The following is a 144179-nucleotide window of genomic DNA, read 5'->3' as shown; positions in this document are numbered from 1 at the left end:
CTCCCCTCCCCTCTCCTCTCTTACCCTCCCCTCCCCTCTCCTCCCCTCTCCCCTCCCCTCCTCTCCTCCTCTCCTCCCCTCCTCTCCTCCTCTCCTCTCCTCTCCTCCTCTCCTCCTCTCATCTCCTCCTCTCCTCCTCTCCTCTCCTCCTCTCCTCTCCTCCTCTCCTCTCCTCCTCCCTTCCCCTCCCCTCTCCTCCTCCTCTCCTCCCCTCCTCTCCTCCCCTCCTCTCCTTTCCTCCTCTCCTCCCCTCCCCTCTCCTCTCCTCCCCTCTCCCCTCCCCTCCTCTCCTCCTCCCCTCTCCTCCTCTCCTCCCCTCCCCTCTCCTCCTCCTCCTCTCCTCCCCTCCTCTCCTCCTCTCCTCCTCTCCTCTCCTCCCCTCTCCTCCCCTCCCCTCTCCCCTCCTCTCCTCCTCTCCTCTCCTCCTCTCCTCTCCTCCTCTCCTCCCCTCCCCTCTCCTCCTCCTTTCCTCTCCTCCCCTCCTCTCCTCTCCTCTCTCCTCTCCTCCTCTCCTCTCCTCCCCTCCCCCCCTCCCCTCCTCCTTTCCTTTCCTTTCCTATTCTTTCCATAAAGAGATCTTGTACTGTCTTTTGAGGTGCAATTACCAACTGAGGTAGGTAAATAAATAAATAAATGGATGAAAATAATATCCATTTGAATCTGGAAAATTCCAACCACACACATTTTCAAGTAGCCAGTTCCGGCAAAGGATAATGGCCCCAAAGGTACATGAATTAAATAAACAGTTCTAATGGCTACAAAGAAAGCTAGTTCCTGGTCATAGATTTTCCTTTTGTCTATTTTACTTTAGTTATACATGTGCTACTTCTTGAAAAAGTAGGGGGTAGGACCCAATTATGTAAGAATTCCAGGAAATCAATCAGACAGAAACAAAGAGTGCAATTCAGAAGCAGAATTTTTTTCCCCCTTTCCATCATCCTTATAAAAACAACTCCGGTAACCGGCCTCTTCTTAAAGTATCATCTTGAGCAGAGATTTCTCTCTGTCCCCAACAACTCCATTGTCACCGTCAATGGGAAGTGGACTCACTCTGGCATTCTGTGAATGAATTGGAAAGCCGAGCAATTAGGAAATAATGAAACCATTCATCCTAAAATACCTCCTCTGTCTGCTGTAAACAAACAGGTTTCATTCCTGACTTTTGCAAGCATTTGTCTATTTTGAGAAGCACTGCAGAGGCAATGATTCATGTCTGCATAATGCTGGCTATATAATTAAAGACAAAGGCAGCCCTCTTGGGAAGCAGCCACCAAGGAGCTGAGATTTGGTGTCTGTATAATAGCAAATGCCATATGTTTCATAGCACTCATATAGCTGGAGGCTGACCTATCAGACGCCTGGCCCATGAAAACTCACAGGCCTCTCCAACATCCCCATGTTCGGTAAACCCAACCTGCAATTATGGTGGCAAACATGCCCAAGTTGCAAAGTAGTAAGTCAGCCAAGGCAACAGACACATTAGCAGTTCTTTCAGTAGTCTTCACTTAAAAGCTTACGTTCAAAACTATTTGGTCCTTTCTGATAAATAAGCTCTTTTATAGGACGGCAATTTATATACAGAAACTTCTTTGTCTTTTTGTAAACACAATTTACTCCAGGTCTGCCTTGGATCTGCCCTATTACTTGACTGACTTGGTGGCTTGTTACCAAGAAAGAGGGCTGGTGACCTTGCTTATTTAGAAGTTACATTGGGTACCATATTGGCTGAAGAACTCTAGAAACTGAAGCTGAAACTGTCTGGAGGCTAACAGATAAGGAAAGTCCTAAACAATACATGTAAAATGTTTTCAACACATGAAAGCATTACAGCAAAGTTAACTTACAGCATTTAGGAACATTGGTGACTTCCCTTTTTCTGACAGTCATTTGGTGACATTTGTCATTACTGTAGCCAAGAAGTAAAAAAAACCAACGTTCTATGTGTTACAGTTTTAGCCTTATTCTTCATCCCATTCTGCTCAGAATCAGTATTTCTTTTTAAAAAACAGGATCATATTTAACATAAGAATTACTTGATATAGTAACACATTAACAGTATAGACCCGTGATGGTGAACCTATGGCACATGTGCCAGAGATGGCACACAATGCCCCCCTCTCTGATGGCTTGTGAGCCATTGCCCCAGTTCAGTTCTGCTATATATGCACATGTGCCTCCCACTAGCCAGCTGGTTTTTGAGTCTCTGCCGTGCATGTCTGGGTGGGCAGGGTTATGCAGGGTGAGCGCACACATGCAAAGGGAGGTGGGACACGTGTGGAGGGCACACATGCGGGGGTGGTACACATGCTGGGGCCCACATACAAATGTGTAGGAGTGTGGTGTGTGCATGGGAGGGGCACACGTTGCATTTTGGGGGGTTATTTTTTTATTCATTCATTCATTCATTCATTCATTCATTCATTCATTTATTTATCTATTTATCTATTTATTTGTTTGTTTGTTTGTTTGTTTGTTTGTTTGTTTGTTTGTTTGAGTTGAAATGGACCTTGCAGGTTATCAAGTCCAGCCCCCTGCTCAAGCAGGAAACCCTACACCACCCCAGCCAGATGGCAGTCCAATTTTCTTTTGGATGTGTCAAGTGATGGGATGTTCACAGCCTCTGCTGGCAGGCTGTTCCACTGGTTGATTGCTCTCACCATCAGAAAGTTCTTCCTTATTTCCAGGTTGAATCTCTCCTTGGTCAGTTTCCATCCATTGCTCCTGGTCTGGTTCTCTGGTGCCCTGGAAAATAGTGTGACCCCCCTCCTCTCTTTGGCAACCCCTCAAATATCTGTATACTGCTACCATGCCCCCTCTGGCCCTTCTTTTTGTTAAATTATCCATGCCCAGTTCCAGCTACGTCTCTTCATATGTCTTGGGAGCTTTGGGCATGCAGTCCAGAAAAGGTTATCTCTAACTGGTATAAACAGTATGCTTTAAGAAGGTAGGAAGAGACCTATGTTTCTCTCACAAATTCTGTGTTCCCTTTAGCCAAGCAGGTTTTGTAACTGCATTATATGCTCTGCTTCTATAAATCCTATTTTCTAGTTCACTGTTAAATGAAACTGTAGTCTACATCTTCTTCATTACACCTCCACTATATTAGAGATTTTTCTCCCAATCCCTTAACTTGATCCTGGTCGCAGAATTTTGCACAAGATGAAACATGTTCATTGTTCAACCAAGGAGGTTTGGCCAAACAACAGCAGCAACATTCTATTTTTCTAAAAATTATCTATGCATCCTATTTTTAAAACACTGTGCAGCTTCTTAGATCATGGAAAATTGCTGGCGAGTATCACAACTGCTCTTGAAGTTGTGAAATGGTTATGTAGATCAGTGTTTCCCAACCTTGGCAACTTGAAGATATCTGGACTTTAAGTCCCAAAATTCCCCAGCCAGCATTCCCTGGCTGGGGAATTCTGGGAGTTGAAGTCTAAATATTGCCAAGTTGCCAAAGGTTGGGAAACACTGGTGTAGATGATCTGCTCAATTCAGATTCTTGAAAGATCATAAGGATGCTTAAACAGTACATTAAAGTTTCAAAATATCATCAAACTAGGAACACTGTGAAGGATTGGGAACTGTTATCTTCCAGAATTCTGTAGTTGAAAACATTAACTTCATCATTGGTTATAGTTAGCTTTCTTGGTAAAACCTGGAGGAAAATTCACACAAAACGGGAATTAAAATCCTAGAATTACTCTAGAATCTAGAGTCCATAATCAAATGGTAGAAAGACTAGGATAGACAAGAGCAACTCTTTTCCATTCTTCCATTGATTTATAGAACTCAATGGCTAGAAGAAAATGACATAGCTACTTTGCAAGCAGAAGACTATTATATAGCTACCCTACTATTAATGACTACTACAGTGATCAGGTAGCAGCAGCGGCAGGAGGCTCTGCCCACCCACCCAGTAGCAATGGGATTTAGAACCAACTACTGGCCCTACATCCATACATTTGTTAGATAAGGAACTGCTGTCATTCCCAAAGTACTCTGAGTCCCATCTGCCATACTTAGAAACATAGAAACATAGAAGACTGACGGCAGAAAAAGACCAGATGGTCCATCTAGTCTGCCCTTATACTATTTCCTGTATTTTATCTTACAATGGATATATGTTTATCCCAGGCATGTTTAAATTCAGTTACTGTGGATTTATCAACCACGTCTGCTGGAAATTTGTCCCAAGGATCTACTACTCTTTCAGTGAAATAATATTTTCTCACGTTGCTTTTGATCTTTCCCCCAACTAACTTCAGATTGTGTCCCCTTGTTCTTGTGTTCACTTTCCTATTAAAAACACTTCCCTCCTGAACCTTATTTAACCCTTTAACATATTTAAATGTTTCGATCATGTCCCCCCTTTTCCTTCTGTCCTCCAGACTATACAGAGTTCTATAAAAGAGACAGTACCAATGCTGTGCTCAATGCCTATTTGCCTTTTATCTCAAAATTGTTCTGAGAATGCATATTCAGCTCCTATATATGATAAACGTAATAGAAAGAAAAATGAAACCTCCTTAGTAAATGCGGCCCAGAGAAGCAGCATTTGGTGCCACCATGTAGTTAGCTCAGGAGGCAGCAACTGACTTTGCACTGGGTAGCAATCTTTCCAGAGTTGAAGACAGAAGAATCCCATCAGGCACCAGACTTAGAAAAGCTGGTTTAGGAGGATGGAAGCTCTCCTTATTTCTTAACTCTGTACTTTGCATAAGTTCCAGTAAACAATGGCCATATCCGATATCATGGCACAGTTGAATGATGGGAAAGAAGCCCCAAATAGCCCCTAATCTGTCAGGTACCTCAGACAACCTTTTTACCTCAGAATGCATGAGGTTGCTAGGGTATTAGGAAATCAACTGCTGTTGCTATGGTAATAATAGTTCATCACCCTTCGATGCACAGAACAGATGAGTACACAAGGAAATTGTAGGAAAGACTTGGAAGCAAGCCGGCTTCCTTTGCATCATAGGAGATTGTTCAGGTAAGGTAAGTAAAAGGACTTTTCAATTTTATTAGCATTCCTACAATTACCAGTGACAAAAAGAAAAAGAGACATTTTGTTATCTATAGATTTAAATAATTAATTTGTAAAATAACTGTCTTTAGCTGTTTGCTAGGCTTCAACAATGTATCATAGGAATGGTTTTATGGAGTGGTAAAATGAAGACCCCTTTGAAACTGACTTCACTCTTGGTGCCTTTGTGGAACTACCCAAATAACTTTTAAGACAAAAATTTCCCAGAAATTTCCTGGTGGCTTTGCAAAATTCTGAACTCAGCTAGGGTTAGATCAGAGGTCCTCAAACGTTTTAAACAGGGGGCCAATTTACAGTCCCTCAGACTGTTGGGGTGGGTGGATGTGGCTAGGAAGTCATGTTACTAGATGGGCATGGTTAGGAAGTCATGTGACTAGGTGGGTGTGGCCAATTTAGCAGGCAATTAAACAATGTACACAAATTAAACTTTAATTTGTTTTGCTCTTGGAGGTGTTTTATTTGCTTTTGTTTGCATGTTGCTTTTTTTGGTTGACTTTTCTTTTTACTAGATCATTTTTTCCAGTTGTTTAGAAGTCTAGTGGACCACTTCAGGAAACTCAGTTTTGCAGCAATTCTTCTCAACCCTAAGGAGCTTATAATCAACAAGTCTTTCTCTGTTGTGTGTCTCCCTGTGTCTCTTCCCTCTCTCACCCTCTCTCTCTCTCTCTCTCTTTCTCCCCCTCTCTCTATCCCCCCTCTCTCTTTCTTTCTGTCTCTCTGTCTCTCTCTGTCTCTGTTTCTCTTTATCTCTCTTATGGAGGTAAAAAATGGGGGACATGGATGCCCCAGGAGACCTCCTGGTTAACTCCAAATGCTATGTTTCAGTCCAAAGGCCTTCTGAAGCAACAAAAAATGATCATGCTCTATGCAGGCCAAGGGAGGTCTATATTCTTCAGTGAAAGCTTACCTATGAGTCAAAGGATGATCTTCAGGTGCCTAGACTATCTTCAATATAATTGAATAAGGCTGCTCAAGACACTCTTTTAGTTGTTTAATTTCAGATCTAAATGGAAATATGTCAGGAAGACAAAAAAAAGGAGGGAAAGAACAGTGCTTCCCACAAAATTTAAATAACTAAACTGATAGTTCTAGTTTACAATTAAGGAATGTCTTCATGAGGATTATCGAGGCATGGTTCATTTATAGAGGGCAGTGAAGTAAGATACTTTCTACTTTTTTTTGCAAGCTACTTTTGCACATTTTAGCATAACTTACGCAGAAACGGCTTCAATATTTAAAACTTTGTGCAAATTTCACCTAAAGTACCAAAGAAAGTAGAGCAGCACAAATGTTCTCTTTCTTTATGTCTTAAGAATGAGTTTGTAAACATTCTTTGCACAAATGCATTTTATACAGATCCTTCTGATCTTCAGGGTTCAGAAAAGGGTCTGTCTTGCAAATTTCATGCAATCATAACCATTTCTCTTTACTAGAATTGTAGTAGGAAAAAAAGACACTCTGCTTAGAGCAGAACCAAAGCATTTGAGATGTCAGCCGGAAGTGCTAAACTGATCTACCAGCCTTAATTCCAAAATTCTGATCTGTCCTGTTCAGGAAGGGTTGCAGCTAGTTTTCTACTTTACACTATCCAGTTTTCAATATAAATTAGCTCTGATAAGGCATCAAATTCAAGTTTAGTAGATGTCTTCACCTACTACCACATTTGTAATACTGTGTTCAGTTCTGGAGACCTCACCTACAAAAAGATGTTGATAAAATTGAACGGGTCCAAAGACAGGCTACAAAAATGGTGGAAGGTCTTAAGCATAAAACTTATCAGGAAAGACTTAATGAACTCAATCTATATAGTCTGGAGGACAGAAGGGAAAGGGGGGACATGATTGAAACATTTAAATATGTTAAAGGGTTAAATAAAGTCCAGGACGGAAGTGTTTTTAATTGCAAACTGAGCACAAGAACAAGGCAGCACAATCTGAGGTTAGTTGGGGGAAAGATCAGAAGCAATGTGAGAAAATATTAATTTACTGAAAGAGTAGAAGATGCTTGGAACAAATTTACAGCAGACATGTTGGTAAATCCACAGTAACTGAATTTAAACATGCCTGGGATAAACATATACCCATCCTAAGATAAAATAGAGGAAATAGTATAAGGGCAGACTAGATGGACCATGAGGTCTTTTTCTGCCGTCAATCTTCTATGTTTCTATGTTTCTTCCAAAGTATGCCCTCATGATATCATTTTATTTTTACTTTTTTATAAAGCAGGCTCATGTATGATTTTCTGCCATAAAGCAAAATACAAGCATACAGCATGAGTCTGAAATTGATTATTGCCAGAAGCAAGTTAGCAGATGGGAAGAGATCACGCATGGTTCTTCACCCTGCTTGCTCTCTACAGAGAGAAACAGGATTGGTTGAGATTTCTTTCCCCCCCCTAAATGGATAGAATTACCTAAACATTGCAATATTCCACTAATACACCCACCTACCCACCCATCACAGTATGCATAATTTGATATGCTTTTTCAGATGCTTTTATGTAACTTTATTTGGGGGCCCGTTGTTCTCTTTCCATGTTTTTCTGCAGTTTAGAAAGCCTTGTATGATAAACATTTATATACAACAAGCCAGTAGTCCTCTCCCTTGAAATGTTTCTTGGTTCAAATTCTTACCGATTTGAATTTTAATCTTAGGCTAATTGATATAGCTTAGATGACATGCAAACTGAGGAAGATACATTTGAAAGGGTAATAAGTTTATTCAGCTCCAGGTAAATGCTAACAGTGAAAGCGCTAGCCTATCTGCTTTCTACTATCTACTGCTTTCTATCTACTGTGGTGGTGGGTAGGTGGGTGTATTAGTCGAATATTGCAAAGTTTAGGTAATTCTATCCATTTAGGGGGGGAAATCCCAGCGGCCGATAAGGTCCCACAGAGTTGGCCTTCTCCGGGTCCCGTCTACCAAACAATGTCGTTTGGCGGGCCCCAGGGGAAGAGCCTTCTCTGTGGCGGCCCCGGCCCTCTGGAATCAACTCCCCCAGAGATTAGAACGGCCCCCACCCTCCTTGTCTTTCGCAAGTTACTCAAGACCCACCTATATCGCCAGGCATGGGGGAACTAAGACATCTCCTCAAGGCTTTCTTATATTTTATGTTTGGTATGTATGTGTTGTATGGTTTTTAAATTGTTGGGGTTTTTTAATGTAATTTTATTATTAGATTTGTTCCATTGCTATATTGTTTTTATTATTGTTGTGAGCCACCCCGAGTCTTCGGAGAGGGGCGGCATACAGATCTAATAAATTATTATTATTATTATTATTATTATTATTATTATTATTATTATTATTATTATTATCATGGCACTCTCAAGATAACAAAGAGCGGCGAAGTCAGTACTCTTGACCACTTCTTATATAGTTGAGCCAGAATGGCTGTGACCAATCAGCTTGCAACAGCAGCCTGGCTTCAATTGAGGACCTGAGGGAAGCCTGGACGCAGCACTAATCATAATAGTCATCATCTCTACCCAGTCCAAGTGAATAATCAAATTTGCCTGAACAAATTGATGAGAAAGTGGTGTCATGTTTTTCAAACCATGTTTACAGCATCGGTTATCCTGAGGTCACACTCTTTTAGAATTTGCATCAAATTCACATTAACACCATGCTTTGGATAGGCAGATAAACTTTGGGAGGAAAAAAATGGAATTGAAAGGAAGGGCTTCTACTTGATTGGGATCTCATGACCTTTTGTTTTTTTCAATCTGGGGAAAGTGTCCGTATAAATAAATAAAGAGAGGCTGCTAGAAGTGATTTCAGATTGTAGTGAAGAAGGAAGATGCAGGTTAAATCAATTGATTTGGTTCATGCATTGTTGTTAAGTTAAAATTTGACCTGTTTAGATTGCGCTTAGTGTGATGTATGAAGCTAACATTATGATTTATAAACAACCATTTGTAGCTTAACACATTTCTTGACTTACAGTAATATAAATTGACAACCATAATTTTGCATGATAAATTATCTAACCTTGTTCCTTTGCCTATGAAAATTATTTGGAGAGCCAAATTCAAGCAATCTGAATATATCTGTAGGGTGCCAGTTTAGGTACCCATGTCGTCTCACATTTCCATGCTGAGTAAGAAATGCCAAGGCAAATTTATTTATTTATTAAATTTATATGCACACACCCCTTCTCACAGTTGGAGGTGACTCTGAGAGTGTACAGAGTAATAAAATATACTGATATAAAACAATTATAAACATAAAAACCGATTAAAATTACATAAAATAAACTAAAAACCATGGTTGGAGTGGAAAGTTGGTGGTGACTTCTTTCTTGCAGTGTGGTGACCAAACCTGGATGCATTACTCTATGTGTGGTGTAACTAAGGCTTTATAGAATGGTATTAGTACCTCCCTAGACCTAGATTGTATCCCTCTATTAATGCAGTTTATGATTAAAATATGTTAAAGGGTTAAATATGTTAAAGGGTTAAATAAGGTCCAGGAGGGAAGTGTTTTTAATAGGAAAGTGAACACAAGAACAAGGGGACACAATCTGAAGTTAGTTTGGGGAAAGATCAAAAGCAACATGAGAAAATATTATTTTACTGAAAGAGTAGTAGATCCTTGGAACAAACTTCCAGCAAACGTGGTTGATAAATCCACAGTCACTGAATTTAAACATGCCTGGGATAAACATATATCCATTGTAAGATAAAATACAGAAAAATAGTATAAGGGCAGACTAGATGGATCATGAGGTCTTTTTCTGCCGTCAGTCTTCTATGTTTCTATGTTTCTATTGTATTGGCTTATCTGTAGTGATCCTATCCAGTGCTGTGGATGCTTTCTGACATTGTGGCTCTGTAGCTTCTGCAGGGTAGTGCAACAGTGTCCCTGGGATCTTCCCTCACTTCCTTTAGAACCCAAATGGATCCATTAATCACTAAGAAGGTGGACCGTTTAAATAGATCACCTGTGGAGAGGAGCAGCTTAAGAGAATCTCAACACCACCAAAGTAAAATTTGACCATGATAAAGAGCATATTGACAGGTCCCCCACCAGATCACATTGGAGCCAATGCTCCAACAAGATCAAATCCAGACTGTGGCCGTTATCTTAAGTTACCCATGGATGACCTGGGATAGGCCCATGGAGAAAGATTTTTCAGAAGAAAAATCTGAAAAAGGAAAACAGACCAACTGAACATCAGTTTTTGGGCTTCCAGGATACATATTTGTGATACTAGATCACTCTTCCTCAATCTATTTTCTTCCAAATATATTTCGGGGGGGGGGGGGGGCGGCACATCCATTTGATATGTGTGTATCTGTGCAAGTGCATGTATGTGTGTGTGTTTGATAAAAGAGCAAGGTTTTGATCATACTGATATACCCACCATCTTGCTTTTTTGCCTCCTCCTTCTGAATGTCCCTTTTTGTTGTTACTGTTTCCAGAACAATTAAATCCAAAAGAGTGTCTGGCGTTTCTGCAATGATGTGTATGTTATTCAAGTCAACTTCTACTGAAGCATTGTGCCATTATTAATTGTTCTACCCTAGGGATGTTAAACACAAGGTCCGCAGGGTGCTTAGATCTGGCATTTCTTTGCTGGAAACCGCAAAGTATGAGCCTGTGGTGCCTCTGCCAGCAAAAATGGAGCTCAGGGGGGCTGCCAGGCTTTGCTTTTGGCCAGGACAGCCTTTAATAATAATAATTAATTAGGTCTGTATGCCGCCCCGCTCCGCAGACTCGGGGCGGCTCACAATGATGAAATTGCTGGGAAACCGTAGGCTGAGATATGGTGTGGTTATGCGTTTATGCACGTAAACCATCTCACATATATGTTTTTTCCCCTGATTTATGTGCTTAAATGTGTTATGTCTTTAGCAAACAGAAAACAGGCCAAGAGCAGCAACAGGCAGGGCAGCCAACAGGCAGGCAGTGTAGAATTTCACCTGCTAGTTGAATTACCCACCGCAGTCCTCAATGAATTAAATGTACAGGTTTAGATGGATTGGGCCCACTCTTAATATGATTATTTTTAAGTGGAACTAATTAGCAGCCTGGGAGTTACCAGCCGAAACTAAGCATTTAGGAGAAACCACCTTTAAAGCATCCTTCAAATAGGGAAGGTTGTATGGGTTACTCTCTATCAACAGTTACACTTTCCCAATGATATCATCATAAATAGGAAAGGTTTTATGTATGGGGTACAGATACACAGAGAGACCCTGTTCCTCTTTTAATTCAAGCTCATTTTGCCCAGCAAGGGAGCTAATGAATGGAAGCTGTTAACAGGTGAGATCAAAGGGACTGAATAACTTCTACCAGCAGAATGACCAAATGCTTTGCAGCCTTCTGCCAGGAATAGTTCTGTGTGATCGTTAAAACTTTTAAAAAACCTTTTAAAAGCATTTTTACTATGGTTTGGAGAACCAGAAGTATTCGTTACCAATGGTTTGGGCGAACCAGCCCAAACCAGTAAAATTTCACCCCTGCACAGAACATACCTACGAATACTTCCTTCTCCATTCTTAACTCCACTTTTCCTCCCCTTCCAGATTATGTGGCCCAAAGAGCAGCTACTATTACAGGGTTAGAAAGAACATCAGAAGATCCAAAGAAGAATGACATTTGCTCTCCTTGTTTGGTTAATGAATGTATTGCAAACATTAACATAGTGTAGGCCAACAGAAATCAATGGAACTAATTTAAAATTTCCTGATTTTAATATATTCCATATATTGTTTCAATCTGAATTCCATATTAATCTTTCTGGAATTAACTGTATTTTACCAATAATCCAGAGCAGCTCAGTTTTAATAGTGCTGCATGTCAATTCCTCCTCTTTGCCTTTGATTCAAAGGAATAAATGCACAAAAAAGAATAAAAACAACCTGAAGCTCAGAATGATGCTGTAGAATGATTTCTCACAGCACTTTTGCCAAGGAGAAATTGTTGTTGTTGTCTTCATCACTTCATCTCCATTTGTAGTTCCAGTTTACACAATTATTATTCTGAAATCTAAGGAAGAAAGGAAATTTTCAAACCCGTGACAGTAGGCACATGTTCAGAGTAGGCCTGCTGGCAAACCCAGGTTTTTGTGGTCTTATGAAAAGCCAATAGGGTGGGAGCAGTACAGACATTGGTGTGTGTGTAGGGACATGGAAGATTGTCAGAATATTGTATTACCATTATTACTATTACTATTACTATTATCAGAAGCAGCAATAGCAGAAAACTATGCTAGCAGGCCAATTACTGCCCCATTTTTGTTCCGCATCCTGCCTCTTCTTGGCCTCTTTGAGATACCACCAAAAGATGTTGTTCTGATAGAAACATAGAAACATAGAAGACTGATGGCAGAAAAGGACCTCATGATCCATCTAGTCTGCCCTTATACTATTTTCTGTATTTTATCTTAGGATGGATATATATTTATCCCAGGCATGTTTAAATTCAGTTACTGTGGATTTATCAACCACGTCTGCTGGAAGTTTGTTCCAAGGATCTACTACTCTTTCAGTAAAATAATATTTTCTCATGTTGCTTTTGATCTTTCCCCCAACTAACTTCAGATTGTGTCCCCTTGTTCTTGTGTTCACTTTCCTATTAAAAACATTTCCCTCCTGAACCTTATTTAACCCTTTGACATATTTAAATGTTTCGATCATGTCCCCCCTTTTCCTTCTGTCCTCCAGACTATACAGATTGAGTTCATTAAGTCTTTCCTGATACGTTTTATGCTTAAGACCTTCCACCATTCTTGTAGCCCGTCTTTGGCCCCTTCAATTTTGTCAATATCTATTTGTAGGTGAGGTCTCCAGAACTGATCATGTGTGTGTGTGTGTGTGTGTTTGTAGAGTACAATTAGCCCAATTTGCACCTTTCTTTTCTTAACCAGGTATGAAGCAAATGTTGACTTTCAGATCCACCAGTGTTGAGTTTAGGAGGCAATCAACATGAGGGTGGGGGAGTTGGTCCCCTCATGCTTTTTTAGGCACTGAAAATTGTACCTGGTAAAGAACTAGCAGCTGATTTCTTTGTACCAGTTAACAAAGTAGTTGCTTGATAAATTTTGCACTACTTAGGGACTATGTTGGGAATCAAAACCTCCCTATTGTGCTGCTGATACAGTTTCAGTGAAAATACTATGGGAGGGAAAAGTACACATTAGTTTAATTAGAGAGTTGCATTTGTAGAAAATGGAAGAGATTTGGTTTTACAAAGAGTTACTGTTCTTGGCTGGCCTTGGATATTTTCCCTAGCTAACCTACTATATAGCCTGCAGTACTGATAATAACAATTATTATAATTGTCCTCTTTAATGAGGAAAAAAATGGGAATGTGTTAAATGTGTGACTAGGGAATAATATGATCTATGTTTAATGTAATTCAATCTAAAGAAAATCAAATCAAATTTTTTGTGCTGGTCTGGCCAATTTTTTAGAATTGTGCCCCAAGCACACCAATCAAAGGGCAACTACGGCCCTCAGCATGAATTAAGTTCACAAAATTGTAGAACTGTGGAAATGGAAGTGACCACAAAGATCATAAGATTAACATCTGCAAAAAAAGTTTAACCGACGTTAAGTTAAATGTTTCTTTAAAGGTGGTTGTCAAGAGACAGAAAATCTATAATTTCTGTGGGCAGACTTTCAGTTTCTGCCAGGAAGTTTATCCTTATAATTAAATGAAATCTAAGTGGTTGTAATTTGTACTTAGTTTCCGTGGAACTAATGGAAAATATAGCTCTTCACCATCTTCTCTATGCTACTCTTTCTTTTATTTGAGCACTAATCTCATGTTTCTCCTTAGTTTCCTCAGACTGAATATCCCAGGTATCTTCAGCTTTTAGTGTGTGTGTATGTGTATGTGTATATATATATACATATACATACATACATACATACCGTGTTTCCCCGAAAGTAAGACAGTGTTTTACTTTCTTTTTACCCCCAAAAGCCCCACTACGTCTTACTTTCGGGGTATGTCTTACATTGGAAAAAAATTGAAAAGGTCGCGTTCCCGAAGGCATCTCCCCAGAGTCCAGAAGGGCAGCCGCGGGACAGGAGCCTCGTGAGCCCTTTTCCAAGTTCAACCTCAGGGCTCCAAGCGGCGTGCACGCGTGGAGCCGCAGACGCGTGTCGGGGAAGCGTGTGTCTGGAGGGGAGGAGCCGCTCTGCGCAGTTGGGCAGCCCTGCCTGCCGGAAAGGAGGCGGGCGAAGGAGGGCGCAGCTCCGGCCGCTCGCCTCGGAGCTGGTCGGCCTTGCTGGCCGCTTGCAGCCGAGCCTCGGCAGGACTCGGTTGCTGGGACGAGCGCCTTCGCTGCAAGCTGCCGCCCGCTCGGCTCGCTTCGGACCAGCGCCGTCCTTCGCTTTGCCAAGCTGGGGAAGAGGCGGTGGAGCTGCGGCGAGGCGAAGGCGAGGGGCGCGCGGGGAGCTTGGAAACGACATCATCGGGCTACCCCCCCGGCAATACCCCCGTGTTTCCCCGAAAGTAAGACATATGTCTTACTTTCGGGGTACGGCTTATATTAGCTGACCCCCCTGAAACCTCCGATACGTCTTACAATCGGGGGTGTCTTACTATCGGGGAAACAGGGTACATACATACATACATACATACATACATGCTGGGGTGGGCTACTGCCTGGATGGAGGGCAACACCCAATTTGCACTGAAAGATGTTGAAAGAAAATGCAGGGAGCCCTGCATAAGCCATGGCCACAGTGTGGTAGTAACATTTTTGCCTTCCATAAAAGTTAAAAGACCTATCTGTGTCGCCAGGCTTGGGGCCATTAGACCCTACTCCCCCTGGCCGACAAGTGTAGTATGTCTTGCTGTGTGAATGGGAATGAATGATTTTAAATGTTATTAGAGTTTTTAAAGTTTTTTAGCTATATTAATTGGATTGTTTAGATATGTACATTGTATATGCTCTGAGCCGTCCCGAGTCCTCAGAGAGGGGTGGCATACAAATTAAATAGATAGATAGATAGATAGATAGATAGATAGATAGATAGATAGATGGATGGATGGATGGATGGATGGATGGATGGATGGATAGATAAATAGTAGAAAAGAAAAAAATAGGATTGAAATGCATAATAAAATGATACAATTTGTTAGATGATGTACTGTATTATCATAATGGTGGAATATCATTTATCTATGTTTACAATACTCTCACTATACTTGCCTTCATGACCTGTTTTCTTTGTTACCTTCTGGGAGGAGGTTTCATGGTATCAGAACATCTAGATTCAGACACAATTTTTTTCCATATAAGCATCAACCTTCTGAACTTTCAAGTTTCCTCTTTCTGCTATGTGTGTATGTGTGTGTGTGTGTGTGTGTGTATGTGTGTTTCAGAGGTGGGTTCCTACTGGTTCTAATTGGTTCTTTAGAACTGTTAGTAACTCAGTGATGATGTCATGGAGCTGATTCTGTTGGTCGCTTCGTGGGCACCGCCATCTTGGATTTTGCTTCTGCACATGCTCAGAAGCTAATTTTTCCTTCTGTGAATGCACAGAAGCTATTGCTGCAGGCACGTGCTCATGGCACGACCCTAGGCAAACTGGCCTCAAAAGGATCCAAAACCCACCCCTGGTGTGTATGCGTATAGCATGTGTATATATGTGCTACGTATGGGTATGGGTAGATATAGACTTTCTTTTGAGAGCAGGCAACAGAATTTTTGATGTGTGCCAGTGTGCTTGCAGAAAAAAAATGGCAATAAAATTTATTCTTACTTTATCTTATTTTGCCTTATTTTTGGATGCCTCACTGCTTTTTTTATTAAGAAAATTATCTTTTGTGTTTTGCTCAAGAGAAAATAACATGTCCCTAGTATTGAATTAATAGAAGCTTCCTAATTCAATTTTAGATTTGCTTTTCCAATTCAAAGTACAGAAAGCACCAGGCAGATGTTCTTCTTTCAATTTTCTTCTATTAGCTCAAAGCACAATACGACTATATCTTTTATTTATCTTGTTTTTGGTTCCATAAACACCATTATTACAAGAACTTCACTGGTTGCCAGTTAGCTACTTTCTGGGTTAAATTCAAGGTGACAGTTTTCATCTTTAAACCCTTTAATAGCTCAGAACCTGGGTATCTCTGGGACCACTTATCTCATATAGATAATAAGCTCTCCAAACAATAAAATCTGACAGAAAAGTTTTCCTTCATATTGCATCTCTCGGGGAATACCATCTCGTGAGATCATAAATTTGAGCCTTCTCGATTGTTGCATTTCATCCGTGGTCTCTTCTAAACAGGGGTGGGCTGCTGCCCGTATGGGCGGAACGCAGTGGGGAAGCAAAAATGGAGCTCTACCCCACAGCACCCAATTTGCACTGAAAGATGTTGAAAGAAAATGCAGGGCGTCAGCCACACCAACAGTGTGGTAGGAAAAGTTTTGGGAGCCCTTCACTGTTCCTAGGTATCCAGATGGCTTGTTCCCTCCTGGTTTTTAGAAAACCTATTAACATGTCATTATTCCAGCAGACTTTGTGGGTGGCTGATTGTGATTCTGTTCCATTTGATAACAGAACACTTTTGATCAGTGATCGCTGGTTCCTGATGTTATTTTTCTAGTTATACTTTGGATTACCCACCCCATAGTTTATGTTTTAACCCAATTTGCAAATACCAGGGTGTATGCCATTCCTTTGTGGCTTGTGTGCTCAGTAAAACAAATAAATAATAAAAGAAATGAGATTGATCACCTGTAGATAAAATAACAAGCGTAGCAGTGTGTGCTTCAGGAAGAGATTAAAATGTACATCAAGTCCTTTCAGACTGCCATGTGGTGGCATCCTTGGGCTTGCAGAGAGAGTTTGTTGCCAATACTGAACTTAGGAATGAGTGTTTATGTCTTCATATTGTCCTGGTCTTCCTAAGAAGAAGATATTGCTCGAATAAGACTGACATTTAAAAAATAATAAGATTGTATTAGAAACATAGAAACATAGAAGATTGATGGCAGAAAAAGACCTCATGGTCCATCTAGTCTGCTCTTATACTATTTCCTGTATTTTATCTTAGGATGGATATATGTTTATCCCAGGCATGTTTAAATACAGTTACTGTGGATTTACCAAACACGTCTGCTGGAAGTTTGTTCCAAGCATCTACTACTCTTTCAGTAAATTAATATTTTCTCACATTGCTTCTGATCTTTCCCCCAACTAACTTCAGATTGTGTCCCCTTGTTCTTGTGTTCACTTTCCTATTAAAAACACTTCCGTCCTGAACCTTATTTAACCCTTTAACATATTTAAATGTTTCGATCATGTCCCCCCTTTTCCTTCTGTCCTCCAGACTCTACAAGTTGAGTTCATTAAGTCTTTCCTGATACATTTTATGCTTAAGACCTTCCACCATTCTTGTAGCCCATCTTTGGACCCGTTCAATTTTGTCAATCTCTTTTTGTAGGTGAGGTCTCCAAAACTGAACATAGTATTCCAAATGTGGTCTCACCAGCGCTCTATATAGAGGGATCACAGTCTCCCTCTTCCTGCTTGTTATACCTCTAGCTATGCAGCCAAGCATCTTACTTTCCTTTCCTACCGCCCGACCACACTGCTCACCCATTTTCAGAAATCACTACCCCTAAATCCTTCTCTTCTGAAGTTTTTGCTAACACAGAACTGCCAATACAATACTCAGATTGAGGATTCCTTTTCCCCAAGTGCATTATTTTACATATAGAAACATTAAACTGCAGTTTCCATTGCTTTGACCATTTATTTAGTAAAGCTAAATCATTTACCATATTACTAAATCATTTACCATATTTACATATTACCATATTACTGAGATTATGTTGAATATAGGTGGCCTAATCATTTATTCAAACTCAATCATTTTTGACCAATAATATCCACAAAGCCAGAGTTGCAAATGCTGTGACAATGGTGCCCACATATGTCTGCCCAACATGTGGCAGAACATTTTGTGCCTACATAGGCCTTATCAGCCACCTGCAGACACATTGTGTACAGCCCACAATCCTTTAGATGTCAAGGTCCTCTTTGAACCCAATGGATGAACATCAACATCAATATCCACAGGACAATTTAATGAAGGAGGTCTTAGAAGAAGAAAACAAATGTACTATTTTTCTACAGCCTTTACCTCCTGTGACATATCTGATTGCACCAAATGATGCATAATGCTATTTTCATCTCTTCCAATTAGATTTAGTACATTTCCATCTTTGATCTGTCCATTTCAATATTCATTTTTCAAACTATACTTAAATGGAGACAACAAAATTATCTATATGGAAATCATTCACATGTTGTCTAGCATAGCTCAAATTTTTATCCCTCTTCCTCAAGATCTAACTGACCAGACAAAGCTTGTTTTGCGCACCCTCTTTGCCAAAATGAGAGGATCCAAAGGGACTTTGCTTAGGATCACTTTCTTATCAAAGCAGACAATAGTATATAATAAGTATCTGTTAAAATATGATGAATTACATACATGCTGAGCAACAGAGATAGCATATAGTCCAGAACAGCCTCCAATTAAATTGTTCAATGGTCATGAGTGACGGAAGGTGTGCAAAACATTTAGAAGTTACCTGATTACATATTCCTGAAGTATTTCTGATGGGCAAAATTATATAGGATCTATTTCCTTGTCTGATCGGCTCAAAAAATGTTCTCACCTTAGAACAAGATAATACAAAGAAATATTTGTCTATAGAGATTCTCAGCCATCCAGGTCATGGCTGTCTCAAGGGTGCTTTTTCAAAAGGCAACTGGAGTTTGTTTTGCCAAAGTCCAGTTGCCTTTTTAAAAAACCATTTTTGGGGCAACAAAAACAAAGTGCAGTTGCTTTTTGAGAAAACCTCTTTGGGACAATACAAAGATGAACACTTAAATCAAATATATAAAAAATAAATCCCCAATTCCATTTTACAATGGTTCAAACACCATCAGCTCTAAAAAAGAGAGAAAATAACCAGATCTTAAATGCCCTCCTAAATGTTATCAGGGTGGGAGCTATTGGGATATATGTGGGATGATGTCAAGAGGAGTCACACTTCTTGGTTTTCACAATGACACTGCTTAATTGACAGGACTGTATGTGTCCAGTCATTCTGTGAGCCAAAAAACTGGAGACTATTGGTCTTTCAAACAACAAAGTCCTATACAATGAAGGGCTTTATCAGCATCTTGAATTATTCTCAGAAATCAATCAGTAAGCAATGTAGCTCCCGGAACAGTAGGATCACATAAAATCACCTCTTAAAGGGCAGTTCCAGGTAGAACATATCACAGTAATCTATTTTCTGTTCCTCCTTTGTAACTGTAAACATCTTAAAATACCTTTTTCCTACAGTCATTTTTTTTCTATAGAGCATCTGATATAACTTCACCCTATAAATTGAATTATATCTGATACAACTTAACTCTAGATGAACAAGTGAAAGGCTTACAAAGAAATATGTGTGTATACATAGTAATGGTACTTCCATTACAGGTCTCCAGCATTTGTTCAAGGATGTCATATCCTGATTATATTTTTAGATCTAGCTGAACTTACTGCTCTTCCCTCCTCCCACTCCAGTCAAGGAATACATTAAATCTCATCAAAACACACTGATTCTGGAGAAATAGGATGGTTGCTCATTGTACAGATTTCCTGAAGAGCAAACAAGGGATATTTTAGCAGATGGCGTCATTATGATTTATTTGAAGCTGTGCATTAAAGCTAATTACATTTGCAATTTGGGGAAAAAATGGAGAGGGATGGATGGGTACTATCCAACAATCCTTATTTATCACTATCATTTTGCTTCTCAATTCCCTGTTTTTTACCCTGCATGAAAATCAGGGTAAAAACCTATCATAGCAATCACTTTGGCTCACATCAGTGTACTATACATTTCTAGCCAAGCATACCACCAATTTTGCACTTCTTTTTTTTGAAATGGTGCCACTAATATGACTTGGTAGTGTCTAATACTATGTCTCTAATCTATCTCTATCTCTATCTAATCTCTATCTCTATCTCTATCCCGATCCCTATCCCTATCCATATCCATATCTATATCTATATCTATATCTACATCTATCTATATCTAATCTATCTCTATCTCTATCTAATCTCTATCTCTATTTCTATCTCTATCTCTCTATCGCTATCTCTATCTCTATCTCTATCTCTATCCATATCCATATCTATATCTATATCTATATCTATATCTATCTATATCTATTTATTTATTAGACTTGTATGCCGCCTCTCTCCGGGGACCTGGGGCGTCTATGCATAAATATGCATATTTATATGCATATCTATATCTAAATATAGATATAGTACTTCAGTACTTCTTCCCCTCTCTCCAGCATAAATGCTTAGATCTTGTCACCCAGGCAATCCACAATCTCTCAATTTCAATTGTTCCAATCATGGCCCTCCCAACTAATGGCAACAGAGTCATCATTCACAGCTGCTGGCCGATAGGTTGGTGCTGACTCCCAGGGGGGGGGGGGTTGCAAGATACAGACCCCCAGACTACCACTGGTGCTTCTCTTCTTTACCACCTCTCCAGGGTGGATCCGACCTGGTTTCAATCTGGTTGCAGATCTCCAAACAGTTGGAATTTGGGGTTTCCCACAGAGCGTGGGAGATATCCATAAGGCTGTGACTTTGGCCACACCCTTTCTGTATGAACCTATCTTTATTGTTTACTCAGTAAGCATGATTTAACAAGCAGTTCTGTCATTATGAATTGTTACGCTGAGGCCCTCTTTTATATACCACCATCTACATTATTAGTTGCATAAAATGATCTGAGAACATGGGCTTGTTGTGCATTTTCTCTTTCCTCCTACATTTGATTCTTATTTTTTTGAAGACTTCCAGCAACTAAGGCTGCAATCTTATCATCTGGCCTTTTAGCCAAAAAGCAACTAGGTCCTTTGCAATGAAATGTGTGTCATTTCTCGGTAACAAGGAAAACTGGCCTGAAAGAGCCATCTGCAATTTTCTAGCCAAGAAAAAAAAAATGGTAGGAGGACTTTGGCAGTTTTTCCAGGGAAAGGATAAATTCAGTGGTGAGACTTTAATTGCTTCTAAATGGCCTGGGGGTGGGGGGAACATTGTTCTTTTAATTGCTGGTGCCATAAAACTGTTATTGCTCTGTATTTTATCTACTATGGCCTAAATACAGATCTTCTTAATGCTACTGTTTGTCTTAACTTGATGTTTTGCATATATGCCCTCACCCCCCCACCTTTGGCTCTTTGATGATAATTGTTTATGATGGTATTTAAAAATGTATATTTATATTAATGCAATTGTATCAGAGGTTCCTTGCTTGTGGCCTTTTCTCATTTGCATCTAACCACAGTATGAACATCCTCTGATAACATCATTGATCTGCCAAATCCCAATGACATCATTGTTATCATGTCTTATCCTTAGATCGCTTTCTACCAACAGAACATTTCCCCCATAAAACAGCATAAGCCAGGATCAAGTTCAGGGTGCATTCAATCTCACACACATCACTGCTCATGCTATCAGCTGCCCAGCAACATAAAGGTAGGAGGTCATGTTCTTTCCTCTCCCCAAATAATCAAAACCATATTCAAAATACTTTGCAACTGTCCTACCACCAAAACAGCAGCTAATACTTTACCCATCCATCTGACCCACAGAAGAGTACAACAATCGATCACTTCTACAGTGGCTGAACTTAATTTGATATTTTGAGCTTCTAATCAATAAAATCCATGGTTGTGATGGAGGACCTGCATAACTGCATCTATTCCTTTAAAAAAGGGAGGTAAGAATACTGAGCTGTCCTGGAACCTCATTAGCAATAGCAATGAGCACTTAGACTTATATATGGCTTCACAGTGCCTTACAGCCCTCTCTAAGCAGTTTTACAGAGTCAGCATATTGCCCCCATCAATTTGAGTCCTCATTTTACCTACCTTGGAAGGATTGTTTGTTTGTTTGTTTGTTTGTTTGTTTGTTTGTTTGTTTCTTTATTGATTTGATTTGATTTGATTTGATTTGATTTGATTTGATTTGATTTGATTTGATTTGATTTGATTTGATTTGATTTGATTTGATTTGATTTGATTTGATTTGATTTGATTTGATTTGATTTGATTTGATTTGTATGCCGCCCCTCTCCGTAGACTCGGGGCGGTTCACAGCATACAATAAAACAATTCATAACAAATCTAATAAATTTTAAAAAACATTAAAAAACCCCATTATTAAAGCAGACATACACACAAACATACCATACATAAATTGTATAGGCCCGGGGGTGGGAGTGGGGGGTAAGCCTCAATTCCCCCATGCCTGATGGCAGAGGTGAGTTTTAAGGAGTTTACGGAAGGCAAGGAGGGTGGGGGCAGTTCTAATCTCCAGGGGGAGCTGGTTCCAGAGAGTCGGGGCCGCCACAGAGAAGGTTCTTCCCCTGGGACCCGCCAGACGACATTGTTTAGTCGACGGGACCCAGAGAAGGCCAACTCTGTGGGACCTAATCAATCGCTGGGATTCGTGCGGCAGAAGGCGGTCCCGGAGATATTCTGGTCCAATGCCATGAAGGGCATGAATTATTAGATTTGAGTTTGTGGAGAGGGGCGGCATACAAATCTAATAAATAAATAATAAATAAAATAAATGGAAAGTTGAGTTAGCCTTGAGCCTGATGAGATTTGAACTGCCAAATTGCAGTCAGCTGGCAATCAGCAGAAATAGCCTACAGTACTGCACTCTAACCACTGCAGTACCATGAAGAGGAAGCAGATCTCAACAGTGATGGGTCTCACCCGGTACAGATGGGATCAAAGATCCATTAGCGGTTTTTGATGGGTTCTCAAGGCCGACCCGGCCGTGTGCGCACCCAACATGTGTGCACATGCCTTTGTGTGAGATTTTGCTTCTGTGCCTGCACCCAAAGCGAAATCTTGCACAAGGACGCAAAAAGCACAGAAGCAAAAAAGGACAAAAATTGCTAAAATCTCACTCGAGTGAGCATCCTCGCACAAGGTATCATTTCAGGTGCATGCACAGAAGCGAAATCTCACACGGGGGGCACTCGCCTCTCTCAGGATCCTGTACCAATTTGAAAAAGTAAGTGGAGCCCTTTGCTGGATCCCAGGATTAGAGGGAGGGAGAGAATTATTATTATTATTATTTATTAGATTTGTATGCCACCCCTCTCCGTAGACTCGGGGCGGCTCACAACAACAATAAAACAATTCAAGACAAATCTAATAATTTAAAAACATTTTAAAAAAACCCCCATTATTAAAGCAGACATACACACAAACATACCATACATGAATTGTATAGGCCCGGGGGAGATGTCTCAATTCCCCCATGCCTGATGGCAGAGGTGGGTTTTAAGGAGTTTACGAAAGGCAAGGAGGGTGAGGGCAGTTCTAATCTCAGGGGGGAGCTGGTTCCAGAGGGTCGGGGCTGCCACAGAGAAGGCTCTTCCCCTGGGACCCGCCAAACGACATTGTTTAGTCGATGGAACCCGGAGAAGGCCAACTCTGTGGGACCTAATCGGTTGCTGTGATTGGTGCAGCAGACAAATGCATGAATTCCATCCAACTGAGACTCTAGGACCCGCTTTCAAAATTGCACTGTTGTAATTTATTTTCCACTGCAGGTGAACTGGAAGATAATTGGATTGTCAGATGGAGGGACCACAGGATAGGGTCATGACACTGATCTGGAAGAGGCACAAACTGGCTGGATGGAAAGGACCAGCAAAGAAGGAAAATAAAATACGGATTTGGGGTTTTCTTCATAATGACACTATGAGATTCCCTTCCAACTGTCCTATTCTCAAATTTAAGGACTGAGACCCAGCTGGATGCTGACCTCCTGGCTGCTTGATTGGTCATTTGGAAGAGGGAATCTTGTAGAGGGTCTCAACATTTTTAAGGAGGCTGGGAGGGAAGGGCACCATATCCTCCAAGAGAATTAGGTGAGTCCCTTGAAGGTACCAATGTTGGCCAAAGATGACACACTTTCTTTCTCAGTCCATACAAGCCACAAAAGACAAGCAACTGAGTTCTGAGCATGTGAATGACAGATCAGTCAGAGTTGTCACTCCATTTTAAAATGAGACTGACGTTTGCACAGATTTAGTGCTAATGCTAAGCCCCACATTTCCAAACAAACAATGTTCCTAGTGAACCTGAATGAAATCATTCTCTGTTTTGGAAGCCCAGGTACATCTCTCACCAGAACTTGCTCTAAACAGCAGCCACCAAAGATGATGTTTGCTTTGGCATATAAGCATCAAATTGAAGCAGCATGTGGGGCTACAGAGTTAAAAATAGGAGTTATGGAAATAGAGTCCAGAAATAGAAAATTGGACTGCTTGCATGCGACTGTTTCCCCACCCTCTCCATCAGACAAACCCAACCAGCCGCTATTGGGATTTGGGGGAAAGATACGTCTCTGCTTCTTTGTATTGGAAGGGAACAAAAAGGTTGGTGTTGTTTACTGAAGACTGACACCCCATAATGGATGAGGTCTTCTTCTCCCCTAGGCCCCCTCCCCATTGCTGCTGGAATAAAGAGAAGGCCAGCTGTGCCTGCACTGGGAGCCACTTTCCGTGACTTGGCGCCTGTCAGGCACGCTTGATGGTTGTGTTGCTTAATTAGGAGATGTGAAACTGCAGGAGCTGCACGCAAGCGATAAAGGTGGATCTTTTGTATAGGAGCGTATAAAAATAATTTTTTTAAAAAGCAATTTCATCAGGCATGGCTGAGAAGAAACAGCCTTTGCCATTTCATGCTGGGAAAGAATGGAAGCAGGGGAAGGGGTGGGGGGAGGGCTGAAGACACAGTGACCCCCCCACCCCCCCCCCCCCCCCCCCCCCCCACCCGGCAAAGGACTTAGCCATGGAGAGAAATGGAGCAGAGCCGAGACAGCAAAATATGTACCCAGAGAACTTTGCCAAGAGAAGAAACATTTCTCGCCCAAATAAATTACACTTACAGAAATAGGAAATTTAGAATCCTCCCCACCCTCTTTACAGGCTATTTTTTTGGCTGATGGAGGAATACTGTTTTCTGCTTACTTCTCCCACTAATGACTGCATGACTTTGTTGCTTGTATCCTTACAATTTATATGGACTGGTTCCTAATATGATTAGATTGTTTATTTGTACCAGGACTATCATTAAGTTTTGTGCCTTATAATTCTTGATGGACCTATTTTTTCTTCGCCATGCTCTGATCTATGGGGGAATCCAGGATGGGTCACGTGAGCATATGCACCAAAGACAAATCCCTTGTGTGTCCAATCACACTCGGCCAATAAAAAAATCTAGTCTAGTCTAGCCTAATCTAGTCGAGTCTATTCAAATGTAGCCTAGTTCTACAGGAATCAACCACATGCTCTTCCCAGCTTCTGTTTGGTTGCAGGTCCTACTAAAAAGAGCTTTGGGTTCACTATCTAACCTGGAGGTCTTCTGTTAGTACAGTGGTACCTCGAGATACGAGATTAATTCGTTCCGGACCTGGGCTCTTAAGTCGAGCAGCTCTTATCTCGAACGACTTTTCCCCATAGGAATTAATGTAAATAATTTTAATTGGTTCCAGCCCTCAAAAAACTCACAAAGTTAGTCTAAATTATGCAGAAAGACATGTTTTTAATGAAGAAATGTACATGTACATATAAATGAATAATGAAGTTTCTTTCACTTAACTTGTAAACTTTCTTAAACTTTTAAATTTACATATGTTCAACTTCTCTGCCACCCAATCCTGTAGGACAGAGGTCCCCAACCCTTTTTGCACCAGGGACCGGCTTTAAGCGATCAAGAGAGGAATGGGTGAATGAATGGACGGAGGGTGGGAAGGAAGGCAGGAAAGAGGAAGGGACAGGAACAGAGGAAGGAAGCAAGGAAACTTATGAAAGGGGAGAGTAAGAGAGGAATGAGTGAAGGGAGGGAGGGAGGGAAGAAGGTGGGAAGGAGAAAGAAAAGAAGAAATAGAGGAAGGGAAGGTAAAAGAGAGAAAGAAAAAGAGCAAGAAAGAAAGAAAGAAAGAAAGAAAGGGGGAAGGGACAGGAACAGAGGAAGGAAGCAAGGAAACTTATGAAAGGGGAGAGGTAAGGGGAGAGTAAGAGAGGAATGAGGGAGGGAAGAAGGTGGGAGGGAGGGAAGAAGGTGGGAAGGAGAAAGAAAAGAAGAAATAGAGGAAGGGAAGGTAAAAGAAAGAAAAAGAGCAAGAAAGAAAGCTGCAAGCACCCCCCCCCCGAGCCCCCCAGGCCGGCTGCAACCTTTTAAAACACGCGCGCCGCTTCGCAGCTGTCTCCTGAAGCCGAACGCGGAAGTTAGCGTTTGGCTTCAGGAGACAGCTCCTTGGCGCTTGTATCTCGAATTTGGGCTTGTAAGTAGAACAAAAATATCTCTCCCCACCCAGCTCTTATCTCGAGTTGCTCTTAAGTAGAGCAGCTCTTATGTCGGGGTTCCACTGTATAGGGTACATGGTTGTTAGGGATTGCCATTGTAAATTGCATATTGTACACTTGTACCAAACTTGTACTTAAAGAGTTAATGTGCACTCAGAGGGTTAACTTGTACTTGAAGAGTTAATATTCAAGGCTGTTTCGTCACTTCCTCATTGAAGCTATAAAAGCTCATTATTCTGCTCCGTCATTTCCTTTACTTTTGCCTGAGAAGGGGGAGTTTTGTTTAAGTTTCGTGCTTGTATAAGCTTCGTGCTTATTATCTATATGGTATTTTGCTTTGTGCTAATCTTGTAATTGCTCAGTGCTTATTATTCTGTATTTGCTTCGTGCTTATTCTGGATTGTTTATATTTTGTTTATATGTAAATAATACTTATTTAACTAAGTCTGTGTCTTGGCTTTATCACACATCCACGCTCTGTTAAAATTCTCTGCTCGGTGTTGTCGAAGGTTTTATAGCCTAACCGAGACAAGCCAACATCTTCCAATACAATGTGTCTGATTAGAGAGTTCAGGAAGTCGAATTCCCAAGAATCTGGAGAAAGTTGGGCTGTTAAGCATCCACCCCCCACCCCCCGCAGTCTTCCAATTTCTCAAACTAGAGAAACAAATTGCAAGGATATATATTTTTTCACACATCACATGATTGCCATGAGGCTTTCAAATGGCTAACTGTTCCATATTTTTTTCAGATTTTGTTTTTTTAAAGAAAAAGCAGCTGGAAAACAAGATAATGCTGCAAACTGAAGGTGACATCATCTAGACATACTGTGTAATTCTGGGGTGAGGGAGTGACTGTATGAAAAAAACCCTTCCTAACATTAATGCTCCAGGTTATGTTCTCTTTTAAAACAATTCCTGTACATGGCCGTCAGATCTATATGTGGCATTTTCACACAGCTAATTACCACACAGGAGTATAAATAAGTGCAGCCCAAGCTAAAAAGAGCTGAATTTAAGCCACTTGGGTGTATTTGTCCATATTATTATGTCCAGTGTTGTGCGGAGTGTAAATTAGTATGACGGGTGGAAATATCTTCATTTAAAAGTCCCCAAAGAAAATCTGAAATGAACCATACCATATTCATGGCTGTATCTCAAAATAATTATTACAATTTCTGTTTTCTTGCCAATTGGGTCATATATGCAGAATGTTTGTTTTGAAATTTTGGGATTGCAAGATATTGCTGATTATCTTTTCCATTATCATTTTGATTTTTTCCCTCCTTTTCTGTTATCATCTTGATTGTTGGTGATTCATCCTCTCCCCACCCCACCCCACACTGCAAAAGAAACAAAATAGTCAGGCCTTCTTTTTCTTGCATTCTTTACTCAGCTTAGATGTTTTAAGTGACCCAAAAGAACTATTCCAAGCAACAATGGGATGGGATGAGATGACTCAGTAGCAGGTTGCTCTGGAAAATAAAAATAAAAAATAAAATAAAAAATAAAATAAAATAAAATAAAATAAAATAATAAAGTAAAGTAAAGTAAAGTAAAGTAAAGTAAAGTAAAGTAAAGTAAAGTAAAGTAAAGTAAAGTAAAGTAAAAAGTAAAAAGTAAAATAAATAAAATAAAATAAATAAAATAAAATAAAATTTAATAATTTATTAGATTTGTATGCCGCCTCTCTCCGAAAACTCGGGGTGGCTCACAACAATAATAAACAATGTACAAATCCAATATTTAAAAACACAATGTAAAAACCCTTATAATAAAATAATCACACAGCCCAATCAAACCATACAAAAATCAAGTAGTTGGGGAAAGTGTCAATTTCCCCATGCCTGGTGGTAAAGGTGAGTTTTCAACAACTTACGAAAAGTGAGGAGGATGGAGGCAGTTCCGATCTCCGGGGGGGAGTTGGTTCCAGAGCGCTGGGGCCGCCTCTGAGAAGGCTCTTCCCCTGGGCCCTGCCAGACAACATTGCTTAGTCGACGGGACCCGGAGAAGGCCAACTCTGTGAGACCAAATCAGCTGCTGGGATTCATGCGGTAAAAGATGGTCCCAGAGGTATTCTGGTCCAATGCCATCTAGGGCTTTATAGGTCATAACCAACACTTTGAATTGTGACCAGAAACTGATCGGCAGCCAGTGCAGGCCGCGGAGTGTTGATGAAACAATGTCAATAAGACAATGAAATGAAATGAAATGAGAGAGAGAAAGAAGAATGGATGGCAGTTTTTTCAATTCCTCTCTAAATATTTATATGTGGTTTAATTTTATAAAACTGGATTTTATAAAAAAAAATCCGGTTCCGTATTCTTAACAGCCAGTTTGGTTAAGACAACAGGATGGGAGACTGGGAGTTCTAGTCCTTCCTGAGGCACAAAGCCAATTGGGTGACTGTGAGCCAGCTATTTTTTTCTCAGCCCTAAGAAGGAGAAAAACAACTTCTGAAAAAAAACCTTGCCAAGAAAATTTGTCCAGGCAATCTCTGAGATTCACACACAATTGAATGGAAGAAAATAACTCCAAACAAAATAAAGCGGCTATTTCAAATAGGCTTATCTGATGTATTTATTTATCTAACATGTTTTATTGAATAAAGGTATATAATTATCTAACTAATGTGAGGTTGGCTATTGCTGAGTCAAATATTTTTCTTAGCATCCTATACAAGAAATAATTTTTTTTCTAAAACTTTTTTCCCCAGAAAAGGAAAAGTGGATGACATTCTCGCAGGTGGTCAATTCCTGCAATTATCATAGTGAACGAGATGACCCTTGTCAGTGCTATCCTGCCTTTAGTTGAACAAAGATTTGTGTGGTGGTTTCCAACTTCACCTATGGCTTGGTGAAGGAAACGTTAAAAGGGAACCAGTTTGTGAGTTGTTTTTTCCAAAGCAGGAAAGGAGGACACACATGCCAATAACATGTCAGGTATATGTGTGTGTGTGTGTGTGTAGGAACACAAAACATAGCACCATTTTCTTTCACTTTACAGCAATAAAAGCATTCAAAAAGACAATGAAAACAGTTAATCAGCTGGAGAATGATTTGAAGAAATGACAAGGAAAAGACAAAACCTTTTAGGAAATTGGAGGTGCAAATTGCAGGTCACTACCACTGCAATTTGATCACTTTTCAAGGGAATTAGACAGGATCACACAAAGAGGCCTAATAAAGGTAATTCACCTTCACATCTACCTACCAGTGAAAGGCAGGATAACCTAGAAAATTCACATTATGGCCTCCCTGTGGTTTCCCAAAAACCCTGATGGCAGATACTGGGGACTGTGTGATACAATGAGACTTGAAGACTTGGATGATTAGGACAGTGATTTTCAACCTTTTTTGAGCCGCGGCACATTTTTTACATTTACAAAATCCTGGGGCACACCACCAACCAAAATGACACAAAATGACACTCTAAGACACTCTCCTCTCTTTTTCCATCCCTGTCTCCTCCCCACCTTTGTGTGTGTGTGTGTGTGTTCACACTCTTGAACTATTTCCTAAAACAGGTGAGGGCTGGGTTTTTTCCCCCTCTTATTCTTTGGGTGCTTTTTATCATATGCTTTCAATCAAGAGTCACTTCTCTCTCTCTTCTGTTTCTCTCTCTTTCCTCTCATTCTCTGCCTCAATCATTTTCTCATTTCTCTTTTTTCCTCCCCTTTTTGTTCATTTCTCTCTCTCTGTCCCTTCTCCTTTTCTCTCTCTCTCTCTTTCTTTCTCTCTCTTTCTTTCTTTCTCTCTCTCTCACTCTTGCTTTCTCTTTCTCTTTTCTTTCTCTCTCTCTCTTATTCTTTAGGTGCTTTTTATCATATGCTTTCAATCAAGAGTCACCTCTCTCTCTTCTGTTTCTCTCTCTTTCCTCTCATTCTCTGCCTCAATCATTTTCTCATTTCTCTTTTTTCCTCCCCTTTTTGCTAATTTCTCTCTCTCTCCCTTCCTTTCCTTTTCTCTCTCTCTCTTGCTTTCTTTCTCTCTCTTTCTCTCTCTCTCTTGCTTTTTCTCTCTCTCTCTCTTGCTTTCTCTCTCTCTCTCACTCTCTCTTTCTCTCTCAGCAAAAAGTTGCAAGACCGGAACCTGAGCTTCCTTCTTCGCGGCACACCTGACCATGTCTCGCGGCACACTAGTGTGCCACGGCACACTGGTTGAAAAACACTGGATTAGGAGAGGCATCAAGGTTTGAGTGCCAGTATGGGGAGTGATGAAGTGGCTCAGTGGCTAAGACGTTGAGGTTGTCGATCAGCAAGGTCAGCAGTTTGGCAGTTCAGATCCCTAACACCGCCGCGTAACGGAGTGAACTCCCATTACTTGTCCCAGCTTCTGCCAACCTAGCAATTCAAAAACATGTAAAAATGCAAGTAGAAAAATAGGGACTATTTTGGAAAGTTGATAGCTTTCCGTGCTCCTTCGGTGTTTAGTAATGACATATGACATCTTCAGACATCGCTGTCTCTTCGGCTTTGAAACAGAGATAAGCACCACCCCCTTGTGTCAGGAACGACTAGCACATATGTGCAAGGGGAGTATTTACCTTTATCTTCACCGGGAGTGAAATGCTTTAGAGCTGCCGTAGTTCTGGGGTTTAGGAATGGGCAGTATGATTAGCTTGAGGATTTTTTTCTAGTGTCCCTCATGAATGATGAACAGAATACACAGTTCCTGCTATTGTCTGGTGTGGAACAGAGGAAAACTATAATGTAAGCCCTAAAGTAGGCATACTATATTTAAAATACAAAGTTATACCGTTCAGTCTCCCAGCTTGTGGGATGCCGATCAGTTTCTGATCACAATTCAAAGTGTTGGTAATGATCTATAAAACCCTACATGGCATCGGACCAGAATACCTTTGGAACAGCCTCCTGCCGCATGAATCCCAGCGACCGATTAGGTCTCACAGAGTTGACCTTCTCCGGGTCCCGTCGACTAAGCAATGTCATCTGGCGGGCCCCAGGGGAAGACCCTTCTCTGTGGTGGCCCTGTGCCTCTGGAATTAACTCCCTCCCCGGAGATCAGAATGGCCCCCACTCTCCTTGCCTTTCACAAGTAACTTAAGACCCACCGTTGTCGCCAAGCATGGGGTAACTGAGATACCCCTGATCACATATAGTTTTATGAATGGTATGATTGTATTGAATGGTTCTTAATGATGGTTTTTTTTTAAATGCTTTGTTTCTTTTTAAATATTAGATTTGTATATTGTTGTGATTGTTGTGAGCTGCTCCGAGTCTCCGGAGAGGGGCAACATACAAATCTAATAAATTATTATTATTATTATTATTATTATTATTATTATTATTGTGTCATGTGACCTCATCCAATTTTCAGCTCTGCATTTTCTGTCCCCAAATGTGGCCTCATCTAATTTCCAGCCCCCCCTTTTCAGTCTCCAAATAATAAGCTTGCTACTCCTGCCTGGGTGAACAATCTCCCTTTCTCTGCTTCTGTGCTCGAAGCAGGAGTTAGCCTGGCTTATTTACTAGTGTGATTTTGTATTGGCTTGAAGTTTGTTTGATTGACCTTGTCAGATAACTAACTGCACTTGGGTATACACTAGCCGATCCCTTGGGACTGAAAGGATGTTGAATTTAGTGAAGTGGCACTTGAGCTGAAATGGCAGGAGCCACAACTGAGAAGTGATACACAGCAGCCCATTCAAGAAATGTCTTACTTTAAGCCCTTTGGAAATGTCATAAGAGAAACACTTTAGACTTTTCATTCTTTCCATGAGCTCACCCAACAGGCTGCTAACTTTAGGAAGGTTAGCCAAAGATTTCCAGTCCCACTTCACACACAGATGGACCTTTTTTTAAAAAAAGAAAAAACTCAAAGTTATCTTAGTCACTCACTTGAAGGGCATTTGAGTCACGAGTAGGCATCTAAAAAGGATAAATAGAGATTAAAGTGAAGGAAGCTATTTTTCTCCCTAGAATTTGATAACTCATCTAATAAAATGAGGTTATGATCTTTGTGTTTTTAGTAGAGGTCATTCATCACTATTTGCTTTTAAAGAGATAATCAAGATATTGTTTGCTAACACTACAATTGAATTCTCCGAGGCTATTTATAAAAGGGTATTTGAAAAATAGCAGCAACTATGAGGACTTGTGACATGATGTTTTTGTTACAATGGCTTTATTTATTTAAAATCTATTGGCTGCCCATCATACCACAGGGTAACCCTGGATGGCTTACAATCTTTTTATAAAACCAAACAAACCTCTATGGTGACATTCTCAGCAGGTAATAATAAGACAATGCTTATATGAAGAAAAAAGCATGTAGATTATTGCCAAAGAAATGTAGATGGCACCTTCACCCTAAATATACAGTGGTGCCTTTAAGAATTTTTCCAGATAAGAACTGGGTGTTCAAGATTTTTTTGCCTCTTCTTAAGAACCATTTTCTACTTAAGACCCGAGCCCGGAAAAGTTTCCCAGGAAATTTGAGATCGGCATGAAGGCCCGGCCAGTTTCCTGCCATTCCGACTTTAATCCCGGCCATCTCGGATTTTTCTGCGCTGCCAGAGGAGGTACCACTGTATAGTATCAAAGGAGTTGGTTCTGTTGAATATGTAAATATGTTAATCTTGTAAAGCAAAAAAAAAAAAAATGCTGAAAATCAGTGAAATCTCTCGTGCATGAGCATCCTCGCACGAGATTGGGCTTCCTGGGCATGTGCAGAAGCCAAATCTTGCATGGACACATGCGGGCACACACGGGCAGGTGTCGGGGACATGAAGCTGAGTCCCCACCATCCACTCAGGAACTCAATGCTGAATAGAGGTAAGTATAAACCCAGGAGTTGGTGGGATTTGTATTTGTATTTGTATTTATTAGATTTGTATGCCGCCGCTCTCCGAAGACTCAGGGCGGCTAACAACAATATAAAAAGACAATGTAAACAAATCTAATATTAAAAATAATCTAAAAAACCCCAATTTAAATAACCACTCATATATACAAGCATACCATGTATAAATTCTATAAGCCTAGGGGGAAGGGAAATTTCAATTCCCCCATGCCTGACGACAATGGGATGGCCATTGAAAGATGCTTGAAAAATGGGATGGCCATTTTTCAAGCAGCAGCAGAGGAAAAAAACTTCCAAAGAGTAAAAACTCCAGGGGGAAAATCCCCCCCACAAAATATGGCAGCTCCCACAGACCAGTACTGACCGGACCAGATCCATGACACCATTGTGACATCACCAGCAGGTCACTAACGGTCCAGGCAATCCAGTCTGAACCGGAAGGAACCCACCCCATAGTATCTAAACCTAAACTGCATAGTTGGGGATTTTTTTGTTCCCTAATCAAGGAGGACATGTTTCTTTCATTCATCAGACAAAGTGCTCCCAAATGCTTTGCAGGTCTGCAATGTGAAAGACAGAACCCAGAAGAAATAGGGATGAGAAGGGAAGAGGGTGACTGAAAACAATAGAACTTAAAATATAATCAAGATCTGTTGACCCAGGGAGAATAGATGCCCACTGGTGATGGCTTTCCTTCTTTCCTTATGCCGGCTATGCTGGCTGGAGCATTCTGGGAGTTGAAGTCCACAAGTCTTAAAGTTGCCAGGTTTTAAGACCTCTATGTTACAGTCTGTTGGAATCACTATGCCCTGAAAACAGTTAAGGAGAGAGGAAATGAGTAAAACATGATTCATCTTTATTTTCTTAAGAGATAACAGTTTGTTTGTTTTTTTCCATTTTACTGAATCATGGTGGTCTACTTGATTTCCTGGAGAATATTTTGGTTTCCTGAAGTTCATTTCCTTAAGGTGGGGTGGTGATAAGGGCTGGAACAGAAGAAACTGAAAACCTTGTAACAACATGCAGTGGCTTTATTTTGATTATTAATTTGATTATTTTCCAGCAGGTTGGCTATTTAGATATCCATGAAGACTTTCATAATTGACATTACTGCTAGCAAGCATGGACTGCTTAGTGAGGGCGGATGGAACAAAAGCATAGCCTGGGTGTGTCTATATTGGTGTGGTACTGAAATGATCAGGTAAGCTTTAGGATACAGGAAGAGAGATACAGTGGTACCTCTACCTAAGAACGCTTCTACTTATGAACTTTTCTAGATAAGAACCGGGTGTTCAGGACTTTTTTTGTCTCTTCTCAAGAACCATTTTCCACTTACAAACCCGAGCCTCCGAAACTGTAACCGGAAAAGGCGTGGAGAAGCCTCTGTGGGGTCTCTCTAGGAATCTCCTGGGAGGAAACAGGGCCAGAAAAGGTGGGGAGAAGACTCCATGGGGCCTCTCTAGGAATCTCCTGGGAGGAAACAGGGCCGGAAAAGGTGGGGAGAAGCCTCCATGGGGCCTCTCTAGGAATCTCCTGGGAGGAAACAGAGCCAGAAAAGGTGGGGAGAAGCCTCCATGGGGCTCTCTAGGAATCTCCTGGGAGGAAACGGGGCCGGAAAAGGTGGGGAGAAGCCTCCATGGGGCCTCTCTAGGAATCTCCTGGGAGGAAACAGGGCCAGAAAAGGTGGGGAGAAGCCTCCATGGGGCTCTCTAGGAATCTCCTGGGAGGAAACGGAGCCGGAAAAGGTGGGGAGAAGCCTCCATGGGGCCTCTCTAGGAATCTCCTGGGGGGAAACAGGGCCAGAAAAGGTGTGGAGAAGCCTCCATGGGGCTCTCTAGGAATCTCCTGGGAGAAAACGGGTCCAGAAAAGGTGTGGAGAAGCCTCTATGGGGCCTCTCTAGGAATCTCCTGGGAGGAAACAGGGCCAGAAAAGGTGGGGAGAAGCCTCCATGGGGTTCTCTAGGAATCTCCTGGGAGTAAACAGAGCCGAAAAAGGTGGGGAGAAGCCTCCATGTGGCCTCTCTAGAAATCTCCTGGGAGGAAACAGGGCCACCACCCTCCCTGTGGTTTTCCCAATCACACACATTATTTGCTTTTACATTGATTCCTATGGGAAAAATTGCTTTCTCTTACCAACTTTTCTGCTGAAGAACCTGGTTAGGGAATGAATTAAGTTCGTAAATAGAGGTACCACTGTACTACTGCTTGCTGAAATGCTCGAGGTACATTTGCACCATAGGTATACAGGTCCTGAATCTTAGTTCCTGGCAGGGCAGCTTACGTTTGTCATCTCAAAGTTTTTCCAGTAATGCTCTGAGGTGCTGCCATAGCCACTTTCACTAGCTGTGATTCTTTTGTTAACTGCCTTAATAATAATAATAATAATAATAATAATAATAATAATAATAATAATAATTTATTAGATTTGTATGCCACCCCTCTCCGAAGACTCGGGGCGGCTCACAACAATGATAAAAACAATATTATAGTAGCACAAATCTAATATTAAGAGAAATAACTAAAACCCTATCATATTAAAATCAAACAACACATACATACCAAACATAAATTATAAGGAGCCTTGCCAAATTTAACAGACCTTTATGAATGGGCGAGGGGGAACATCATCATCCTATGTTTGTAACTATCCAATGTTTTCTCACCATTCTCACCCATTTTCCCTCTGTGAAACATCTAATAAAGAGAACCAAGTAGAATAATTGCACAGTGATTGGATTGGAATCCTTCAGGAGCACTTTAAGGCTCCCCAGTGAGATGTGAGCCAGTGCTAAGCTCACAGCTCACTCCTTTAATTATTACACATGGTCATATATCTGCAAAAGTGAGGGCAGGTAGATCTGATTCAATGACATCTTGAACTTAATCTGCTGATTTAGATATGTTCAGGAGTTGCCTAATTTGGATTCATTCAAAGGGAAACTACATTGAATTTGAAACTTTCTGAGGTTTCCTTCGTAATCTAAAAAAGGAGGGAGGGAGGGAAGGAGGGAAGGAAGGAAGGAAGGAAGGAAGGAAGGAAGGAAGGAAGGAAGGACCGACCGATGTGGCACAGTGGGTAGAGTGCGGTACTGCAGGCCACTAAAGCTGACTGCTAGATCTGCAGGTCGGGCGGTTCAAATCTCATCATTGGCTTAAGGTTGACTCAGCCTTCCATTCTTCAAGGTGGGTAAAATGAGGACCAGGATTGTGGGGGCAATAGGCTGGCTCTGTTAAAAAGTACTATTGCTAACATGTTGTAAGCTGCCCTGAGTCTAAGGAGAAAGGCGGCATAAAAATCGAATAAATAGATATCATAATTTCATGGTTGAGACTGGATTTGAATTAGAAACTTTGTTCCTAAACAATCCTCTATGCTGCGTCCAGGCTTCCCTGAGGTCCTGACCAGGACCTTTGCTGATCTTTAAAGCAGTGGTGGGTTGTAGCTGGAGATGTGCAGCTGGGTATCATCAGCATACTGATGATACCTCACCCCATGCCCCTGGATGATCTCACCATACTTCAGTGATTATATGTACTACTGCCTGTATAATAGGCCTTAATTGTTCTTCAAACAGATCTTAGAAATTTCGTATTGGTCAATATATTGTATCCATGCCTAATTTTATATGTAACTTTATTGTTTATTTTTAAATATTATTTGTAATCATTAGCGTGATTCAATCTGTATAGTCTGGAGGACAGAAGGAAAAGGGGGGACATGATCGAAACATTTAAATATGTTAAAGGGTTAAATAAGGTCCAGGAGGGAAGTGTTTTTAATAGGAAAGTGAACACAAGAACAAGGGGACACAATCTGAAGTTAGTTGGGAGAAAGATGAAAAGCAACATGAGAATATAATAATTATAATTAATAATAATTTATTAGATTTGTATGCCCCCCCTCTCCGAAGACTCGGGGCGGCTCACAATAATAAAACAGTGTGACAATGTAAACAAATCTAATATTAAAAAAGCATCTAAAAACCCATCATTTAAAAACCATTCTCAATTCCCCCATGCCTGGCGATATAGGTCAGCCTTAAGTAGTTTGCAAAAGACAAGGAGGGTGGGGGCAGTTCTGATCTCTGGGGGGCAGTTGATTCCAGAGGGCCGGGGCCGCCACAGAGAAGGCTCTTCCCCTGGGGCCCACCAAACGACATTGTTTAGTTGACGGGACCCGGAGAAGGCCAACTCTGTGGGACTTAATCGGCCGCTATAATATTTCAGTAAAATATTATTTTACTGAAAGAGTAGTAGAATCTTGGAACAAACTTCCAGCAGACGTGGTTGGTAAATCCACAGTAACTGAATTTAAACATGCCTGGGATAAACATATATCCATCCTAAGATTAAATACAGGAAATAGTATAAGGGCAGACTAGATGGACCATGAGGTCTTTTTCTGCCGTCAATCTTCTATGTTTCTATGTTAGTAATGTAGAAAACCAACTGTTATATTTGATTCTTTTAGTTGTTTAGACTTTTAAGTTATAATAATTCCTTTGCACACTATTATATTTTATACTGTATCATTTAGTCTCTATGGTTACAATGTCAATATTAGATATAGCATTAGGCGCAAAAAATCAGAAACTAAGGTCATTCAAATTAGTTCAAGTTTAATCAATGCTAGCTCAATACAAAAGTCCGAATTACTAACAGTCAAGGCAAATTGACAATAAATAAGAGTCAATGGAATTCAAGGAGAGCTTGAGGAAATAGCAGGGACATGTTACATCTATCTAAGTAAGGGCCAGATTGTCCTATTGAAATTTTACTGTGACAGTCAGTCAAATATATCTTTTTTTTAAATTTAAGCAATCACTTTGGTCATGCCAAGCCATGAGAAGCATTGTTCTTAACTGTCTCTATAACTGCATGAAATGCTACCTTGATAGAGATTTGCTTTTAATTTTTTTTCTTATCTAAACTATTAAGGATTCTCCTATTCATCCTGGGCCGAAGAATATTTGTTTTCTTGATAAAATGATTTCACTATCATAGGCTTTGCGCTGTTTCCTGGTACATTTACCTAATTATTTCATAGTTTTACTCTTCTTAGAAATACTCCAGGTTTCAAATAAATTTATTTGCTCTATGCATCACTGAGAAAGCTTAATTATTAAATCTGACTACTACTTCTCTAATCCAGCTGACAGAGGTTTGATGTATTATGTGCTCTTTATACTGCTGAAATTAAAATAGTACGTTCTGTTCAATTTGTGTTATTTCAAATGAATTTGTGTAGCTTTCTTCAACACCCAGTATAGCAGTTTTGTTTAGAAATAACAAACTACGTCTATGAGTTTTATTTTGTAATCAGTTGATTAGTTTGTGGGGGAAAGGCAGAATGGGCCTATCAGATTTTCACTAAAAATGGCGTCATCTTTTCAACATTTTTGGATTCTACAAATCCTGTTGACGGATTCTGACTGAAGCTGACATTCCTATCCCTTTAAGTATCAAGCTTCCTTTGGCATCAAGAAGTCTGCATTTGTGTGTTGTATCTATGTGTCATATGAATAGGTGAACTCCATAAATTTAATCCAAGTGTAGAATTAGCTTGAATTGGGGAGATGATTGAGAAACAGACAGATGAGTTTTACATCTACATAATCCCATGTCATTTTGAGCTAAAATAACATCTGTCAAGTGGTGCTAGTTAGTGGTAGTAAAATACATGCCTCAGCTAGAAAAAAAAATCTAGTAGGCAACAATAATGCTTTACCGCATTGCACTGTTGATTGACATACTAACGAGATGGTGCACATTACTTATATACCCAGGGTAATTCAAGTTTGCTTTTTTATTTTGTCCCCTCCCATAACTTGACTCTTGGTCTTAAAACAAAGTAATTGTTCTGTATCTACACAATTTCATATCTGAGGTGAGAATGCCTGGGTTCCAGCCTGTCTCACAATCACCTCAGTTAAACTGTGTGGCCTGCATACTGAAGGGAGTAATCATCATCTGCTCTTCCTGCTGCAGATAGAGTTTTCAGAAGAGTCCTCCAAAGGAGTCTGCTCTAGGAACTCAACTCTTTCTCCATTCTGCTTTTCAGCACTGTGGTCATATTGGACGGGAGAAGGTTGAAATAGGAAGAAAAAGCAGTAAGTGAGTAAGCCATTTCCCATTCCCTTCCATGTTGTTAGCCATGATTGTATCATGTTATATGTATTTTTATTTTTTGAAAAAATACATTTGAAAAAGCAGAAGAAAAGACAATCAATTTCACATGCTGTTGTGCATATTCAACTTTGTTGAATATTCAATGGGAATATTTCATTCATTCTGTTACTTGAGTATTCTCTTTATTTTTTTGAGCAGTATATATTCCGGTCAAAGAAAAACCAGAAAGTTGCCTCTGGAAAAAGAACCTTTGGGACAACCATAAACTGGATGACTGAGAATTTCTATTGACTTCTTGCCAAGGTTGAGAAACACTGTTGTAGAGTATCCTAAAAAAATGTAGGAGTAATTGAAAATGAAGTCAATGAAAATATTAGTTATACTGTAATGTGGCAGTATGCAAATTTTGGATAAGCAAGTATCTTAAATTTTTGAAGAAAAGTTCCTTTAGATAAACTCAGTGTTCTTCCTGTGGAGCATAGACCCAACATTTTATCCATGCTCTGGAACTGAATGGGGTTGTAGCTGGAGTTGTTGGAGTCAGAAGGAGTCGGAAATTGACCATAAGCAGAGCTCTGGAGCTGTTTAATTGCTGCTGCTCTCCCTGCATTTTTAAATATTAATGCAAAACCCAGCATGTAGTTCATTTCATATCAGTAAATCCTTTTGGGGTCTTTATGATCCACTAACACCAGTTAGATAAGATTCATCTTAATACAATACCATGACCAGATTACATTTTTGCCTCCTACTTGAAAGATGAAGCGTAGTAAAGCAGCTGAATAAACAGCAGACATTTCAACTTACTTTGGAATAGTTCTGGAGCCAGAGCAGGAATTCCTGGAGCGTCTGGAGATGGAGCTGAGCATTTATGCAGGGGTGGGCTACTGCCTGGATGGCAGGAACACAGTGGGTTAGCAAAAATGGAGCTCCACCCTAGAACACCCAATTTGCACTGAAAGGTATTGAAAGAAAATTCAGGGTGTCCTGCATAAGCCACGCCCACAGTGTGGTAGTAAAAATGTTGGTAGCCCTTCACTGGGTGTGTGTTCCAGATTGTAGTCAGAGCTGGACTGCTGGAGTCATTCCTGAGCCAGAGTTGTTATCCATTATTGAAAACTGAGCTAAATTACCCAATTTTTCACGTGACCTCCAAGGCACACCCACAAAATAAGCCACACCCACAGAACCAGTAGGGAAAAATTTCACTTTCATCCCTAGTTCACACTTTTAAAAAAAGTACTTTAAAACACCAGGATCAATTCCACACAGTGAAAATTGATGAAACAAACAGGAAACACTGAAATAAATGGCATTATGCGATCAATAAAAAACCTCCAAAGCTAAGTTAGAAAAGTTTCAGTTCATGTCACTTTGCTAGGTGATTCTGAACAAAATCTGTGCATTTAAATGAATTTAAAAATTCATTCCCTCAACATTTCCAAACTTTCATCTTATTATATGCAGATAAAGGTATCAAATATGACAACTATTATGTGAGCTAAATTACAGCCTGGGGTGCAATAACAAACCGTGTTAAACTTTCTAATAAATCCAGCTCAACTGTTCTTGATAGAAGTGGTTGTTCTATTTTCAGAATCGCCTCTTACTCAGTAACAGGAAATTCCAGGAAATTGAAGTCACCCCCACTGTGTTTCGATTATAATTTGCTGACATGTCTAAGACCAGTTACTTTTCGAATGATTTAATAAATAATAACTTCTTTAAATAAGTTTGGGTGAGATAATCTCAGCTCACATATCTTGCAGTCATATAACATCACAATATACTTACTCTTTTAAAGCTGAGAAGCTTAAAAGCAAGTCCAATTGTTAGTAAAAGATTGTAGGGTAGTAGTTATACTTATTTTATGAGCACTGATTGCCGTTAATCTTATGTCAATCTTAGTGTGGCATCTAGTGCAGTGTTTCCCAACCTTGGCAACTTGAAGATATCTGGACTTCAACTCCCAGAATTCCCCAGCCAGCATTTGCTGGCTGGGGAATTCTGGGAATTGAAGTCCAAATATCTTCAAGTTGCCAAGGTTGGGAAACAGTGATCTAGTGCAATGATGGCACATGGAGCCATATCTGAGGGCATGAGACACATTGCCCTATGTCACCTCCAGCGCATTCTGGCCAGCTTATTTTCGGCCTTCTCTTCGGCCGTTTTTGCTCTCCCCAGGCTTCAGGAAAGCCTCCTGAACTCTGGAGACAGTGAAAAATGGCCTAACGGGCCTACTGGAAATCCGGAAGCTTCAGTGAGGCCTTTGCACATGCACGGGGGCCAGCACAGGGATTGTGTGCATGTATGGGGGAGAGCATTGCCTTATTGGTGTGGGCACACATATGTACACTATGGCATGTGTGCGCACCCTTTTGGCACCCAAGCTGAAAAAGGTTGGCCATCACTGATCTAGTGTACGATGGGCCCTTTTGATTGGGGAGGTGGAGAAGAAGAGACTATGATTCCTTCTCAGACTGGAGAGGTAGGATGTTAGTGGACCCCGGTATATGTGTCCTATTCAAGACAAGAGTTTTGTGAGGAATCTTGGTTGGAGTTCTCTTTTAAGGTCTGCATTGCCTTATAACTTTTATAGTGCGTTATGTTGTAATGTGTTTTGCTAGCTACCCAGGTTAAGTTGTAAAGTCATATCACTTAAATAGTACCCATTTGCGTTTAAAATTCTTTATTGTTGCTCTAGAGTAAATATTTTTTATGGCTAACACAGTGACATTTCGATAACATTGGTAATCTAAGACCAGTTTACAGACCTTTCATATGCCAGTAGCTCTTAATACAATTTATTTATAAAATGGTTGTGTGAAAACTTACTATAGGGGCGACAGGGGTTGAAATAGATGTGGAAGTAAGCCGTGGCATTTAACATGTTGAACATATAGCTTCTATCTCTGGCATTACTAACATTCAGAGAAACGTCTTGGCCTGTTGTATTAAGTGTAAAAGATGGGTGAATTTCAGCCAGTTCAAGATTTTACCCTAATTCCATCAAAAAATAGGAGAGAAGATGTTCAGCCATAAAAAGGGTCCAATTAGGAAATCTGGAAAAAAGAAAATTGATTACATGGAGTAGAAGCCTCATAAACATCCCTCAGTTTCCATGCTAAAAGTATTCTCCTAATTCAGATTTTGGAAAAGGAGACAAAACATTAATTGAAAAACCTTAATGTTTCTTATAGTAATAATCCAATGGGGCAATTTTTAACATTATTTTTATTTTCATATCATGGGGAAATTAACTTCAATACTTCCCCCAGTTTTAGGTTGTTTTGCCTGAGCATTTAGCAGTTAGGTTTGCAAACCTGAAGTGGAGATGGACTATGATTTCACCATATGACAAACAATTCACAGGAATGGAATCCTAAAGATGATTCACGACTTGCAAAAAGGACAGTGGGGTCCAGCTCAGTTACCTTTACTAGCACCTTTACTTAGAGGTAAGCCTTATTGACTTTTGCATTCCCTCCCCCTCATTCATCCAACTTTAGGCCCTGGGTTTTGTTTTCTCTTTTAGCAGATCAAAACATTTGTTGATTCTGATGACAATAATTGCACCAGATATTTAACTCTCTGTAAGGTATAAAGGTAGAGCAATGAAGACAGTCAACTATTAATAGAGTAATAAACTGGGACTTTAAATTTCACACATTATTTATAGCAAGGCACTGTAAGAATCACAGTCCATGACTTTTAGCTCCCTAATTTGCCCAGCAATTTAGAGCTATGCAGTTAAACAATTCAATGGATATAAACTTTGATCAGTCAGCAAATGCTTTTCCAGCGATGCTGCAGAGTCTAGCTGCAAGAGGAACATTGATACATTCAAAAATTAAAAATTCAATATGAACTTTTGTCCTTTACAAGAAGTGTGTACAGAGCATTAACCAAAACAGCATTAATAAAAATTAATTCCCATGCAAAATTTCCTTCCACTATGAAAAATTTATGGCACATCTGAAAAGTGCTCACAAACATCACCCGTCCAAACAGTACATACGCCAATTAAATTTAATATCTATTTACGTTGGATAACCTGCGTCTATTAAAAAATTGATGACATGCAAGTTCTATCAATTCAAGTCCACCAAACAGCTTTTCTTGCACAGAGAAAATGACAACTACAATCACAAAATACCATCGTACAAAGTTGTACATGTATAACAGTGCAAATGCAGAGAGTGTGAAAAATGTCCAGTACAGGAGGGAAATGCACTTAACAACCAAGACCCTGAGCTCAGATTTACAGGGTGGGATTTTGCTTCTCCCTGACACATCAAAGTATTTTTTGCCTTCATAGAACTGGCGCAGCCGTTCTTCTTTTTCTTCCCAGCGCTTCTGACACCAAAGTTGCAAGTCTTCCGAAGAGGTTGGCAGGGAATCTACAGAGTATCTGCAGACGTGAAAATGAATTTCCTTGGGAAAATTTCCACGTAGAAGGTGTTTCTCAGTTTGTGGAATGTTTTGAGGATATGCCACTGTTATGTCATGAACAGCATCAAGGTTATTACCTAGGAAGAAATATAATTATAGTTGTTATTATAATCATAATACCATCCTCTCCACCCCTTTCTCTCTCTCTGGCAAGCATACCTAACGTTCCTGCCTCCTATTTTCCCCACAGCAACCACACAAAGAGATGGATTGAGATGAGAGAGAGTGATGAGCCCAAAGTCACCCAGCCAGCTTTCATATACAGTAGCTGTAAAGTCCAGACAGGCAGAAAAAAAATTGCCAAAGGCTGCCTAGTTTGTAGCAGCAATCTGATCTAGTGGCTTAAAGATGTGCTAAATCAGAAAGGTTAATTAGGTTCTTCAATGTAGGACTGGCAGATTCAAATATTTCCAGAAAACTCCCAATTAAGGTATGACAGATAATGCTAGAAGCACAAAGAACAACCACCTAAATTGCACAACTTCATTCCACTAGCAGGTCTAGGATAACTTGCTACAGCCCTAGAAAAGTGACTGTCATCCTTATGGGTATATTTTGAAGATGGCTCAGAAATTATAGCTGGTGCAAACTAAGTGGACAGATTGTAGAACAAAGCCTATTTAAAAAAAAAATTTTTTTTAACTGATTTTCTATTAAAGACATTTCCTAGTGCTTAATAAATATTGTATTGTCTGGGTATATAATTTGCTTAACAATACAAATTACATTCTTAATCTCCGTCCCCTTTTTTTCAACCATTGGTAAAATAAATACCATGTTTGATAATATTCTACATTCCCTTTCTGTTTAATTTTCAATGTCAATCTATCAATTTATGCACAATCTAGTATTTTCTTGACTATTTCTTCATCTTGTGGCATATCTTCATTTTTTCCAATATTGTGCAAAAATAAAGCTTGCTGCTCTTAAGACATGTAATATTAAATACATACTTAGGTTTTTCTGATATTATACCTAATAAAAACAGTTCAGGTTTACAATTTACATGTTTTCATATCATCTTTTCTGATCACCTATGTATCTTTGCCCATTGTTTTTTTGCTTTGACAAGCAAAAAGAACAAAGAACAAAGCCTATTCTGAGGTTTCTACACCAGGGCTCTCTAAACTGGCTGGCTGACGAATTCTGGGAGTTGAAGTTCACAAATCTTAAAAGTTGCTAAGTTTGGAGAGCTCTGTTCTACACCGTCTACCTGTTGGCAAATTCTGGACAGCTCCCAATCAAAAATTAAAGCAAACATAAAAACTACATTAAAACTGTAGTTTTAATCTGTTCTACGTTAAGCATCCAATATGCTATCATCTTGTCTTATTGCAAGTCTTCAGTGCTTTATGACCAATGAACATCGGGGGGAATATTGTTCCATAGGGCAGGGGCTGCCATAGATTCTCTCCTTATTGGAATTTGGAACTTTTAAAGAGCGTTATGGCTCCGCAGCTGCATCACTCCCGCCAAGAGTGTGAAGCTTAGCTCAGCCCAGCCCAGTGCAGTCTAGTTAGCATGGCACAAAGGGATTTATTTTTATTTTCTTTGGGACACACCGAGGTTTTCAGATTGCTTTCAACCCTGCACCACAAAATCCAGCCAGGCTGCCTGGTCAGCAGTTGGAGGAAGAGGTTGGTGAAGGTCAACTGGCAGAACATATGACATAACATAACATTAGCTCCATCATGCAGCCATTGTTGGTACTTCACGAATCCTTTGATTCAGGTGTAGGGCATAAGGCACAGGGCCTGATATCCTTTATAACATGAAGTAGCTGATCAGAGTGCAGTCTATATAAATTCTGAAAATGACAGGTATTTAAATTCACAAGACGATAGGGAAGAAGAAAAGAGCTTATAGCGTCTAACTGGATGGCACTAAAACAGTTTCTGCCATACCAAAATGCACAAGTGGACAAATCTTATTATGTTCAATTAACCCAGTACTCTGGGAGCCTCCTTAATCTGAAAAGGATTTAATGAAAAGTCTTGGCTTCAATAAACACTCTTTAATCATGAGTAATATTTATTCACAAAGAATTTGTTTCAGGATTAACCTGAGACCTGCGGGAAACCAAATATATCAATATAATAATGGAATGCCTAATTAGAAAATAATTGATTCCTAAATGTAATATACTGCTTTGTAGCACACGTAATTATTTAGTACAATTGCTTTTAAGTTGTTGCATCTGGCAATAAAAAATGCAACTCTGTAAAAGAGAGAAAGGATTGGAATTAGCATTATGTCTTACTGAAAATCGTTGGTTAAATAATAATAATAATAATAATAATAATAATAATAATAATAAATCTTATTATTATTATTATTATTATTATTATTATTATTATTATTAATTATTTATTAGATTTGTATGCTGCCCCTCTCCGCAGACGCGGGGCGGCTCACAACAGTGATAAAAACAATATACAATGACAAATCTAACATCAAAGTCTAAAATAACAGTTTTACATTAAAAAATTAGATATTGCTCCTTGTTTAAAAGGTACAGTCTTCGGTTAACGGCAGTAATTGGGATGGAATTTCTAAGCAATGCGGTCGAAAGTGCAATGTTATATGACCACATAATTCAGTGACAGAAATCAGGTAGTCCTTGTTGTCATTAACGAAACCTCACTGGTTATTCGGTGAGGACACAAGCCAAGCCAAGCTTGCAGTCCCAACCCTTGATAAAGTAAGGGACGGCATCGTCTGCCCCTTGAACTTCCCCACCCATTTATTTCTATTTCAGCACTTTTGTCCCCTCCCATCTCCTGCCACTATGCCCTGCCTGCCGCTGCCATGCCCACCACACTGCGTGCCACCAATGTACCAGCTGGAGCTTTCTTTCATTCTGGTGAAGTCAGAGCTTCTCTTACACCCTGCCCAGGGCCTCCATTCGTATGCCAATCAGGCCTTCTGCTCATGTCTCACCCAGGCCTTCTTTCACTTCTTTTAGGGATAACTGACAGCTTATATGCTGAATTTGGCCTGAAAAGGAATTTGACCAGTCCAAAATGTTTGACTAGACATGCTTGCTCACCGCTGCATTCTTAAACACCATCTTAGTATCTTACAGAATTCAAAATGTGTATGTACTCGGGTGTCGGAGGTGAATTGTGCATTACTGTGGTTTGCTCTAATTCTAATTAGAATTGGATCTCTCAAGCTATGTTTCTATGCATTTTCCTAAAAGTAAATCTTAGCAAACACTGAGATTGTCCATCATAAGACAACTATGTAGTTATGAACTCAATGTTGCAATAGCTAATTGCTCTCTTAAGGTTGCATAGTTCCATCACTCTGGTATCAACATGTTAGCAAAGCAGGTAAATCTAAAGTAGGAATTAAATATCAGGTAGCTAAATTTAATTTCAAATTCAAAGATACTTTTACAAAAAAAACTTTATCGACAGATTCTGTTAGAAAGGCTTTTAAGATTTATTCCTTTATAACATTCGTGCAAAGCTTTTATAGTCATACTTTTACATAATTTCATTCATTTATTTTACAAATTTTAAAAAAATTATGTAATTTCATAAAGTACTTAAACATAGTTATGCAATTGAAGTTCTTATCATAAATATGTTTTACTGTGTGTGGATGTAAAAAAGAGAAGTTTATATAAGTGTGCCTAAAGAATCAGAAGAGAGCTGGAAGGGACCATAGAGGTTTTCTAGTCCAGCCCCTGCACAAGCAGGAAATCCTATACCAGTGGTGGTGAACCTTTTTCCCCTCACACTCATAATTCAAGGCCTGGAGAGGGTGAAAACAGCTTCCCCTGCCCCCCCACCCCCTGGATGTCCTCTGAAGTCCAGAAAGGCTTGTTTCCCAACTTCTGTTGAGCCCAGTAGGCTCATGTTTTCCCCTCTCCAGGCTCCAATGGTTTCCGTGGAGCCAGGGTAAAAACGCCTTCCACCATCGTCCCCCCCAAGAGGGTCAAAAACACCATCCTAGAGCCTCTTGAGAGCCAAAAATCAGCTGGCCAGCACACGTTCATGCTGGAGCTGAGCTACGGCAACGGCTCATGTGTCAGCAAATATAGCTCTGCGTGCCACCTGTGGCACCCATGCCATATGTTCAACATCACTGTTCTATACCATTTTACATAAGTGGCTGTCCAGTCTCTTTTTAAAAATATCCAGTGATGAAACACCCACAATGTCTAAAGGCAAGCTGGTCAATTGTCCTCACTGTTAATAAGTTTCTTCTCAATTCCAGATTGCTTTTCTCCTTGATTAATTTCCATTCATTGTTTCTTGTCTGTCAATTCTGTCAATTGTTTCTTGTCTTATCTATCTGTCAATTCTTGTTGGTTATGACCTATAAAGCCCTTCATGGCACCGGACCAGATTATCTCAGGGACCGCCTTCTGCTGCACGAATCCCAGCAACCAGTTAGGTCCCACAGAGTGGATCTTCTCCGGGTCCCGTCAACTAAAGAATGTCGCTTGGCGGGACCCAGGGGAAGAGCCTTCTCTGTGGTGGCCCTGGCCCTCTGGAACCAACTCCCCCCAAAGATTAGAATTGCCCCCACCCTCCTTGCCTTTCGTAAGCTGCTTAAAACCCACCTCTGCCGTCAGGCATGGGGGAATTGATATCCTCTTCCCCCTAGGCCTTTACAATTCTATGCATGGTATGTATGTATGTATGTTTGGTTTTTTATATTAATGGGTTTTTAATTGTTTCTAACATCAGACTACTATTGTACACTGCTTTATTGTTGCTGTTAGCCGCCCCGAGTCTCCGGAGAGGGGTGGCATACAAATCCAATAAATAAATAAATAAATAAATAAATTCTATTTATTTATCCATAACTATGCACTAAAAGACACATTCATGACTTACGTTGTGTAAAGGACAAGTGCATACATTGTTAGGGTATTTTTACAGATGGCAAAGAACAGCATTTAGAATCACCTATTTATAGTAGATGACCTTTTAGACAATATTCAATGTGAAACAAAATTGATCAGATTCTAGGTCAGACTCAAAAATAACCCAATTTTTAAATGTATTGTTAAAATGTCAAATACATCTATTGTTTAAAGTACTTAAGAGTGTCCCAGATTAAGTAAAAATCTTCTATTTAAAACATTTTAAATGGAAGATTACTACTTGAGGAAGTGGATGGGGAGGACGAAAAGGAGTCAATAATTTTTTAATATTTAAAATCCAGAAAAAGTTTATTTTAAAAATTTACCCTAGAATTATTATGTTTCTCATGCTTAAATAAGAGTGCATCAAACACTGATTTTCACAGAAAAGTATCTTGTACTATATATAATCTAAAATTGCCTTTCATAATTTAGGTCAAGAGGGCATCACTGCATCAGTATAATAGTTCTCTAATGCTAATATCTCAGGGACCACTTTCTGCTGCATGAATGCCAGCGATCAGTTAGGTCCCACAGAGTGGGTCTTCTCCGGGTCACGTCAACTAAACAATGTTGCTTGGCGAAGAGCCTTCTCTGTGGCGGCCCCGGCCCTCTGGAACCAACTCCCCCCAGAGATTAGAATTGCCCCCACCCTCCTTGCCTTTCGTAAGCTTCTTAAAACCTACCTCTGCCGCCAGGCATGGGGGAACTGAGATACTCTTTCCCCCTAGGCCTTTACAATTTTATGCATGGTATGTCTGTATGTATGTTTGGTTTTATAATAAGGGTTTTTAACTGTTTTAATACTGGATTGTTATATGCTGTTTTTATTACTGTTGTTAGCCGCCCCGAGTCTACGGAGAGGGGTGGCATACAAATCCAATAAATAAATAAATAAATAAAATAAATAAGTAATCAGGGGTCTCCACCTCTGTTTGACAAAAGGGAGGACAATATTCAAGAACATTTTTACATTTAAAAAGGTAACTGGAGGGAGCCAAATATTGGATAGCATGGAAATAAGTGACAAGGGGAAGCATTTCTTATTTTTTCAACACCCTAGGACCAGCAGCAATCCAAATGAAATGGACTAAAATAAATATGCCTGAATTGTTCTTTGCTTGCAGCCTCAATAGGAAAAAAACAGAAAAGAAACAAGGAAATAAGTCACCTAGGAGTCATCTACAACACAGGTCACTAACTGGTGATACACGGACCACTGGTGGTCCATGAGAATATTTTTGGGGTCCATGATGCACCTGGGTGGAGGAACTGCCCCAAAATGACTAATGGCCAGTCCTGTAAGGGAAGCTCTGGAATATGAGACCGTCAAGGCAACTCAGGGTTGGGTTGGAAATCTCCACTGTAAACTATGTGAAACTTGCAACTTTGCAGCAAATATCTCGCTGGCCGGAATGAGGCAATAGTGCAAGGGGAGGACACAGACAGGTAGAAGCAACAGATGTCACTGCTTATTCTCCCCCCTGCTGTGGCTTCCTGTTGGCTCAACACACCAGTGGCTGACCCTCCACTAGCCCTTCCTTCTGAGTCACTCCTCACCTGGCCTGAGAAGGGAAGGGCAGGGATGGAGATTTGCTCCAAATTCCAGAGTGAGAGCAAAGCTCATCTCTTGCTGGGTATTGTGGGCATTTCTTGGTGCTCTGGCGTCTCTGAGGGAGACGCTGGAGGATCAGAATGAGAGAGACACACATAGAGAGATAGAGAGAAAAAGATGACACAGAGAGAAAGATAGGGGAAGAGAAAGAACGAGAGGGGGAAGAGAAAGAGAGAAAGAGAGAGAGAGAAAGAAAGACAGATAAAGAGAGAGGGGAACAGGGTGTGGGGAGAGAATGATGGGAAAGAAGGGGGAGAGAAAGAGGTGAGAGAGACAGACAATGAGAGGGGGAGAGAGAGATGAGCAAGAGGGGGAGAGAGAGAGAGGGGGGAGGGAAAGAGAGATGGGGAGAGAATGCCTGAAGGACCCCATCGCTGGGAGTCCAGGTGCTTCAGCAAGCACTGGATTCATATTAGTGGTCTACGGGATTTAAAATTGCGAATGTATTGGTCGCTGAGGTCCAAAAGGTTGGGGACCCCTGATCTACAACATAGAATGTAGCAACTGTACGTAGGACAAAAAAATGGAAGACTAGCAGAGTGTATCCATGAACTCTAAATAGCAATCACATATGACAAAACAACTCCTTAATTTCACAACACACGGACAAACACAAACAGTTTTAATGGGAAATTAAGCATCCTAGATCAAGCCAAGTCCAAAAACGCCAGATAATTCCTGGAAGTCCGGCACTCGGCCATCAACAGGTACATAGAGATAAACAATATCTACATACCATTCAAAAGAGGCAATTAAAACTTCACAAAGAAAACAAAGCAACTAAAAACACATCCCTGCCAGTAATCAACACCCATATGAGCAGTATACTAGACCAACAATCATGAAGTAAACAGTACTCTAATTAAGGAACTACCAATGCAGACAACAAGTTAACAGTTAAGAACAGCCTAATCAAGGGACTACCAAGAGCACGCTAACCAATGCTGATAGGGCAAGCCATTAGTATTCAATAGCAGTAACAATATCACTTAAGACTTATATACCACTTTGTAAGGCTTCTACAGTTATCGCTAAACATTTTTTAGAGTCAGCATATTGCTGCTAACAATCTGGGTCCTCAGTTTACCAACCGCTGAAGGATGGAAGGCTGAGTCAACCTTGAGCTAGTCCGGATCTCACAGAGAAGGGTTTTTAGTCTTGCAAGCTTAATGTTAGTTTAGTCTTGGAGGCGGCATTCATCCAGATATTAATTGCAGAGGAACAATGACAAAACAATGTTTTGTTTCCATGCCTTGCTTGTGATCACTACAGACCACTATGAAATATAAAATATTGAATTAATACGGTTGATGAAGGCCAGGTTCATCAGGGTTATTCCCATATTTCTCAAATTCTTGTTTTTCCTCCAGAAAGCTAGAGGAATGAAAAGAACATTAGAAATTGTGAAGGGAAGGTTGTGCATAACTGTATACACTTATTTTGCTATCCCCACAATTACACGTTGGCAATGAAATAGATAGGGAGAAGGCTGGAGGTTTGTATAGCCTACTGATTTGGGAACAATTTTTATTTAATAGTTTTATAAGTGAAATCAGACATATTAATTAGCTATCAGAATTATTTTTATTTATTTTATACAATTTATATATTGTCTGGCTTCCAAGACTGATATTTAAATTAGAATTACAGTAATGAACTTTCTCCAACAAATCATTAACAACATATACTGTCTAGACTCTTCCAATCAGACTTTAGGAATAAAAATAGTTAATATGGGTTCTTAAAATTATTATTTTAGTTCAGTGATCCATCTTTGTTATCACATCAAAATAATAAAAGAAAACAGATATTTTGTTAATTATTAATACAGGAGCCTCATTAGGTCCTTTTAAAGGGCTTCCTGTTTCAAGGATTATATATTTGTCTAATGTCTTCAATGTCCTTTCAGAGTGCTAAAAAAAGAAACAGCAAAACAAAGCAAAAACCCTGATGGAAATTAAAAAGAAATATGGAGTAGTGATTTATTTAGAACAGGAGAGGGGTGAGCGACAGTAGCAGAAAGTGTCCTGCAGCAGCACGTTTTACAAAAGGAATTAAAGCCATGAAATTAACATTTTAATGAAGCAGAGAGACTACTGACGTCAAGACTAACTCACTGATTGCTGCTTCCAGGTGGCCTAATGAGATGAAAATGAAGTTTATACCCTCAGCTAGTTTTAGCCAGGCTTGTTTAGTGACTATGATTGAATTTAAATGAGAAGACACTTCTGTGTACAAACATGTCTAGGCTGGTTAGTGCTTGCTTAAACTTAAAGATAACAAAAGCTTAAATTAACAATACTTCAGTTAACAAACATTGACATTAAAGCTGTAAGCATTATTCTTAAAAAAACAAATAAATAGATGATAGATAGATAGATAGATAGATAGACAGACAGACAGACAGACAGACAGACAGACAGACAGTAAGTCTACATGTGTGTAACTATTTATGGTGGCTAACCTTGCAGAAGGTATCATTTAAGGTACATAACACAAAGGTATCAACTAAATGCTCCCAAAACACAAGGAGAATAGGAATTAAAAGGGCAAGTGTGATTCAGTGTATGGTAAATAAAGATCATCACCACAGTAATAACATTTCTACAAGATTAGTAGTTGGGCCATCATATTGTGAAAAGATCTTGTAGTACGGGAAAAACTGTAAAGAGGAAATTGTTGTAGCTTCTATTTTTGCTAAAAGATAGATACAGAAAAACAAAAGCAAAAACAAAAGAAAATAAATTTGCCCTTCTCTCTAATAGGTCTCAAATATAGGTAGTGTAATGTTAAATCAGATCAAATTAAGTGTTTCTTCTCAAATCATTTAGGGAAGCAGTTAGTTCCCGTCAAATGTACTGAGGGTCACCAAGATGAACATAAACAATTTTTTAAAAAATTGTGAAAATATTTACTGAATACAAGTATTGTGATATTCATGAATATCCATGAATATTGTTGTGAAAATGTTTACGGATCCCTCGCATCCTGGACATAAATTGTTTCAACCCCTACCCTCAAAATGTCGCTACAGAGCACTGCACACAAAGACAACTAGACACAAGAAGAGTTTTTTTCCTGAACGTCATCACTCTGCTAAACAAATAATTCCCTCAACACTGTCAAACTATCCACCAAGGCTACATTACTATTAGTCTTCTCCTATCACCCACTTCCTCCCACTTATGACTATAAGACTGTAACTTGTTACTTGTATCGTTATGATGTATATTAACATTGTTTCCTGATTGCTTATTTGTACCCTATGAGAATCCTCAAGTGTTGTACCTCATGATTCTTGAGAAATGTATATTTTCTTTTATGTACACTAACAGCATATGCACCAAAAGACAAATTCCTTGTGTGTCCAATCATACTTGACCAATAAATAATTCTATTCTACTCTACTCTACTCTAAAAGGGGGCTGGATAAATTCTTGGAGGACAAAATTGCTATTTGTCAAATGCCATTTTAGAAGTCAGTTATTAAGATTACTTAATAGTTCCGGTGCATGTGGTTTAAAATGACTACCAAAGAATCAGTAGAAAAACATTTTAGTGGTAGTTTCCTTGATTCCAGCTATTTTATTTTTCATAACAGGTATTTGGTATTTTAAAACCTCATTTAATGGACAAATCTCTAACCTTTATAACTTAAGCCCTTGGGTAATCAGAAATTCCTTCCTATATTTTAAAATCAGTAGATTTTATACTTAAAAATACATTTTATTGTAATAAGCTTTTTCTATTTGTCTATTATAATTATAGTTTCTATCTTTCCATATAGAGTTCTCTGGATTCTGCAAGAATTACATTTATCTTCTATAAATTGGATACTAATAATACTTCAACATTACTTCATCTCTGAATGTCATTTTTTCCAACCACATGAATACTTAACACCAATCAACTCTCTTATGTTTTAGAGATAAATCTTGAGTGAACACTAAAGATGCTTAACTACCTACTGAAAAAAATCCATGTTTAGGATTCATATAGTACACTGAATCATAAACAAATACATTGACAATCACCTATTAAAAAAACAAATTTAAAACTCATCAAGCTATGTGAATGGAAAATAATGTGTGATACTGTTCTGTAATTGCTGAAAAATTCTCTCAGACATAGATACAAAATTATAGTAGGAAAGATTGCTTACAGTAGGAAAGGAAGCTATATTGAACAATCCAAGTTTAATAATAAATAAAGTTTGAAGTCTATTATTTAAATCCAGTATTAAAAATGTATTTCCTTCATCATACAAATAGCTGGATCCTTGGCAAGCACTGCCTGCATTCTAAAGTCATACGGTAAATGCTAACAATGTGGAAAATTGCAGTTAAAACTAGTTAAAAGTAGTTCCAGAAATACCTTCAGAAATACCCCATTGTTTTTAGGAAGCAATTAACTTACCTTTCTATTTATAACATTCCCTTCTACATTACACTGATTCACTGTCAAAGTTCAGTTTTGGTCAAAAGTAGACAATCTAATACATGTATCAGGCTGTTACCAAACCAAAGATCTGATAGAAACTGTATATCCACTTTAAAAAAAAATGCTTGAACAGGAAAAAACAAGACAGAAAAAATTAACACTGATTACTAAAAGCAAAGTTTGCATTTGATGCTGTTGCTCAAATTCTTTCTAAGCTGACTATGATCTTTCTTAGCTGACAATGCAGACGGCAATATATTTGTTGTGGTTAATTGCAAAGTCATGTCCAACCGTGGACAGCATTCCTCCAGGCCTTCCTCTTCTCTACCATCTCTCAGAGTCCATTTAAGCTCACGCCGACTGCTTCAATGACTCCATCCAGCCACCTCATTCTCTGTTGTCCCCTTCTTTTGTCCTCAATCTTTCCCAGTATTAGGTTCTTCTCCAATGAGTCCTTCCTTCTCATTAGGTCATCAAAATATTTGAGTTTCATCTTCAGAATCTGGCCTTCTAAAGAGCAGTCAGGGTTGATCTTCTCTAGGACTGACCAGTTTGATCGCTTTGCAGTCCAAGGGACTCGCAGGAGTCTTCTCCAGCATCAGAGGTGGGTTCCTTCCAGTTCTGACTGGTTCGTGTGAACCAGTAGCGATCCACTAATGATGTCATGGAACAGGTTCGGTTGGTGCCGATCCATAGGCACTGCCAAGTGAGTGAGTTAGAACCCACTCTTGTCCAGCACCATAGTTCAAAGTTCTCAATTCTTTGCCGCACAGCGTTACTTATGGTCCAACTTTCATAGAAAACCATAGCTGTGACTATATGCAATTTTGTTGGCAGGGTGATGTCTCTGCATTTTGGAATGCTGTCTAGATTTGCCATAGCTTTCCTCCTCAGGAGCAAGTGTCTTTTAATTTTTTGGCTGCAGTCCCCATCTGCGGTTTCATGTTTACCTCCCACGAAGGGTTTGCAATGCTATTCCTTGAAAGTGATTTTTCAAAATAGTTTTCAAAGAAATTCTGGTCCCTCTTGCTCTTTCTATGCACAAGCACACTAATAAAATTTTCCATTGGGAGCAGTGCTTCTCAATGGTTCTGCATATGAAAACAGATTTTTACAGAGTTCAGACTGAAAATTTCCCACCTCGACTTTGGAATTTCTATACACAAAGCACATATTCTGTCTCTGAGTGATCATCATGTCCTTCATGAGTTATGCTCTCATTAAAGTCCTCCACAGATGTATAAATTACTGGATTATTTTTAGGTTTTCAGGTTCCAAAATTAGCCATCACTTTGCTATCATACACCTGGAAAAATGGTCTATTTATATGTCAAGGCTCAACAATTAGATAATCTAATTAGTAATGTGTTTTTAAAATGTATTAGTATTTTCCCATAGTCAGAAATATTCCCAAATCCACATAATTAAATTGAAATGATGTTAAACATAAACATATTGATTGAACTATTTTTCCTTGGAACTAGCACAAGCTTTAAAAAGAGTCGTGTATATTTCATTGCTATGCTACGCATGCTACCGTTTAAAATGGAAAGTACTGTTGTGCTGAATGATATTAAGTGGATTGTATTTGCACTCAGCTTTCCAGTGGTTTTGCTGTATTAATAATGGAACAGAGTGCATGATATCACTAGTTAAGAAAGAGGTTTTCATTATCATTAGATTTAGATTTATTAGTAGATTTATTACAAGTAAGACTAGCTCACATATCTGGCCGGTAAAAAAGGATTGGTTATTTTTCAGCTTTTAATCAGCACTAAAAAGGTTATTCTATATTCCTTCCCTGGTTTTTTTTTTCAATGATGCATAAATAATATACTTTCTCACAGAGTTGCCGTTCAGAGCAGATTATTCTTAGCACTCTCAGGCCAAATATATCCTGAATCAGAAAATTGCACTAAACAGGCTGATTTTCCCCCAAATATAACTTGTTGGTTGGGGAAATGTAGTTTGAGAGCATAAGCGAAAACGAAATTCAAATTACAAGATACTTAAGCTGCTGACGAAGATGTGAAAGACCTGGCTCTATTTTCTATAATCATGTGTTTTAAAAAGAATTAAAAAGAGGGATTTTAAGTTGTTAACACAAGTTCGACTCCTTACAATTATTTGGATAAATTTTTACTTCCAGCAAATACATTCTGCTCTGTCAGCTATGCTGAAAGTAAATCAAAGCAATGTGGTTTGTAGAAGCCAAAGATTTTTGGCAGGATGGCGAAGAGCAGAATTTGAGATTCTGCAAATGCAACATATGTATGATAATGAACAGACCAAATTAAAGACTAAAATGAGAAAATGGAATCACTGGCTCCGTCAGCCAATATTCAAAGGCATAGCCTTATTTACGGAGTTGTGCCATCAGGCATCTTTTCATATGTTATATTTTACAAGAAATATAACAGGCTTAGAAAATGGTCTTTGATAAGTACTTTTCTATACCTTTCTATAGCTTTTTTATATGTGGAATGGATAGTCTGACTGACTGAATAAATATTTTTAAAGCAGTTCTATTAAAACTGTAAGAGGAAGAGATGCACAAAATGTTTAGAACTGGAAATATCTTAAATGTTTATGTTTTAGACAAAATATGCATCTGACAAAAATCCTGAGCATATGCTTCATTTTGCCAGATATAGTGATGAAACTCTAACAATATCAGCCAACAAATAAAATGAAAATGAAATGTGAGGATGTAGGTTAAACTTGATTAGATATGATCTGAAATGAATTAGGCATAATTTGAACAGTTTGGAAAACAAGTGCAAAGAAGGGGGAATGGTTTTCATAGAAGACCTTTTTTTCTTTACAATAGGCATATTATATAGTCGCCTTTTCTAGGGATTTGCAGCCCTTTCTTTGTTATTTTGTCTGCTAATGCATAAGCAGATGCATAAGGAAGTAAGGTATTTTAAGGTCAAGTTCAATAATAAAATCCTCTAACTCCTGCTCCAATTACTAAAATTTAACAAGACTTCAGCAGTACCTTACAATGGTTGCAGTATCCAAGCTTAAAAAGTTATCACAATTGTCTTGAAAAATCCTGCATGCTGGATTGATTTCTTTTTCATATGCAGGATTTATCCAGCACAGTAATTGGTACCTTCTGGACTTTTCTCCTTTATTGGATGTAACTTAATATCTCTGTCTCTATCCCCAAACGCAATTCGTCAAATAAATTTGATAAACAAAATTGTTTAATAATATATCTGTTTTGTAAGAGTAAAACTAAAATGAAGTTTGTTTTCCAAACTCTTTATTTTGTGATCTATATTTAGAGAGAGAGAATGATTCCTGGCTCCAGGGTAACATTTTCCCAAGCATCTCTGCCCTTTTTGTTTTAACTTTTCAACTTCTGTAACTATGGCAACATGTAACCAGAATAAATACGCTTATATTTTAAGAACTTTTCAGGAAAGTCTATCAGACTGAAAAATGTAAGTCAGCTCAAAATAGACCAAAATATGTGCAAATAGGGAAGAAATGGGAAGAGAAAAAAAGTCGAGGCACATTCTGCTTTTCAAGGTAGCTAAAATCAGCAAATTAAATTCAGTGTCAATATATAAGGCAAGAAACACATTTAGATATAAATGAAAAGCAAACACAATCCTAATGCAGGAAAATAATGTTTTAAATTTCATGTATTTGAACTGCCTAATCAGGAAGGATAGAGCCTCATTGTTAATTGGCAAAAATGTATTAAGTGAACATGGTTGTCCTCTAGGGGCCAGTACCGTTGTGCTGAAGGAAAAGACAAACATCATTCTAAACAAAACAGCACTAGAAAATAAAGTTTTCCTTCCAATGAAGGTGCATATCTATAGATTGTTTAAGTCTAGCAATATGCAGTAAGAGAGGACTCGTGGTTATAATTTGCAAGTATTATAGATGTTAACGTCTTCTCTCAACAGCTATTTTTTGGGGAGTCTGCACTACATATAAATTATTATCTAAGTAACCTGTGCACAGAATATTTTTAAGGCCAAGGACACTGTTTACAAAAAAGGCAGGAAAGCAATTCAGACATTCATATATTTCATATCCCAGTCAGCCAAGTTCAAAAAATCTCTTAACTATAACGTAGCAAGTAATATGTTTTTGACTCATTTATGTTTCTCAAAGAAGCCAGTTACAGAGGTGCTATGTTACTCTTCTGCACACTAAAATCTCTGCCATCTGCCTTATCACAAATGCAAAGGAAAAAGTTTTTCAGATTTGTAGAAGCATTATTTAAATTTTTGTCTTTCTCAGATAGACCATCTCACATAGGAACTTTCCTACACAATTATCATTGTCGCTTCTTAACAGAACTCTCACTGATAGTTTTCTTCTTAAGGTTATAGGTGACATTCTGACATTTCCCTAAAGCATGAGAAAGAAGTGAATAACAGAGTTGGAAGGTGTTCCAGTCTAACCCCCTGCTCAAGAAGACCCTATGACATTCCAGAAAAATGGCTAATCTAGAGCAGGTCCTTTTCATCCCCTGGTTTGAATCATCTAATATGCCTCTTCTCGTAGGGTGGAGGTAGCATCCAGGAATGGGATGACATTGTTTCAGCCAATCAGGACTGCGTCTGTCAAATTGTAGATCTCCGCCTCTGGCTCTAATTCCCCCTCTTTGGCAAAGATCGATAGACAGACTCAGTGTGTGTTCTCCCAAGATTCACTCAGAAGGTAGAAAGACCATAGTTTGATGTCCTAGAACGCAGACTGGACTTTGGCTGGGACTGGATGCTAGCTCCACCTATGAGAAGAAGCCTACTGGGTAAGACCAATACCCCTTCTCTATAGTGGGTGGAGCTACCATCAAGGAACAGGACATACCAAAGCAGTCTGGTTGGCAGTCACAATCTTTGAATGTACTCTTTGAAGAACTCGACAACCAAAGGCTGCATCTGCCGATGCAAAAACGTCAATTTTGTAGTGGTGGATAAAAGGCGTTGGGGACGCCCAAGTGTCCACTCTGCAAACCTTCTCGATGGACGTTTGAGTGGACCACACCACTACTGTTGCTGCACTGCACATGGAGTGTGCCATCACATGAGCAGGTCTTGGTGATGACTACAGGTCATAAGCAACCATCTTCCAACAGTGGAAAGTGACACCTTCTGCCCCAAGGAATTGGGTTGAAAGGAGACAAAAAAGAACCTCTGTCCTGCACAAACATGAACATGCATTTAATGTATAACTTGAGGGCCTGCCTAACATCAAAGGTGTGCCACTGTCCCTCTAAGGCGTGGGAGCGACAGAAATTAGGGAGGACAAGCTCCTGAGTCCTGTGAAACCAGGAATTTATCTTGAGCATAAATGTAGGGTCCAGTTGTAGGATCCCTCTGTCGGCATGAAAAATGCAGAAGTCCTGCCTATTTGACAGGGCTGAAAGCTCAGAAATTCTTCTGGCGGAGATGATTGCCACCAATACCTCACCAACCAAACTGATCCACGAGTTAAGTAAACTATTGGAAAAGACAATGAAGGATACACCAAAAGAATCTTCAGTTTATGTCTCAAGTACTCAATACAAGATGCAACCTTATTTATATAAATATTTGTGTATTGTTTACACCAACTGTAGCTTCCAAATGATAGTCAAGGGGTAGCCATACTGGCAATCAGAGGTGGGTTCCTATAGGTTCTAACCGGTTCTTTAGAATCGTTAGTAAACTGCTGGTGACGTCATGGAACCAGTTCTGTCGGTGCCAGTCAGTGGCTGCCGTCATCTTGTTTTTGACTTCTGAGCATGCACAGAAGCTAATTTTTGCTTCTGCGCATAAGCAAAAGCTGAGTTTTTGTACATGCAAGGTGAGCATATGACCACACGGTGCAGCCACATGGCACACAATGTGTGCACAGCCACATGGTGCAGGAGGAAGTGAACTGGCGGTCATGTAAATTAGAACCCACCCCTGCTGGCAATAATCCAAGCAGGAGACACTCAGGGTATAAGTGACTGAGTGCAGGGCTTACTACAATAAAAAAGAGTTTACCATTTTAGAAGCCTAATTTAAAATGATTAATAAATTACTTTTAAGGGATTTTGCATATATATACTATATACAAATAGACATATATCAGCAGCACATAAAAACAAATTTCCAGAATCTGGTAAGTAAGTAATGACTAGTATAAATACAAACAGCAAGTATGTCAGGTTAAAATCAAAATTTAAACTAAAATAAATGTCACAAACAAAATAGATTTCTAGAAGCATAAAAGTGAAAAACAATTGTGGCTTTAAGTACTATCACCCTCAGGAATCCATTGAAAAAATTATGCAGAGTGGACTAAAACCTACATGGAAGCAAGAACACAGAAGTATTGTGTTTTCAACCTAAGTTGAATTTAGGTTGCTAAAAATCAAGCATTTATAAATTCTGAAATTTTGGATGTGAGGAGAATCTGTCAGGCCTAAAGCCAGAGACAGCATAGAGATATCCAACTCAATTCAATCCTTTATTTGCTTATACAGAATGAACACAATTTTGACAAACTGAAATCAGTTTTCCAACTCACTAGATATACTTTTAGAGATTGTAGCACGCGGCTACTCTTAACCTCTTCTCTTCTACCCTACCAAGCCTAGGACTGCAATCACTTAATCCAGGCCTCCCTCTGAAAAGCTCCATATTGCCCAAACTCTCCCTGACTGCTACTCAAGATGTATCACAGAATCTGAGTACAGGTAATCCTCAACTTGTGACTGTTTGCTTAACAATAGTTTGAATTCATAATGATCTCAGAAAGAGCGCTTTAAAGCCTATAAAGCACATCTGGCTGTTGCAAAACAGCACTACCATCCTGAGGTCACATCCTCACGATCTGGGTCATTGGCAAACTATTCAGACTAACAACCAGTTGCCAAGTACCTAATGATGATCATTTGCAATTTTCTCTGCTGGGTCCCCAAAGTCAATGAGGAAGCTGCAGGGAAGGCTACAAGGTTCTGCTGCTTGATAGCAGCATTCCCTCTCCATCTCTGAAGACTGGTTGTCAAAGGATTTCAGCTCTACATCTGCTCAGATTTTGGAAATCCAAGTAGGCACAAGCTGAAATCTTTGGCAGGCAACTCTTTCTGGCAGGTCCCAGAGTAAAAGAGCTATCTGCTGAACATTTTAGCTTTGTGCTGTTTTGATGGCAAAAAAAAATGGCTGAATCCTATTTTCAATTGTCAAAACTGGTTTGATTGCAAAAATCAAAGCAGGAATGGAGTTGAAATCCTTCAGCAGGCAGCTCTTTCAGCCAATCTCAGAGTGCAGAGAAGAGCAACAGAGATGATTAGGGGACTGGAGGCTAAAACATATGAAGAATGGTTGCAGGAACTGGTTATGTCTAGTGAAAGGAAGGACTAGGGGAGACATGATAGCAGTATTCCAATGTCTCAGGGGCTGCCACAAAAAAGACGGAGTAAAGCTATTCTCCAAAGCACCTGAGGGTAGGACAAGAAGCAATGGATGGAAACTAATCAAGCAGAGAAGCAACTTAGAATTAAGGAGAAATTTCTTGACAGTTAGAATAATTAATCAGTGGAACAACTTGCTTCCAGAAGTTGTCAATGCTCAAACACTGGAAGTTTTTAAAAAGATGTTGGACAATCATTTGTCTGCAGTGGTGTAGGGGTTCCCTGCCTAAACAGGGGGTTGGACCAGAAGACCTCCAAGGTCCCTTCCTTCCAAGTTTGTTATTCTATTCCCTTTGGGACTAAAAATCCCATTTGTCTTATGGCAGGGAGCATTTTCAACTCCTGAGTGGAGAAACATTCACATATGGTCACACATATTGGGCCTCCCAAGTCTTCCCCACTTTCTTCAGGCATGATGCACCGAACTCTGTCACTTAGTAACCTGCAAGATCACTTAATATCAACAATCTGGAATGTTACAACTGTGGCTGTTAAGGTAAGCAGTTGCATAACATTTCACTTAATGACACTGCTCACGGACCAAGATTCCAGTCCCAACTGTAGCTATAATTGGAGGACTACCTGTAGATTGAGTGTTGGGAAGTAAAATATCATATTTTAACTTAGGGAACATTAGGCTTTTGCTACCTATGGCACAAAAAAATAAAGCTCTTTCACAAGCTGATTCTTATATTCAAATACTTCCTCAGCATTTTAATGGTTCATGTAATAAAGACATTTCTTGCACAATGGTTATTTCATCCAAACAACAGACTATAATACAAATTAATTTTGTAACTGACGAATAAAATGAATTTTTGCAAAGTTTTAAGGAATTACACTTTTGATGACATTATGGAATAATGATGCTACATCTATTTAGGAGAGACAAATATAGGTAAAAATAAATATTTATTCAACATCATTATTAGAGCTAACTGTAGAAGGAGATACCAGTATTATCATTAACAGTTACATCATTGGGTGAAGATACAGTAGTTTTTCCTTGTACCTTTCAAATTTATTCTTTTTTTGCACATAAAAAAACACTTCCCCATTTGGTCTTTTTGAATATTTAATTGCTCACTTCCCCATCCCAGAATACTCTCATGTGCATATTAATTTACAATTTTCATTCACTTGTACATGATCTGTCCATTTAGAGATAGTTATTTTTCCCCAAATAGTTCTCTCTCATCACAGAACTAATTTTTCAGTAACACAATGCACATACTGTATATGCCAGAAAAGAATGGATATTAGCCCAAGGGAAAACTCTCATTAGCTAAACATTATTCACAGAAAAGCATGTGACATTTAAGGTTATCATTCTTGTGCATGGGATCTTTTTAAAGAGATCTGCCATGATATTAAAAGTTTAATGATAATAATCTAAAAATTAAAAATTCCCATTCAATCAATAATGATACAACAGCTACCATTCCAATATCTGTTTGACTGTTATTCCATTCATTTTTTCTGTTTGAAAGAGCAGAAGCAAATACATGAAAATCTGTCTCCACTGAAACTTTTCCATTTCCCAGAGCTATAATGAACTTTATTCCTTTGTGTGGCTTAGATAAAGAAGATCCAGCGCAGATATATTCCTTAATATGTTGATGCTATTCCACTGAAACAAGTGGAATGTTATGCCATATAATGATTATTAATCATAATTTTATCTCTTTCATACATTTCAGAAAAGAGAAGATATTAATATATGCAAACAAAAGACTTGATTGGTAGTACTGTCTTGCATGTAGCAGGTACCTCAATAAACTTCATGTAATAAAAATGTAGTCAAGACACTTTGGGGAAAGAGAATATGAATCAACTACCTTCCTATAAAGGCTTTGAAGAGGAAAAGGCATTTATGATCTCATTGCTAATGTATGATGAATAATGGAAAAGCAAGGCAACTTCCAAAATACATACATTTTTGCTGCATTAATTATACTAATACTTTTGACTCTGTAAACACAGTAAGGTCTTTGCTTTGGCTCTATTTTTGTACCAAGCAATTGTAGGCTCAGCTTGTTTTGTATTATTTTTTTTACATTGAAATCCATCCAGAGTCAGGCAGCATCCACATTTAAATAAATAAACAGGATTACATTAAACACTTCCCACCCCCATCTGCCTATTGAAAAATCTGTATGACAATCAGGAAAGAATGGTTGGAATTTATTTATTTATTTGTTTGTTTGTTTGTTTGTTTATTTATGACAGTGTAATAGAGTTGGAAGGGACCTTGCAGGTCATGTAGTCCAACTTTCTGCTCAAGCAGGAGACCCTACACCTGCCTCTACCTAGGATCGAGCTTGCAATCTCCTGATTGTGAGGCAAGAGCTCCCCCTTTAGGCCACAGCAGTGGGACTTTTAAATACAGTGGTACCTCTGTATATGAATTTACAGTGTTGCCTCAATTTTCGCGGGGGATGCGTTCCGAGACTGCCCGCGAAAGTCGAATTTCCGCGAAGTAGAGATGCAGAAGTAAATACACTATTTTTGGCTATGAAAAGTATCACAAGCCTTCCCTTAACACTTTAAACCCCTAAATTACAATTTCCCATTCTCTTAGCAACCATTTAGATTATTACTCACCATATTTATTTATTAAAGTTTATTTTAATAAATATTTATTAGAGGCGGAGGAAAGTTTGGCGATGACGTATGAAGTCATCGGGGGGGAAAAACCATGGTATAGGGAAAAAAACCGCAAAGTATTTTTTAATTAATATTTTTGAAAAAACGTGGTATAGACTTTTCGCGAAGTTTAAACCCGCGAAAATCGAGGGAACACTGTAGTTCAGTGACCAGGTTCTTAAGTAGAAAAGTTTGTAAGAAGCCATTTTTTCCCATAAGAATCAATGTAAAAGCAAATAATGCGTGCAAGTGGAGGCCCTGTTTCATCCCAGGAGATTCCTAGAGAGGCCCCACAGAGGCTTCTCCCTGCCTTTCCCAGCCATGTTTCCTCCCAGGAAATTCCTAGAGAAGCCCCACAGAGGCTTCTCCTTGCCTTTTCCGGCCCTGTTTCCTCCCAGGAGATTCCTAGAGAGGCCCCATGGAGGCTTCTCCCTGCCTTTTCTGGTTACAGTTTCGGAGGCTCAAGTTTGTAAGTGAAAAATGGTTCTTGAGAAGAGGCAAAAAATCTTGAACATCTGGTTATTATCTAGAAAAGTTCAAAAGTAGAGGCGTTCTTAGGTAGAGGTACCACTGTAATTCAAAAGAGGGAAACATGTACATTAAAATTCCACATACAGTCACCCAATTTATTCAACTTACAGGCAGAATGCATCATGGAAAATGATGGACTAGAAGAAATAACAACTGGAATTAAATTTACTTGATGAAGCGAGCATCAATCTCAGACATTCTGGTAATAATACTTAGATGCTAGACAGCTAGAAGTGTGAAGAAGGCTTAAGGAATTTCTTGCTGAAGGTGAAAGAGATTAAAAAGCCAGCCTGCTGCTCAATATTAAAAACAGACTTTAAGATTATGTCAACAGGCCAATGTAAATAGCAGAGAAGAACCTGCAGTAGTAAAGACTTTAATTTTGTAGGCTTACATTTTCATTATAATAATGAAATAAAAAGCAGTCTCTTAACTGGGAGAAAAACTATGTTAAAACAAGACATGGCTGTGAAAATTGAATGAAAACAAACTGTTATCTTTAAACTGTGATGCTGGAGTACATTGATTAAAACTAATCGGATAGCCTGCAAGAAAAATGAATAATAATTCAGTCCTAAGAGAGAGCTCATTTTAAGCACTTATAATGAAGCCAAGTAGTAAGATATTTTGAACACATAAGAATAAGACACAAATGCTAGAGGTTTTAGAACATTTTAGAAACACCGAAGTTCATTGGAAAAGAGGCTAACATAATACATAATGCTTATATTGTACTTAAAAAAAATAAACTTGCACAAATCTATGTAAGTTGTTAAAAGCTCATGCAAACATGAACAAAATGATGTCCACTAGATCGCAAAAAGTTGGAAGAGCCTGAACGCATTTTAAATAGCTACAGCCATGACATCCCATATTTAATCTGACAAAATATGAAAAGCATTTGCCATTTGGGAAATTTTATTAATTTAAATGCAGCCCTCCACCAAAAATTAATAATAATAAAAAGGTTCCATCTTCCTCCCAGACAGCAAGACTCTATTTCTCCTCAATTCTCTTTGAGATCACTAGTTCATTGCTATTACTAGCAATGATGCTTCCCCAATGCGTCTTAATAACTGCTGAATGTCTCTTTTTCCTATTATCAACAGAAGTAGGGAAACGCCGATGCCTTCCCTCAGAGAATTGTAACTTCATGGGAAAAAGTATGAAGCATTCTGGGGCATCATCGAATATGATCCAATCTTCATCTAGCCCATAATTGCAACCCATAATCTAGAAAACATAAGTGTCAACACTGAACAAAACCTGTCAGAAGCCATTTTCCTAGTTCATTGTTGCCACACACTACGGGAGAGGGCTGGAGGTTGGAATGCCTCGCTAGATTCAATATACGGTATTTTGCAGAGTATAAGACGTACTGGAGTATAAGACGCAGTTTTCGGGGGGAAATAGGTGGGGGAATCTACCTACCACATATTCAACTGGCTAGCGTCCTTACTCTGCTCAGCTTCATTATATTATTATTATTATTATTATTATTATTATTATTATTATTATTATTATTATTATTATTATTATTATTACTATTATTACTATTACTATTATTATTATTTTACATTATTTTATCTAATGGTTAGGGCTGAAAAAGCCTTTTTCAGAGGTAGTAGGAATGAAAACAACCCTGCAAAGGGCAGAAAAACCTGCTTCGGAGGGAGTAGAATTTTTTTAAAAAATGCAGCAAGCCAGGAAAATTGTTAGCACCATGTTAGGACTGAAAAGCACCGCTTTTTCAGAGGGAGTAGGAATGAAAACAAGCCTGCAAAGACTTAAGAGTTGGAAAAACCTTCTTCAGAGGGAATAGGAATCTGGGAAGATCGTTAGCATCGAGTTATGGCTGGGGAAAAAGTTTCAAAAAAGCTATGTTCGAAGTATAAGACACACCCAAAATTTCAGCCTCTTTTAGGGAGAAAAAAAGGTGTGCCTTATATTCTGAAAAATTTGGTAGATCTTTCTTATGGCAACCCAGATCATCTCCCAGGGAATGGGAAGAGGAGAGTGCTTGAGGAGCCTGTCAATTAACGTAATTGGCCAATGTGGCCAGTGACGTTTGGGGAAGAGGTTATTGCTGGCTTTAATTATGCTAAAACCGTAGGAAAGATTCAGAGTTGGTTTTCCACTAAGTGTGCTGTTATGACATACCTGCAGAGAGGGGCGGCATACAAATCCAATAAATAATAAAATAATAATAATAATACCTAATAAAGAAGTTCTTTGAGGAAATGAATGACACAGGATTTCTGATTTGCCTGGGATTGTTAGTCGGAACCTTGACATTAAATTGTTTCTATGGCTCACCTCACCAAAGAGGCTATAAATGACTTTGAATTCTTACATTATGTTGTAGATAAATTTTGTAATACAGTGATACCTCTACTTACGAACTTCATTCATTCTGTGACCAGGTTTTTAAGTAGAAAAATTTGTAAGAAGAAATTTTTCCCATAGGAATCAATGTAAGAGCAAATAATGCATACGATTGGGGAAACCACAGGGAGGGTGGAGGCCGTTTCCTCCTTGGAAATTCCTAGAGAGGTCCCACGGAGGCTTCTCCCTGTCTTTTATTATTATTATTTTATTATTATTTATTAGACTTGTATGCCGCCCCTCTCCGAAGACTCGGAGCAGCTCACAACAATTTCCGGTTACAATTTCGGAGGCTCAGGTTTGTAAGTGGAAAATGGTTCTTGAGAAGAGGCCAAAAAAACCCTTGAACACCCAGTTCTTATCTAGAAAAGTTCATAAGTAGAGGCATTCTTAGGTAGAGGTACCACTGTACTGTTTTGACATTATAGCAATCCCATTGAAGCCAGATAGGGCAGAAAACTGCAACAAAACCTATAAAAGTGTGTTTTGCCTCAATACCTAACATAATGTAGGTATTTCCTTACTTCAGAATGGAAAATTCACATAGAAAATGGAAGCAATTTAATATGACACAATGCTGGCAACTTAATTGGAAGCGATTAAATTACTTCCTATTTTAAGCATGGAAAAAGTTTCCCTGAGTAAAATATAGGAAGGAAATCTATTGCAACACACAAATCTTTCAAAAAGCTATTTTAGAGCAATGGTTCGAAGTAATTAGCCACCAATAGTATTTCTCATCTAAAATACATTATTTTGAAAAGAGGAAAATCCATCTGAACATGCATTACCATCTCTTAAACGATCCACTATAAAAGTGAAGCCTGTAGTTCTTGGGTGCAAGACATATTCATACTTCTGAAGTCCATTTTTTTCAGCAAATATATCACTGCGGGCTTTAGTTTCATCTACAGAGAAAGGTAATAGGAAAAAACAATTATTAAAATGCCTTAAATTTCAGCATTACAGAGAACCTCACTAGAATAAAGGATCAAAGAAGGTATAATAGAATGCATTTATTTCAATAAAAATCATCACAAAATACTTCTTTCACTTCTTACATAAACATAGATAAGCTTTACTCCCAAAGTTCAATTATTGGCATTCAGAATACAACTGTCAGGAAAGAGCTTCAGTCATGGTATGTCTTGAGCCAAAAGAGTTTCAAAATTGCAGGACCTCGTCCAAAGGTTGAATCAGCAACACCACCTAGAACCTATCTATTATGTTTTATAGGATTACAGATCCAGGACCTCAATGTTATATTTATTGGACATTATTTCTGCTTTTTCGTTAAGAATACAGTGGTTCCTCTATTTAAGAATTTAATTCGTTCCGTGACCAGGTTCTTAAGTAGAAAAGTTTGTAAATAGAAGCAATTTTTCCCATAGGAAAAAATGTAAAAGTAAATAATGTGTGCAAACCCATCAGGAAAGAAATAAAAGCTTGAAATAAAAGCTCGGAATAAAAGCTTGGAGGACGAGGAAGAAGAGGAGGAGGACAGTCGCTGCGGAAGGAAGAAGGTGAGGTGAGTGGAATCAAAAAAATCCAAAACTTTAAGGCTTTAAAAAAAAAAGAGGGACTCTGAGGCAGCGAGGAGGAGCATTCTGGACTGCCAAAGCCTTCTTAAGCGCCACCGAAAGGCTCCTCTGGCAGCCCAGAAAACCCTGAGATGACCGAGATTAAAGGGGGGAATTTATTTATTTATTTTATTTATTACTTGGATTTGTATGCCGCCCCTCTCCGAAGACTCGGGGCGGCTCACAACATGTAAAAAACAAATCATAAGTAATCAAACAATTTAAAATTGTAAAGATTTAAAAAACCCCATATACTAACAGACACACACACAGACATACCATGCATAAATTAAACGTGCCCAGGGGGAGATGTTTCAATTCCCCCATGCCTGACGGCAAAGGTGGGTTTTAAGAAGTTTACGGAAGGCAGGAAGAGTAGGGGCAGTTCTAATCTCCGGGGGGAGTTGGTTCCAGAGGGCCGGTGCCGCCACAGAGAAGGCTCTTCCCCTGGGGCCCGCCAACCGACATTGCTTAGTTGACGGGACCCGGAAAAGGCCCACTCTGTGGGACCTAATTGGTCGCTGGGATTCGTGCGGCAGGAGGCGGTCTCAGAGATATTCTGGTCCAGTGCCATGAAGGGCTTTAAAGGTCATAACCAACACTTTGAATTGTGACCGGAAACTGATCGGCAGCCAATGCAGACTGCGGAATGGTAGGAAACTGGCCGGGCCTTCGTGCTGCTCTAAAATTTACTGGGAAATTTTTCCGGGCTCGGGTTCTTAAGTAGAAAATGGTTACATAGAAACAGAGAGAAACGGAGAGGGGCAGCATACAAATCCAATAAATAATAATAATAATAATAATAATAATAATAATAATAATAATAGAAGACTGATGGCAGAAAAAGACCTCAAGGTCCATCTAGTCTGCCCTTATACTATTTCCTGTATTTTATCTTACATTGGATATATGTTTATCCCAGGCATGTTTAAATTCAGTTCCTGTGGATTTACCAACCACGTCTGCTGGAAGTTTGTTCCAAGGATCTACTACTTTTTCAGTGAAATAATATTTTCTCACGTTGCTTTTGATCTTTCCCCCAACTAACTTCAGATTGTGTCCCCTTGTTCTTGTGTTCACTTTCCTATTAAAAACACTTCCCTCCTGAACCTTATTTAACCCTTTAACATATTTAAATGTTTTGATCATGTCCTCCCTTTTCCTTCTGTCCTCCAGACTATACAGATTGAGTTCATTAAGTCTTTCCTGATACGTTTTATGCTTAAGACCTTCCACCATTTTTGTAGTCCCTCTTTGGACCCATTCAATTTTGTCAATGTCTTTTTGTACGTGAGGTCTCCAGAACTGAACACAGTATTCCAAATGTGGTCTCACCAGCGCTCTATAAAAGGGGATCACAATCTCCCTTTTCCTGCTTGTTATACCTCTAGCTATGCAGCCAAGCATCCTACTTGCTTTTCCTACTGCCCGACCACACTGCTCACCCATTTTGAGACTGTCAGAAATCACTACCCCTAAATCCTTCTCTTCTTAAGAAGAAGCAAAAAAAAATCTTGAACACCCGGTTCTTATCTAGAAAAGTTCTTAAGTAGAGGCGTTCTTAAGTAGAGGTACCACTGTAAATAGGTAATGAAGCACAGCAAGCAGGAATCTAGTAGTCCATACCGATAAGCAGTACGTGAGAAAACATAGAAACATAGAAGTCTGACGGCAGAAAAAGACCTCATGGTCCATCTAGTCTGCCCTTATACTATTTTCTGTATTTTATCTTAGGATGGATATATGTTTATCCCAGGCATGTTTAAATTCAGTTACTGTGGATTTATCTACCACGTCTGCTGGAAGTTTGTTCCAAGGATCTACTACTCTTTCAGTAAAATAATATTTTCTCATGTTGCTTTTGATCTTTCCCCCAACTAACTTCAGATTGTGTCCCCTTGTTCTTGTGTTCACTTTCCTATGAAAAACACTTCCCTCCTGGACCTTATTTAACCCTTTAATATATTTAAATGTTTCGATCATGTCCCCCCTTTTCCTTCTGTCCTCCAGACTATACAGATTGAGTTCATTAAGTCTTTCCTGATACGTTTTATGCTTAAGACCTTCCACCATTCTTGTAGCCCGTCTTTGGACCCGTTCAATTTTGTCAATATCTTTTTGTAGGTGAGGTCTCCAGAACTGAACACAGTATTCCAAATGTGGTCTCACCAGCATTCTATATAGTGGGATCATAATCTCCCTCTTCCTGCTTGTTATACCTCTAGCTATGCAGCCAAGCATCCTACTTGCTTTCCCTACCGCCTGACTGCACTGTTCACCCATTTTGAGACTGTCAGAAATCACTACCCCTAAATCCTTTTCTTTTGAAGTATTTGCCAACACTGAACTGCCAATACAATACTCAGATTGAGGATTCCTTTTCCCCAAGTGCATTATTTTACATTTGGAAACATTAAACTGCAGTTTCCATTGCTTAGACCATTTATCTAGTAAAGCTAAATCATTTACCATATTACAGACGCCTCCAGGAATATCAACCCTATTGCACACTTTAGAGTCATCGGCAAATAGGCAAACCTTCCCTACCAAACCTTCCCCCATGTCACTCACAAATATATTAAAAAGAATAGGACCCAGAACAGACCCTTGTGGCACACCGCTTGTAACCTGACTCTGCTCAGAATACTCGCCATTAACAATAACTCTCTGATGTCTACGCTTCAGCCAGCTGCAAATCCATTGAACTATCCAGGGATTAAGTCCAATCTTCACTAATTTATCAGTCAGCTCTTTATGTGGAACCGTATCAAAGGCTTTGCTGAAGTCCAGGTAGGCAATATCCACGGCACCACCTTCATCCAACACCTTTGTGACATAGTCAAAGAAATCAATGAGATTAGTCTGACATGATTTGCCTTCAGTAAAGCCATGCTGATTTGGGTCCGATAAGTTATTGTTTTTTAGGTGCTGATTTATCCTCTTTTTGAGTAGAGTCTCCATCATTTTAACTACAACTGATGTCAAGCTAACTGGCCTGTAGTTACCAGCTTCTTCTCTACTGCCCTTCTTGTGAATAGGCACAACACTGGCCATTCTCCAATCCTCAGGAACTTCTCCTGTTAACAAGGATTGGTTAAACAAATCAGTCAGGGGGGTAGTAATGACAGATCTGAGTTCTTTAAGAACTCTGGGGTGGATGCCATCTGGACCCATTGCCTTATTTATCTTTAATCGTTCAAGTTCTTCTAAGACATCGGCTTCTAAGATCACTGGAGCTGAATCCGTACAGCTGGAAGCAATGCTATATCCCTCTATAGTATTATTTTGTAAGGTGTCTTTTGAGAAAACTGAACAGAAGTAGCTATTGAAATGGTCAGCGATCTCCTTATTCCCATTAATGCATGTATTATTCCCGGTACTAAGCTTCGTGATGCCGCAGTTTTTCTTCTTCTTATCATTAATATATCTGAAGAAGGTTTTATCCCCCTTCTTTACAGATTTGGCAATTTCTTCCTCTTTTGAGGCTTTAGCAGCATATATTATCTGTTTCGCCTCCTTCTGTCTCATTTTATATACCTCCCTATCAGCTATACTTCCAGACTCTTTATACCTCCTATAGGCAGCCTTTTTTTCATTGACTATAGCCCTTACATCATTGCTAAACCATAGCGGTTTCTTCTTCCTTTTACCTTTAGTTATTTGTCTTACATACAGTCCAGTGGCTTTTAAGATGGCCTTTTTTAATACAGTCCACTGGATGCTCGCTCCTGCCATTTTATCCCTCCCCTTTAATTCATTATCTAAATATTCTCCCATTGCATTAAAATTTGTTTTTCTGAAATCCAATACTTTGGTTGCATTATAGGATTGCTCACAATGAGTTTTTACATCAAACCACAAACATAGATGGTCACTGCAACCTAAATTTTCTCCCACCTTGACATCTGAAACCCAATTCCCATTCGTAAAAACTAAATCTAGAATATTCTCCCCTCTAGTTGGTGTCTTAACCAGCTGTGCCAGAGCTGCTCCTGTAAAGGCCTCTACTATATTCTTACTTTTGCATGTAAGGGCACTGGGGATATTCCAGTCAACATCAGGCATGTTGAAATCACCCATAACCACAATATCTCCCTTTACTGCCATTTGGGTAATTTCATCCACCAACCTTGCAAACTTTGATATTAATTTCCATTAACCAAGAAGCATAGGTTGTTGGGTTTTTTTTAAACAAAAAACTCAATGTTCCAAACAGCCAACCATATTCTCTCTTCCAAATGCAACAGGAGAAATGAAAGCACTCTGTTAAGTTCAAAGACTAAATTTTGTTACTATGTTTTTTATGAACAGGAAATGTTTGGGACATTATGCATCTAGAAAGAATATAATGAGAAACAGCCGTAGCAAAGAGAAATGATACTTGTCTGGACTTGTGAGGAAGTATAATCTTCTCTATTCAGTATATTAACATTAAAAACCAAATAGGACTAAACAACAGAACTTTTCAAAGCGAGTTTCATTTCTCATTTCCTATACTTGAATGGAATAATATTATCACCAACCTTAAAAGTATGAAAAACAACTAACAGTGTTTGAAAAACTAATAAAATAATGCAAAAAATAAAATAAAAGCTGAAGATAAAATGTTACATTTTTTCACTTTAAAGGTTTTTAATTAAATCCATATGACATAGAAAATTAAAGATAAAATAACTTTGTATGATATAAAATTATGCCAAAAAGATTTTAGATATGCTCCATCACAAATATTCTAATTCTATTATCAGATTTATAAAAATATTTTTCCACTATTTATTTAATACAAGCAAGTAAACATTGAACTTTACCCATTTATTCTAGTCATTAATTATGACAGAGATGTGAAAAAATTACTTTTTGTTTAATATTACAGTAATACCCCGGTTATTGCGTCCCCGACCATTGCGAACAGGGTAATTTGTGATTTTTCAACCCGGAAGTCAAAACACCATCTGCGCATGTGTGCCCTTTTTTCCTATGGGCACGCATGCGTAGATGGCGCCCGGCAGATCAGCTGCTGGGCGGCTTCCCTGGGTCTTCCCCCTCTTGCTGGCGGGAGGGCGAGCAGCGGGCATCAGCAAGGAGTTTCCCCACCGCCCACGCAAACTCCTCGCTGCCGCCCGCCCTTCGCCCGCCCACGCCGTTCATTCTCGCCGCTTTCGAGCTGAGTCCTGAAGCGAATTCGCTCTGGGACTCAGCTCGAAAGCGGCGACAGCCAGCGCGGAGAAGCCGTTCGCTGGCGCTGGCTGTCGGCGCTTTTGAGCTGAGTCCCGGAGCGAATTCGCTCCGGGACTCAGCTCGAAAGCAGAGACAGCCAGCGCGGAGAAGCCGTTCGCTGGCGCTGGCTGTCGGCGCTTTTGAGCTGAGTCCCGGAGCGAATTCGCTCCGGGACTCAGCTCGAAAGCGGCGACAGCCAGCGCGGAGAAGCCGTTCACTGGCGCTGGCTGTCGGCGCTTTTGAGCTGAGTCCCGGAGCGAATTCGCTCCGGGACTCAGCTCGAAAGCGGCGACAGCCAGCGCGGAGAAGCCGTTCGCTGGCGCTGGCTGTCGGCGCTTTTGAGCTGAGTCCCGGAGCGAATTCGCTCCGGGACTCAGCTCGAAAGCGGCGACAGCCAGCGCGGAGAAGCCGTTCGCTGGCGCTGGCTGTCGGCGCTTTTGAGCTGAGTCCCGGAGCGAATTCGCTCCGGGACTCAGCTCAAAAGCGCCGACAGCCAGCGCCAGCGAACGGCTTGTCTGCCGCCTGCCTGCCCGTTAGCGAGGAGCCGAAGATTGGGGGCGGCGCGGCTGTTTTAAAATGTCGCCGCCGGCATGGGGGGCTTGCCAGCACCCCCCGGACCCCCAACCCGGGTTTGGGGGGCTGCTAGGAAGCCCCCCATGCCGGCGGCGACATTTTAAAACAGCCGCGCTGCCCCCAATCTTCGGCTCCTTGCTAGCGCTGCGGGAGTAAAAACACCATCTGCACATGCGCAGATGGTGTTTTTACTTCCGCAGCGCTACTTCGCGAAAACCCGCTCGTTGCGGGGGGTCCTGGAACGGAACCCTCGCAACGAGCGGGGGATCACTGTATATAGCATTACTTTGCCTGGCAACACATTCTAAGAATGATTTAACTTTCAAGACACATAATAAAAATGAAAGATCTTTCATTTTCAACTAACTACCTTGTTTCCCCAAAAATAAGACCCTAACTTATATTTTTTTCAAACCCTAAAATAAGTGCTTGGCCTTATTGCATGCACTCAAAAGCTCAATTGGGCTTATTATCAGGGCTATCTTATTTTGGAGGAAACAGGGTAATAACCTGGCCAATAACATTTTGGCAATACGGAACATTCTGATTAATTCTGGACATCAGTGGCCTGATTTGACATATAAAGAAATACTGTATTTTTCAGAGTATAAGATGCACCTTTTAACACGTACCCCCACAAAGAGGATGAAAATTTGGGTGCGTCTTATACACCGAATGAAGGCGCCCCCCCCCCACCTTTTGGTCTCTGCCTGTCAGCAATTTACCTCCTTGCAGCAAACAGCAGCAGAGCCTGATTAGCACAAGCCACTGATTATCTGCCTCCCGACACTCAGCTGATTGATTAACGTTGCCGGCAACCCCACATGCTAAAGTGAAAGTGAAACTGAAGCTGCAGGGAGGCAAATTGCTGCAGGGAGAGGCAAAGGCTGGAACTAGCCATTTGTTTTTTGCTGCAAGGAGGTTAGTCAATAACTATAAATGCCTATAGAATGTTCATATTATTAGAATTAATTTTTAAAGATTGCTTTATATTCTAGACAACGTAACAAAATGAAGCTTTTTAAAATAAATGCTTGATCTGAAGAGGCCCAGTGCTATTGTATCTTCTTTTAAATAGTAAAAAAAACTTCCAAAAAGCCACATCAATTTTAAAGATCTGTAAAATTATAATCTGAAATGTCCTGTTTTGGTATTAAATATTAGCATTAAGATAAGGCAGCTGATTTAAACCCTGACTTAGTCGTGTTTGGAGTAAATCTATTTAAATAATTGGGTGGTGTTAGTGTGACTACATTTAAGAAAACTTTCTGACATTAATATACAGTGATCCCCCGAGTTTCGCGATCCCGATCATTGCGAATCGCTATGTCGCGATTTTTCCACCCGGAAGTAAAAACACCATCTGCGCATGCGCGCCCTTTTTTTCTATGGCCACGCATGCGTAGATGGTGGAGTTTGCGTTCCCCGCCGGGCAGATACTTAAAAAAAAATCCAAGACTGCCATGTTCATTTACATTTAATTAAAATATAAGTATTTTTTGCAAGCCTGATATTGACAAGTTGTCTTTTCAACCTTTGTTCACTGAATTGTTTTTCCTTTAACGAGACTGTAATTCCTTAAATTGAGGTAGAGCCAGGATGTCTGAATGGAGCTGTTTACTGGCTAGATGCTCTTCTTGGTGTGGAATTTGCAGCAGTTATTTTCTCTCTGCGCCATGAGAAACATCTGCCATTACCTAGGATTGGATTCTCAACCTTCTGAGTGGGAGACAAGCATCATCACCATGTGCCCACCACGCTACGCTTCTGTGCTGAATTCTGGATGTACATTTTTAAAATTCTATCCAAAACTCTTTCACAATGCACATCAATTTATATGACCTTATTTTCAGAACTATCAACATTACATTAATTATATATTTTATATGCAACCCAAGACAATTACTCTTCACTCAATACAACCCAGGCAAACCAAAATGTTGGACATCCATGCTTTAAGAAGTTACAAATAACTATTTAATATTCTGGATTTAATGGTAAAACCCCTTTCTGGTATGGTTTCACTGTAATTCAACATACTTATAGTATTACTAGCAAATGTCTTAAGTGCATTAAATTAAGTAACACTGAGCTACCTGTGAGATCAGTTCCTTCAGGAAAGATGAGGAGTTGTAGTGGTTCATGGATATCACAAAAATAATCCAGCATATTTTCAAAATGTTGTTTGTCTTCTTCCCATTTCCTCTGAATGAAAATGAAGGCAGCAACCTGCATCGCCCAACCTAAAACAAATTGAAGAATTTCTTAAACACTGAATTAGTGATTTATTTGGATGGTCCCTGAACATGATTTAGATTCCCAAAGTATGCAAAGATGCTTGAATGTAAGAATTGAACATATTTTTTAAGCAAAAATATATCATAGTGTCTATGATTATATTAAAAAGATATATGCTAAAACTTGTGGAAAAGCAAGTCTTGTTTTAACTCTTTGTTTTTAAAATCTAATCTGCATTTCTACAAAAAATGTTGTAGAAACAATGGCTTGATCCCAAAGAATGGAAATTTCTTCCTATAAATTATTTTAAGAAAATGTTTCATAATCTATTTTTAAAGAGACTTTGAGGGGGGTGCAGGAAAAAATGAACCCCTTTCCAATTCTGCTGATGTTAAAAGCTAATTAGAACCTTATATTTCTACTGGAATAAATTCTACATTTTGTTCCTAAGGGATGATTTTTAAGAAGAAACAGATGTCTAACCAAACTGTCAAAGTTTGCAAAAAATGCATGCCATTACTTCCATTTTCCTTCTCAACTGAGTTTAAACATTAAATCCTTCAACATTATGAAATATACATGAGTCTAAACACATTAGAAAATTAGACATTAAGTATAGAACTATCATACTATACAGAATTTTAATTATTGTTTTAAAAATGGCAAAAAATAGCAGGACTATTTCAACCCTTTCCAAATTCTATTTTTTATTGGTAGACATCTGCATTATTTACCATTAACCATTTTTCTTGTTATTAATAACTGAGCAATTTCTCCCCTAATTTGGTACCCTCAGGATGTAGTGGTACTATAACTTCTAAAATTCTGGGGAATTCTCTCAACGCCAACAAAGCTGAAGACATCTAAAGATCAGGAGAAGCTGATCTTGTGGTTCATCAAATTTCAATTGCTTTTTATTATAGAACAGCCAAATACTTGATATTTCCCTAGAATCAAATAATTCATCAAATTATATGCAAACTATAAATCATAGATACCAGGGGTGAAATTCAGAAGGTTCTGACAGGTTCTGAAGAACTGGTAGAGGAAATTTTGAGTTCGGAGAATCGGCGTATACCACCTCTGATATATGAATTTCATCCCGATAGATGTTATGTTTATAAATCTTATGTTTTATAAAGCAACAATCCCCAATCCTTCCGTCATGGTGGACCAGCAGTAGAGGCGGAGGAGAGGAGATGGTTTCACATCTGCATGTGCTTTGCACATTTGACCACCACTTGCCCAGACTAGTTCCCAATGGGCCACAGCCCAGATGAGAGATTGGGGACCTCTGTTACAAAGTATAGAGATTTGTCTACAGATCAGTTTTTGTAGCACGTTAGTGTTGATGAAGCAAAGCAAGCTTGTTTCTGAAAATCTAAAATTACACATACACACACAGACACAATTTTTGGGGAAGTGGCTGTGCAATCCGTTCTATGTCAAACCTCATTACTGGATTGCAACAACTAAGAGGGAAACCAGAAGAAAAGTTATCAAAATGCTTAATACGAAATTGTGATTTACAATGATTTTTGTTCCATTGAAATTACTATTGGTGCTATTTCTTCCAACAGATTTAGACTTGATTAATTATCAAATTAGATAACATTTTGTATGATTACCTCTGCAGAACTAACTTATTCCCCATTTCTCTAAAACATGCTTTCTTTCTCCTTATCTGGATCAGCATTAAAATTCACATTGAAAAAAAAATCGTATCCATACTTCTGGTGTAAGCAATTCAGTAAAAATGATAACATTATAAGGAACACTTTCCAGCATGTGGACTCAAAGCTAATTCACAATATAAATAACACTAAGTAACTCTAAGTCTGACAGCTCCTGATAGAATTGCTGGAAGACATCATATGACACTGTTGATCAGACTCTCACTTAAAAAGGTCATCACCTACAATCCACAATCCAAACCACAAGCTATTTATACAAGGTTTAAAGGGACGCAGGACACACACACACTTTTGACCTTATTCAGATATTGGCTTGCACAGCATAACAGACCTCCCCTCTAAGGAATTATGGATATGATGGTAAGTACAAGCATAGTGACAAATTCAAACAAAATACAAAGCAATTCCTGGTTGCAAAATCACTTTAACTACAAATAAGCTGTTGCAAAATAAAGTGTGTTGCTTCAGTCTTTGAACAGTATGTGGATTTTATTGCCCAACTATCTTTGTATCTATTCTATCTTAACAAACACTTTCTAAACCATGCTCACATTCCAAATTGCTTTATCTTTGTTCCCATTTCTTTTCTTACATTTTACCCTTTCTCTCCCTTAAAATTCACCTTTTACATCTTCCTTTCCCTAAATTAGCCTTAATTATTTATCTCCTGCTGACATTCTTTATTTTCTCTCAACAGGTGAGAGAAAAGACTTTAGCTCTCAGGTACATGATCTGTGGCTGGACACATTCTTACCTCTTCACACTGACAACACTTTGAGCTTGCCTACTCAATAATTCCTAATCATAAAGGTTATCTATTAACTGGAGTTAATAAATTGTTAAAGAGAAGCTATATAATATTAAACATTTTTATTATTCTGAAACTTCTCTCTCCAAGAGGCTCCAGAGGGCCCTCAGGCTACTTAACAAAAATAATATATTTTAGACTATTATAAATCAATCAATCAATAACCTACCAAAACCTGGAATGACTTTGAGGGTAGATTTGAGGCAGATTTTTTCAAGTCGGAGATAGCTATATCTCAGCAAGCAACTCCATAAAAACATCCAATCCATTCGTGTTCGATGATTCATGATTATGACACTTCTTTCTCCGGGGATGAATCCATCACCTGTTATGACTACTTTTGACCCAAACACTATCTCCAGCAGGGCCTAGATAAAAAACAAAAATATTACATAACAATTGTACAAATGAGCTAAATATCTCAGATCAAATATCAACATTGATCAGTTTTTTAAATTAAAAATGCACTAAAATTTTAGACTAGCCTATACTTACTCCACAAATACAAAATAGTGTATTTTTCAGAGTACAAGATACACCAAGAAGGTGGAAAGGTTGGTGTGTCTTGTACACCAAATGCAGTAATTTTTGGCTTCGGGAAGCCCTGCTCCCGCATCCCATTTTTGTGATGGGCCCATTTTTGTTTGCAAAAATGGAGTGCATATAGAGTTTGGGAGACCTGCAGAGTGTTCCTTGGGACTGGGGGAAGGCAAAACCTTTTTTTATTTTACTTACCTGTTCGAAATCTTGGCGCATGTTATAGTCCAAAAAATACGTTAGCTTTTTTTTCTTTGCAAAATTATAATTTACCTGGAGAATTTGAAAATCTTTTCACAATAATGTAACTGCATAAATGAATATAATAGCAATTGCATGGCTACACAAGATGAGTCTAATACATCAGCAAATCCTTTAGTCGGTACTTTATGTACATATTCTTATCATAGGAGATAACTGATTTGAATAAAGTGTTCCTCTAATTCAGAGGATTGTGAGTTCTAGTCCTATTTTAGGCATGAAAAACCAGGTGTATGGGACAGGGACTCTCAGCCCAATTCACTTCCAGATTGTTGTAAGGAAAATATGAGGAAGGAGGAATATTAGGTACCTCTAGATCAGAGATGGCGAACCTATGCTACAGGTGGCACACAGAGCCATATCTCCTGACACACAAGCTGTTGCCCTAGCTCAGCTACAATATGCATGTGTGTGCCAGCCAGCTGATTTTTGGCTCGCACAGAGGCTCAGAGAGGGCATTTTTGGCTTCGAGAGAGTCTCCAGGGGGATGTGGAAGGGTGTTATGAAGCCGTTGGAGCCTGGGGAGGGTGAAACACAAGCCTACTGGTTCCACCAGAAGTTGGGAAACAGGCCATTTTCGGCTTCCAGAGGGCTTCCCGGGGACAGTGGAAGCTGTTTTCGCCCTCCACAGGCATTGAATTATGGTTGGGGGCACTCAAGCATGCGAGATACCGCACACCCATGCTCTATCGGCACCCAAGGAAAAAAAGGTTAGCCGTCACTGCTCTAGATTGTTGTAGGGAAAATATGAGGAAGGAGGAATATTAGGTACTGTATTCTCACTACCTTGAGTTATTCATAAAAAAAGATGGGATAAAACCTTAAAAAACATTAAACCAATTCTGATCTTGAATTTTATGTAACAGGGAATACAATATCCAGAGATATCTCCCTGGTATTTACAGGGCTCCAGCTGACTTTTCATTTATTTAAAAAATATTCAAACAGGTACTTGAAGCGCTTCCTGTAGTTTCATACACATTTAAAACAAAGTTTATATGATGAATTCATTTTATTCTCCTTTTACACCTGTTGTATTTTGCTTTAACTTTTGAATGTTTTTTATAGTTTTGTAAACCATTTAAAGTCTATGTTTTATAATATAGGCCTCCCAGAAACCTCCAAAAAATCTTTTTAGAACACTAAGCAAGTATCAACAAAAAAGAAAGTTAAACTGGGGTACAGAGAACCACAGAGACCAATTTTCCTTTGGTATATGTGTTTTATAACTGGATTTGTTCCCAAGGCAACCACTTTGCCAGAATATCCAGAGATGTTTTTAAAATTCTAAAGGTGTCCACTAACCAAAAAAAAGGTTGCCTAATCCTGCTCTAGGCTATAAAAGAAAGGAACAATAGGTTCACAAAATACTTGTAGTCAGAAATGTGGGAGAAGTTAATTTTTCAACCTCTATTTAGGGGGTTGTTGATGCATGCAGGAGTTATATTCTAAGGGAGTAAATCAATAATTTTCAGGTCTTTTTCCCAACTCCAGTGGAAACTTAGCTTAATTTGAGGGTTGGCATATTGTTCAACCACTGAGGATGAAAGAAAATGTTGGAGAACTGTGGGGCAATCCTTACTTGCTAAACACTGAAACAGTGTCTTACTGAATTACCACATGGTCTGAAAGAGGTTTTAGTTATGTAGTAAAAGAAACAGAAAACAGGAATACTGTTTCAAATTAGAGATACTATTTACCATATTTTTCGGTGTATAAGACACACTGGTGTATAAGACGCACCTAGATTTTAGAGGAGGAAAACAATGAAAAAAGTATTCTGAACCAAATGGTGTAGTAATACCAGTGTAGCAGAATACTTTTTATAATGATATATACTTTTTACAACCATGCATACTTTTTAAAACCATGTACACTTTTTACAAACTTCAAACTTGACAGCTTCAAGACTTGTGGACTTCAACTCCCAGAATTCCTCCACCAGTCATGCTAGTTCAGAAATGAGAATTGAAGTCCATAAGCCTTAAAACTGTCCTTATGTCTAGTTGTTCCATTCTACAACACAACAGTTCAGTTGGGAGGGGACTAAGGTGTCACTGACAGTGATGCAGTGCCTCCCGAACTAGCAATGGGAACATCTGGTGCACAAGATGCATTTTTGCAAAGGCCTTCTTGGGCACAATTGCCACCTGCTCCGTATTAAAGCTTGGATCACTGGTCTAAGTTCAGAGTCCCAGAGGAAACCAAATCGATTACCAGGGAAACATTTGCTTCTAAAACTAATTCAACAACAGTCCTGCCCTATCCCCCAACTATCTTCTTCCATCTCTAGCAGTCTGTCTTTTTAAAAGCAAAAAGAAAAAGAGAACAATAATAACCTAGGTAAATCAATTCGCTCAAGCTGCCACAGCTGGAGAGAGGCGGACCCTGCCACAGCCGTTTGCCAAGCCCGCCACCCAACAACATGGGGCCGGTGCGGACGACGGCTATGCCTCTTCAGGGCCTGTTTGCCGACCTCCTCAGACTTGGGATTCGGTGGCAGCGGCGGCCTGGGGCGTGGATGTGACATTACCAATGCTGCTGCTCCCAGTGCTGCTGCTCCTCAAAGGGAAGCTGCCAGAGCTGTCTCAGCAGTTGCCGCCACTGCCGCTTCCTCCACTAGGACCGGCTAACTCGGGCGGCACGCCTGCCTTATCCCTGCCAGCCAGAGGCCCCAGGCCGCCACCTGGAAAGTGACGCTTTGCTAAAGTGCTTAACCTGATGTGGGGTGGAGCCGCTTGACCAAACCCCTTTTTGGCCTTCTGGGAGGACTCCTCAGCCAATGCCTGCCGGTCTCCCGTGGGGAGGGAAGCTTGGGAATTCTGCATTTGGAGCCCTCTGCTCCAAATACCAGGCACCCTGCCTGTCACCAGGGGTGAGTTGCCGGCCTCCCGCCGAGGGCTGCCAGGTGGCCTCGGCAACATTCAGTGTATAAGATGCACCCAATTTTTAAAGCACTTTTTGGAGGTATAAAGCTGTTTCTTTTACACCGAAAAATATGGTAATTATAAAATCATGAACATCTTTTTCACATGACTCTCTTTGCACAGTACTGATTTGATGCTTCTGGCAAAGCCCTTGCACATTCAGAAAGTATGGTAGTTAGTAGGCATTATTTGGACAGCCAATGACCAAGGACAGCTCTGTGAGATAGCATTCTGCAATAAAGGGGCTTTGGAAAGTATTGAACATTTTAAAACATTTTTTTCTCTTGCTTTCCTTTTGAAAAGAAATGGAAAGTTATATTTCGATGATGTGGCAGTTTGCCACCATATTTTTATACAGGTAAATTTTCAAATTACAATCATTTATTCAGTGACTGTTTGAAGTTACACTGATGCCGGGAAGAAAAAAAAAAGACTTGCAACTGGTCTACAAAATTGCACTCATTGCAGTGCCCCTATTGTCATGTGATCAAAATTCATGTTTGGCAGCATTTGTAGCCACAAGAGAACTGCAACCCCACTTCCCACGTATCTCTGTGTCATGGTAGCTTCCTGTATTCTGCAGCCACTGTAATGCTGTAGCTTCGCAGACTGGTCTTTATCAATACAACTGTTGGATCTCTGAGGCTTTCTTCCCAAGATCATACACAGTGGTTTCCTTGCAAGTCCTGGCAGCTGCATCATGAAATGTCAGGGTGGGCACTGGGGTGAAATACTACTGGTCCGGTCCGGTTTGGGTGTACCGATAGCAGCCGATGGTTCAGAGAACCGGTAGCAGTGGCAGTGCAAGGCTCTGCCAACCTGCCCAGACATCGCCACTTTCTTTTCAATACGCAAAGCTTTCTGCACATGCAGAGGGTGAAAAAGTGCATGCGCAAGTGGAGGGTGGGTGAAAAAGTGTGCTGAACGATAACCTGAAACGATTTCACGATGAATCGCAGCAGTGTTCATGCCCTTAGCATTCAGGTAGTGTGTTACAGCATGCACCGCACTTGCAGGGAAATGGAATTAGGACCCTCATCTCTAACTTTCACCACAACGCCAGTCGATGATCTACTGACCACTTGTACCGCTCGTTCGTTTCCACTGACTTCCCGCTACACGACAATAATACCAACTTCCCCAGAAACATTCCCCATTAGAGCTACATGCCTTGTAACCTTACTTTTCATATAACCCTCATAGTTTCAATAAAAGTTATTTCAGTGCTTCTGTGGAGTTGATTCTTGGCTCGAGGCTCCTGCGACAGTGCTGGGCTTGAGAAAGTCTGTCAGCAAAGCTCTTGTCTAGCACCCTACGGAACCTCCACATGCTAAGAAAGCAAGCAGGAGCCGGGAGAATGGAGGGGAATGCTCTTTAGGCCACGCAGCGCTGCCAGTAACCGGAGCCACCAAATCCTATGAAGTTGGTGCCTTAATTGAGTCCAGAAGCGCGAAGGTCCAGTGACAGACTGGGCCAAAGCCATTCATGGTCAATGTCACATTATAGGCATGACAACTGCTGCCGCGGTCAGAACCTAAGCCCTCCCGCAGAACTCCCTGCAATTCTCAGTTGTTGCTTTAGAACACCTGGGGAACTGACTCATAAATTGGAAGCAAGAATCTATTGATCTTGAAGGTGAAGCAAGCAAACAGGAAAGGAACTACTTGAGCCATGCCCATCGAGTCTGAGGACTGAGTCAAAGCAGGGAGTCCTGGCAAGGCCTAATCTCTCAAAACTGGGAAGACTCGGTCCTTATTCTGAGTGGATGAGGACAACTCATCCTGAATGCTAGCTCCACCCACTATGGAGAATAACCATTTTCTTTTACTATCCAATGTTCAAATGATATATCCAAGATGGCGCCGACGACACTTGCCTCAGTGAAATGCTCTCAAATAGTTTCTTTATTTTCTATGATTCTCCATGGACCTATGTCTACCGACCAGGAATTTGTGAATATACAACAACAAAACTTTGGTTCACAGCTGAATTTAAGCAGCCATGCTGTTCCAAAGAGGAAGCCTATAGAAAAGATGAACACGCTTCTTTAATAGAAAATACAATTTAATCCAATGGAATGTATTTTTTACCCAACATGTAAAAGCCAGAGAGGAGGACTAACAGCTCTCCTGTAAGGGTTCCCAATAGCATCCAAAACTAAATCAGAGTCTGAGGCAAAAGGATTCCTCAAAGTTCCAATTTATTAACAGAGCCAGGTTGGCACATCTTGGAGAACCCCAAATTTGAAGTCCCAGGGTTTCTCCACCCATTTGAAAGTTTAAGTCCTTGCCCCCACGCCCCCATCTCCATCACACTAACCAATCTTCAACTGCCAACTTGGCAGAAACACCCATTTCCTTTTGTGCAGGTGCAGGAGTGCGAAGATAAAGGATGACCTTGACTATCTAGAAAAAATTTGTTATAGCTTCAAACAGCCCTCATGGAATTTCCCCTCGCAAATTTATTTATTTATTCATTCATTCATTCATTCATTCATTCATTCATTCATTCATTCATTCATTCATTCATTTATTGGATTTGTATGCCCCCCTCTCTGGAGACTCGGGGCAGCTAACAGCAACAATAAAGCAGTGTACAATAGTAGTCTGATGTTAGAAACAATTAAAAACCCATTAATATAAAAAACCAAACATACATACATACATACATACCATGCATAGAATTGTAAAGGCCTAGGGGGAAGAGGGTCTCAATTCCCCCATGCCTGATGGCAGAGGTGGGTTTTAAGCAGCTTACGAAAGGCAAGGAGGGTGGGGGCAATTCTAATCTTTGGGGGGAGTTGGTTCCAGAGGGCCGGGGCCGCCACAGAGAAGGCTTTTCCCCTGGGTCCCGCCAAGTGACATTCTTTAGTTGCCGGGACCCGGAGAAGATCCACTCTGTGGGACCTAACTGGTCGCTGGGATTCGTGCAGCAGAAGGTGGTCCCTGAGATAATCTGGTCCGGTGCCATGAAGGGCTTTATAGGTCATAACCAACACTTTGAATTGTGATCGGAAACTGATCGGCAACCAATGCAGACTGCGGAGTGTTGGTGTAACATGGGTATATTTGGGAAAGCCCATAATTGCTCTCGCAGCTACATTCTGCACGATCTGAAGTTTCCGAACACTTTTCAAAGGTAGCCCCATGTAGAGAGCGTTACAGTAGTCGAGTTTCGAGGTGATGAGGGCATGAGTGACTGTGAGCAGTGACTCCCGGTCCAAGTAGGGTCGCAACTGGTGCACAAGGCGAACCTGGGCAAACGCCCCCCTCGCCACAGCTGAAAGATGTTTCTCTAATGTGAGCTGTGGGTCGAGGAGGACGCCCAAGTTGCGATCCTTCTCTGAGGGGGCCAGTGATTCTCCCCCTAGGGTAATGGACGGACAGATGGAATTGTCCTTGGGAGGTAAGACCCACAGCCACTCCGTCTTGTCTGGGTTGAGCTTAAGTTTGTTGACACTCATCCAGGCCCCAACATCCTCCAGGCACCGGCACATCACTTCCACTGCTTCGTTGGCTGGACATGGGGTGGAGATGTATAACTGGGTATCATCGGCGTGTTGATGATACCTCACCCCATGCCCTTGGATGATCTCACCCAGTGGTTTCATGTAGATATTAAATAGTAGGGGGGAGAGGACTGACCCCTGAGGCACCCCACAAGGGAGAGACCTAGAGGTCGACCTCTGACCCCCCACTAACACCGACTGCGACCGACCAGAGAGGTATGAGGAGAACCACTGAAGAACAGTGCCTCCCACTCCCAACCCCTCCAGCCGGTGCAGAAGGATATCTTGGTCAATGGTATCGAAAGCCGCTGAGAGGTCAAGAAGCACCAGGACAGAGGACAAGCCCCTGTCTTGGGCCCGCCAGAGATCATCCATCAACGCGACCAAAGCAGTTTCCGTGCTGTAGCCGGGCCTGAATCCAGACTGTTGAGGACCTAGATAATCAGCTTCTTCCAAGGACCGCTGGAGCTGAAATGCCACCACCTTCTCGACAACCTTCCCCATAAAGGGAAGGTTGGAGACTGGACAGTAGTTATTGAGTACAGCTGGGTCCAGGGAAGGCTTCTTGAGGAGGGGGTGCACAAGTGCCTCCTTATAAGGGGCCGGAAAGGACCCACTCCCCAAGGAAGCATTGACAATCTCCCGGACCCAGCTCCGCGTCACCTCTCGACTGGCCGAAACCAACCAAGAGGGACATGGATCCAGTAGACAGGTGGCAGAACACACAGCTCCAATGGCCCTCTCCACTTCCTTAGGTGTCACCAAGTCAAACTCCTCCCAGACAGATGGACAAAGATGTTTAGCCCCAGTCACCTCGACTGACTCGTTGTCAGTCGACTCTGTTTTACAATTGGAGTCGAGGTCCGCTCGAATCCGAGCAATTTTATCAGCGAAATACATGTTAAAATCCTCAGCACTACTCTGCAAGGGCTCCCCAACTCCCCCCTGGTTAAGAAGAGGGCGGGTTACCCTAAACAGAGCGGCCGGGTGGGATTCCGCTGATGCAATCAAGGTGGCATGATACGCGCATCTTGCCGCCTTGAGCGCCACTTTGTAAGTCATAATATGAGCTCTTACAAGTGTTCGATCGGATTCGGACTTACGTCTCTATTCCCACAGCAAGGAATAGATTTTAAAATAGCATAATGTGTGGCAGGCCAATGACCTCCAACTAAAATGGCTTTGGCCTGACATTTCCTTATATTTAAATTACAACTCCTACCATGTTTCATTTTTCATCTGAGTGGAACTACTTGAAAATGTGATTTAGTAATATTCTGAAGGTCTTACATATACCTACACCACCTTCCAGTTTTGTTGGATAACTTCACTTTTCAGTTCTACCACTCAGGAGCCCCAATTTATAGGGGAACTTGTCATCTAAATGGGCTCCTCCTCAGAATCACCAGGGAAAAGTTTTTAGCATAAGCTCCTGGGATTTTAGATTGCTCATCTTACTTGGCACTCAATAAAGCAACACATTTTTGAAATCATTTGTTGGCAGTATTTTTAGAAAATAATGAAATACTGAAGAGGCATTTTTCCTTCATACCCTTCTTTCACAATCACACTTGCTTGCACATACTTTTTGAGGAAAGTGGTTTTACATATAATCATTTGGAGCCTGGAAGTTCTAGGTATTTTTAATTAAAGGAATGAGCCAAACCTCCTCTTCGTTTGCATGGCTGCAATATTACATACGTTACTAAAAACAGCAAACCCATTCAGAATAATGTTTCCCTATTTTGCAAGGAGTAGACAAATTGCCAATTCAAATAGTCAATTAGATAAAAAGTGAGAGTATACATGTGCAAAAGTTCACTGAAATGTTGAATAATTCAAAGGAACCAATTTGATGTATTGAATCAACACTCAGTTTAAGGAATAATTGAATAAAAGCTTTGCATAGCTTAACAGTTAATATTATTAAGTCCGTATTTCCTCAACAGCTAAATACATTTCTATAACCTAGTTATCTGGGATGAATTGGATCCTGATAGCCCTAATGAAGTAAACAGGCTTCTTGGAGCTATTAACTTGGCCTCCTTTGTTTTAGAGCTATGACCCTCTCAATTAGCCAAGGCTTCCTGTGAGACAATATGTTAGAGTCTTGGGGTGGGGAGACAGCATCTTATTGAGCCTTGTGGGGGATTATCCTTGAAAGAGAGGGTAGTCTCACCAACAATTTAAAGAAAACTCAAGAAGCTACTCCTGGAGCATATTGGACAATTTTCAGCTCCAATTGCTCTTTTTAAGGAAACTTGCTAAGAAAATGGTCATGCTATAGCTTCACGGTAACCTGAAAAAAAGGAAGATCTGCTTATACCACTTTTAATCTAGTTTGACTTCTGGGTTTGTGTTGTTTGTATTTGTTGATGATCTCTAATGGAAATAGGATGGGGGCAGTACATTCATCCTACATCTCCTTGATCTTTCTGAGATTTTTTAATATGAAAATCGACCCTAGTATCCTTCTGGACTGATTCTGCCTCACACAGTGACCATTCACAGTTATAACGGGGACGAAAAAGTAATTCTGTGACCAATGTCCAGCCAATACAGTGATCCCCCGCTCGTTGCGAGGGTTCCGTTCCAGGAGCCCCCGCAACGAGCGGGTTTTCGCGAAGTAGCGATGCGGAAGTAAAAACACCGTCTGCGCATGTGCAGACGGTGTTTTTACTCCCACAGCGCTAGCGAGGAGCCGAAGATTGGGGGCGGGGCGGCTGTTTGCCGCCGGCATGGAGGGCTTCCTAGCAGCCCCCCAAACCCGGGTTGGGGGTCCGGGGGGCGCTTGGTATCGCCGGTTTTGAGCTGAGTCCGGAAGAGAATTCGCTTCCGGACTCAGCTCAAAACCGGCGATACCAAGCGGCAAGGAACGGCTTGTCTCGGCGCTTTCGAGCTGACAGCTCGAAAGCGCCGAGACAAGCCGTTCCTTGCCGCTTGCTATCGGCGGTTTTGAGCTGAGTCCGGAAGCGAATTTGCTTCCGGACTCAGCTCAAAACCGGCGAGAATGAAAGGCGTGGGCGGGCGAAGGGCGGGCGGCAGCGAGGAGTTTGCGTGGGCGGTGGGGAAACTCCTCGCTGACGCCAGCAAGAGGGGGAAGACCCAGGGAAGCCGCTGCCATCTACGCATGCGTGCCCGGCACGCATGCGTAGATGGTATTTTTGACTTCTGGGTTGAAAAATAGCGAAGTACCCTGTTCGCAATGGTTGGGGACGCAATAAACGGGGGATCACTGTATATGTAGGATAGCTGCCATTTATTCACCAATCCAAAGCTAGTATACCAGCCTTGTTTAAACATTTTAGACTGAGCTTTAAAGCATATTATCTGGCAAGGCAGAAGTCATACACTATTTTGGAACATGGTACTGGGGTGAGGAGGAGTTTATTAATTATAGACATAAGCAACTTACCACTGGAAGTGTAAACCAAGTAGCCACAACACGATCAGTAAGCCAGCGATACCAAGCTGGGGAAATAGACATCAGTGGCAGTAGGGGACCGAGCATGAAGATACTTCCAAAGAAACTTCCCAAAAATAGTGCAAGTACAAAATAAATTCCTTTCCATAGCACCATGGTTCTGAAACACAAAGGAACAAGGATTTAAACAGGTTTAATGCTAACTTCTTCCACAAACAATATCTCTTCTGGCCATTCTAGCAGCGGTTTTCTATTTTTGTTTCTAATTATTTGTTTTAAACATTAAATAAAATAGTAATTTATGTACACAGAGAAATAATGTATCCATGCCAAGAAATAAATGTGATACATCAACTGGTGGTTATTATTACCATTATTACCATTATTACCATTATTACCATTACAGTATTACCATTATTACCATTATTATTATTATTATTATTATTATTATTATTATTACTATTATTATTAATTAGATTTATATGCCGTCCCTCTCCAAGGACTCGAGGTAGTTAGTATATCAGCCAGTGATACTAGTACCCCAAACATTTATTTTGGAAATGAGTTGACTCTGAACAGACTATCTCTGAACAGACTCAAAGAACAAATTTTGATATTTTAACTATTTAGAAATAGTGGCATTTTCTAAAATCTGCATCCCTTCTATTGAAGAGTGCTACTGACCAAAATCATGATTGCAGTACACTTTCATATTTATCTATTCATCTATCATCTATCAATCTACCCATCTACCCATCCATCCATCCATCTATCTATCTATCTTCTATGCCGCCCCCCTCCAAGGACTCGGGGTGGCTCACAACATATAATAAACAATATACAATAATCCAACACATGTCAAACTTAATTACTCTTATAAAACATGCACCAATTTCAAGATAAACATTTAATACTTAATGAAACAGATGCATAAAACTGCTTTTTTTTAATTAAATATGACTAAATTTCATAATATCCTATCCTATCATTTGTTAGGATTCTTTCCATCTTAGTATCTTAGTGGGTAACTTCCAATCATTATTGTAATTTGGAAACATTAGATTTCCAAATTACAATCTATAAATAGGCTATATCCCATTATTTATTACATTATTAAACTAGTTGCTTGTAAAAAGTAAGAGGGTACTCTTGTTCACAGTTCTGAACAGCTCTCTAAAAGATCAGTTTAAAATTGCATACAAGAATTAGCCCTGAACAGACAGGAAACTGATGTTTTTAATTTTAGGGGGAAAATAGCAGTGGAAAAGCAATCTGGCTAACTTGTTGGAATTTCAGTTCCACTAATAACACATTGCTCAGAAGGTATCTACACAAATTGAATAAAATACAAACACAAGTTGACTATCAAATCAGCTCAGCATTTAACAAATATTCTAAACAATATACACATTTATAAAAAATAAGATGGTTTTGGGAGGTGGATGATAAATATGAGAATATGAACATGAACATGAGTGCAATTGGTTCATTTTGCCCTTTGCAATTTACCTAAAATCGTATGCACGGATTCTAAGATTTGCCTTTAGCTTTACATTTTGTTTTCAAAGTAAAGTAAATGATAACAATAATCATCACCATATTAGTCCTACATTTAGTTGAAGTCTCAGTTTTTCTTGAGATTAAGTGCTTTGGTTTTATGAAAGCATATCTAATGTTTTATTAGATATATCTAATAAAATAGATAGCATATCTAATGTTTTATGAAACACTAGCATAACCCCACTGCTTTACGAGGTTCCGAAGGGCTCGGTACTCTCTCCCTTCCTGTTCAACGTTTATATGAAGCCACTGGGTGAGCTCATCCATCACCATGGACTGAGGTATCAGCAATATGCTGATATTACTCAGCTGTATGTCTTGGCCCATGGTGAGCTAAGTGATGTCGTGTCCCCCCTCTCGCAATGCCTAGAGGCTGTTAGAGGCTGGATGGGGAGCAATGGGTTGAAACTAAATCTTTGCAAGACCAAGAGGCTCTGGGTTTGGGGTTCATTGGCTCAGGGAGAATTGCCACCTTTGGTCTTGGATGGAGTGGCACTATCCCAAAAGACCCTGTGCATAATCTAGGGGTTTTCTTGGACTCATGACTCCTACTCGAAGAGCAGGGGGCAGTCGTAGCAAGGAGAGCCTTTGCGCAACTGTGGGTTGTGTGCTAGTTACGTCCTTTCCTGGACCAACTGTCCCTACTCACAGTCACTCATGCCCTAGTCACTTCTCATCTTGACTATTGCAACACACTCTACATTGGGCTGCCCTTGAAGAACATCTAGAAATTCCAACTGATGCAAAATGCGGCGGTCCACATGGTTTTGTGCAGACCCCAGTGTGCACATGTATCACCTCTTCTGAGGGAGCTACATTGGTTGCTGATTTGCTTCCAGGTGCAATTCAAGGTGCTGGTTGTCAGCTTTAAAGCCCTTCATGGCTTGGGACCAGGTAATTTGAGGGACTGTCTCTTGCCGGTCACATCTACCCAACCCATCAGAGCAGGGAGGCAAGGAATATTGCGGGTCCTATCCCCAAGAGAGATATACCTGGTGGGACCCAGAAGAAGGGCCTTCTCCATGGTGGCTCCCTCTCTCTGGAACATCATTCCCCCCAGAGATTAGAATGGCCCTCACTCTTACACTCTTCCGGAAGCGCTGAAGACCTGGTTCTGCCAGCAGGCCAGGGGAACCCCAGAGCAGGCTGGAGCCCATTAAATGGCTCATGTGATCTGCTGTCGTTGGGGCGGGGGTGGGAGTTGGTTTTAGTTATATTGTATTATATTAATTTACTTTATTCTCTTTGTTAGCCTTTATTGTTTTAAATATGGTTTTATGTTCTGTAAGCCACCTTGAGTCACCATGAGCGAATAGGCGGCAATATAAATTCAATAAAGAAATAAAGAAATATCAATATATGAGTTATCTACAACTTAAAGCATATTGTGCTTTCATCATATTCTATCCTATTCTATACCACGAGTAATAGATCTATTTCTTCTCTCAAAAAATGAACAATTAAGATTATGGTAGCTGTAACCCTACTTTCTTATTTGTGAAGAGAGGAGAGGAGAGGAGAGGAGAGGAGAGGAGAGGAGAGGAGAGGAGAGGAGAGGAGAGGAGAGGAGAAGAGAAGAGAAGAGAAGAGAAGAGAAGAGAAGAGAAGAGAAGAGAAGAGAAGAGAAGAGGTTTGTTAAATAGAATTACTTTTTTGGTATATGACAAATGACTTGAGCCACCAAATAAAATTAGGTTTCATCAAATTACTAAATTTGATCAGGGTAGTATTTCAGTTTACAGCAACTAGCAATAAAACTTTTCTTAATCTTTAGAGGTACTAACATTTCAGTTTATTCTTTAGTCAATTACTAAACAGAAACCCATCCAATAATCCATTTTTCAATGAACTTTAAAATATTACGCAATATCTTCTACTAAAAGGATAAAAGAGAAGAATGAAACCAAGCCAAAATAAATAATCCAACTCAATTTAAATGTAAAATAATATCCTATATACTTGTATGCGGATGGTACTTTCTTGCTCACCCTCTGAAGCTTTCTTTGGTTTTACACTTTACAATGGAACCACATTTTAGTGGCCAAAAGGTGTTTAAAAACCGTAAGAAAGAAATGCATATACAGTGATGCCTCGATTTTCGCGATCTCGATCTTCGCAAAACGCTATATCGCAATTTTTCCCACCCGATGACGTCACTCTCTTCCTTCCTTTCTCATCTTTCTTTCTCTCTCTCTTTCTCTATCTTGCTTCTTCCTCTCTCACACTCTCTTCCTCCCTCTCTCATCTCTTTCTTTCCTTCTCTCTCTTTCTCTATCTCTCCCCCTCTTGCTGGCGGGCGGCGGGCGGCGGACGGGCGAGCGGGGGCATCAGCGAGGAGCCGGGGTTTCCCCTTTGCGTGGGCGGCGGGGAAACCCCGATCTTCGTCTGCTCGCTGCTGCCGCCCACGCAAAGGGGAAAGCCCGATTCGGCTCCTCGCTGCTGCCGCCGAGCAGATCAGCTGCTGGGCGGCCGCAGCAGCAGCGAGCAGACGAAGATCCGGGTTTCCCCGCCGCCCACGCAAACTCCACCATCTGCGCATGTGTGGCCATGGAAAAAGGGCGCGCATGCGCAGATGGTGTTTTTACTTCCGCAACCCTACATCGCGAAATCGATTATCGCGAGGGGTCTTGGAACGGAACCCTCGCGATAATCGAGGGATCACTGTATAAAACAATGCCCACCATCCCCAATAAACTTGACAAATAGATACAAAGTTTTCCACTCTCTCAACTTCGAGCTAGATATAAAATACAATAATTAATTTAAATATATACTATTTTTTATGAAACTTGAAGTCCCAACAACACTTTGAACCAGCACATTTATTTTCTGCTTTTCTTGATGCAATCACCCTTTGTCTACTTCTCCAAATCACTCTTAGACAACTAAGATTACATCTTGTCTGCCCTCTAATAGTTCAGAGTGATATGGAGAGCATTCCCCCATTCCCTGCCCAGCACCCACAATAACAAGAACAAAAGATTCAAAGAAAATGATTGGTTCATAGGTGACCCAATGAGCATTCAGGCTTGAGAATTTTCTTGTCATATCTTAACCCTTTACACCAGTTTTTCCCAACCTTGGCCACTTGAAGATTTATTTATTTATTTATTTATTTATTTATTTATTATTTAGATTTGTATGCCGCCCCTCTCCGAAGACTCGGGGCGGCTCACAACAGAGTAAAACAAATCATAAATAATCCGAATAAGTTTAAAATATTTAAAGATTTAAAAAACCCCATATACTAACAGACACACACACACACAAGCATACCATGTATAAATTAAACATGCCCAGGGGGAGATGTTTCAATTCCCCCATGCCTGACGGCAAAGGTGGGTTTTAAAGAGTTTACGAAAGGCAGGAAGAGTAGGGGCAGTTCTAATCTCTGGGGGGAGTTGGTTCCAGAGAGTCGGTGCCGCCACAGAGAAGGCTCTTCCCCTGGGGCCCGCCAGCCGACATTGTTTAGTTGACGGGACCTGGAGAAGGCCCACTCGGTGGGACCTAATCGGTCGCTGGGATTCGTGCGGCAGGAGGCAGTCTCGGAGATATTCTGGTCCGATGCCATGAAGGGCTTTAAAGGTCATAACCAACACTTTGAATTGTGACCGGAAATTGATCGGCAGCCAATGCAGATATCTGGACTTCAACTCCCAGAATTCCCCAGCCAGCATTCCATATATCTTCAAGTGGCCAAGGTTGGGGAACACTGCCCTACACTACTGGCTTTTCAAATTAATTAGATTATTTGTATCTATGAATTTTAAAGCCATGGTAATTTAGCTTGAAAGCTAGTTGGATGACTATAAGCCTGCAACTCTCTTAGCCCAATCCATTACACAGGGTTTTTATTATGAAGAAAATAGAGGAGGGAGCATTATGTATGCCTCCTTGCACAAAAATAAAGGTGGGATTTAATCTTCATAAATAAATAAAGCACCTCTACTACATATTTTATTAACCTACTGTGCTGGAAATTTAAAGCTCATACACTGAAATCTGAAATAAACCTTTTGATTGAAAATGTGTACACTCCTACCTCTTTGAGTAAATACTTCTCTAAAATTCTGAAATAAGCATAAACAAATCAATTATTTTGTCATATTTTTATTTTCTTCCTCCTGACCTTCTTGCTGATATTGCTGTTGATCTCAATTTGTTGGATAGTTGATCTCAATTTATAAGAAATGTACAGAGATACAACTTATGTATGTGTTAAAGAAGTGTATAGATGTACATATACAAAATACATACATAAAGTGCAGATAGAATGTCCTCACTTATATCCATACACACTATTTACATCATCTATCCATCCATCCATCCATCCACCATCTAAAAAGCATTTCAGTGAACATCCTAAAGTGCTTTTTCAAGAGGCAACTGTTCTGAAAAAAACACCTTTGGGAGAACCATTTATTTATTTATTTATTTATTATTTAGATTTGTATGCCGCCCCTCTCCGCAGACTCGGGGCAGCTGACAACAAAATGAAACAATTCATAACAAATCTAAATTATAGTTTAAAATATTTAAAAAACCCATTTACTAAACAAACATACATACAAACATACCATTCATAAATTGTATATGCCCGGGGGAGATGTCTCAGTTCCCCCATGCCTGACGACAAAGGTGGGTTTTAAGGAGCTTACGAAAGGCAAGGAGAGTAGGGGCAGTTCTAATCTCTGGGGGGAGTTGGTTCCAGAGGGCCGGGGCTGCCACAGAGAAAGCTCTTCCCCTGGGCCCCGCCAACCGACATTGTTTAGTTGACGGGACCCGGAGAAAGCCCACTCTGTGGGACCTAATCGGTCGCTGGGATTCGTGCGGCAGAAGGCGGTCTCAGAGATATTCTGGTCCAATGCCATGAAGGGCTTTAAAGGTCATAACCAACACTTTGAATTGTGACCGGAAATTGATCGGCAACCAAAGCAGACTGCGGAGTGTTGGTGAAACATGGGCATAGCTAGGTAAGCCCATGACTGCTCTCGCAGCTGCATTCTGCACGATCTGGAGTTTCCGAACACTTTTCAAAGGTAGCCCCATGAAGAGAGCATTACAGTAGTCGAACCTCGAGGTGATGAGGGCATGAGTGACTGTGAGCAGTGAGTCCCGGTCCAGATAGGGCCGCAACTGGTGCACCAGGCGAACCTGGGCAAACGCCCCCCTCGCCACAGCTGAAAGATGGTTCTCTAATGTGAGCTGTGGATTGAGGAGGACGTCCAAATTGCGGACCCTCTCCGAGGGGGTCAATAATTCCCCCCCCCCAGGGTAATGGAAGGACAGATGGAATTGTCCTTGGGAGGCAAAACCCACAGCCACTCCGTCTTATCCGGGTTGAGTTTGAGTCTGTTGACACCCATCCAGGCCCCAACAGCCTCCAGACACCGGCACATCACTTCCACTGCTTCATTGACCATACCTGGATGACTGAGAATCTCCAGACATTTTAGTAAATATTTTTAAATATTTTGGTGCATCTGTCTTTTCCTATTTGTAATTTTTGTTTGGAGGACTTTTTTTATAATGCATTGTTCCTATCTTTTAAAAAAACATGTAGGTTTCTTCAAGGAAATTATTAACCTCTTCAAGAACCACATGAAGGGACTAATTCTAAACAGCAGAAACATGATTAATTGCTTTCTCAAATATTCAGAGCAAAATGAGATGGCTATCAATTAATAGGGAATATTAATTTTTCCACTGACACAAAACTTTTCAGAGAAAGAATAAATTCAGTTTCAACCGACAGTGACCTTTGAGAGCAATCTCACTTCTATTTTCAATCATTTAAGAATCAACAATAATTTGTTCTATTAAGAATGAACTCATCATTCAATCCTCTTTGAATTATTGTTAAGAATCTGCAACTAAACAATTCTCAAGATTTTTTCAGGTCATCATACAATTCCGGCTAATAGTCAGCTAGCTTTTAGTTGAAGATGACCCAGAAATTTCCACAATATAAGTAACCTGGCTGATTTCTGACCAGTCCGCCATGTTATATGGACACTGTGGGAGCTTCATTGACTACATTGTGTCTGCATGTGCAATTCAAAGTGCTATTTTTAAAGCTACTGTATATGTCTAAGGGCCAGTATCCAAGAGATGGCCTTTCCCGGACAGATTTAACCTGTCTAATCTGAAGAGTTAGAAAGCACCAAGTAAATATCTTCATCTACCCTGAAGTGGAGGCCCAATAATGGACTTCCTCTGTGAAGGTCATTCTTTTCAGAGAGCAAATATATCCCTTAGAGTGGGAAAGGGCCCTGCTCTCCCAGCTATTGAAAGCTGGTAAAAACTAGTTATTCCAGAAGACCTTTAGGATTTACTATAGAGTCATCAGTGCAGCGTTAAATTTGATGTTATTAATATTAGTATCATTCATATCCATACACATATATAAAAACTATATGGACTGAGATGGTAAATCGCTCCCATAAAAAATGAAAATAAACCCTCATGAGGACGAATACATGTACTGTATTTAAAAATAACATATATATGTATTCAAATATATATGAATTGCGTGAATTTATATTCCTATTCTTTTCTTTTGATTTTATTTATTTATTTATTTATTGATTGATTGATTGATTGATTGATTGATTGTATTTGTATGCCGCCCCTCTCCGGAGACTCGGAGAGATTTTGCCCTGTTCTACCTCCTTATTAATTTCATAATGCTTTAAGTATTTGCCTTTATTGTTCATTCCTTAATTTTTTTTTAAAAAAAGGAATCCACTAATTTCACATTCCAAAATCCTTTCATCTACCTAAAGCCATTTAACCTAGTCACTGATAGGATATAGCCCAACAGATTTGCAACCCATTTTTGGAAACAGTATTTTAATATGTTCATCCTTAATAAAAACTTCCTTAAGATGTTATTGCAATAACTCAACACTGTTTTCAACATTCTTGACAGCAGGCATTTCTTAACAAATGTTTCAAACGGATTAAGCATTTCATTGTTTCAAGAATTAAGTCCTGTTCAACTACTAAAAGCTCTGGACTTTTAGTCTTGATGGCTATAGAATAGAATAGAATAGAATTTTTATTGGCCAAGTGTGATTGGACACACAAGGAATTTGTCTTGGTGCATATGCTCTCAACGTACATAAAATAAAATATACATTTGTCAAGAATCATGTGGTACAACACTTAATGATTGTCATAGGGGTCAAATAAGCAATGAAGAAACAATCAATATTAATAAAAATCTTAGGATATACGCAACAAGTTACAGTCATACAGTCAACATGGGAGGAAATGGGTGATAGGAATGATGAGAAAAACTAGTAGAATAGAAGTGCAGATTTAGTAGAAAGTCTGACAGTGTTGAGGGAATTATTTGTTTAGTAGAGTGATGACGTTCGGGGAAAAACTGTTCTTGTGTCTAGTTGTCTTGGTGTGCAGTGCTCTGTAGCGACGTTTTGAGGGTAGGAGTTGAAACAGTTTGTGTCCAGGATGTGAGGGGTCAGTAAATATTTGCTGTACAATATTTTTTTAAATACAGTAATTTTACAAAATATTGTTTGTGATATATACATAGCTACTACTTTTATTCATTATAATACATTAAAGTTTAAACTGTTTACACTATAAACACACACAAAAAAGGTATATTAATTTTAAAGCAACCACAATATTTAAAATCAGCAAACAGCAGCCAGTAAAATGCTTTTAGCACACGATAAAGGTCTTTCTGGCTTGTACCTCTAACCAAAGATATTCAGATCTAGAAGTACCCTATGCATTCTAGAACTTCTCCATCTGAAAGAATGCAATCCAGTTTAGAATAAGGTTATTTACTAGATCACTGTAAGTATGACCTCTATAATGAACACCTAGATCTTTTTGGATTCACTTTCATTCAACTTACAAGCAGGCAGGTTCATAGGCTCACCACATGATTTTTGGGTGCCAATACTCCTTCAGAGTAGCAACCTACAAGGTGCCATTCCTTGCACATATTATTGGATAGACAAACAGCTAATCCCAAAGAGAATCAAGCCCTAAACCAACTAGCATCTTTGAATGCTCTTGGAAGCCAACCCAGAAACAGAAGAGTCACTCGGGGTTAATGAAATTTAGCTGTGGGTCAGCTGTAGCTTCTGGGTGGTCTTCAAGAGAAATTTCTGAGACAAACACAGATGGGACTGTTCCAAAGAAAGAGAACTACTGTATTTTTCGGACTATAAGGTGCACCAAGATTTCAAAGAGGTAAGTAAGAAAAAAAGTTTTTGGCTTCTCCAAAATTAATCCCCCATTTTAACCCCCTCCCTTTTTTTTGAAAAAATGGGGAGGGCAGAGGGTTTGGGAGGCTGGCACAGAGCTCCTGGGAGCTGGGGAAAGACAAAAACGCCCTCGTTTTTGTGAAAAATGGCCCATTTCCCCCCTTTTTTCCCGCAAAACAGAGGTGTTTTTGCCTTCCCGCAGTCCCCAGGAGCAAGCTGCAGACTCCCAAACCTAATGCACACCCCATTTTTGTGAAAAATGGGCCCATTTTTTTGCAAAAATGGGACATGGGACGGGGCTTCAGGAGGCCAAAAATGGCTGTATTCGGTGTATAAGACGCACCAACATTTCCACTCTCTTTTAAAGGGGGAGAGGTGCGTCTTATTCTCCGAAAAGTACAGTCACTCTGAGAAGGGTCTGCTTCAGGTCCCTGATGTTAACCTTCTGTCAGGAAACATTTTCTTCCTGGATTTGGCTGTAAAGGCAGATTACACGAGGGTATTTTCAATTCCTAATATTACAGACAGTGTATGAGTGGCAGAGTCATAATTAGCAATCCAAAGACAGTCTATTAACTAGGCAAATACAATATGTATAAAATTGTGCATCTGGTCATCCAACCTGTTTTTCCTGTGTAGAAAATTCAGCCTTATACATATATATTTGCATAAAAGTTGCAGTAAAATTATTAATACAGTAACCGTTTATAGCTGCAAATTTCAGGAAAAATAAGGGTGGATTCTCCTATCTGGCTTAATAAGAGTAGAACTGCCTTTCTCCATTTTGCTACTAAGCATGTTTATGAAACAACTGTATTTTTTAGGATCCTGGCCCCACAGCATTAGAATTCTATATATAGAGGGAGAATGTGGTAACTTCCAGGAACCCAACATAATTTATCTAGATGAAACAACAACATATTTTCTTATAATTTGCAGATGAAATCAGAAAGACTGAGTGTGGACGATTAAATAAGGGATCTGCAACAAAATGTTGTAGTGGGACAGGCTTCTGTTTAGTATTTCAGCCAATCATTGCATCTTCCAAAAAGTTTGTAAATATATGTCAGAGGTGGGATTCAACAGGTTCTAACAGTTCTGGAGAACTGGTAGTGGAAACTCTGAGTAGTTTGGAGAACCACTGAATACTACCAATGATTGGCGCCGCCACCATCTACTCTCTGCCTTCCAAGTCCAAGCAGATCAGAAGAAATGCACTTGGGGAAAAGGAATCCTCAATCTGAGTATTGCATTGGCAGTTCTGTTTCAGCAAAAACTTCAGAAGAGAAGGATTTAGGGGTAGTGATTTCTGACAGTCTCAAAATGGGTGAGCAGGGGGGTCGGGCAGTAGGAAAAGCAAGTAGGATGCTTGGCTGCATAGCTAGAGGTATAACAAGCAGGAAGAGGGAGATTGTGATCCCCTTATATAGAGCGCTGGTGAGACCACATTTGGAGTACTGTGTTCAGTTCTGGAGACTTCACCTACAAAAAGATATTGACAAAATTGAACGGGTCCTAAGTCGGGCTACAAGAATGGTGGAAGGTCTTAAGCATAAAACGTATCAGGAAAGACTTAATGAACTCAATCTGTATAGTCTGGAGGACAGAAGAAAAAGGGGGGACATGATCGAAACATTTAAATATGTTAAAGGGTTAAATAAGGTTCAGGAGGGAAGTGTTTTTAATAGGAAAGTGAACACAAGAACAAGGGGACACAATCTGAAGTTAGTTGGGGGAAAGATCAAAGGCAACATGAGAAAATATTATTTTACTGAAAGAGTAGTAGATCCTTGCAACAACCTTCCAGCAGACGTGGTTAGTAAATCCACAGTAACTGAATTTAAACATGCCTGGGATAAACATATATCCATTGTAAGATAAAATACAGGAAATAGTATAAGGGCAGACTAGATGGACCATGAGGTCTTTTTCTGCCGTCAGTCTTCTATGTTTCTATGAAATGAGTATTTTGTAGGACCTTCCCCTGGAGTGGGGTGGGAATGGAGATGGGAATACAGTATCCTACCCTTGCCATTCCCACCAAGCCATGCCATACCCACCAAATCATGCCATACCCACAAAACCAGTAGTAAAAAAAATTGAATCTATCACTGATATATACCGTATTTTTCGCTCCATAAGACGCAGTTTTTTTCCTCCCAAAGTAGGAAGAAAAATCAGCCCCGTCTTATGGAGCGAAGATGCAGGCAGGGAGGGGGGGGGAGGCTGCGAACTCGGAAGCGCCATCCCGCCGGCTGGCTGGCTAGCTGCTGCCTGGCCCCCTCCGCACCACCAGCGGCGCTCCCCCCGCCAGCCAGCCAGCCAAGCCCCGCGCCCACCAGAACCGGCTCCTCGCTCTTCCCCCGCCGCCCGCCGCGTTTGCAGGAGGTGGGGAGGGTCGGGCGGCCCGCCAAGGCCAGGAGGGACCCCGCTGCCCCCCTTCCCTCTCTCCGCCCGCCGCTGAGCCTCCTTGACGCCGAGAGGAAATGCCGGCAAAGGCTTTTCTCAGCGGAGGTCTTCAATGTCGGGGGCGCACGGGCGGTTGCGCGCGCTCCCTATCTCCCTGCTAGCCCACTCGGAATATTCAAAATAAGAAAAGCCTTTGCCGGCAAAGGTTTTTCTTATTTTGAATATTCCGAGTGGGCTAGCAGGGAGATAGGGAGCGCGCGCAACCGCCCGAGCACCCCCGACATTGAATATCACCTTCGCCGGCCCCGTCACCGCTGAGAAGAACGGAGAGAGAACGAGAGTGAGTGAGAGCAACAGACAGCAAGATAGAGAGAAAGTGAGAAAGAGAGAGTGAGAGAAAGGGGGGAGAGAAAGAGATAGCAAGAGAGAGAGAACAAGAGAAAGAAAGAGCATGAGAAAGAAAAAGAGAAAGAGTGAGAGAGAGAGAAAGCAAAAGAGACAGAAAGAAAACGAGAGAAAGTGAGAAGAAGAGAGAGAAAGAGGGGGAGAGAGAGAAAGAGAGGGGGGAGAGGGGGGAGAGAAAGAGAGAGGGAGAGGGGGGAGAGATAGCAAGAGAGGGAGAGAGAGAAAGAGAGAGGGAAAGGGGGAGAGAGGGGGGAGAGAAAGAGAGAGGGAGGGAGAGAGAGGAGATAAAGGAAGAGGAGAGAAAGGAAGAGAAAGAAAGAAAGAAAGAGGGATAGAAAGAGAGAGAGAGTGAGAGATGCTCAGTGAGCCTTTCTTTGAAGTTGCCTTTCTTTCTTTCTTTCTTTTTCTCTCTTGCTCTCTTGCTCTTTCATTCTTTTTTCTTTCTCTTGCTTTCTTTCTTTCTCTTGCTTTCTCCCCTTCCTTCTCTCCTTCCATTTCTTTCATTCCCCCTCTCTATTTTTATTTCTCTTTCATTTTCTTTCTTTCTCTCTTTCTTGCTTTCTTTCTTGCTCTTTTTCTTTCTCTCTTTTACCTTCCCTTCCTCTATTTCTTCTTTTCTTTCTCCTTCCTACCTTCTTCCCTCCCTCCCTCCCTTCAGTCCTTCCTCTCTTACTCTCCCCTTTCATAAGTTTCCTTGCTTCCTTCCTCTGTTCCTGTCCCTTCCCCCTTTCTTTCTTTCCTTCCTTCCTTCCTTTCCTCCCTCCATTTCTTGCTTTCCTTTTCCTTCCTCCCTTCTTTCCTCCCTCCCTCCCTTCTTTCACTCCTTCCTCTCCCCTTTTTGGCTTAAAATATTTTTTTTCTATTTTCCTCCTCTAAAATCTAGGTGCGTCTTATCAGCAGGTGCGTCTTATAGAGCGAAAAATACGGTAGGTATACTGTATGTATGCTCTATTTTTCTATCTCCCCTCAGTCCAGAGGTTTCTAAACAGCCACCAAAACCTGGATCTTCAGGAAAGCATATGTGGACAATGGGGATTGATCTATTTCCACCATTAGATATTGCTGTTTTAATTACTAATTCTACTTTAATGTTCTTTGTTGCTTCATGTAACCTGCACAGAGTCATAGAAAACTGAACAGCCAATGAACCATATTAAGTAAGCAAATAAATAAATATTCTCTGGTTTAGCTATCTAGAATATTCTCAAGGAAGAAGCTTTTCCTGAGTATTCTGTTTTTCTTGAGATTGCATTTCTCCACAACATGCCTTTTTTTGTAGTTGATGTTCTCATTTTATAAGGATACCGTATTAGCATTCAACTTTAACATATGGTAGCTATCTAAAACAATATTATTAGGATGATCAATCTGATGGCCAATAAAGATCAATATAATTTGATGTCACATAATCACCATTTAGATGAGCTTGACATTTTATAATCAAATGAAGCAAACTTCAAGGATAACTTTTCTATTTAAGTTTAAATGCTCAATATATTAACATTTTGATGATGACATGCTCTGTTCATTTGTTTTGGCTAGAGTGGATGTACATTACTTAATGTCATTCAAGATTTGGAATAAAACAGAAATGTGTATATTGCAATGTTCTAAGTTAAATCGTATTTTGATATTAAATGTAATATTAAAATGCTATTTTCATATGGAAGAGAGAAAACTGACCCTTGAGACTACATGGATTAATGTAACTGCAGGGGGGGAAGGAGGAATTGCTCTTAGTAGAGTGAATTCTTACTTAAATTTAAAAGGTATTTCAGTTATGTTTTGGGAACTGAAATTCAAGATATGTGGGATAACAAAGTTATAAATTGAAATGTCCATTTTGGAATGAGAATCTTGCCAGATATAAACACTGGAAACAGTGGATACTTGTCAAGTTTTATTTAAGACTTGATTTTGAAGGGAAATAAATTTAAACCTTATGTTCAGAACAACTTTCTATTTCATGGAAACATTTTCTCTGAGAAAAGTATCTGTGACTTGCAATCTAGATTTTAGAAATACTAATACTAATACTAATCACAAACAGAGGTCTCTTTCCAAAGATAATACAATGTAAAACATATATTGCCTTGAGAGGGCAAGATAAAGTATCTGGATCACTTGTATATTTTCAGCATATAAAACACTTAGAATACAGTGATCTCTCGGTTAGCGCGGGGGTTACGTTCCAAGACCTCCCGCGCTAACCGATTTCCGCGTTATATTGGATGCGGAAGTAAAACCACCATCTGCGCATGTGCGCCATTTTTTTCATGGCCGCACATGCGCAAATGGTGGAGTTTGCGTGTGGGCGGCGGGGAAGACCAAGGGAAGATTCCTTCAGCCGCCCAACAGCTGATCTGCTCCGCAGCGCGGAAGCAGCGAGGAGCCGAAGATGGGGTAAAGGCAAAGGGGAAACCCCATCTTCGGCTCCTCGCTGCTGCCGCGCTGCGGAGCGGATCAGGTGTTGGGCGGCTGAAGGAACCTTCCCTTGGTCTTCCCGCTTGCCGCTTGCCAGTCCACACACGCCCCCCTGGATGAGCCGGCCACAGGGGCGAGGGGTGGGGATGAAGGGGCAGGACTTCCCGGGCGGAAGGCATGCTCGGCTCTGCCGCTCCAGCCCCTTTCGGCCGAGCCTCCCCGGCCAAGCAGCCAGGGAAGTCGAGCCAGGCGTGGCGGCGGCAGCGCTGCTTCTCCGGTCGCCCGGTCCTCTCCTGCCTCCTGCGCCGATGTTCCCCGCTGCGACGGAAGGCAGTCGCTTGGCTAGGGAGGCTCGGCCGAAAGGGGCTGGAGCGGCAGAGCCGAGCACGCCTTCCGCCCGGGAAGTCCTGCCCCTTCATCCCCACCCCTCGCCCCTGTGGTCGGCGGGGATGAAAGGGCAGGACTCCCTGGGTGGAAGGCGTGCTCGGCTCTGCCGCTCCAGCCGCTTTCGGCCGAGCCTGCCTAGCCAAGCGACTGCCTTCCGTCGCAGCGGGGAACATCGGCGCAGGAGGCAGGAGAGGACCGGGCGACCGGAGAAGCAGCGCTGCCGCCGCCACGCCTGGCTCGACTTCCCTGGCTGCTTGGCCGGGGAGGCTCGGCCGAAAGGGGCTGGAGCGGCAGAGCCGAGCACGCCTTCCACCCAGGGAGTCCTGCCCTTTCATCCCCGCCGACCACAGGGGCGAGGGGTGGGGATGAAGGGGCAGGACTTCCCGGGCGGAAGGCGTGCTCGGCTCTGCCGCTCCAGCCCCTTTCGGCCGAGCCTCCCCGGCCAAGCGGCAGCCTTCCACCGGGAGGCTCAGCATTCCGTCAGTCGTAGCGCTGGCTGTCAACTTTTCTTTTTAGCACTGGGGAGGCAAGTCAGCTCCTGCCCAGTTTTAAAAAGAAAAGTTGACAGCCAGCGATTGTTCCGCTGCCGCCAGCATGGCCTGGCTGGCAGCGGAAGATGTAACGGAGCCCACGGGGGATTCACCTTCCTCCCACCCGCAGCCGAGACTGATTGTGGGCTCCTTCGCAACCTCGGAGAGCTTCCGGGGCATGAAAGCTCACGAAAACCAGGAAGCTCTCCGAGGTTGCGAAGGAGCCCACGATCAGTCGGCTGCCGGCGGGAGGAAAGCGAATGCCACGGGGCTGGGCTCGGCTCCCCCCTCGGCTCCCCCCCTTACCAGCCCCGCCGCGGAAGGCTCCATTCTGTTCCCTGCCGGCCCGATTGAGCGGCCGGCGGTCTCCATTCAGGGAACAGAATTTAAAAAAAAATATTTTTTAATATTTTATTTTTTTTAATAATATTTTTTGAAAAACCGCGTTGCAGCGTTTCGCGCTAATCGAGAACGCGCAAGTCGAGGGACCACTGTATTATGGTTGGTTGTACAGTCACCCAGATGTTTAGACTGGATTTCCCCCCAGCTTTTGAGCCCTTTTCAAGGATTTGAGATATGTAGATGCTGTTGTTTGAGGGCATTAAAGGTATTCTCACAGGATGTAAGCTGTTCCAAGTAAAGTTGTCTTTTACAATTGACTGATGGGGAGTCGCCAATGCCAATGGGGCTCAAGTGGTGCTCCAGATCTTTTAGAATTGCACCCAAGGCACCAATTATTATATTGTCATCATCAGTAGCAGTATATCTACAATATGCTGCATTACCCAAGGGCAGTCTATATGGATAGCAAATGCAACTCATACCCATGAGCAATCCCATCTTTTTAAAGTGACACCCAGCCACCAAATGATATTCATTTTTCTAGCTTTCTCACACACCATTTACTATATATTTTGCACTATATAGCCATCCAGTCCTCACTCCTCCTATGTCCTTACAGCAGCAGCAATGAAAGTATCAGTAATTGTGACTGAGTTGCTTAGTCATTTGAATAAATTGCAATTTATTTTATGAACAAGATACTGTATCTAAGTCACAAAAATAGATGGGGCGCGGGGAGATGGAGAAAAAATAGAACTAATACTCAACAAGTCTAAATAATTTGCTGGTTTGAAAATTGTCAATTCATATCCCTGCATCCCTGGTCTGCTCTAGAGTTAGCATAGGCTAGGGGGATGGGAAAACGAACTTTGCAGGTGCAGGAGGCAGTATGTCAGCAAAACATAAGCACATTTCAGCCATATCTGTATCAAGGCCGTATCCGTGGTTGTCCACATTGGCTGGAGGGGAGTGATCTCTACATCCCACGAAATTGCTTCGTTGGAGAATATGATTGATGACACACCCTGAGGGGAAGGGGTAAACAGGGCCAGAGCCAGAACATAAATTATGTGGGGTAAGAGTTGGCTTCACTTGGAATGTGCCGACATGAAGCTCCTAATAAATAACTGGATTTCTTTTGAAGCTTGGTTGGAGGCTCGTGATTTAATTAGGGCATTGGTGGGAACCCTGACATTAATATATAGTTTACAAAATTATACCTACTCTTGCTTCTTGCCAGAAAAAAGATGGGTTATTTCCCCCCAAAGTCTAGCAGAACAATTATTTTAGAATAGAAATAATAAATACATTATGGATCAAAATTTACTTGCTAAGACGTACAGGCTCATGCAAGTAGTCCTCAACTTACAACCATTTATTTAGTAACTGTTCAAAGTGTTTTGGCTCTCTGTTTTTTTTTTCCCTGTGGAAAACACGTCAAAATGGTTCTTTGAGTGTTTAAGTTTCCCAAACGCAGGAATAAACTTTTAATTTGTCCCTCAGATGAATTACTCAGGACCTCCCTGTAAAGAACATTTCTGGGTTTGCTCTCTGGCTGGAGAATGACCAGGCTGTCAGGTGAACTGATTCTGGAGCATGCCACATTGGACTGGCCATGTGAGAAAAGGCAGCTTCCCTGACTTGTGTTTTCCTAACCACATCTATAAATCTTTTATTGTTGCTTTTTGCCTTTTTTCTCTTTAACTGGTGTTACAGTAGAAGGAAGAGATTCCTCTGAACTGAGGAGGAAAAATCTGTCTCTCCCTACCAACATCCATCAGTATTCATCTGGCTTAGTGTAGCTTAGCTCAAATGGGGAGTGGGAGTAGAACTCCTTAACATTAGAGCTTATTAATAATAATATAAGAAATACTCATGCTTCAATTGTCATTTTGAAAAATCCTTTCTTGGTGAACATCTAGAAGCCAAGAGAAACAAATGTGGCAAATTTCAAGTTTGTAGGCTTTACAGATCTGGTGATTTCGTGATTAACGTGTGAGTGATTTTTGCTCTTATATAGTGAGATTCAATTCAATTCAATTCAATTCAATTTATTAGATTGGTATGCCGCCCCTCTCCGAAGACTCGGGGCGGCTCACAACAATAATAAAAACAATATTCCAGCGAAAACAAATATAATATTAAAAAGCAAATAAAACCCTATCATATTTTAAAAACCAAACAACATATAAACATAAATATTAAAAAAAGCCTGGGGGAAAGGTGTCTCAACTCCCCCATGCCTGGCGGTATAGATGGGTCTTGAGTAATTTACGAAAGACAAGGAGTGTGGGGGCAGTTCTAATCTCCGGGGGGAGTTGATTTCAGAGGGCCGGGTCTGCCACAGAGAAGGCTCTCACCCTGGGGCCCGCCAAATGACATTGTTTAGTCGATGGGACCCGGAGAAGGCCAACTCTGTGGGACCTTAGCGGTCGCTGGGATTCGTGAGATATCAAGAACTTCCAAATATATATAAAGTGGTATATAAACTTAAAAAGGCTAGCAGTGAACAACTATGGTTCTGTATTAATAAAACTAGTTTTAGGCCCAAGAGTATCTATACCACTGTTTATTATTCCACAGTACATTCTATTGTGATTTCAACTGTTTTGTTTACATCCATGATTTGTCTGCTATTGCTAACAACTTATTTTTTTTTCAAATTAACAGCAGAATTGAACAAAACAAGAACAAAAAATAGAGATATTTTTCTCTCTCTCATCAGTCCTGTATATGGTATGTCTTTAAAATCTTTGGTTGAGAAAGAAAAGTCCTAGCATATCAGCATATTTTCTGCTTGATACTACACTGGTTCTGAAAGAGTTTTTCTGTATAAATGTATATGCTACATGGAGATATACATCTTTGGAAGAAATTCAATATTGTGGCTGTTTTATATCATGCAAAGAATTTGCATTAACCCGTGTGAATTCGCTTTCTGATTCTCACAACAAAGCACAAATTGCTTCAGAACTCTCTTTTCAGCTCTAAGAGCACTTCAACATATGAAAATTCAAATCCTCCTATTGGCTTTCAAATTTACTTCCACAGGCCTCTGGATCCAAGCCTGCACTCATTTCTTCAAACTCCTCTTCCAAATTCTTAACTTCAATTTATCTGAATCACAGACTTTATAGTTTCCAGGAAGAAAGTAATATTTTGTATTAACAAAATCATATTGTATTAATTTTGTATTTTCAGTTGTGCCATTAACTACATTAGCTTGCCACTTGGTTATTTTTACTGCTGGTATTCTTAAATTTCAACTACCAATGCTCCTTTTTGAAACCAAAAGTTCTCTAAAAAGGTTTTATGTAATGATCAACATTTATTTATAAAATGAATGGAAAAATGTCATTATAGAATCTATGTCTACTTCTTCCAAAAGGCTGCACTACATAATTCAAAATGCTGTGTTTATAAGAAACTAAACTATTTTTAAACCGTGAAAAACAAAATTGTCACAGATAAGCAATTATCTTTTTCTTCTCTATACTGCCTGTTCATAGACCATTCTTTCCACGAATTATTTGCAATTCTTGAATTGCATAAGATTTGTATAAATAAGTCTTGGGAAGCATTTAAGGAAAAAGATTCTCAAAGCATTTCTGGATAAAATACTCTCAACAATGTTCAAATTACTCTTTGCCTTACAGACAGGTTATAAGAAAACAAATCTAAATAAGGTAGATGTTTAAGAATCTGGATTATTTCTATAATAATAATAATATAATTGTTCAGCGGGTTACCTTTCAACAATTTTATAAATCTACAATGGCTAATGGAATCATTCTATCATCATGGCTGTTCCTGTAAATGACTGCTTTACAAAACATTCATTTCCCCAATACAATTGGATAATATTAAAAGAAAATTAACTTGCCTAAATATAGGCAAAGTGTACAGCTCAAATACAGGCAAAACAGAGCATACACTGAAAACAAACTGAGTAGATATAACAGCAAAGCCATGGATCCCATGACTTCAAACATGGATGTTTCATGCTTGTACATGTATCCTGATTTATCTAAATTCTTTTCCCCAGGATAATCATATACCAACACCTCAAGAATTGGACAATATGCAGGAACAATTTCTGGCTTGGGAGGTGATGTAATATAAAAAATCATATACATCAAGTTAATAGTAACAATTAAAATTCAACTACCCTGTTTCCCTCAAAATAAGACATCCCCTGATAATAAGCCCAATCGGGCTTTTGAGAGCAAAGCCAAAGACTTATTTCATAAGTCTTATTTTCAAGGGTCTTATTTTCAGAGAAACGTAGTAATGTAATTGTTTACTAATTATTGTTATATTGGTTTAGAAGCAACTAAATGACAAAACTTCAATCTAGTTACATTTACACAAACATTTCAGAGGAATATTTAATATGGGAAAACTACTGTAACAGGAAGACTTCCCTACTTATTTATATTCCCTGCGCAACTTTTTAAAACCCAATTTTTAATATTCAAAAAAAGTATAAAGAAACTGAACAAATGGAATCAGGCCACCACTGTAGGTGAGAACTACCTAATCCTGTTTGACCTTGAAAAGAGGGTCAAACCCAAATAGTACTTGAATGAGACAAGGAAGCCCAAGGTTTTCACATTATTCAGCCCAAATGTAAAGGATAACAAAATCTAAAGGACAGGATTTGATAGAGGACAGAACCAAAAACTGATCTTAATCTTTCTTCTGAGTGACTCTGACTGCAAGAATGATATACTGTACTTTGAAGAATAATAAACAAATTAGCTAGATTTCATCATAGATGAAAAAGTACTGCCTCTCTCTCGCATCATATTTTCCATTTCTTTAAAGATATTTGCAGAAAGCTAAGGATTATCAAATATTATGCAAAGAGATTTGTGCTCATTCAGAAATTTCTTCTGTTCTGTCCCCAGTTCCTCAAATTTGCTTTAGATATTTCTCCAATTCACAAAGAACATACAAGAACATTATTAGGAAACAGATTCCACAAACTTATTCTGTTAAGACTGGGTATTACTGAACTAACTTATTTTGCAGCAGTATTTAGAATAGAAATAGAAATAGAATAGAATTTTATTGGCCAAGTATGATTGGACACACAAGGAATTTGTCTTGGTGCACATGCTCTCAGCGTAAATAAAAGAAAAAGATACATTTGTCAAGAATCATATGATACAACACAATGATTGTCATAGGGGTCAAATAAGCAATGAACAAACAATTAATATTAATAAAAATCTTAGGATACAAGCAACAAGTTACAGTCATACAGTTCTAAGTGGGAAGAAAAGGATGATAGGAATGATGAGGAAAACTAGTAGAAATAGAAGTGCAGATTTAGTAAAAAGTCTGACAGTGTTGAGGGAATTATTTGTTTAGTAGAGTGATGGTGTTCGGGAGAAAACTGTTCTTGTGTGTAGTTGCCTTGGTGTGCAGTGCTCTGTAACGACATTTTGAGGGTAGGAGTTGAAACAGTATTTTGAATAATGTTAAGAAAAGCCCATTCACTCACAATATAACCAGCACCATAGATTCTTTTTTATCCCTATTATTACACTGCTGCCTGTATGATGTTCATTGTTCTCAAACTGAGAGCACTTTCTTCACAAAGGATCCTAACAAGTGAATAGCTCTTCATATAAAAGGGCTTCATATACTTGAAACACAGGCATCTAACACTGAAAGACAAGTTTAGAACTGAAGACATAGTTCTGCTTCAGGATATTTAAGGTCAATGCAGAAACAATATACACACCAGACAAGAAATCTGGGACAAATGCAACAGAAAACTTTCAATTTCAAAACATTTCAAACACTTTTACGCAATTTATCTCCCAATCAGTGCAACCATCACCCAGGGATTAAGCCCAGGATCCTTGGCATGAAAAATATTGGTCTACAATCCTAACCCTATACTCTAGTTCTTTCCATAAGCATAAGTAGGCAAGACTGGGGATCATTTATAATATTTATTTACAATCAATCAATATTATAACATACACCCAAAAAGTTGTTTACAATCTGAATTTGAAGCTCCTGCTGTAATCAGATAACCACATTTTAGGCACTTAGCAACCAGACTGCATTTACAGTCATCTGCAATACTTTCCAGTCATGTGACTGCTGTTTATGATGGTTTTGTTGGAAACTGATATTTACTTCCTGTTTCCAGCAAAAACCACTCCTTAGTAAACTATGAGTTTACTTAAGAATTGCCATATCTGCTTAAGTATCAGCATGAAAAATGTCATAAAACTACACCATGGCGAATAATGGGTTTACTTAACAACTACCATATCTGCTTAAGTACAATCATGAAAAATGTCAGTATAAATGATGAAGCAAGGTGTCATCTGGCCAAGCCATGAGACTGCCAAATTAGGTCCTTGGTAATCTTATGCCACTGCATTCTATATCAGTTGAGGTTTCTGAGTAATATTCAGTGACAGTTGCATACAGAAGCCATTGCTATAGTCAGGCTATGAAGTGACAAGGCCCCTGTAGACTACAGTGACTATCTGGAGGGCCATTCAAAGGCAAAGCTATCAATCACTTTTAATGGAGTGTGACAGGGGGTTTCAAGTTTTTTGCATCTAATTAACAGCCTGCTGGTGAGAGTCATATACATTATGTACATAATTGCATCAGCAATACAAGACAACACCTGAAGGAAGTTGCTTCCAGGCCACAAAATAAATAAAAACAAAAAGGAGGTAGGATGAAATTAATCCAGATTTCTGCAAAGGACACTCTCAAGTTGTAGTCAAATTCTCAATATTCTAAATGAAAAGGAACACTGGAAATTCTGATTTAAATTAAAAAAAAAAAGAATCAGTAACAGTCATAAAATAAATGTCTTTAAAATAAACCTTAAGCAGAAAGCTATTTTTTCTAATTGCCCTTTTAGTTACATTTCCTTTCAATTCAGTTTGACTTTAAAACAGACTTGAAAATAACCGAATAACAGAGGTGGGAGGGATCTTGGAGGTCATCTAGCCCAGCCCCCTGCTCAACTAGGGATGCCTAGTTTGTCTAGTCTTGCAGGAACTGGGTATGTCTTTAATGAAAAGGACTAGGAAAGACATAATAGCAGTGTTCCAATATCTCAGGGGTTGCCACAAAGTAGAGGGAGTCAATCTATTCTCCAAAGCACCTGAGTGTAGAATAAGAAGCAATGGGTGGAAAGTAATGAAGGACAGAAACAACTTAGAACTAACGAGAAATTTCCTGACAGAACTTAATCAGTGGAACAGCTTGCTTCCAGAAGTTGTGGGTGCTCCAACATTGGACATTTTTAAGATGATGTTGGAAAACCATTTGTCTGAAGTGGTGTAGGGTTTCCTGTCTAGGCAAGAGGTTGGACTAGAAGACCTCCAAGGTCCATTTCAACTCTGTTATTCTGGTTCTATTGAAAGCAGGAAACCCTATGCCATTTCAGGCAAATGGTTGTCCAAACTCCTTTTTGGGGAGACATCCACAGAAAAGCAACATCCCAAAGTATCTAAAATACACCCAATCCAAATAAAAACAAGAATCTGATACTTTGCAGGAAAATCATAGTTATTTACCGGTGCTGATCATTTCATAAGGAAAAAAAAAATCATTTTTTCTGGCTAGAACTCTGAGGTAAGGTCTCACAGGTGCCCAAATGCGCTTCATTTCACCTGTCTCATCTCTCCCAGAGACCTTTTGAGAGTCAGCATACTGAGCTTTCAATTGGCTTACAACTGTTTCAGGGCTTCCAGGAGTGGATCCAGAAGACACCTGTGTTCATGCAAAGATTAAGCACCTAAGCCATTGGCCATCTGTTCTGATTTTATAACAGTGGGTGCATTTCATCAACCAACTGGGCCAGATTAGTAGAAATTTGTCTTAAAGCATAGGGTGCTTTGTAATGGTCAAAGAAAATGCCATATTATATAAAATGTATATTTTTTTTAATGTACAATGAGAGCATATGCTCTTGGGTGTCCCATAACACTTGGCCAATAAAGAATTCTATTCTATTCTTTTATGTACACTGAGAGCATATGCACCAAAGACAAATTCCTTGTGTGTCCAATCACACTTGGCCAATAAAGAATTGTATTCTATTCGGTTATTGCAACCCAAGACAAGATCCTCTTCTTCGGATTCCTACAGTTCTATTCAGCACCTTCTCCAAAGAGCCTAAAATAACATCTCATAACAATGATAAAGATATATTTACACTACTACGATCCATCTCCTATACCATTCTTCTTTTCCTATATTTCTTTTATTCTTTCATTGATATATTTTATTCCTATTTCTTCTCTTCTTTCTTAGATATATTTATCTATGAGTATATCCTCTATAACCTTCATTATGTATTTACTATATGTATACCCAATATAACCCTCATTGTGTAATGGACAAACTCAATCAATAAATCAATAAAATGCCAAGTCCCCATCTTTTTCAGCAGGGCTTTTACTTGTCAAAATCCAACACACATACACATACACACACACACACGATCTTCACAATCATCGCTGCCTCGAAGAAAACGAGGCAGCGTCCCTTGAGGACATCGCCTACCTTTTATTAATGGACTATGAACGTATGTAGCACATGTCACTAACTACAGTGGGCCTACTCCTGCCGCGACCCTGGATCCTTGCCTGTCAATCAAACAGCCCCACCTTATCTCCCCCCCCCCGTCCATTTTAAAAGCTACCCCACGAGGGCGGTGGACGGGTGGGTGGGGGCGGAGCCGAGGAAACACCCCCCCCCGCCCCCCATGTCGACGGCACCTGACCGCCTGCCCTCCTTATTCTCTCACCGCCCGGCTTCCTCACCAACAACTTTCCAAGGAGGGAGGGAGAGAGAAGGCTGCGGCTCTTCCAAAAATTCAAGCCGAGCCGACGCCCGGCTCCGCTCAGCCTGTGCCGCCCGCCATCTTCGATCGCCCGAAAGACAACGCTCGACCCGGACGCGTTGCATTTTGGGTAGCCTGAGCTGCGGGGGAGAGGCGAGCGGCGTTCCAGCTGTACCGGCCGGGTGGTCGTAGCGCGGGTGGGAGACCGGCGTGGGCGCCGAGGCAACTCCTAGGGCTGACCTAAATCTGTACCCGTATTCGAAATGGGACAATATAACCAGTCCTCCACTTGCAAAGGGTTCATAAGGGCACCAGCGTACCTACCGTACCTGTCCTGCCCTCATTTATCTGAATGACGATGATGATGATAGTAGTAGTAGTAGTAGTAGTAGTAGTAGTAGTAGTAGTAGTAGTAGTAGTAGTAGTGATTGGAAGGGACCTTGTAGGTCTTCTAGTCCAACCCCTTGCTTGGACAGGAGACCACCCACTACTTCAGACAACTCATCTATTCAGTATTTGACAAGACTACTCTGAACAGATAAGTGTAGCATTTAGCAGCAATGTAATGTTCTTTCTATTCTATTGTATATGCACACCATAATGTTCAATATGACTTAGAACTGGAAGAATTAGAATAGAATAGAATAGAATAATGGAGTTGGAAGGAACCTTGGAGATCTTCTAATCCAATCCCCTGCTTAGGCAGGAAACCCTACACCACTTCAGACAAATGGTTAACCAACGTCTTTAAAACTTCCAGTGTTGGGGCATTCACAGTATCTGAAAGCAAGCCATTCCACTGATCAATTGTTCTAACTGTCAGGGATTTTCTCCTTAGTTCTAAGTTGCTTCTCTTCTTAATTAGTTTCCATCCATTGCTTCTTGTCCTACCCTCAGGTGCTTTGGAGAATAGCCTGACTCCCTCTTCTTTGTGGCAACCCCTGAGATATTGGAACACTGCTACCATGTTTCTCTTAGTCTTTCTTTTCATTAAACTAGATATACCCAGTTCTTGCAAGCATCCTTTGCAACCATTCATTGTTGCTCTTTTCTGCACTCTTTCTAGTGTCTCAACATCCTTTTTACATCGCAGTGACCAAAACTGAATGCAGTATTCAAAGTGTGGCCTGACCAAGGTATACCTGTGATCTTCATTCTATTCTCTGTTAATGCAGCCTAGAAACTGTTGGCTTTTTTGGCAGTTGCTGCACACTGCTGGTTCATATTTATATAGTTGTCCACTAGGATTCCAAGATCCCTCCAAGATTTGTTTATGTTTATACCAATTCCTGCTATCTTATATATGTTTTAACAAAATAAATTAATAAAATTTAGGGACTGTTCGAAGTTACAATGATACTGAAAAAAAGTGATATGACCATTTTTCACGCTTAACGACCATTGCAGCGGTCCCCATGGTCACATGATTTAACATTTGGATACTTCATATTTAGGACGGTTGTAGTGTTCTGGGGTCAGGTGATCCCCTTTGACGACCTTCTAACAAGCCAAATCAATGGGGAAACCAGGGTCACTTAACAACCATGTTACTAATTTGACAACTGCAGTGATTCACTTAACACAGATGGCAAAAAGGTCGTAAAATGGGGCAAAACTCACAACCAATTGCTCACTTAGCAACATAAATTCTGGGCTCAGTTGTGGTCATAAATGGAGGATTGCCTATATTTTCCCAGGGTGAAGGTTTAGATCAGGCTTATCCAATCTGGAGCCATTAGGGTGGTTTTGGATTACTCATCCTTCCATCCTTCCGAGGTGGGTAAAATAAGGACCCAGATTGTCAGGGACAATATGCTGATTCTGTAAACTGACTAGAGAGGTCTGTAAAAGCACTATGAAGCACTATATGCTATTGATGGGAGAACAATGGGGGATTTAACCTGCAGCATTTCAAAGACTTCAAATTGAGAAAGTCTGATTTAGGCATTGGTGCATCTATCCAGTATTGTGTTTCAATGTATTACGCTAATGCTAAATTCTGTTCTGAGTTTTACTGCAGTTACAGAATTGACCTGTTTGGGTCATTTTGAGTACTGATTTTTAGTGTCTATGCTGAAGAATTCAGGTACTTAATCTGCATAAATGCTGGTATTTTCTGGATGAGCTCTTGGAAGTCCTGAAGCAATTGTAGCCAATTGCAATTAAAATCTAACCGGCTGAAGATTGATTCAGCCTTCCATTCTTCCAACCTCTGTAAAATGAGGACCAAGATTGTTACTGATTCTGTAAAACACACAGAAAGAGCTGTGAAATACTATGAAGTGGTATATAAGTCAAAATGCTATTGTGATTGCTATCATCAGAATTTGTTTGTTTTTCTTTTAACAACCCTTGCATCAGGATGGACTGGGGCAAATGTGTTTCTTTTATAACAGCTTCAGTTTTTTTATCCTTGTTCAAACCTGAAGTACTTCCAAAGGGAAAGAAGGTAATGATATTCCAAATATTAATAAGATTTACATGAGTAAACAGAGACATTTGTCAAGGTTTCCTCACAACAATCCTGTATTGAGATGGGTTCCTTCCAGTTTGGACCGGTTTGCCCAAACTGGTAGGGACCCGCTGGTGACATCACAATGATGTCACAGGACCAGTTTGATCAGTGCCGGTCCATGGGTGCCATCATTTTTTTTTCTGAGCATGTGCACAAGCCGAGTTTCTGGCTCTGCACATGGCTTGCCATCTTTTATTGTATTTGGCTTATGGGGTGGGTGGTTTCCCTCTTTGCATGCGCGTCCATGAGGTGCATCCAAGCAGCACAGGGGGAAGCAAACCGGCAGCCAGTTTAAGTTAGAACCCCTCCTAGTCCTGTATGAATTCTTCCTAAAGTCAAACTGAGTGGGGGAGAGTCAGAGTCTTGGATAATTTTGACTTGGAGTACACCTCCATTTTAAATGTGCTGATTATATTCATATGTCAGAAATAGAACAGCAATGCACTTTAAGCTTTTCTATGCATACACAACACACACACACACCTATTATTAACTAATTCCATCTGATTAAGCTTACATTAAAGTGACTAAAAACAGCTGTTTTATTAAAAAGCAAATGTTTATTCAAAAACTGGATATGTGCTATTAAAGACTCAGGGACTTTATTTAAAATGGAAACACTGATTCTTATAGCCAAAGACAACAACTAGGGCAAGAAAAGAATGTTCAGTATTTAGCCAAAAGAAGGATATGATAGACTGGGAATTTGTGCACAAATCATAAAGGAATTATTTGGTGTAAACAGTTTTAACTTCAAATACATGGAGTTCAGCAGAGACACTTTGTTTGATACAAGTGAGACAGGTCAGTATGAAAATCTATGATACAACCAAGGTGGCTTTTACTGTACTGGAGCTATCATGAATGCCATATACAAGTAGTCCTCATTTAGCAACCAGAATTTGGGACTGGCAACTTGATTGTTAAACAAAGTAGTTGCTAAGTAAAATTGCAACTATGCTTATAAATTTACTGTAGTCCTCAACTTACGACTGCTTTGCTTAATGATGATTTAAACTAATGATAGTCTCTAAAAACAGTTATGACCTAAATTCAAACTTTTAACCACTTTATCTCCATCATTACATGATTTCAAATTTGGACACTTGGCAACTCTTTTATGACTGCTTGTAGTATCTTGTAGTCACAAGATAATTGCCATTTGTAGTGCTTTTTTCAATTTTTTTTGTTTCCAGCAAAAAAATCCCACTAATTAAGCTGGATACACACTTATGACTTGATTTATGATCACAATAAAATGGTCATAAAATTTGATACAATCATATGGTGATTTGGCAACAGCCACTGTCAACAGCTTATTATATAAATTATATTCCCCATTGTAATCATAAGTTGAGCATTACCTATATTTCAACTTTCCTTTGCTTTATAGACCTGTGAAAGGTCATAAAAACAAGGATTGGTTCTAAAGTTATTTTTTCATGACCATCCTAACTGAACATTTCTGTCCAAGATAGTCACTAAACAAGGACTATCAGTGCTTTCACTTTACTATTCATTCAACAACAAAACAATGGATTCAGAACAAATACTGTAAAATATTTGTAATTAATATTTCTTATTAAACTCATGAAAGTATAAAATACAAATGAAAATAGTGGGGAAATGGAGGAAAAATGGAGGAAAAAGAGGAAAGAAAGTTGTAGGATAAAGATGAAAAAAGAAAAGCATTGACCTTCTACACTTTTTAGTGCAGTAAAATAAAATAATATTACAGCTTCATCTTTTTATTTTTACATACTGTACTTTTACATACTGATAATGATAATGTATTAGCCATTTCTATAACAACAAGTTTATCTAATCAGCAAAACTCAAAGTCAGCCTTTTATTTTTTTTCCATCTCAAGTGCAAAATCCAGAAGCAGTTTCCAAATAGAATCAAAATTGAATGTGTTATTTTCTCGATTAAAGCAGTTAATTTAGCCATCTGTACTAGTTCCATCAGTTTTTCCAACCATTCATCCATTGTGGGAATTAAAGTATCTTTCCATTTTTGTGCGTAAAGCATTTTTGCTGCTGTCAACAAATATAACAGGAAAGGGTTTTTTGTTTTTTTAAATGCTTCATCTATTAAGTCTAAGAGAAAGCTCTCTGGTCTAATCCTTATATTTACATTAAAAACCTTCTGAATTAAAATATGAATCTTCCCTCAATATTTCTTTCTCACAAGTCCAACCAAAGATAGTTTTAAAAAATCATTCTCTAAGTTTGCATTCCCACCATACATTTGAAATACCTTTGTATGTCTTTGACCATTTATCATACTGTGTTTCCCCGAAAGTAAGACAGTGTCTTACTTTCTTTTTACCCCCAAAAGCCCCACTACGTCTTACTTTCGGGGTATGTCTTACATTGGAAAAAAATTGAAAGGGTCGCGTTCCCGAAGGCATCTCCCCAGAGTCCAGAAGGGCAGCCGCAGGACAGGAGCCTCATGAGCCCTTTTCCAAGTTCAACCTCAGGGCTCCAAGCGGCATGCACGCGTGGAGCCACAGACGCGTGTCGGGGAAGCATGTGTCTGGAGGGGAGGAGCCGCTCTGCGCAGTTGGGCAGCCCCACCTGCCTGCCGGAAAGGAGGCGGGCGAAGGAGGGCGCAGCTCCGGCCGCTCGCCTCGGAGCTGGTCGGCCTCACTGGCCGCTTGCAGCCGAGCCTCGGCAGGACTCGGTTGCTGGGACGAGCGCCTTCGCTGCAAGCCGCCACCCGCTCGGATCGCTTCGGACCAGCGCCGTCCTTCGCTTTGCCAAGCCGGGGAAGAGGCGGTGGCGCCGTGGCGAGGCAAAGGCGAGGGGTGCGCGGGGAGCTTGGAAGCAACGTCATCGGGCTCCCCCGCCCGGCAATACCACCGTGTTTCCCCGAAAGTAAGACATATGTCTTACTTTCGGGGTACGGCTTATATTAGCCGACCCCCCTGAAACCCCCGATACGTCTTACAATCGGGGGTGTCTTACTATCGGGGAAACAGGGTATGTTACATATAAACAGGCTAAAAAGTAACTCTTAATGACTATCACATCCTTGTGGTAATTACAATGTTATTCAATGAGATGATAAATATCCACTTAAATTAAGAATCAAATAAAATAAAAGCTTCCCAGAATAGCTTCTTGGTGTGTCTGGGCAAACATTTACGGTAGATCAGTTTTTTCTGACCTCAGATAAGCTATGAAGATAATAGCAGACAGTAAAAATGAAATGTTTGAATCCAGCAGTTATAATTTAAAGTAACCTTGCTCAGTGTGATGCCTTTCAGAAAGGTTGCACTCTGTTGCCTATTGCAATAATATTTGAAGACAACTATCCTGGAGAAGGATGATTTGAAGTAACATCTCAAAATAGCTGTTAACTCGAATCCAATGTTCAAGAATTTCTGTGATTTATTGGAGTTGTAGTTTCTACCTTACAGTGTATCTTCAGCTTTTGGAACTCTTAGCTTAGCTATTATATAAACCTAAAGGTTTCTTTTAGGCTGCTCAATTTGTCTTGTACTTGAGCTTTATGAAGTTGGACACATTTATCTTCTGAAGAAAAGTAATTACTAACTTTGGCAGCAGGCATCACACCAGCAGTGCCATCACCATTGAAACATTAATGACAATTCTTATCTCCAGCTAAAAATAAAGTGCCCTGAGGGTAAACACAACAATATGATTATGTAGCAGAAAGGAGAAATATCATTGGTTTTCTAGAAGGGAAATGTTACAAGCAGAATTGGTTTTGAATAAGTGGGAAAGTGAGCCTCTGAAGCTGTGCCCTTGATTTGTGAGTTTCATTCTTTTGTTCCAAGGCAAGTCTTTATTCAGCCGTCATCTGCTTATATACATAGTAAATATGAAAATAGGAAGGAGTGTTTTATTTTTGCACAATGCAACAGGATGTTATTCTTTCTGGCCACATGTAGAATGGATTTACATCACAGCATGCCAAAAATGCCTCCAAGAAGCATTAGTCTTAGATGGATCCTGGGTTGTTTTTTTTCCTTAAAAAAAAAAAATTCAAATAGTAGTCATTAATGCTTTTTTAACAAAACAAATATTCTTTTGTTGAAGAACAAGACAGATTTTGTATTTTTTTCAATGACAGGATGATCATAAAAGTTATTAAGACACATGAGATGCACACTGACACACCTGTGGTGTCTATTTAATGAATGTGTTTTCAAGTTTGGATCTCTTCATTATTAATAATCAAATTATTTTATTGCTGTTATTACAGTGTTGTAATTACAACTGATACATCTACCTAATCATGAGCTGACATATATCTTTGACTAACTGGCATGCAAGGTCAATTTCGTAACCCATAATATAGAATTGCTTTCATGTGGAAAAGTAGCTTCAATAGACACTATTTTGCTCCTGTGACAAATAAGGTGCCCCTGAATTGAAATGGGTATGTACCAAGATACACTGTTAGGGAAGGAGTAGGCAATTTAATGTCCTTCAGCAGGGTGTGATTACAGCCCCTACAGTTCCTTGTCATCCATTGTCCAGGGCTCAGGTACTGAAATGCAAAACTTGTGAAAAATACCCCGGATTCTGTCCTTGTTCTGTCCTTGTTTTAGGATCAAAGACAAGTATTCATTTATTCATTTGAACACTATCTGTAAAACTAAATAGGGCACTCATAGCCCTCCAGATGTTGAATAACAACTTCCAGATTTACTTATAATAGAATAACTGGGAACAGAAGTTCATCAACATCTGGAGTAAACTCTACCATCCTCTTTAGTGAGCTTCTGGGTTTATAGATGTATTTTGAAAATATTGCAGCACATTTATTCACATCACTAAACCTCATGAATGGCTCTGGACTAGCCATTGCATATGTTTCAAAGGAAATGGCACTAGAGTACATCCCGTCCCCTGTCCTATTGTCTCTCCTATATCTCATATATCGTATCTACTATTCTTCTATTCTATTCTTCTTATACTACTCTCATAATATCCTTCTATTCTCTAATTCAGTGGTCCCCAACGTTTTTTCCACCAGGGACCAGTTTCAGCAAGACAATTTTTCTATGGCCCAGTGGGGGCGGAAAGGGGCCTGGTTGGGGGCGGGATTAAGCATGGGGGTGCTGGTCCTCCCCGCCCCTCTTTCCCGCCATCGTCCTGTGGCCAGCAGAACCTGCCTCCCAAGCCCTCTTGCCCAGCGGGAGCTAAGCGCTGGAGAGAGGGGGTCAGGCTGGCCCTCCTGCCTCCCCCCAGCCAAAAACGCAAAAGCGCCCCGCGGCAGAAGCCAAAAGAGGCTTGAGCCTCTCGGTCCTTCCCGCCCCTCTGTCCCATCCATCGTCCTGTGGCCAGCAGAACCTGCCTCCCGAGGCCTCTTGCCCGGCGGGAGGCGAAGCGCTGGAGGGAGGGGGTGGCGGCATGAGGGCCGGCAGCTGCTGACTCCACGGACCGGTGCAACATGCCCCGCGGCCCGGTACTGGTCCGCGGCCCGGTGGTTGGGGACCCCTGCTCTAATTGATACATTCTATTCCTAAATTTTCACTTCTATTCTTTCTCTAATATATTTTACTCGAGTATTAACCTCTATAACCTTCATTGTGTATTATTGTGCATTGGACAAAATAAATAAAATAAATAAATGAGAAAAAAAATAGTGGGTTAATATACTTCCCTTCTTGGCCTGTGAGAGACATTTATTTGGAAAGATGCCAGAAGGAATTTGTCTTTAATTTTGCACTATGCAAATCTAGCTTTATCTGTTTGATCTCAATTTGACATCATCAATTGCTTGCAGACCTAGATCTGTTCTAGCACATCTTGAGGCATGAGCCAAATCCTTTCCTTCCTAACCAAACCCAGCATTGGAGGTTTCCTACATCTTTAGTTGGCTGCTAAAACAGCATGTGGCTTTTTCAACATCCTGGAGTATAAACTAAAACCAGGTGCTGTGTTGCAGTGAATGTAATAAACAGTGAGATCCATCAGCATTGACAGGAGAAGGGACCATTAATCCAAATGCGAGAGATGAAAAATTAGTCATTGCAGGGGACTGCCTTTGTTTATTTGTTTATTTATTTGCTGGGTTTTTAGTTGCTCCAACTGTAGTAGTCCCTCAGACACAGGCATGTATGCAGTATGTCTTTGTCAGAGACATATATACATTAATATCCCAGCTACTGCTAAGAACAATTCATATACTGTACAGCTGTTCAGCTGTATAAAAGTTGAAAATAATGTAACATCTTGAAGGCACATTGAAAGAGTGAGCCTTGTATATATTTGAAAATTCAAAAACATTGGAGCCAGTTTCATCTCTGGTTAGATGGTCGTAAAGATACCAAGCTACAATATTTTTTTAAAGGTGACAGCCTGTGCCTTCAATTGAATCTGAAAATGAATTGGCAATGAATGCAATTCTCATTGCATTATGTGTAAGTGCACAAAAGCTAGAAATAGGCCAAAGTGGAAAGATAGTCAACAACAGATTTAACTACTAAATAGAGTATTCTTGGACCGTATTTTGCATATACTGTATATCCCTTTTTATATTACCGAGAGATAGCAAAATTTAAAACAGTGATGTCTCAAAAAATGAACATGTACTGTGTATATTATTTTCTGTTCTGAATGTTATTGTCCTTGTTAATATAACTACTCTCCTATTACTCTCCCAGAAGTAAGTTCTTTGGTACAATTACCTCTGTGAAACAGGCCATTCAATAAATTCCATATAAAGGGAGTCCTCAACTTAAAACAGTCAGTGACTCTCTGAAGTTACAACAGCACTGAAAAAAAGATTTATAACCATTTTTCACTTTTATGATTGTTGCAGCATTCCCGAAAGTGGTCACATGATCAAAATTTGGGTGCTTGGCATCTGGCATGTGTTTATGACAGTTGTCCTGTGCTGGGGTTATTATTATTATTATTTATTATTTATTGGATTTGTATGCCGCCCCTCTCCGTAGACTCGGGGCGGCTAACAACAATGATAAAAACAGCATGTAACAATCCAATACTAAAAACCCTTATTATAAAACCAAACATACACACAAACATACCATGCATAAATTGTAAAGGCCTAGGGGGAAGGAATATCTCAGTTCCCCCATGCCTGACGGCAGAGGTGGGTTTTAAGGAGCTTACGAAAGGCAAGGAGGGTGGGGGCAATTCTAATCTCTGGGGGGAGCTGGTTCCAGAGGCCCGGGGCCACCACAGAGAAGGCTCTTCCCCAAACGACATTGTTTAGTTGACGGGACTTGGAGAAGGCCCACTCTGTGGGACCTAACTGGTTGCTGGGATTCGTGCATCAGAAGGCGGTCCCGGAGGTAATATGATGATCATGTGTCACTTTCCCAGCCAGCTTCTGACAAGTGAAGTCAATGAGGGAAGCCAGAATCGAGTCATAGCCATTTGATTCACTTAACAATTGCAGCGATTTGCTTAATAACTCTGGCAAAAAAAGGGTCTTTAAACGGATTGCAACTCACTTAAGAACCGTCTTGCTGAGCAACAGAAACTTTGGGTCAATAGTGGTTGTAGGTTGAGGACTACCTGCCAATTTACTTTTGGGGTTATTATTACAGAATGCAGAACTGGGATCCCCAAGAAAGTTTGTACAGTGAGCCAATGAATGAATAGAAAAAGATAATTACTGAACAACAGAAAGAAGAGCTAAAGCCAAGATTGTGCCAATTCTATCTGTGAAGTAAAGCAGGACTGGGTCTGCTTAATACTGGGATGGGAAGTCACTGGGAAACATAAGGTCTGTCGTTGAGTTCCTGGTAGGAAGAGTGGAATACCAAATAATTAGCAAAATATCTGCAAACTCAGCTGTTGAAGCAAATATCTCCCTCCATTATCCCCTGGCAAAATAAACACAGCAATGCAGTGACATTTTGCAGATGTTATGCCCGTTTGCAATTCCGGACATGGTGATAAAATGGTAGGAGAATCCTGCAAGTGGGAGAGGAGAAAGTGATGTACCGGTGCCTGGAGGCTGTTGGGGTCCGGATGGGTGTCAACAGACTCAAGTTCAACCCGGATAAGACGGAGTGGCTGTGGGTTCTGCCTCCCAAGGACAATTCCATCTGTCGGTCCATAACCCTGGGGGGGCATTATTGACCCACTCAGAGAGGGTCCGCAACTTGGGCGTCCTCCTCGACCCACAGCTCACATTAGAGAACCATCTTTCAGCTGTGGCGAGGGGGGCGTTTGCCCAGGTTCGCCTGGTGCACCAGCTGTGGCCCTATCTGGACCGGGACTCACTGCTCACAGTCACTCATGCCCTCATCACCTCGAGGCTCGACTACTGTAATACTCTCTACATGGGGCTACCTTTGAAAAGTGTTCAGAAACTTCAGATCGTGCAGAATGCAGCTGCGAGAGCAATCATGGGCTTTCCCAAATATGCCCATGTCACACCAACACTCCGCAGTCTGCATTGGTTGCCGATCAATTTACGGTCACGATTCAAAGTGTTGGTTATGACTTATAAAGCCCTTCATGGCATCAGACCAGAATATCTCTGGTCTCTTAAATTGGGGTTTTTTAGATTATTTTTTAATATGAGATTTGTTACATTGTCTTCTTTATTGTTGTTAGCCACCCTGAGTCTTCGGAGAGGGGCAGCATACAAATCTAAGAAATAAGTAAGTAAGTAAGTAAGTAAGTAAGTAAGTAAGTAAGTAAGTAAGTAAGTAAGTAAACAAGTAAACAAATAAATAAATATATAAACAAACAAACAAACAAACTATGATGGTTGCAATTTGTTTCTGGAAAGGTCTGTGAGGCTCCGACCACTGACGTTGAATGGATTTTCCCAAGACATGCAGTTCATAACCTGCATGGTTTTATCTGTTTCTGAAAATAGACAGGATTTTTCTTTGCCAGCTGCTGCAATCGGGCTATAGAGATGCGAGGAAGGATTACAGGGATAAATTTGGGTCTTGTCAAACAAAAGTGGCTTTTCCACATCAAATGTAGATTTCTTGCAACAACCTCACCTAACCCTGTTATCCCCCAAAGAGAGCCATAACAACCGCTACAACAGGTGAAAAGCCAAATAAGTTCAAGGACCATTGAGAGTGTGTATTTTTGATGCTGTATAAACTGCTAAGATCACTTATCCATGTTGGAAAGCTTCCATGATTTGCTCCCAAACCATTTAAAACTCATCCTTAAAACAAACATACATTTACATCCATTTCTGAGTGAAGATCAGCTTTCAGAAATGTTTTTCCTTCAATCTTATGCACTTCTGTTAAAACAATCTGAGATCAGAGTTTCCTTGTCAAATCTTGATAAACTCGATCTTGTAGATTTTAAAGGCCTGGGGACAAAAACATCCGGTTGCAGGACTTGGGTATGGCCAATCAAGAGAAAAGGACTAGGGATGACATGATGGCAGTATTCCAGTATTTGAAGGGGCTGCCACAAACAAGAGGGTCAACTTATTTTTTAAAACATCAGAAGGGAAGGCAAGAAACAATGGATGGAAACTAGTCAAGGAGAGAAGCAACCTAAAATTAAGGAGAAACTTCCTAACAGTACTAAGGACAATTAACCAGTGGAATAGCTTGCCTTCAGAGGTTGTAAGGGCTTCATCATTGGAAGTTTTAAGAAAAGACTGGGAAGTCACTTGTCTGAAATGATATAGAGCAGTGATGGTGAACCTTTTTTCCCTCAGGTGCCGAAAGAGCGTGTGCACACGCTATCGCACATGCATGAGTGCCCACAGCTATAATTCAATGCTTGGGGAGGGTGAAAAAATTTTCCTCCACCCCCTCTGGAAACTGGAAATGGCTTGTTTTGCAATTTCTTGTGGGCCCAGTAGGCTCGTGTTTCGCCCGCCCCAGGCTCCATAGGCTTCCCTGGAGTCGAGGGAGGGCAAAAACGCCTTCCCCCACCCCCCTGAGGTTGTCTCAAAGCCAAAAATGCCATCCTAGAGCCTCTGTTTGAGCCAAAAATCAGCTGGCTGGCACACACATGCACATTCAAGCTGAGCTAGGGCAGCAGCTCAAGTGCCAGCAGATACGGCTCCGCATGCCACCTGTGGTACCTGTGTCATAGGTTCACCATCACTGGTATAGAGTCTTCTTCTTGAGCAGGGGGTCAGACTACAGACATTCCCCCAGTCCTAGTGGGTCGCCTTGGGGTTCTCCAAATCAGAAGGCACAGGCAAGAATTTGTTCAAGGTGAGATGACCCTGACCAAGGTCAGGGGACCTCCTTTTATTATAAACAGACATCTAGAGAATAGGATACATGTGACAAGCCAGGTGCAATACAAAATGATTGCACAATACTGCAGCAAAGTTCATCCAATGGGAAAGGTACAACACTACAGGTGAATAAGTGAGGAATTTGCTGAACCATGCCTTTTGTGGAATGTGCTTAGGGAAAGAAAAACATCGTGGTTTGGACTTTAGCATAGGTTAAAACTGAGTACATTTCCATCTGCATTTCCATCTGCTGCGGGTCAAACAGGGGGCAACAATAGTGTCTTTAAGCAGTAGCCTAGACACTATGTTGCAACATCAGACTAAATGACCTCCAAGATCCTTTCCAGCTCTATTCTGATTGAAATTGAGAAAACAGTATGGACTACATGATTATGCACAGGCCCAAGCACAGTCAATGGGGAAGCCGGCAGGAATTCTAAAATCCCAGTCATGCGAAAGCCTCCCTTAACAACCTGCACAATATTTGCATAATGACAGCTGCTAATGCTGGGACTGCCAACAGTATGCATGTTTTACAGTCATGTCACTTTACAGGGAGTTGAAATCCAGCACATTCACAGATCACTCACTTTAGAAAAGCTGTATAATTGATGTTGGCATTCTAGGTTTCCTGCTTAATAATTGTCTTAATGATCTTTAATTCAGACAGGTGCACATATCTAGATAGCAAGACAAATTATATATTCATTAAGTGCTGATGATTCCTATATATAGAAATAGAAATAATTGTCCTTGAAACAATTGATTAACATTTAAAAAGAAATGAAAGGAGAAGCAGAGATTCATACTTAGTTACCAAATGTCACCCGGTAATCATTCATGCCTAGGCTGTCCTTTTCATCATCCAGAGACTCAAAAGGTCCAAAGTGACAATGAACAAGGCAATAAATCAGCGGTGCCACATGAAGGGGGGAGACATAATCTAAGTGACTTTACAAAGTTTTTCAGAGTTTTATAGTGACTGTGTTTCCCTGAAAATAGGACCTACTGCAAATGTAAGTCCTAGCTTGATTTTTACATATGTGCCCTAGGTATGCCCATGTCACACCAACACTCCGCAGTCTGCATTGGTTGCCGATTAATTTCCGGTCACAATTCAAAGTGTTGGTTATGACCTTTAAAGCCCTTCATGGCATCGGACCAGAATATCTCCGAGACCGCCTTCTGCCGCACGAATCCCAGCGACCGATTAGGTCCCACAGAGTGGGCCTTCTCCGGGTCCCGTCAACTAAACAATGTCGGTTGGCGGGCCCCAGGGGAAGAGCCTTCTCTGTGGTGGCCCCAACTCTCTGGAACCCCTCCAGAGATTAGAACTGCCCCTACCCTCCTGGCCTTTCGCAAACTCCTTAAAACCCACCTTTGTCATCAGGCATGGAGGAATTGACATATCTCTCCTGGGCCTATACAATTTATGTATGGTATGCTTATGTGTATGTCTGTTTAATAATGGGTTTTTTAAATATTTTATATTGTAAATTATTAGATTTGTTATAAACTGTTTTTATTGTGTTGTGAGCCGCCCCGAGTCTATGGAAAGGGGCGGCATACAAATTAAATAAATAAATAAATAAATAAATAAATAAATAAATAAATAAATAAATAAATAAATAAATAAATAAATAAATAAATAAATAAATAAATAAATAAATAAATAAATAAATAAATAAATAAGGCCTACCCACCCAAATAAGCCCTAATTAAGACCCCCAGCAACTCCGGGATGCATGGGTAAAAGTTAACCTAGGGTGGGGATGGGGGATGGAGCTGCCTTACTACTTACCAGCCAGGCCTTGCGCACCCTGATATCTGCCTTGCTGGCCCATTTCTTCTGCAACCAGCAAGTCTTTCCTAAAGGCCCCTGCAGCCGATAACAGAGCTCCGGTTTGACCTGGAGCTCTGTTATCAGCTGCAGAGGCCTTCAGGAAACTTGCCTAATGCGGAAGACGTTCATGAAGGCCTCTGACAGCAAAAATGAGACTGGGAGGCAATATGTGCAAGTGCAGTGAGTCACTGGACAACCCCCCCCCCCCAAAAAAAAAATTACATCTGGTGTCTTTTTTGATGGCAAAAAAAAATTATAAGATGTTCTGTCGAGCTCTCTGGTAGAATCCTCCCAAAAATGCACAGATACAATTTCAGACACACACACATTTGAAAATTCAAAACAATGTTCTTTATACCGAAAATGCAAAAAAACAGAGCACTCTTTTGGTATAGCAAAGAGCACTTGTCTCCAAACAAATTGGTAAATTGTACAAGTCCCTTATCAGTTCGATGATACTTAGCTTGCAGCTGTGAGGTAATTCACAGTCCTTCTTCTTTCACAAAGTGAAACACACTTTGCTCTGGGTTAGTTTCAAAGCTGGGAAAAATCAGCACACAAAGGTCAAAGTCAGCAAAGCAGTCACGAAACACAACGATCAGATAATCCTCCACAATGGCCAAACCCACAGGCTGCTATTTATAGCAGCCTCATTAATTACCACAGCCCCACCCAACCACAGGTGGCCTCATTTTCTTCGATAATAATCTCTCAGTGGTTGTTGCATATGCATCGCTCTCCGCATGCATGGCTGTATCACTAACTCTTGTTCTGAATCCAAGGAGGAGCTAGATAATTGATCTCCTTCTGAGCTGTCTGCCACATCTCCTCCTCCCTGTCACTCATGTCTTCTTGGTCAGAGGAGCCTTCATCAGCAGATTCCACCGGGGGCAAAACAGGCCCGCAGCATGTGGATGTCTCCCCCACATCCACAGTCCTTGGGGCAGGAGCTGGGCCAGAGCTAACCACAACATAATATAGGGTCTTATTTTCAGTGAAACACCAAGGATAGGTTTTAACTTACTTCACTGCTGGTTCGCTTCCTCCCACAACACACGGGAGCACTATGTGGGTACACATAGGCTTTGCATGCGCATGCCTGTGCAGTGTGCAAAAATCCAAAAACAAAAACAAAACAAGCCAAAAACAAGATGGCGACTGCATGCACAGTACCAGAAATTAAGCTTCCTCTCATGTATCTACGGGACCGTCTCCTGCCACATACCTCCCAGAGGCCAATTAGGGCACAAAGAGTCAGCCTTCTCTAGGTCCCGTCAGCTAACCAATGCAGGTTGGCGGGACCATTTATTTTTATTTTTATTTATTTATTGGATTTGTATGCCGCCCCTCTCCGTAGATTCGGGGCGGCTAACAACAATGATAAAAACAGCATGTAACAATCCAATAATAAAATAACTAAAAACCCTTATCATAAAACCAAACATGCACACAAATATACCATGCATAACTTGTAATGGCCTAGGGGGAAGGAATGGTGGAGGGCCTTCTCTGTTGCTGTCCCAGATCTATGGAATCAACTCCCCTTCAACATCCGCACCGCCCCCACCCTGCTGGCTTTTCATAAGGCCAGCTATTCCGGCAGACCTGGGGGTCCTGATATTAACAATGCCCCTGGCCACATATATAAATGTGTTGGATTGGTGTGTATGCATGTTGCTATGTTCTTTTTACACTAGTTTTATTAGGATTTTAGAGATTAGATAATACTTTTGACTTCTTCTATTGTTTTTGTAATTATTTTATTGTTGTAAGCCGCCCCGAGGCCTTCAGGATTGGGCGGCATAGAAGTCAAATAAAATAAATAAATAAATGCTCAGGAAAAATAATAATATTTTTTTTAAAAAAGATAGCGGCACCCACGGACTTGCACTGACTGAAGAGGGTCGGTGATGTCATCATGATGTCTGATCGATCATCGATCCAAACCAGCAGGAACCCACCCTGAGAAACACAGCATTTTAATGTAAAGCTTGGTTGCAGCCTTTGCTTTTAAATATTTCCTGGAGCTTATCTTTTGTCATGTATCTTGAGCAAGCAGACAAATTAAGGCAATATGTGTAATTTGCTTGCTGTTGGCTAACCATCTTAACATGTGACAGAATGATGTTGATCCCATTGCATCATTTTACATAAAAGTGTTCCACATCCGGGAAAACAGACATTTTTGGTGGCGGCCCCGTCCTTGTGGAATGATCTCTCCTCACTAGAGATCCTCATCTTAAGTAAAGCCACAAAACCTGGTTCTTTTCATGAACATTTGGAGGTTGAGCAATACTATATCTGGCACAGGGTCAGTTCTTTTTCATCCCTCAGTTTGCACATTTTGTTTTTAATTGTTATATTGTATTTATTGGTTTAGAGATGTTTATGAATGTGAACTGTTCTGAGGGTTTCAAAGTGAGACGGATATAGGATGAATGGATGGATGATTGCATCTATAATTACTGAGCTCATCTAGGAAAGAGGTTGCATAAAAGCTGATAGGAACAACAACAAAAACAGGCCAGTTTTGTCTTTGAGAAAAAAGCTGTACATTTCCTAAACAAAGGTTGGGTTAAAAAACTATAATAAGCCATGGTTTCTTTCTTTTGTCCTGGTTTGTTCGCTAAATACCACTGCCTGACTATTAAGCATAATAATTATTAATATAGTTTAGGCAGGACTTTCTGTCTGTATGTAAATACTTTCACTCTGTTTCACACATAGCAGCCACATTGTAAACTGTGATTGGCGGACTAGAGTGGCTACCTTTGTATCATATATACAATGAAACCAAAATTTATTCTAGCTTTATTCCTGTATGACTCCAGTTCATTACAGCTTTCTCAAGTTAGATATACAAGCATATTAGGATTGCAATTTCCATAATTTGCTACCATTTCTGGAGGGCGCTGCTGTGAGGAAATCAGATACAGTTTATAAGAGAGAAAAGGCCTAAAACTGATTGCTTTTTGATTGATTGATTACATGCCATCAAGTTATCACTGACTCTTAGCTACCACATAGAAAGACTTTATTGCCCCTAACCTCCGGCTACTCGGTGATGCTACTCGGGATGAAATCAAGCAGGTTCTGACAGGTTCTGGAGATGTGGTTGGTAGTGGAAGTTTTGAGTAGTTCAGAGAACCAGCAAATAGCACCTCTGGGTGACCCCAGAGTGGGGTGGGAATGGAGATTTTGCAGTATCCTTCCCCCAAGAGTGGGGAGGGAATGGAGATTTTGCAGTATCCTTCCCCCAAGAGTGGGGAGGGAATGGAGATTTTGCAGTATCCTTCCCCCAAGAGTGGGGAGGGAATGGAGATTTTGCAGTATCCTTCCCCCAAGAGTGGGGAGGGAATGGAGATTTTGCAGTATCCTTCCCCCAAGAGTGGGGAGGGAATGGAGATTTTGCAGTATCCTTCCCCCAAGAGTGGGGAGGGAATGGAGATTTTGCAGTATCCTTCCCCCAAGAGTGGGGAGGGAATGGAGATTTTGCAGTATCCTTCCCCCAAGAGTGGGGAGGGAATGGAGATTTTGCAGTATTCTTCCCCCAAGAGTGGGGAGGGAATGGAGATTTTGCAGTATCCTTCCCCCAAGAGTGGGGAGGGAATGGAGATTTTGCAGTATCCTTCCCCCAAGAGTGGGGAGGAAATTGAGATTTTGCAGTATCCTTCCCCCAAGAGTGGGGAGGGAATAGAGGTTTTGCAGTATCCTTCCCCCAAAAGTGGAGAGGGAATAGAGGTTTTGCAGTATCCTTCCCCTGCCACACTCACCAAGCCACGCACAATGAACTGATAGTAAAAAAAAAAAAGCCTTTCACCACTGGTGCTACTGTGACCAAATCTATGCATCTGGTTTTCCTTTTTTTTCTGCTGGTTTTCCTCCCCCCCCCCTTTCTTCTTCTGCCTTTTGGAGCATCAAAGCCTTCTCCAGACAGTTGGATCATGTGTATGACATGGCATAATTTGAACTTGGTCATGGGTGCTTTGGATGAGAACTCTGAACTGATTTGTTTGATGATCCATTGGTTTATTTTCTTGGGCTACTCACGATATTCTCAGGACTCTTCTCGTATACCAAACTTCAAGAGTATCAAATGCTTTTTGCTTTTTCAAAATGACTTTCATCATTCTGATCTTTGTAGGCCATACCATTTGAATATCTTTTCCAAGGCTCTACCAAGGGCTAGTCTGCAGTGTATTAAACTGCATTTAAGAGCCTGAAACTGAGGCCTTTAAAAGAAACCTGATTCCCTGCTTTATGAAAGCAGTTAAAGTAGCAAATAACCCAGCTTCCCATGGTAGTGTTTGCATAGGTCAAATTCTTCCAAAGAGAACTGTATCACCTCACCCCACCCCATTTTTCTACATTTTGTCTTACATTTTTGTTAGCACCAGGGGTGCTGCAAATATATATTTATCACTGCCTGTTAGATAGAAACTTTCCTCATGCCTTGCTTTGAAAGTGCTCCAATCATCTGCTTTTCATTTTCCCCTTGTGAACAGGGAAATAAGCAAATAACAATGCTTTTGTGTAACAAGAGGGCAACCAGATGCCCCTTGGGAAGTCCATAAAAGGCATGAAATTAAACAAAAAGCCTCAACATGTCATTCCGATACTCTGGAGAACACTGCCTTTAAACTTAAATGTTTCTTATGGCTGTCATAGCTTGTAACCCTTGATGGAATTACTCTTTGTGGATCTATGAAATCCTTTTCTCAGCTAGTGAGCATGTATCGGTATCCCGTTCAACCTTCCTTTTTTCCCCTCTCTCTTGAATCTTCCGCCAATTAGTTTCAATGGAGAACTTCAAAAAGTCCCAAATGATTCCTCTCCAGTTAAAGCACACAAGCTTGCTTAGGCTGCTAGCAAACCAAGTAAGCCAGAATTGCGCAACAGTCAAAGAGTCTATTAGAGATGTAAGAGCAATATAACAGAAAAAACAACAGTGCTGAATCACGGCATTTGCTACATTTGGGATGAACTTCTAATAAACTATGGCTAAACAAACCATAACTAAGCTCAATGTGAGAACCAGATGTTATTGGCTGGCCAGATTGGCATAGCACATTGAATGAAATCATGGGTTTAACTTATCATAATCTAATATTGAGTTCTACCATACTTTCAGTATACAGCGATCCCTCGATTTTCGCGATCTCGGTTTTTGTGAAACGCTATATCGCGATTTTTCCCACGTCACTCTCTTCCTTCCTTTCTCATCTTTCTTTCTCTCTCTCTTTCTCTATCTTGCTTCTTCCTCTCTCACACTCTCTTCCTCCCTCTCTCATCTCTTTCTTTCCTTCTCTCTCTTTCTCTATCTCTCCCCCTCTTGCTGGCGGGCGGCGGGCGGGCGGCGGGCGGCGGGCGGGCGAGCGGGGGCATCAGCGAGGATGACCCAGGGAAGGTTCCTTCGGCCGCCCAGCAGCTGATCTGCTCGGCAGCGCAGCGAGGAGCCGAATCGGGGTTTCTCCTTTGCGTGGGCGGTGGGGAAACCCCGATCTTCGTCTGCTCGCTGCTGCTGCGCTGCCGAGCAGATCAGCTGCTGGGCGGCCGCAGCAGCAGCGAGCAGACGAAGATCAGGGTTTCCCCGCCGCCCATGCAAAGGGGAAACCCCGATTCGGCTCCTCGCTGCGCTGCCGAGCAGATCAGCTGCTGGGTGGCCGAAGGAACCTTCCCTGGGTCTTCCCCGCCGCCCACGCAAACTCCACCATCTGCGCATGTGCGGCCATGGAAAAAAGGGTGCGCATGCGCAGATGGTGTTTTTACTTCCGCAACCCTACATCGCGAAAAACCGATTATCGCGAGGGGTCTTGGAACGGAACCCTCGCGATAATCGAGGGATTACTGTAATTCTACCTTCAAGCCTACCCCATTTCAAACGAGTCTACGGAAAGTGGCGGAATACAAATCTAATAAATAATAATAATAATAATAATAATAATAATAATAATAATAATAATAAAGTCAAATTAATTCCCCCTCTCTTTGTATCTACAGCTGTTTGATTCATGAGATTAAAACTAGCCATGGATAAACAAAATCAAACAAGGTCTATGGAATCTTCTATTAATGGCTTCCAGGAGTTTCAGACAGGAACTTCCCCTACACAACTAGCCTGCTCCATTTTGAGATGGGAAGTGTCACAAAATTAGGACTCAGCTTCTGGCAGAGAGTGCTTCCTTTGAGAGGCAAGATTCTAAGACAGGAATCCCAGAAAGACTGTTTTGCCTAATTGTCTGTCTGTCTGTCTGTCTGTCTGTTGCCTATCATTTAATATCTATCTATCTATCTATCTATCTATCTATCTATCTATCTATCTATCTATCTATCTATCTATCATCTAACTCCGTGATTTTCAACCTTTTTTGAGCCGCAGCACATTTTTTACATTTATAAAATCCTGGAGCACACCACCAACCAAAATGTCACAAAATTACACTCTAACACAGTACATATTATACATATAGTTAATAATATAGTTTCTAAATGTATTTATACTCACTTAGTGTGAAACCTGGGCATGTTTCAATGAACACAAAAGGGATATCCTGGCAGGAATGGTAGTTTGGGGACTCATGTTTAATTTCCCCACGGCACACCTGACCATGTCTCACGGCACACTAGTGTGCCGTGGCACACTGGTTGAAAAACACAGATCTAACTAACCATTCTGCATGTAGATTTGAAAGAGAAATGCAGGAACAAATACTTTTGCAACCTACCTGCTGCTCACTACTCTAAAAGCTCTAAACAGCTTAAAATAATATGAGAGCTATCCAGAGAAAACTTAAATGAACAAAATCAATAACCAAAACCTAAAGTCAATTTCACTGATAATTTCCTAGCCACTGCACACCACTGTAAACAGTAACACCAATAGCAAGGAAGGAACCAATCTTATCACCAATCCCCAAAACATTTCAGAATAGCCAGCTTTCCTGAACACCACCCTGGTTGCTACCCATTTGATCTTGGATGGAGCATTAGGAAGCAGGTAATGGCAAGCTATTTCTTAAATCTAAATCCTAAAATGTGGCAAGGAAAATTAATGGTTCTGATGCATAGGAGCAAAGAAAGAACACTTGTTGGAACGTGGTGGCTTTGTCCTAATGGAAGGGTTAAAAGAAATGAGAAATGACACCATTGCAAGACACAGAAGATGGGGGAAATGGAGTGTAGGCCAGCCTGAGCAAAAAGTGAAAAGGGAGAAGGAAGATGGAACTGAAAGAGAGAAAAAAATGAAACATGTTGTCCAGGAGAACATGTGGGATTTGGTGGCCTCTCAAAATCATTATTGATTCAACTAGAGGAGGAAAAAGGGAAGCTGTTTACCAGCTGCCTAGAATGAAATGTTTATACAAGTCAGTGACTAGTTGCTGGACTGAAGGAATGTGCCATATGCTGTAGCTAGTTGGAACTGGGTATGAAATGGAGAAGTTCCAAAAGGTTTCAGGATGGAAAAGCCAAGCTTCAAAATTACATTGTAGGGGATACACTGCAGGGGGTGGGAGATTGCAAGGGGTGCATTGCAGTTGGTGGGAATGGGTGGAAGATTATGTAAAATCCTGCACTCAAGGAATGGCTAATGGCTTATACTGGCAATGGGGCAACCAGAAAGTACAGATCTGCTCAGATCCCTAATCAACTTTATATGCTTTAAAGATACCTTTGGAGGTCGTAGAAGGGTTTTTAGCTTTTTTTTTTTTTAGAAAAATGTATAAAGAGAATAAAGAGGCACTACAGCTTAACATTTGAGGTGTTAGAGACATTGTTTGTATTAAATACAGGAAGGAATAATAACGGTGAAATATAATTAGAAGATGATTGGTTTATCAGGATGACAAAATTAGAAATTTGGCAGTGAAAAAGAAGTGATTGATACTGAATTTAAATTGATGAATAGTGATGGGTGAACTGAACCTGCACAATTCGGGTCCGTACCTAATTTTGCGGTGTTCGGCATGCCGAACACGAACACGAAATTTTTCCAAAGTTCAGGCAAAGTTTGGGGTCATGTTTGGCGTTTGGAGCTTTGCCATCACCGACAGGTTGCTAAGGACGACAAGGTGATCACTTCCTGGATTCCATGGAATCCAGGAAGTGATCACCTTGGCATCCTTAGCAGCCTTCGGGTGATGTCAAGGCTCCGCCCCCGGAATCTCTTAATGGGAGGGATTCCCCATTTGGGTTCGGTTCGGGTTCGGTTCGGGTTCGGCCAAATTTTGCGTAAAATTCGGCTGAACCTGCCAAACCCAAACACCGTTGGGTTCGCCCAACACTATTGATGAATTAAGAATTTTTTTGTGAGATGATGTATAATTCACTAATGCTATATTGCCTTTTACTGTATGGAAAACAGATAGTATAGTGCGCTGTATGGATTTATGTGGAGAGAATTTTTAAAAAAAATTACACACACACACCAAAAAAGACATACCTTTGGACAGAATAAAGAGGAAAGTGCTATTTTAACTATGGTACAGCTGTGATAATGTAAGATTTTTTGTGGTTAAGACACCAGGCTGGAAACTGTTCTAAGAACATGAGTTCCTTAGACAGGAAAGGATGGATGCCTTTGGGCCACTTGCTCTCTCTTCACACAACCCACCTCACGGAAAATGGAGAAAGGAGTAGTAGTAATATGTTTGCTGCCTTGATTTATTTATAAAGCTAATAAAAGTGGGATATAAACTAACAAACAAGCAAATGGGAGGTACCACTATGGAGAACCAGCAGCAACAAAAAAGGATGTTTCCAGAGCATATTTATGCTGAATTACATGAAAGAGGAGAAAGGCCTTTAGGATCACAGCCAATAGCTTTCCTCATCTATTCCTGGAGATGCTAAGGTTGGATTTTGGGCATGTATTCTTCAATGAGTTTTGGCTTTTCTTCTTTTGCTATGAAACTAACCGTATGATTGATTCTGGTTTTTAACCTCAATTTTTCCTATGCTTGTGATGAAAAAAAGCCACAAGCCCTGATATAAGATAGAAAGAAAGATGACCCTCATTAGTTTTATTCTATAGAAAGAGGTGGTTTCAGTTTGGATCCACAGTGATTAATCAATAGCTCAAAGCAAAGATGATTCAAGCAACCTCTATAAGACTTAACTCTACAGTTTTGGTTACCATTTGATAGCTCTTTTTTTTTTTGCAAAGTTTTTTTTATTTTTTTTCACACTATGTAAACATCAGTACATACGTCATGATGTCTTATCAGGTATTATCATAGATTATACATTATTATCCAATAAACAAACATAATAATTAGTGATGGGTGAACCCAATGGTGTTCGGGTTCGGCGAGTTCAGACGAACTTTGGGCAAAATTCGGCCGAACCCGAATTGTTCATGGCACCAAAGCTCCGCCCCCAGAATCCCATCATTTTTTTATTTTTATGGATTTTTTATTTTTATTTATTTTTATTTTTACGAAAAAGGACATCGCAGCGGCGCCATAAGCAAAGGGAGATCCTTTCACGTGAAAATAAAAACTTTTATTTTGACATGAAAAGACCTCCCTATGCTTGCGGCACTGCTGCAGTGTCCTTTTTTGTAAAAATAAAATAAAATTATTTACATGAAAAGACCTCCCTTTGAAGGAGCTGAGCTTCCCTTTGAAGAAGAAGAGATTCCGGGGGTGGAGCTTTGATATCACATATACCGGCAGGTTGCTAAGGACTCCAAAGTGATCACTTCCTGGATTCCATGGAATCCAGGAAGTGATCACTTTGGCGTCCTTAGCAACCTGCCGGTGTACATGACATCAAAGCTCCACCCCCGGAATCTCTTCGTAGGGTTCCCCAGCTCCTTTTGTGCCTCCCTGCCAGCCTCCAACCAGCTGACAGCTCCCTGGTGTTTGCCTTCCTCCACTGCCACAGGCGCCCAGCTCCTCCTCCTCTTCTCAGCAGATGACAGACGGGCGGTGGCTTCTATGCCGCTCATTCCTGAAGAACTCAGGGTGGCTTACAACAACATTTTAAATACAAAATGATAAAAAGAAGTCAAATTTAAAATCAAAAAAATTATAAAACCCTAATTAAAAAACCCATAAATTAACCAATGTTTTGCATATAAAGCATTCATAGGATTTGGCCATGAAAGTTTTTAATTAATGGCCTCCCAGGCCTGCCGGCAAAGCCAGGTCTTAGTGGTCTTGTGGAAGGCCAGTAGGATGGCAGCAATACGGGCATTGGGGGGGGAGTTGATTCCATAGAGCTGAGACAGCAACAGAGAAGGCCCTCCCCCACAGCCCCGCCAACCTGCATTGCTTAGTCGACAGGACCTGGAGGAGGCTGATTCTGTGTGCTCTTATTGGTCTCTGGGAGGTATGCGGCAAGAGATGGTCCCATAAATAGCCTGGTCCTGAGCCACGTAATATCCAACACCTTGAATTGTGCCTGGAGACTAATAGGAAACCAGGGCAGCTCATGGAGCGTGTTATATGAGTTTACCAAGGTACCCCCATGACAGCTCCCATGACTGCATTCTGGACCATTTGGAGTCTCCAAACACTCTTCAAGGGTAGCTCCATGTAGAGCGCATTGCAATAATCAAGACAGGCAATGACGAGGGCCTGAGTGACTGTGTGTATAGCCTCCTGGTCCAAATAGGTTTGGCAAACGCTTCCAAAATGATGCCGGAAATTGAGCCAAGCAATCTAACTATCTGTTACATTGTGAGTTTTATAGACCCGGAGGCATGTGTTTAGTTGTTCTTCACTCCAGTGGTTTCAGATTGGCTCTCTGCTATCTAAATTTATCTTAATTCCCCTTGGGAAGTGCTCTAGCAGATGCTTGCATAAAAATCCTGCCCAGAGCACTTTCTGGCATGCAGTCAGGAGACTTTAAATAGCACAGTGACATACTGCAATAATTACTCATATTAGCACTTTTCTTTAAACTGAACTATATATGCCTGTGTCTGCATGCATGAATGCAGGGCACATGATCGGCCACCTGATGTCATTCACACAGTGCACTGTTCAAGCAACTAGCTCAAAGAAGAGACAATGGAAGATGCTAAATCTGAGCTCATCCCAAGATGTAGTTCATTTGGGATTTCAGGCACACCTTGTGTCAGGCCGAAACTATTTTAGTTTGGGTCTTTGACCTGCCAGCCTTTATGGTATTTTAATGTGCATTCTTTACTGTGGGAATTTGGGTGCGGGGATCGAGTGAGGATTGTCTGTATGTAGCCATCACAAATTCTTTCTAGATAGTCAATGCCATCATTTTTCTTCACACTCCTGCACCTGCACAGAAGGTGATGGGTGCACCTGCATGGAAGGTGATTTTTGCCAGGTTGGCAGATGAAGAGTGGTCAATGTGGTGGACTTCGGGGTGTGAGAAAGAGGGCTTGAACTTTCAACTGGGTGGAGAAACCCCGGGGACTTCAGATTTGGGGTTCTCCCAGATGACTCTTTCTCCCAACTTGACTCTGCTAATAAATTGGAACTTTGAGGAATACAGTGGTACCTCGAGATACGAGTTTAATTCGTTCCGGACCTGCGCTCTTAAGTCGAGCAGCTCTTATCTCGAACGACTTTTCCCCATAGGAATTAATGTAAATAATTTTAATTGGTTCCAGCCCTAAAAAAACTCACAAAGTTAGTCTAAATTATGCAAAAAGACATTGCAAGAATAAATGTAACTTTACTTATTAATAAGATGATAAGCTGAGAGCTTTCCTTCCCTTCCTCTTTTTACCCAAAACAATCAACATGGCAAACTTTTATTTTTATTCATTAAACTGTAGTTATTTATTCAACTTCACTGCCACCCAATCCTGTAGAGGGAGGAAAGAAGGGAGGAAGGAAAAGGAAAGCAAGAAATGGAGGGAGGAAAGGAAGGAAGGAAAGAAAGGAAGGAAGAAAGAAAGGAAGAAAGAAAGGGTGAAGGGACAGGAACAGAGGAAGGAAGCAAGGAAACTTATGAAAGGGGAGAGTAACTTCACTGCCACCCAATCCTGTAGAGGGAGGAAAGAAGGGAGGAAGGAAAAGGAAAGCAAGAAATAGAGGAAGGGAAGGTAAAAGAGAGAAAGAAAAAGAGCAAGAAAGAAAGCAAGCAAGAGAGAAAGAAAGAAAATGAAAGAGAAATAAAAATAGAGAGGGAGAATGAAAGAAATGGAAGGAGGGAAGGAAGGAGAGAAAGCAAGAGAAAGAAAGAAAGAGAAAGAAAGAAAGAAAGAAAGAAAGAGAAAGAAAGAAAGAAAGAGAAAGAAAGAAAAAAGAATGAAAGAGCAAGAGAGCAAGAGAGAAAAAGAAAGAGAGAGAGAAAGAAAGAAAGAAAGAAAGGCAACTTCAAAGAAAGGCTCACTGAGCATCTCTCACTCTCTCTCTCTTTCTATCCCTCTCTCTTTCTATCCCTCTCTCTTTCTGTCCCCCCTCTCCCCCCCTTTCCCTCTCTCTTTCTCTCTCTCCCTCTCTCTTTCTCTCCCCCCCTCTCCCCCCTTTCCCTCTCCCCCCCCAGGCCGGCAGCGATGTTTTAAAACAGCCGCGCCGTTTGCGAGCTAACTCCTGAGGTGCGGAAGTTCGCCTTTGGCGTTTGGGCCACTCGGAATGTGAAATTCAAAACAGCGTTCGGATCCCCCCACCCCCAGCAGAAGCCAAGGACCCCCAGAGTGGGGCGGCAGGGGAGGCGACCGCCTCTCCACTCACCAAGTGCCGGGATACGAGCCGAGAAGAGCCGGGCTGGCTTACTTTCCTTCCTTCCCGCGCTGATGCAGAGCCACTCGAACAAAGCGTCACGCCCCCCTGATGCTTTTGGCGGCAAAAGAGCCCAGCGTCGCTTCGGAAGCCGCCGAAAGCATCAGAGGGGCGCGACGCTTTGTTCGAGTGGCTCTGCATCAGCGCGGGAAGGAAGGAAAGTAAGCCAGCCCGGCTCTTCTCGGCTCGTATCGCGGAGAGGGGCGGCATACAAATCCAAGTAATAAATTAAAAAAAAAAAATGTCTCTCCTCTCCCAGCTCTTATCTCGAGTAGCTCTTAAGTCGAGCAGCTCTTATGTCGGGGTTCCACTGTACTTTGATTCGAACTCCAATTTAGTTTTGGATACTATTTGGAACCTGTTGTGGTTAGCTCTGGCCCAGCTCCTGCCCTAAGGACTGTGGATGTGGGGGAGAAATCCACATGCTGCAGGCCTGTTTTGCTCCCTGTGGAATCTGCTGATGAAGGCTCCTCTGACCAAGAAGACATGAGTGACAGCAGGGCCGCCATCAGGAATTTTGGGGGCCCATACAGCCTAAGTGTCTGCCCCCCCCCGCCATTTTAAAACTACTTTAAGTCACCGAGCCACTCCATCCCCTGGGGATCATTTCCCGCTTCACGCCAAGCGAGGCGGTCCCATAGGCCAGTGTTTCCCAACCTTGGCAACTTGAAGATATCTGGACTTCAACTCCCAGAATTCCCCAGCCAGCGAACGCTGGCTGGGGAATTCTGGGAGTTGAAGTCCAGATATCTTCAAGTTGTCAAGGTTGGGAAGCACTGCCATAGGCTATTTCAGGAACTGGGTTAAGCCAATTGTGTGGACTCGTCCAGGAGAAAGAAAGAAGCGGGAGCAGCGAGGGAAAGAAAGATCCTCCTAGCATCGGTCAGGCGGAGCGAGGCTTATTTACGGCTCCTTGGCACTTCTCCCTTCTTGGAAGAGGCCTTGTTGACAAAACCATGTGCTTTCTAGCAAGGGGAGAGGGGAGGGGGATCCCACACCCGGCAGCCACCGGCGAGGAGCTGGAAAGGACGAGGGGAGAGAAAAAGCAGGGTACCAGCAGTCGGGCGGGTGTCTTGAGGGGGCACTCCCATCTGGAAGGAAGGGAAGAAAGGCGAGGGTGAGCTATGAAGGAAGGAAGGAGGAAGGAGGAAGGAAGGAGGAAGGAAGGAAGGAAGGGTAAAAGGGGCGATCAAGAGAGGAATGGGTGAATGAATGGACGGAGGGTGGGAAGGAAGGAAGGAAAGAGGGAAGGGA

The 144179-nt window shown here is 40.6% G+C and overlaps 1 protein-coding gene across 2 annotated transcripts; it reads right to left on the bottom strand.

Moving 5' to 3' along the window:
* Nucleotides 1–42070: 42070 nt before the first annotated feature.
* Nucleotides 42071–115786, bottom strand: LCLAT1 (lysocardiolipin acyltransferase 1). Of its 2 annotated transcripts, none has more exons than XM_070734308.1 (6): nt 115631–115786; nt 90522–90690; nt 80043–80241; nt 77230–77376; nt 68555–68671; nt 42071–43927 (listed from the first exon to the last, which is right to left on the bottom strand). In XM_070734308.1, exons 2-6 carry the CDS (start codon nt 90684–90686, stop codon nt 43428–43430), a joined length of 1128 nt encoding a protein of 375 aa, XP_070590409.1. In that variant the 5' UTR covers nt 90687–90690; nt 115631–115786; the 3' UTR covers nt 42071–43427. The 2 variants fall into 2 exon arrangements, with proteins under 2 accessions (XP_070590409.1, XP_070590410.1); XM_070734309.1 differs by having other exon boundaries at nt 115647–115779.
* Between the last annotated feature and the right edge of the window lie 28393 nt (nt 115787–144179).

The sequence above is a fragment of the Erythrolamprus reginae genome, chromosome 1 (genome assembly GCF_031021105.1).
Source record: "Erythrolamprus reginae isolate rEryReg1 chromosome 1, rEryReg1.hap1, whole genome shotgun sequence".
NCBI classification, from domain to species: domain Eukaryota; kingdom Metazoa; phylum Chordata; class Lepidosauria; order Squamata; family Dipsadidae; genus Erythrolamprus; species Erythrolamprus reginae.
Note: the sequence above shows the minus strand (reverse complement) of the source record. Positions and strands in the feature narration are given on the sequence as shown.

What these genes read in the sequence shown, in the direction of transcription:
- LCLAT1 (XM_070734308.1), bottom strand. Translation starts at nt 90,686, where the DNA reads ATGGTGCTATGGAAAGGAATTTATTTTGTACTTGCACTATTTTTGGGA. An exon ending in CTTGGTTTACACTTCCAGTG is followed by an intron (nt 80,242 to 90,521) that starts GTAAGTTGCTTA and finishes TTTTTTATCTAG; the next exon opens with GCCCTGCTGGAGATAGTGTT. An exon ending in AGTGGATCGTTTAAGAGATG is followed by an intron (nt 43,928 to 68,554) that starts GTAATGCATGTT and finishes ATTTCTTCCTAG; the next exon opens with GTAATAACCTTGATGCTGTT.